This window comes from Spea bombifrons, chromosome 2 (genome assembly GCF_027358695.1).
Source record: "Spea bombifrons isolate aSpeBom1 chromosome 2, aSpeBom1.2.pri, whole genome shotgun sequence".
In the NCBI taxonomy this organism is placed as follows: Eukaryota; Metazoa; Chordata; class Amphibia; order Anura; family Pelobatidae; genus Spea; species Spea bombifrons.
Window position 1 is genome coordinate 125,276,909 of NC_071088.1, and position 144,179 is coordinate 125,421,087.

The window sequence follows — 144,179 nt, forward strand, 5'->3', positions numbered from 1 at the left end:
CGTTCCTGTCTTCTCTTCGGGCGAATATTCGCGGACATTCTTCGTGCTCGTTTAATCTTCGTTTTCCTCCTGGTTGCCTAGCAGGGGTTAATACGGGGTTAATAACACATCACAGCAGCAGCAGCAGCCGTGAAGGTACGTGTGTGCAGCTCTATTGGTCGTTTCGGCAGGGGGCTGGTCTGGCATCAACGAGTGAATTGCAGAACTGCAGAATGCACTTCATTCGTTGATGGCAGGCGAGCCCCCTGCCGAAACGACCAATAGAGTTGCACACACATACCGAGGTGTACTGTCCATAGATGTTTAATAAAAGAATAGGGAATATTTTACATTTTTAAATTGATTTTGGACCACTTTACATGCCTAACATTTGCTACCTATTTACAATGGCATACTTTGCAACAACCCAACTTACTTATTGGACAGGACTGGAAAATAGCAGGACTGTCCACCAAAATCTTGGGTGTGTTGGCAGGTATGCTGATGGAAAAATGTTGGACAAGAACTAAAAAATAGCTTAGGGTTAATGTACGGTTATGGTTAAGATTAGTAGCAGTGCACTGGTTTGGTTAAAGATGGATTATGTCTAAATAATAATAATTTAATTTTAATGTTTTTTTTTTAAAAAAAAATAGGGGTTTATTTAAATGTATTTTAAAGTTAGATTTATTATTTAGTACTTGATTATATTTATTAAATGTTTATAGTAGCGTTACCTACCGAGCTATAACTACCTATGTGTATTTGCATTTTGCATACCTAGTTTAGCTAAATTAGATGGGACAGGACTGGAAAAAAGCAGGACTGTCCCTGAAAAAGTTGGGTCTGTTGGCAGGTATGTGGATGGAAAAATGTTATAGGGTGAAGTGTGAGTTATAGTGTTAATGTAATGCTATTAGTGAGTGAAGGCCAGGGCAAATAAGGAAAAGGTCCTTGTGTTTTGTGCATTGTAAGTGTGTGTGTATGTGTGTTATGTGTGATGTCACTGTGTGTTATATGTGTTATATGTGTTATTGTGTGTGTTATGTTTGGTTGGTTGTGTATCAGAAGAAAATTAATGAAATGGAAAAGGAAATGGGAAAGGCAAATGAGTGGGCAATTGGCGACCCGCTCACCTGTTTCACCCCAGGGCAAAGCACCCAAACACTGTCAGTCTTAGACGTTTGGCAGCAGACTTCCAGAGCTCAGACACAAGGCCCTAGCGTAAGCTGGCCACTCCGGCGGAGGTAGCAGGCGTTGCCACACCGCAAACAGAGGCAGCCAGGGGGGAGAAACTGCCCTTACCATTAGGGACATTTTGGGCATGACTCTAGCCAGGAAGCGAACTGGCAGAGAAGAGATGCTGGCACCACCACCAGCAATCAGCATTGAAAAGGCGAATGAGTGGGCAATTGGCGACCCACTCACCTGTTTCACCCCAGGGCAAAGCACCCAAACACTGTCAGTCTTAGACGTTTGGCAGCAGACTTCCAGAGCTCAGACACAAGGCCCTAGCGTAAGCTGGCCACTCCGGCGGAGGTAGCAGGCGTTGCCACACCGCAGACAGAGGCAGCCAGGGGGGAGAAACTGCCCTTACAATTAGGGACATTTTGGGCATGACTCTAGCCAGGAAGCGAACTGGCAGAGAAGAGATGCTGGCACCACCACCACCACCACCACCACCAGCAGCATTGATAAATTGGAAAGGCGAATGAGAGGGCAATTGGCGACCCGCTCACCTGTTTCACCCCAGGGCAAAGCACCCAAACACTGTCAGTCTTAGACGTTTGGCAGCAGACTTCCAGAGCTCAGACACAAGGCCCTAGCGTAAGCTGGCCACTCCGGCGGAGGTAGCAGGCGTTGCCACACCGCAGACAGAGGCAGCCAGGGGGGAGAAACTGCCCTTACAATTAGGGACATTTGAGGCATGACACTAGCCAGGAAGCGAACTGGCAGAGAAGAGATGCTGGCACCACCACCAGCAGCAGCATTGAAAAGGCGAATGAGTGGGCAATTGGCGACCCACTCACCTGTTTCACCCCAGGGCAAAGCACCCAAACACTGTCAGTCTTAGACGTTTGGCAGCAGACTTCCAGAGCTCAGACACAAGGCCCTAGCGTAAGCTGGCCACTCCGGCGGAGGTAGCAGGCGTTGCCACACCGCAAACAGAGGCAGCCAGGGGGGAGAAACTGCCCTTACCATTAGGGACATTTTGGGCATGACTCTAGCCAGGAAGCGAACTGGCAGAGAAGAGATGCTGGCACCACCACCAGCAGCAGCATTGAAAAGGCGAATGAGTGGGCAATTGGCGACCCACTCACCTGTTTCACCCCAGGGCAAAGCACCCAAACACTGTCAGTCTTAGACGTTTGGCAGCAGACTTCCAGAGCTCAGACACAAGGCCCTAGCGTAAGCTGGCCACTCCGGCGGAGGTAGCAGGCGTTGCCACACCGCAGACAGAGGCAGCCAGGGGGGAGAAACTGCCCTTACAATTAGGGACATTTGAGGCATGACACTAGCCAGGAAGCGAACTGGCAGAGAAGAGATGCTGGCACCACCACCAGCAGCAGCATTGAAAAGGCGAATGAGTGGGCAATTGGCGACCCACTCACCTGTTTCACCCCAGGGCAAAGCACCCAAACACTGTCAGTCTTAGACGTTTGGCAGCAGACTTCCAGAGCTCAGACACAAGGCCCTAGCGTAAGCTGGCCACTCCGGCGGAGGTAGCAGGCGTTGCCACACCGCAAACAGAGGCAGCCAGGGGGGAGAAACTGCCCTTACCATTAGGGACATTTTGGGCATGACTCTAGCCAGGAAGCGAACTGGCAGAGAAGAGATGCTGGCACCACCACCAGCAGCAGCATTGAAAAGGCGAATGAGTGGGCAATTGGCGACCCACTCACCTGTTTCACCCCAGGGCAAAGCACCCAAACACTGTCAGTCTTAGACGTTTGGCAGCAGACTTCCAGAGCTCAGACACAAGGCCCTAGCGTAAGCTGGCCACTCCGGCGGAGGTAGCAGGCGTTGCCACACCGCAAACAGACGCAGCCAGAGGGGAGAAACTGCCCTTACCACTAGGGACATTTTGGGCATGACTCTAGCCAGGAAGCGAACTGGCAGAGAAGAGATGCTGGCACCACCACCACCACCAGCAGCAGCATTGAAAAATGGGAAAGGCGAATGAGTGGGCAATTGGCGACCCACTCACCTGTTTCACCCCAGGGCAAAGCACCCAAACACTGTCAGTCTTAAACGTTTGGCAGCAGACTTCCAGAGCTCAGACACAAGGCCCTAGCGTAAGCTGGCCACTCCGGCGGAGGTAGCAGGCGTTGCCACACCGCAGACAGAGGCAGCCAGGGGGGAGAAACTGCCCTTACCATTAGGGACATTTGATTCATGACACTAGCCAGGAAGCGAACTGGCATCGAAGAGACACTGGCACCACCACCAGCAGCAGCAGCAGAATTGGGAAAGGCGAATGAGTGGGCAATTGGCGACCCACTCACCTGTTTCACCCCAGGGCAAAGCACCCAAACACTGTCAGTCTTAGACGTTTGGCAGCAGACTTCCAGAGGTCAGACACAAGGCCCTAGCGTAAGCTGGCCACTCCGGCGGAGGTAGCAGGCGTTGCCACACCGCAAACAGACGCAGCCAGAGGGGAGAAACTGCCCTTACCACTAGGGACATTTGATTCATGACACTAGCCAGGAAGCGAACTGGCATCGAAGAGACACTGGCACCACCACCAGCAGCAGCAGCAGAATTGGGAAAGGCGAATGAGTGGGCAATTGGCGACCCACTCACCTGTTTCACCCCAGGGCAAAGCACCCAAACACTGTCAGTCTTAGACGTTTGGCAGCAGACTTCCAGAGGTCAGACACAAGGCCCTAGCGTAAGCTGGCCACTCCGGCGGAGGTAGCAGGCGTTGCCACACCGCAAACAGACGCAGCCAGAGGGGAGAAACTGCCCTTACCACTAGGGACATTTGATTCATGACACTAGCCAGGAAGCGAACTGGCATCGAAGAGACACTGGCACCACCACCAGCAGCAGCAGCAGAATTGGGAAAGGCGAATGAGTGGGCAATTGGCGACCCACTCACCTGTTTCACCCCAGGGCAAAGCACCCAAACACTGTCAGTCTTAGACGTTTGGCAGCAGACTTCCAGAGGTCAGACACAAGGCCCTAGCGTAAGCTGGCCACTCCGGCGGAGGTAGCAGGCGTTGCCACACCGCAAACAGACGCAGCCAGAGGGGAGAAACTGCCCTTACCACTAGGGACATTTGATTCATGACACTAGCCAGGAAGCGAACTGGCATCGAAGAGACACTGGCACCACCACCAGCAGCAGCAGCAGAATTGGGAAAGGCGAATGAGTGGGCAATTGGCGACCCACTCACCTGTTTCACCCCAGGGCAAAGCACCCAAACACTGTCAGTCTTAGACGTTTGGCAGCAGACTTCCAGAGCTCAGACACAAGGCCCTAGCGTAAGCTGGCCACTCCGGCGGAGGTAGCAGGCGTTGCCACACCGCAAACAGACGCAGCCAGAGGGGAGAAACTGCCCTTACCACTAGGGACATTTTGGGCATGACACTAGCCAGGAAGCAAACTGGCAGAGAAGAGACACTGGCACCACCACCAGCAGCAGCAGCAGCAGAATTGGGAAAGGCGAATGAGTGGGCAATTGGCGACCCACTCACCTGTTTCACCCCAGAGCAAAGCATCCAAACACTGTCAGTCCTTGGCGTTTGGGAGCGGACTTCCAGAACTCAGACACAAGGCCCTAGCGTAAGCTGGCTACATTGGCGGAGGTAGCAGGCGTTGCCACACCGCAGCAAGTGCAACCAGGGGGGAGAAACTGCCCTTACCATAAGGGACATTTAAGGCATGACACTAGCCAGGAAGCGAACTGGCAGAGAAGAGATGCTGGCACCACCAGCAGCAGCAGCAGCAGCAGCATTGGAAAAGGCAAATGAGTGGGCAATTGACGACCCGCTCACCTGTTTCACCCCAGGGCAAAGCATCCAAAGACTGTCAGTCCTTGGCGTTTGGGAGCGGACTTCCAGAACTCAGACACAAGGCCCTAGCGTAAGCTGGCTACATTGGCGGAGGTAGCAGGCGTTGCCACACCGCAGCAAGTGCAACCAGGGGGGAGAAACTGCCCTTACCATAAGGGACATTTGAGGCATGACACTAGCCAGGAAGCGAACTGGCAGAGAAGAGACACTGGCACCACCACCAGCAGCAGCAGCAGCAGCATTGGAAAAGGCGAATGAGTGGGCAATTGACGACCCGCTCACCTGTTTCACCCCAGGGCAAAGCATCCAAAAACTGTCAGTCCTTGGCGTTTGGGAGCGGACTTCCAGAACTCAGACACAAGGCCCTAGCGTAAGCTGGCTACATTGGCGGAGGTAGCAGGCGTTGCCACACCGCAGCAAGTGCAACCAGGGGGGAGAAACTACCCTCTCCATTAGGGACATTTAAGGCATGACACTAGCCAGGAAGCGAACTGGCATTGAAGAGAGACACTGGCACCACCACCAGCAGCAGCAGCATTGGAAAAGGCGAATGAGTGGGCAATTGACGACCCGCTCACCTGTTTCACCCCAGGGCAAAGCATCCAAAAACTGTCAGTCCTTGGCGTTTGGGAGCGGACTTCCAGAACTCAGACACAAGGCCCTAGCGTAAGCTGGCTACATTGGCGGAGGTAGCAGGCGTTGCCACACCGCAGCAAGTGCAACCAGGGGGGAGAAACTACCCTCTCCATTAGGGACATTTAAGGCATGACACTAGCCAGGAAGCGAACTGGCATTGAAGAGAGACACTGGCACCACCACCAGCAGCAGCAGCATTGGAAAAGGCGAATGAGTGGGCAATTGACGACCCGCTCACCTGTTTCACCCCAGGGCAAAGCATCCAAGCACTGTCAGTCCTTGGCGTTTGGGAGCAGACCTACAGAACTCAGACACAAGGCCCTAGCGTAAGCTGGCTACACCGGCGGAGGTAGCAGGCGTTGCCACACCGCAGCAAGTGCAACCAGGGGGGAGAAACTACCCTTACCATCAGGGACATTCGAGGCATGACACTAGCCAGGAAGCGAACTGGCATTGAAGAGAGACACTGGCACCACCACCAGCAGCAGCAGAATTGGGAAAGGCGAATGAGTGGGCAATTGACGACCCGCTCACCTGTTTCACCCCAGGGCAAAGCATCCAAGCACTGTCAGTCTTTGGCGTTTGGGAGCAGACCTACAGAACTCAGACACAAGGCCCTAGCGTAAGCTGGCTACACCGGCGGAGGTAGCAGGCGTTGCCACACCGCAGCAAGTGCAACCAGGGGGGAGAAACTACCCTTACCATCAGGGACATTCGAGGCATGACACTAGCCAGGAAGCGAACTGGCATTGAAGAGAGACACTGGCACCACCACCAGCAGCAGCAGAATTGGGAAAGGCGAATGAGTGGGCAATTGACGACCCGCTCACCTGTTTCACCCCAGGGCAAAGCATCCAAGCACTGTCAGTCCTTGGCGTTTGGGAGCAGACCTACAGAACTCAGACACAAGGCCCTAGCGTAAGCTGGCTACACCGGCGGAGGTAGCAGGCGTTGCCACACCGCAGCAAGTGCAACCAGGGGGGAGAAACTACCCTTTCCATTAGGGACATCTGAGGCATGATTTCAGCCAGGAAGCGAACTGGCAAAAGATACTGGCACCACCACCAGCAGCAGCGTTGGAAACGGAAAAAGGTGAATGAGTGGGCAATTGACGACCCACTCACCTGTTTCACCCCAGGGCAAAGCATCCAAAGACTGTCAGTCCTAGGCGTTTGGGAGCGGACTTACAGAGCTCAGACACTAGGCCCTAGCGTAAATTGGCTACACCAGCGGAGGTAGCAGGCATTGCCACACCGCAGCAAGTGCAACCAGGGGGAGAAACTACCTTAAACATTAGAGAGAAAAAATTTAACTTTCCAAGCTAAGAGCTGGGTAACCCAATTTGGGCAGATTGAATTTAAGAAAGGCAATCTGCTCCATCAGATGAGGTGCCATGCGTGAGCGCTGTGGACTCAGTATGTTTCCAGTCATAGAAAACACGCGCTCACTTTGAACAGTGGTTGGCGGACATGATAGAAGCTGCTGCGCAACCCATGAGAGTGCAGGCCACACACTCTTCTTTTCATCCCAGTAGCTAAGAGGATCAACATTAGGAGCAGAAGGAACTTCACAGAGGTAAAGTTTGACCATTTCAGCAGCACTACTCTCCTTTCTGCTGCTAGCTCTGTCAGATGGTCCAACTATACTGCCAAGTGCCTCTTCCCAAAACGCAGCTGCTCCACTCAGCTGTGTTGTGCTGCTTGTGGCACTGCTGCTGATGCTGCTGCTAGGGGTAGCAGACCACATCATCTCTTCCTCCTCCTGCACCTCACCCTCCTCGGACAGCATTCCCATTTTACGCTGCCAGTCACGCACCTTGTTGACCAATTGCTCCCGGTAGCTACTGAGAACATTGAATTTCAAAGCTAGCTTTCCCTTAATTCTTGGATCACAAAGGCACGCTAGCATCATTTCGGGACTCTCTTCCATTCGCTTGCGAAGGTGTACTTTTAGCAGATCCTTCAGCTTCCTGACTATGGCTGCTACGTCAGGATGTAGAGTGCCACCTTGAACAGCCTCACGGTTTCCAAGGAACACATCCATCTTGCTGCCTAGATGGGAGAACACTGGGATTACCTGGGCCAGACTGGCAGTGTTTGAGCTTAAATTTTCTGTGGCATCCCTGAATGGTTTAAGGACTGCCACTAGCTGGGCGATCACTGTCCAATCCTCCCTATTCAATGGAGAGGTAATCCCAATATTGTGCTCTGAGGCAAGATTATGGATTGCCCTCTGCTGCTCCAAAATCCTCTCTAGCATGTCTAACGTGGAGTTCCACCGTGTACTGACATCCTGACGTAGGCAGTGTACGGGAAGACCTGACCTCTCTTGCTCTTCCCTCAAAAGTTGGCTAGCCTTAACACTATGGTGAAAGTGCCCAGCGATCTTTCTGCAGCGGGACAGAACTACTGCTGCCACATTAGTTCCTTCTGACATTGCTGCCTTCACTACAAGATGGATGATGTGGGCTGCACAGCGCACACCAACAATATGACCATCTCGCAGCGCTTTCACCATATTGGCACCTCCGTCAGTTACCACAAAACCAACTTCAACATTGGTGCCCGCCTCTGCTCCCACCCAAAGGCTAAACATTTTCCTCATCGCATGCAGAATGTTTTGGGAAGTGTGCTTTTCATCCATCACTTCTGCATGGAGAAGGAAAGATCGGTAGCCTGCTGCAGCAGCTTCCTTAGACACACCGGGCTGCCACCAGTGTGCTGTCAAAGAAAGAAAGGCATGCTGGCCGCTAGGTGCACTCCACAAATCTGTAGTGAAATGAACAGACTGACCAGCAGCCTTGGAAAGCTCCTCTTTCACTGCTGCAACACAGGACCGATACAATGAGGGGACAATGTTCCTGCTGAAAGTGGAACGTGACGGAACTGTATATTGTGGAGCCACAGCCGCCATCAATTGTTTGAAAGGCTCCCCTTCGATCATAGAGAAGGATGCCCCTCCAACAGCAATGAACTGACCAATCAGTCGCGTTACTTTATTGGCCTGCTGTTTGGGCATTGACCTTTTGGATTGGAATGCCACAAATTGTTCCAGGGTGGGCTGGACATGCAGTGCTCCAACCTGCCTTGGTCTCTGGCTGCCAGCACTAGTTGCTGCTGCTGCTGCTGCTGCTATTGGCTCAGAAGAAGAAGCTGTTGGGGTTTTTCCACGGCCACCAGCTATGCTGCCTGCACTAAGTTTTACCTCTGCATCTTTCCCCAATAGCACAGCGTTGTGTTGAGTGCTGAGGTGATGCTTCATGCTAGCACTGGTAAAATGGCCAGACACTTTCCCTCTGCTTATTAGCTTCCCACAATGTTTGCACTTTCCATAGCGCCCTTCTTCAACATTTTCAAAGTGCTCCCAAATTGGGGCGCGCATAGCCTTGGAGTGTGCCTTGGGTGCTGCTCTTACTGCTCGGGGTGGATGAACAGAGGCAGAACTAGTGGTGGTGGGACTGGTGGTAACAGTACTGGCCATAGTGGGACTGCTAATTGCTTTAGATTTGCTAGGTTTTGCTGCTGCTGCTGGTGATGGTGATGATCGTAGCGGAGAAGGTGGAGGCTCAGGGGAAAATTGTGCACTAGTCATTTGGACACTGCTCCCTGAGGAATCTGATTCCTGACCACTCATCTCCTCTACTTCCTCTGGCTCATAGTCTAGCTCTTCATTAGCCAGATCGAATGGAATTCCTGCTAGGCTGGAGCTAAGACTGATATCGTCGTGAGACTCGTGACTAGTAGTAGTGCGAGCAGGAAGAATAGACTCTGCACTTGGCCTCTCAGTCTCAGGCTCCTCTGCTACCTCGCTAGGTGGAGTTCCACTATGTGTAGCCCTCTCTCTAACTGTCTTTACAAAAATTTTGTAAGGACTTGGTGGCTTGCTAGAGGTACTAGGAGGACATGGCGTGGCGGTACCAGTGGGAACAGTAGGCGCAGCACTAGTGGTGGTAGAGGCGGTAGAGGTGGGGGTGGTGGTGGTGGTTTTCCCTACAAAGGAATGAGATCGCTTTGGTTTGGGACCCCTCTGAGTCTTGCTGCTAATTTGGCTCTGCTTGGTACCTTGCATGCTGCTGGTGGATGGGGAAGATGCTGCTTGGGGCAAAAGGCACTTCTTTTTAGTCACTGGGCTGGTACTACTTGTGCTACCCTTTAACTTTGAACGTGCTTCTGGTGCTTTAGGCTTTCCGTAAAAAACCATAGAGCTTGTGGGCCTAGCCGCACTACTACTGCCTGCTTTTGGTGCCTTTCCTTTACTTGATGATCCTTCAAGCAATGCTTCCCCAAATGATAAGCGAGAGCTTGGCCTACTTGGCCGACTAGACTGACGCAAAGGCTGCATCTTAGAGCTGGTGGTGGTGCTGGTGGTGGTGCTGGTGGTGGTGGTGGTGGTGGTGGTGGTGGTGGTAGATGGAGCTTGTCCCTCCTTAGTCCCAAAAGGAGGATCCATTTCAAATTTTGTGTTGTGTGTGTAGTGTAGTGTAGTGTAGTGTAGTGTAGTGTAGTGTTTAAAAAACTATAAAAAAAAAATAAAAAAATAAAAATAAAAAAAAGGAAAAACGAATTAAAGACAAAAAAATTAGAGGAAGTTCTCTTCAGTGCTACTGCTTAAAAAGTAAAACTATGCACTACTGCACTGTGCTGTGTGCAATCTGCCAAAATCCTAAAGTTATTTAAATTATTAACTCAAGATTAACTATTTAATAACTAGCAGTATTTTATTTTTAATTTGAATTTACACGGGCCTAAGAGCTTAGCCTACCACTATGCTAGCCTAAAGCTATATTTCCTTACTATAAGTCTACCTCTAGGCAGACGCTCTCAAACCCACTAAGCTAAAGTGAGGTTAAATCAGATTCAGTATATGATTTATTAATTAATATTAAGTTATATAATATTAATAGATTAGAACTAATTTACTTATATATTATGTATTATAGATAGAAGAATATAGATTATGAATTAGAATTTAGAATTAGAATTACTTATATTATAGATTATGAATTAGAATATTATTATTTATAATATATTATAGATTAAGATTAAAGAAGATTAGAATTATTTTAGTACTACAGCTAGTAGCTTGAAGCTTTGCTTAGTACAGCTCGTCACAGTCAATTTTTCTTGAAAAGAATTAGAAATAAAATAAAATGTCACAGCAAAACAGTTATCTTCACTGCTTGCTGCACTCACTAGCCCAACAAGTTCACTTCACTGATGGACTGAGGTGAGCAAAACACTAAGGGTACTTTTAATAAAATTGAAATAAAATGTAAAATAAATGAGAAAATCTTTGCAAAACAGTTAACGTCACTGCTTGCTGATCAAAAAAAAACACAGCACTTATGCGGCTGCACTCACTAGCCCAACAAGTTCACTTCACTGATGGACTGAGGTGAGCAAAACAAATGAAATAAAATGAAAGATTAATTAAGAAAAATTGACTTGGTCTCTTACTGTTGCTAAAACAAAGCACAAACTATAGAGCTGCAGCACCAGTACTAATAAGATTAGCTGAACTATACGCTAGTAGTAATTAATTAATATTATTACTTTTATTTATAGCTAATTTAATTAACTATTAAGATAAGAAAGAATTAGAGAATTATTGATATTACTGATTTTAGATTAGACACTAGTAGATGTTCTGAATGTCTACAGTACACTCTACACTAGTATACTATTACTAACTATAACTGACAAATATATATATAATTTTATAATGAATTCAATTATTAATTATATTAATTAATATTACTGATTTTAAATTAGACACTAGTAGATGAATGTCTACAGTACACTCTACACTAGTATACTATAGTATATATATATATATGACTGACAAATATATATATATATATATATAATATTATAATGAACTATTAAATTATAGATTCTATTAAATTGTAATTTATAAATTCTATTTAATTTATTTAAGCAGGACAGGCAATAGGCACTAGTGCCAGCCCAGGGCAAGGGCACCCCAGTGCCACTGAGGCACTGGGTGCACTGTCAACTCAACAGCACTTACACTAAAGTTGATGACAAATTAATTTTAAAAAAATTAAATTAATCAAATTATTATTATTAAATTAATTATATTAAGTAGCACTGAAGTGAGGATGAAGTACACTGTGAGAAAGGCTTACCAGTCTCACACAGAACAGAACAATCTCTCTCTGTAACGCTCGGATGCAGCACAGCAGTGTTGCCAAAGCAGTCACAGCGAAAAATGAATGGATCTCTCAGGCAAGCTCTGGTCTTATAAAGGCGCCTTCAGAATTCAAAAAACAGCAGCACAGGCATTGGACGAGACCCTTAGCGTTACGTCACAAGAGTGAGCTGATTGGACAGACGAGGATCAGCTCACTCCTGTTTGAAATTTTGGCGGTTGCGCGGCAAAAACGAAGACGATCACGAAGAATCTTCGATTCTTCGTGATTGTGAGTCTTCGTCTTCGCCTACGGTTTGCCGGCACTGTATTCTGTTCTACGTTCCTTTGGAACGAACAAAAAAACGGCCTCTTCGTGCTCGTTTTCATGTTCGCCCGAAGACGAATGCACAAGTCTAGTATATAGTAGGGATGCACCGAAATGAAAATTCTGGACTGAAACTAAAAATTCAGCATTCCCTTGGCCAAAACTGAAAAAAAAAAAAAAAAACCTTTAAAATACTTTATTAAAAGTAACACCAAAATTAGACAAAAAAATCAACAACAATATTAACATATATATATATATATACACACACACACATATATATAACAACAATCGCGATCCTATCATGCCCAGGTTCTAGCATGTGCTGGCTGACTTAGCATGATAGGAGTGTGACTGCTGTTTGCAATTATATATATTAATACTGTCATTGAATTATTCTGTCCAATAAAAGTGTTAACACACCGAAGTTGGACCAAAAAATAATTTATAACAGCAATCACACTCCTATCATGCCTAGGCAGCCACTACATGCTGGAATCTGGGCATGAAAGGAATGTGATTACGGACTCCCTATGCCAAGCTATCCCCCAACACTTACACATCCATGCTATCTGAAACCCTCATTCACAAACATTCAGCATAACACCCATCACTCTCACACATTTACATTCAGCATAACACCCATCACTCTCACACACTTACATTAGGCATAACACCCATCACTCTCACACATTTACATTCAGCATAACACCCATCACTCTCACACACTTACATTCAGCATAACACCCATCACTCTCACACACTTACATTCAGCATAACACCCATCACTCTCACACACTTACATTCATCATAACACCCATCACTCTCACACACTTACATTCAGCATAACACCCATCACTCTCACACACTTACATTAGGCATAACACCCATCACTCTCACACACTTACATTCAGCATAACACCCATCACTCTCACACACTTACATTCAGCATAACACCCATCACTCTCACACACTTACATTAGGCATAACACCCATCACTCTCACACACTTAAATTCAGCATAACACCCATCACTCTCACACACTTACATTCAGCATAACACCCATCACTCTCACACACTTACATTCAGCATAACACCCATCACTCTCACACACTTACATTCAGCATAACACCCATCACTCTCACACACTTACTAAGCCACTCTCTCCTACCTTTTCTTCTTTCACTCTCACTTTTCCTCCTCTTCTTCTTCTTCTTCTTCTTCTTCCTGTCCAGTGCACTGAGCGCGGAAGACGGTGGGCGTGGCTTCAGTGTTGTGCGCCGGGATTTGACATCAAGTCCCACAGTTGCTGCGCTCATCGTTTCTGAAGGCGTGCTGGCATGGTGGCACCCCTCAGATGAGCGGCAGCCGGGGCGGACCGCCCCCTCCCCCCCGCCAGGTACGCATGACGGCCGCACTCAATCCTGCTCGCGGCCGCTTAGTTATTAACTTTGCGGCCGCAGCCGCATTGAATGTCGTCGGTCCGGCCAACCGGCCCGGATTTAGGGCGGCCTGGGGGGCAATTGCTCCCCTGCCCCCCGGCCCAGCCCGTCCCTGTGTCTATCTCATTCCCTCACTGTATTCATCTCCACCACTTCTGCTGGAAGTTCCATTTATCTACTACTCTTTCAGTAAAATATAACTTCCTTACATTACATCTAGGCCTCTGACCTTCTAGTTTTAGACTGTGGCCTCTTGTTCCTCCTCATTTCAAATGTTTGCTTCCTGTACTTTCTTTTTCGTTCCTCCAATATGTCAATGTCCTCCTAGAGAGGGGATCTCCAGAACTGTACGCAATACTCTAGGTGAGGCCTGACCTGTAACCTGTAACGCCTCTCGCTATACAACCCGGCACCCTGCTTGCTTTTTCGACACTTTATTGCATTGTATGATTAGCTTTATGCGATAAGAAATAATTATTCCTAAATCCCTCTCTTCCATTGTCGCTGGCAGAACAGTGTCCCCAATGCTAGATTCTGCCTTGGAATTTTTATGCCCCAAGTGCATTATTTTACATTTATCAATATTTAACTACTGCTGTCACACTCTTTAATTAATCCTGGTTTATGTTTTCTTCCTTCACTTATACTGTATCTTAAAAAAGATTTTATCACCCGTTTTGTTAAGTTGGCAATTTTCTCCTCAACTAGCAGAGGGCCAGGCTCTTCTATGTTTTTAACGGGTCTATATATCCCCCCAATAAGAACAATCACTTTGTTACCAAGTTCTATGTAATACGCCGATAAATACAGTATATATCATGATTCAAAATCGTAATCCAAGAGAGTAGCCAGAGCAGGTAATCAGACGATCTGAGGTAAGTAGTACGGAGATCAGCGAAATCAGACTCAAAGCCTGTAGTCAGGAGCCAGAAGCCGGGTCATACACTGAATAGCAGAAAATGCACTTGGTAGCCAGAAACAACGCAGGGGCAAGGAGGTAATGAGCCTTGATGCTAAAATAGCCTGGACTGAGTAGGAAAGGGGCTGGCCCCACATATGTATAAGAAAATACCATCTCTATCTGTGAATAGTATGGGAACAGACATGATACAATAGTCTTTGTTCCTCTTCCCGTAGTACATTTGTAGCTTTTGTTCTATCTCACCCATGTTTCCTTCCAGTTGTGTATTGGGTGTACTGGTTTCTGCTTGTACTGTTGTTTCATGGTCCTAGTAAACCACAATGAGGTGGTTCCATATACTTTCTGAGGTCCTGTTCACAGAATTCCTGTGCATACGCGCTATTGTATGTACCCGGTATTGGGTTCTACACAGTGAGGCCTTTTTGGGATGAGGTTTTCCTTTTTACATTTTGTTAGAAAGAAGATCACTTTCTACATCGAGTTAAGTTGCTGATTATTGTTGATTGGTTCAGGCAGCCTTTGTAAAGGTGAATGAGGAGAAGTTAATTTCCATAGATAAATTTACTTAATAAACTCCAAAGGTGACTTAGATAAAATATACTACTATGTACAAGCATCCTAATTTATGTTTATTTTTTGGAAATCCACATTAGTTTTACATCCTACTGCTAAGTAGAAGTTTGATAGTTAAAGTTAGGTAGTCAATCATTAGGAATTTTTGACCACAAATAATGGGATTCCTGAAATCACGCAGTACTTGGAAAAGAAAACAATTGTTTAAAAAATATTTATTTGACTAATACATGGAGTGGGAGTATTTTAATTATGTTCATTGGAATTGTGCTGATATCTTTCCCATCTATGGGTCTTCAGAGAATGCTACAAAGGGAGAAATTGATACAATTGGTAGCGCCAGTTTATTTTATTTTCTATGGGCTTTCCTCAGTACTGTCAACTCGAATTTGCTCTGCAATGCGTCAAAAAAAGTTTATTATTATTTGTTTCCACTCCCGCAAACATTCTTTTGTACATCATAACGCCGTGTCTAATAGCATTCTCTGAAGACATCTTCCCATAGATGGGAAAGATATCAGCACAATTCCAATGAACATAATTAAAATACTCCCACTCCATGTATTAGTCAAATAAATATTTTTTAAACAATTGTTTTCTTTTCCAAGTACTGCGTGATTTCAGGAATCCCATTATTTGTGGTCAAAAATTCCATGATTGACTACCTTTAAATATCAAACTTCTACTTAGCAGTAGGATGTAAAACTAATGTGGATTTCCAAAAAATAACTATAAATTAGGATGCTTGTACATAGTACTATATTTTATCTAAGTATAGGCTGCAGATATTTTAGAAAAGATCTAATCTAAGTCTCTTTTTTTCCAGAACTTGATGTTGATATTTTTCCTAATCCCTTTTTTTTAACCACTTGACTGCCAAGGACCAAGATATTTTTTCACCAAATTTTTACTATAGTTTTTACATATTGTGGTAAAACCCCCCAAAACACCCCAAACACCCCAAAACATATTTTTTCCAATACCTTTTGATTCCCATCACCACCAAGTACCATGCCCACAATCCTTTTATTGCTATTCTCCATTTCCACTATAATCAATAGAATTATTCCCTCTCGACCACCACATTATATTTTTATTGTTCCTCTCATTCTAGGCACTTTTTAACTTATCCAACTTTCTTTCCCCTACTTCTTTCTGCTCTCAACAACCTCTCCACTGAAACCTGAATAATAATATCCATATACCCTGCCACTTACCCTGCCCTCCTTTTACCATTGATGTCTGCAATGCACAGATTGTGTGTAACAAACTAACAGCCATACATTACCACTTCACCTCTAGTACCCTGCACCTTCTCACTCTAAATGAAACTTGGCTAACTTCATGTAACGCTGCCTCTCCTGCTGCTGTCTCCTATGGTGGCCACCACCTCACTTACACTCCCAGACCTGATCACAGGAATAGTGGTGATGTAGGCTTCCTATTCTCCCTAATGTGCACCTTTTAACCCATTCCTTCTGCTACATCACTCTTGTTCTTCTCATTTGAGGATCATGCTATCCTGCTATTTAATCCCAGAAGACACCCCTTTGAGCCCCTTGGCTTCGAAATTCCTTTTCATTACCTCCTCTTTTGATCTCATGCAGCATACTAACTCCCCTGCTCATGATGATGGTTGCACCCTGAACCTTATTTTTTCCTTTCCTGCTTTCTCACCTTGCCTCTTATATATTCCCAATTACCTTGTCTAACCAGAGACTTTAGCTCTCTATTATCTTCATAAATTCTCAATCGATTTACTTCCCTCAACTCCTCCAACTTAACCATGTTATGCCATAACCTTGCTACCTCTCTCTACAACTCCACCCTCACATCTGCTCTTGAGGATGTAGCCTGAACTACAACTCGCTCTTCATGACATTCACGTTTACAACCCTCGCCCACAACCCTAACTCGACACCTTTGAAGCTGTTCCTGCACTGCTGAACGTAGTTGTTGGAAGTCTTATGCTTTGTCTGATTTCCTGCAGTTTAAATTCATGCTATGTTTCTACTACTCTACTCTCACCCTTGCTAAGGAAACCTACTTCACCTACCTAATCTCTTCCCTGTCTTCTAACACTTAATGCCTCTTCAGTACTTTCTAATTCCTTTCTTTGCCCTATCACAACTACCTCTTCCACTAACCTTACTGCCTCTGACTTTGCCACATACTTCAATAATCAAATTGCAACTATCAGATGTTAAATATCTATACAGTCCTCCTGCTGCCCTTGCCCTCCCTCTGGCTTTGCACCCATACGCTGAACTCTCCTTCCACTTCTTCATGAAACCAATTCTCTTGTCATTGAAGATGAGGTTCTTGCTCTTCTTAGCTCCTAGTACTTTTCCTTTAATACTTTTACTTATAAACTCCTTCTAGATGGTAAGCTCATTTTAGCAAGGTCTTCCTCACCTCTAATTTCTGTAAGTCAAAGCGTTATGTCCTTTTTACCCATTGTACATTGCTCGGAATATGATAACTCTATAGAAAACAATAAATAATAGCAATATAACTGTGCTTTGAGGTAAAACCCACATTTGGGCCTTGTGTTATTTTGCGGGTGGGAACATTCTAGCTGTCCAACTAGTTAGCTAAAACTATTGCTTAGTTAGTTGTCTGAGTGGGAGCTGGAACTTTGTTTTGGCTTATGCTTTGTTTGTATGAAATGGGCCCTATAACATAAAGGCACCTGGCTTTTATTCATTATTATTATTTATTGTTTTATATTATCATATTCGTGGGGGGAAAGACCCATATGCAGCCTGCCTGTGCCACCTCTGCCCCTTAAATGCCTGCCTGTGCTATCTCTGCCCCTAAACAGCCTCCCTGTGCCATTTCTGCCCCATAAACAGTCTGCCTGTGCCACCTCTGCCTCTTAAACAACCTACCTGAGCCACCCCTGCTCCTTAAACAGCCTGAGTGTGCCATCTCTGCCCCTAAACTACCTGCCTGTGTCAACTCTGCCCCATAAACAGCCTTCCTGTGCCATTTCTACCCCTTAAAAAGCATTTACACTATTACATAATTGATTAAACAAGGTCATTATGTATAGTGGATAAAAATGGATAATACACCCCTAATTGAAAGAAAAAAGCATAAGCACACTTTTAAAATGACATCATAAAACCTCTGATGGATGATTCTCTGCCTGCCATTGTTTCAAAGTGCAATGTGTTTTGTGAACATCTAACAAATATATTGTTATCTTCTCCTTTATTATCCAAGTTGTTTATAGATATCTTGATCAGCATTTTTGAAGTTGTCTTGTATGTGTGTGTGTCCGACCTACAGCATCTCACTCTATCATGCCAAGTAATCAAATAACTTGCATAAAAGATCTGAAAAAAATAAATGATTTACGGACCCATCAGGAAGGAAGCTGTCTACTGTCTATTTCCCCACACACAAAAGTTTTTCAGTGTTGCACCATAGATAAAAGATTGTTATTTTAACGGCATATAATGATTGGTTGTTTGTGTATAATGGTATCTTAAGATAATAGTTTGTGCCAAGGATTTAATAATGTATACTTCCGAGCCAAAATTGATCGGCTTTGTGATGGCACGCGTACATTTAAATCTAAATTATCCTGCCATTCTTCAAGAGGGTGTGTGTGCATTAACACTGAATTCCTTTGTGTAGAAAGTGTGTGTAATTCTTCATTAATCAACCGACTTGGAAGACGATCATAGATGTTGTTTGAAAATGTCCTCATTATCCTGGGAGTACCAATGTGGATGAACAGTATCCACCTGTTTGAGGTTTAATGGCCAAACATCTTGTATCCGGAGAATGATGCGTACTGAAATAGGTCTCATGCATTAATCTAATGGTATGGAAAGCTGACCCCTAACTGGGTCATGTGATTGTCTCTCGGGCTTCACTTGTCCTTTCATCCTGTCTCTGATTCCCATAATGTCACCCCTCTTCCCAGTGGGAATCGCTTTATGATCTACAAAAAGGGGCTATAGAAAAGAAAAACGAGGAGGATGCTGGAATGACTCATGGAATAGACATATCCTCTCTTGTACCAAACATGAGCAGATGGTAAGATGTGGGAACAGAGACAATAAAATGCAGTATAATGTACAACAATGTATTAATGAAAAACATCTGATTTCATCAGGTTAAAACTATGTTTCAAAAAATATTTTGCTTTAAACTGTTTTTACATAATATAATGTTTTCAGGCAGATCCATATTAGTATGGGTTCTATTTCTGTTATCTTAGCCCAATCTATCAGACAAGACCCTGACTCCTTATCATGCAACGTGTGGTAAACAATACAATGGCTCATTGTTAGGCACCCAGGCCGACATTCTGACTTCATTTGCATTGCCATAAAGGATCATCTCAGTGCAGTGAATGCACAGGGAAAGTCAACCAAAACATCACATGACTGTGACAGCCTGGTCTGGACATATAGGAAGCTTATTGGAACAAAGTAGATCAAACTAAATGTTTGTCGGTGCTGTGGTTGAAAAATATTTCATTCCATGGGACTTCAGATTTAGCAAATACATTGTGGACCTTCAGGGATATTTCCAAACCAAACGTTTCTCTCCTGAGCTGTTGATGGCAGTAGTGTGTCTTGCTATTATCAATCTCCAATTCATTTTGCAACAAACATGAAACATGTATGGATAACAATCATTCCCTTATCAATGCTCCTGTGTGTAAGTGTCCTTTTTGGCGTTCTTCCAACGTTAGAAGCTTGTGTCTCTCCCCACAACCACCATAACGAGACATGTTTTCTGTAATTGCAGCGCCTTAACATACAGTGTAAAGTTGGTTGATTACATTACTCATGGTGTGAACCCCAGTTATATGGAATACGCTTTTATACACCAATTTTGCCTTTTTTTCTACATTGCCATAATGATTTATGGAAAGAAAAATTCCAGAATGAATAAACTGAAAGTGCATCTTCAAGTATTTGGGGGTCTTTAATTGTCCAGTAATTGACAAACGTTTATTCTCCTACATTTAAAGCAAGGTTCTGCTAGATTGGAGAAGAGCAATCCCTGTAAAAGCCCTGAAGCGTGCTAATTGTGGGTTTGATGGCTCTATATTGGAGAAATCCTCTACAGATAAATTCTGGGAGTCAATATTAGACATTTCAGCCGTGCACAATTTGCTGCACAAACTAAAAGGTTATTGTGTATTAAAAAAGGTATGAAGCGTGATATCCCCTCGTTAAAATGCAGTACGATTGGCGGGGGGGTGTTTCAGAGACTGCCAACAAAATTAATCGGCTATGAAGACAAACTTTACAAATTGGAAAGGTGATGATATGATTATCACAAGGATATTCAAGGATAATACACGGGCTGTCTAGGGATCTTTTCATTTATAGAACTTTACAGACCTGTGGATCCAATTTTCAATATGTTGCCTAATTATTGAAAGCATATTATTTGTTTCCTGACAATACTTATTGCACTTATATTCTATCTAATTAATCTGAGGCTAATATAGACTATAGACTATAAGGTTAGGTACAGTACTCAGTTCTCACTAGCAGAGAAAAGAGTTTGTATTAAGTGCACTGGGGTAAGTGCAAAAGTTTTAATGACTGATCAGACAGTGACTTTCAATGCATGCACGTATTTTCAGCTGGTGAGGGGAAGCAGCCTGTAATTGTAAAAGTACATGCTGCTTTCTCAAAATATCTTAATGTTTTTTATCACCAAAAATGTATTTTATTCTGGGCATTTTTATTAGCACACTGGTACTTGTAGATAAAGAAGGTAGGCAGATGAGGGGAGTAGATAAAAACTATAATTTTAATATATAAAAGAAAGGAAAACTTGTTGTCCGATGTGCAGAGTCCAGGCTTTAAACTTTGTAGCAGCGCTACCACGAAGAGACACCGTCTTCGTCCTCTGATCCACTGTAATTCTAACTTGAAATTACGGAAGTGAATCAAAGGACTAAGACGGCATCTCTACAACAATGAATATTCCTCTTTATGCATGTATTCTTGGCTACTGCTATCCTACCGTGCAGGATGTTTCTACCTTCAACTTGGCTGGAGATCCAGCAATAATCAGACCATTAATGATCGTGGGGTATCAGTGACCAAGCCCCATATTAAGGGTTGAATGGGTGAGGCGAATGAAATGTGTACTCGTTCTTATCACAGTTAAACAGTATTGAATCCCAGCCATTTTCTCTTGGTTTAGTGACACTGTATTCCAGTTAGGTCTCATCTCTCATGGGGCGCCTTGACGTGGCTGGTGAGCTTATCTGCTTTGGCCAAAATACAGCTCTAAAGCTTCATGTTTATGAATTCGCTGGGGGGTTGGTAATTTGTTCTTCTTTGTTTCTAAGACTGAAAAATTAGATACCCTAATACAAACCACTTCTGGCCACAATAAACGTATGAAAAAGATACTAAAAAATAGTATAGTAACCTCTTCATCCTGAAGCTTCCTCTCTCTGAATGATCATGTGAAAACTTGCAAAAAATATTGTATCATGCACCGAGGGTTCTTTCTATTGCACATTTAATTTTTTTTAACTAATCTCTCGTTTAAAACTATAGGATACTGTATGATGATCAGAAATATCCTCGCTTTAATTCCAGTATCTCTCCTCTGATGGTATTTAACGGTCAAGCAAAACAATAAAATGCACCAGTGAAGCTCTTTCTGTTATTTTCCATCGTTTGCTACACATTCAATTACAATAATTATTCATTATAAAACAAATACAACTGTATGTTGGGTTTTAATAATTTGCCAGTGGAGTTTCACCTTAAAGGTTAAGGAATGGTCAACTCCAACTTAAATGGAAAGCGGTAAATTCAAAGGATAAACACGATATTAATTTCCTTGTGACAGCAAAATGGTTCTGAACACATGTTTAGCGTTTGTGAAACTCCCAGCATTGTGTTAGGTCTTGGGTCTTATATTGTCTGCAAAGAAAACCTACAAAAGTGAATTTTTAATGAATGAGTCACTCGGCATGAAGCATAACATTGCAATGTCTAGACATCAACTTGGTGGCTTTGATGATCCTCGAGAGATTGTCTCCTGGTTCCCCTTATGTAGAGCTGTGTAGTGCACTGTGTACATTGCCAGTAGGTGGTTACAGATGACAATAATTATTAACACATGTAGGAAAATTATAGGGGCATTCTCATTTGCGTTTTTAAAGACAAAAAACACACATTTTTGTGTTAGCTCGGTGATCCAAAATAACTGATTACTGCAGTATGTAATAATATTGGCTGGACTGACACCCATGGGCACCATTTAAATGATAAAATGTCAATATTAGAAATATCGTAAGATGTCTAAATGATAATGCATGTCTTTTTGCAGATGATACAAAGGTCTACAACAGAGTAGATATTCCTGGTAGAACCAGCCAAATGGCAAATGAGTTAAGTAAATGAGAAGAATGGTCGGGTGTAGCCACCGCAGTTTAATGATACATTTGGGATGTAGAAATTGAGGCATTGAGGACAATGTTCTGTCAACGACAACAGACTTCGAGAGTTCATTTGGAATCATGCAAACTTTCATTTTAACAAATGTTACCTTATTCGTCCACTGAAAAAGGTTAAGGACCCCCAAGGAAACAAACAAAAACAAACGAGAAGGCACAGAATATTTGTTATACATTCATTAATTTATTTGTCTCTTTGGGTAACTTTACCCTTCCTTTCCTTATCTCAATTATCTGGAACCCTGACCAGAATTTCTGGGAACTCATCCAACAGTTAATTTCCACTTATAGGAGTCATACAATGTAAGGTAATTGGCTGTTGAGCGAATGGTCAGGAAACCAAATTCATTGTCTGAAAATGAATGCGGGGAAGAAAAAAAAAAGGGGGTCCAAAATGATTTTGGTCACCGTGCACAAGTCTACTTGGGAATAATTATTTCTCATAAACTTGCCAGTGAATAGTGAACGAGGGAGTTGAAACTGCAACTCTGCTGCTAACCTCCTGATAGATCCCTCTCTTTAGTGAATATACCTCAATGTGTAAACTAATGGCAGAAAACAATATTAGATATAAGTAGATATCAATGGGTCACAAAGTCCCACAAAAAGAATTGGTAAAGCCTCCTCCATCAAACGCACTTAAAACAAGTGTTTTTAGGTCATTTGAAATCTTGTCGGGTACAGATTTATTATGTGTTGTGTCATTTTCTCACACCAAAGGAGGCACAGGCAACACCAGATAAAGTGTCATTTTTTTTTTGACTGAAACACACAAAACTTGGTGAGTAAGGAGGAATACATCAACAATCACATATAAGTGGGTAAGTCATATCATAATGTTGAAAAAAATGATTCAATATTATTTCAATTCTCTAACATATGAAGTTAAATTGTATTTGTATAGTATAGTTGTAATGTCTAGACAAAAAATTACTTGCATAAAGATTAATTACAATTTAAATTTAGTTTAAAAGCATGATTGCTGTTTTTGTATGCATCACGTTAAACATAATAATCACGTTGAAATGTAATCAGAAAACAATTTCTTTCATCAATTTAAAAAAAATTAAAAGTAATTATTCTTTTGGCTTCAGCAAAAGACTTTTAAATGTATTTCCAACCTCTGTTTGAACTATACTGCAAATTGAAAGGGACAATAATAATAATTTCAACTTTAACTGCATTTTTCTTCTGAAAATGAATGTTATGTATAGGATCCTGCCCTGACCTGCTTGGGTCTGCAAGCCACAACAAACTCAGAAACTTTAAAGACGCTGTTTCATTTTCTATGGCAACAACCTATCACATGTTGAATGTTCCTGGTGCAAATTAATAATGAGGTGAAATAATGAAATATTTACTCATGGTAAAGGTTTTGCATGCGACAGCAGGGCTATAACTTCCACGGGGCAAGTGAGGCAGCTGCCCCTGGAGACACAAGGTGGAGGATGTCCTTCAGCCACCCATCAACTTCTGCGTCTTTCCGCTTCCAAGAGCGCAAGCGATGTCAGTGAGACGTGGGTCCTCCGACCTTCCCACTGACACCGAGATACTAGTTAGCGAGCTAGTTACGGCTCTGTTCCAAGACTAAAGTTATTTATAAGGGGTACATTCTCCACCAAAAGAGGTACCTTAAATAAAATGTGAATACAAATGGCACTTATTTAGTAACGCCTGCATTTAAGTGTCTATCAAAGGGTGGTATTAACTCTGCTAACATGTTTCTGTGGAAGAGATTAAGAGCCAAGCTGCAGGGGAGGGCTGGCAGAGGAGGGAGTCACTTGTCCCTTAGGCCACTTTGAAGATTTGGGGCCACTGCCCAAAGCCTGTTTGTTTTTACTTCCAGTTCCACATATAGCCACTAGGGTGTCAAGAATTACCGCGAATTTAGGCAGAACTTACACTTTCTAGCTATGATAGTTCTCCCGGACATCTGTGATGGTGCTTGCTGGGGATTTCATGTGTTTCGGACCAATCCAGTTTGGTTTTTGGCATAGTTCAGTCAACCAAACTTGGCCACAGCTTAGTTTTTGTCGTCCCACAAACAAACATTTGATATTTGCTCTTAGTTGAGTCAGCCCAAATGTTTACTGCCCGCTTAAGACCAATTAGCATTTGGAGAGTAAATTCTATGCTATACTTAGACTAAACGACAAAACAACTCTATAATTCCAACCCATTGTTCCGTAGAACCCATGTCCGATTTATGAACGGCTCCTCTTGCTTTCACTTGATACTCATACTGTTGTGTCCAATGTTCAGAAGTGCGTGAAGTCGCAATGTAATTGTGTTATTCTATTCTTACCTTGGACTGTTATGTCTGAACATTCATCCCGTTAGAAACCTCTGTTCACAGATGCTTACAGGGAAACGCTCACAGTCAGTTTAAAACATGCTTTGTTTGGGGCCCACTTCCCTGTTGTTACCGAATCTAAATATAACAGTAGATTGTATAGGGAATACTCCATGTCTGCTGACTGACACACAATAAATAGTTTGTGGTTACGTGACAGCTATAAATGGTATGGCTTAAATTAGTAGATTTATAAATCATTTAAAAAAAAGAGTGAGGGAAATTGAATGCGCATGTACAGCGCAACCAGTTTTTTTACTTTGAGTGGATCCTTCACAAAATACATAAATATTAAACAAATGTAGGGATATCGGCATAGGAGTTGGCAATATCGGTTACATATTCCACAGATGCGTGCGATCGGCGTTTAACAATGTAACAGTTTCAGTCTTTCATGCCGGAAGCTGTTATGTCTGATTGGACAGCAGAAAGCCGCGATGCCGGCTTCTGCTGTCAGGGGGGAGTCCAGGCTGTCAAACGACAGCCTGATCTCCCGTGCAGCAGCAGGGATGTGTCCCTGCAAGAAGGGCAGGACGTACCGGTACGTCCATAGGGGATTCTTGGGATGCGTTTTTTGGACATACCGGTACATCCATAGGGGACTGAAGGGGTTAAACCGTTTTAAACACAATTTTAAGGAGTTTTAGATTGAGACTGGAGAAATATACATTAGGAAGCATTAAGACTTTACTGGAGCTTAATGCCGGAATGCAAGAAGTCATGTTTAACATCAATATTAAGGGTCTATGAGTGAGGGGGGGGGGGAGTATGGTGACTTCCCGAGATGATCCGGCCAGAGTCGCTCCTAGACTAAATGGCACCATAAGCAAAGATGCTCTCCGGTGCCTGCCCAATATGGGAGCGTACAACAGGTATGAATACTTTATGAAAGGATGCCCCCCCCCCCCCCCCCCACTGCCAAAAAGCTCACCGTCTACAGAATAGTAATGAATGGATGGACATACAGAAACAATTGGGAGGAGGTGGTGAAGTGCATTTTACATCAGTGCATATACAGTCAAGGTTCTTATTGTAATTAAAAGGTCTTGGTTTAGTTTGCATTGGACGTTGGGGGGAGTTGAAGCTTTGAAAATGTTGGGGGGGGGGTAGGGATTTCCAGGGATACGAATCAGGATGCGACGTTGAAGGCACTTAGGTATATTGTAAGATATTGCAGATGAAATGTAGAATGGGTGATGAATGCCGATATTAGAGACAAAATATAGGAAGGAAAATGAACAATCAGGGGAAACCGGCAGCTGTGTATGGGTCCCTTATGAGGTTTGTGTTCTGGGCATCTGCCCCCTTTTGCCCTGTGATAAAAATGCAGCACAGTACACTACTAGAAATATTAGACAGGAATATAGTAAGTTATATGATATCTGGAGATTGTACACATTAAAGAATTGAAACTGCCAGAGCAAAACATTTTCTCCCTGTGGTAAGATGTAGAGATTTCTCTATCAAGGTTTGTTTATTAAATTACTTCTTACTGGGACTGTTATAAGATATTTATATAAAATAAGATAAAGACACATACTGTTACATGATCGAGTATGACCTCAGGCCATCTTAAGGTCACTGGATTCTCCCAACCATTGTGTGGGATAGGAAGCTCTAAGAAGTCAGGGAAATATCTGTCATGTAATGCTCATGCTGTGTCCAGAATGTTAACTCACAGTTGGGTTTATGGAATTCTTGAAAACGTACTTTATTCTTTCCAGGTGTTCAACCTACAACACAAGCAGTAGTTACAAGCGTGTGCACCTTTATCTCTGTCAGGACATACCTGAACGAATACACATTAAGTTTTCTCTGCCGTATAGTTAATTTCCTGATTGATGTTGATTGGTTATGGCAGCCTTTGTAGGAATCGGATGAGGAAAAATAAAAATTCCATGACGGAAAATTGAACACATATACTTTTCTAAGCATTTCCAAAACAAATGGTGGTTTTTAAATTAAAATTGAATGAAATTATATATATATATTATATATATATATATAAATTTATACACAATTGTCAACACAAATCGCTAATCACATGACAGCAACTCAAGGCATTTAGGCATGTAGATGTGCCCAAGACAACTTGCTGACGTTCAAACCGAGCATCAGAATGGGGAAGAAAGGGGCATGGTTGTTGGTGCCAGACTAGCTGGTCTGAGTATTTCAGAAACTGCTGATCTACTGGGATTTTCACACACAACCATCTCTAGGGTTTACAGAGAATGGTCCAAAAAGAGAGAAAGTATCAGCGAGCGGCAGTTGTGTGTCAGAGGAGAATCGGCAGACTGGTTGCAGATGACAGAAAGACAACAGTAACTCCTATAACCACTCGTTACAACCAACAACTCGCACCTTGAAGCAGACGGGCTACAGCAGCAGAAGACCACACCAGGTTCCACTCCTGTCAGCTAAGAACAGGAAACTGAGGCTACAATTAGCACAGGCTCACCAAAATTGGACAATGGAATACTGGAAGAACGTTGCCTGGTCTGATGAGTCTTGTTTCCAGCTGTGACATTTAGAAGACCCATCATGTCCATATGGACCAAAGTCTCTGAGAAACCTTTCCAGTAGCTTGTAAAAAATATGCCACGAAGAATGAAGGCAGTTCTGAAGGCAAAAGGGGATCTAACCCAGCACTAGCAAGGCTTACCTAATAACTAGCTACCCTCTCCCTATCGCCCCCTTCTCACTAGCTACCCTCTCCCTACCCCCTTCTCACTAGCTACCCTCTCCCTACCCCTCCCCTCTCACTGTCTACCCCAGGGGTTTTTCTGCAGTGGGCTACTTCATCAGAATTGTATACGTGCACGGGCCGCACTCATTTTTCACTGTGAGAAAAATATGGCCTTTAATAAAATATGCAGATTAAAATAAAGTAAATGACACAAAATGTTTACTTTTCCTCTCACTGATTTCTGGGCCTAGAAAGTGTTGTGACTACAAATTCAGGACTCAGGATAATTAAAAATGAAATAGTTCTATTTATTCTAGGGATGCACCAAAATGAAAATTCTGGACTAAAACATTCACGGTTCACTTAGCCAAAACCGAAAATGACCCCCCACCTTTAAAAATAAAAAAAAAAAAATTCACATTTTTAATAAAAAGTAGGTAACACCACAATTGGACAAAAAAAAAAAATAAAAAAAAAATAGCAATATGACTTGGCATGATAGGAGCGTGATTGCTGTTAGCAATCACACTCCTATCATACCCAGGCAGCCAGTACATGCTGGTACAGGGTGGCTGTAAGTGATATGCAGACCCCATACTGCTGGCAGCATCAATACACAAGGGGGGCAGCTAGCTAGGTTTCAGCATGTACTGGCTGACTTGGCATGATAGGAGTGTGATTGCTAACAGCAATCACAGTCCCATCATGCCTAGGTTCCAGTACTTACACATCCATGCTATCACACACACACACTCATTCATATACTCATTTATTCACAGATTCATTCCCTCAATCACGCATACTGATTCAAACACCCTCCCCACCCCCTTACCTGCACTGCAGCTCCTCGATGCTGCTCAGACTTCAGCAGGGCTCAAGGTGCGGACCGCGTAAGATCAGTTGCCCTGGCTGCCGATCTTACGTGGGCCGCACCTCGCGGTCCCCCCCGCATGAGTTACTGGGGGGGGGGGATCTGTCCCCCCCGGTTCCTACACCCATGTCTGGGGCTACACTCCCCAGAGTAATATGCGACCTTCAATCCACAGCAGGACAGATCATCCCCACCTCCTCCACTAAAAAAAAGTGCATCAATAATGTATTTGTTTGCATAAATACAAAGTGTCAAAATGCCTCAGGCACATAGCGAGGGCAAAAAAGTTACACATTCTTTATCAAATATCTACGTTGGTCCATTTGATTACCGACTAAATACTAAAGCAATCTATAGCTTTCCTGGAAAGAAAATCCTTTTCATTTACTGTAGGCGGGAATGACCTGGAGTCTGAATTAAATCCCTGCTTCATTAGGGCAGTTTTTCCTACGGGGAGGGGGAGCAGCTTTTTGCCATGCTCTCTACCCCCCCCCCACACACACACAAAAAGCTGCCCTGCCAAGCGTTACAGCTTTTGGCACAGTTCCTGTCCATCGGGCACAGTTCCTATCCATTGACTAGAAGGCGCTACAGTCTATCTCCACCATATATAGTTTTGCAAAGACATTCCAAGATGAAAGATGCAAGAACAAGTACACAACTTACATCTGGTATCGTTTATTAAAAATACTGCTGTACAAGTGGAAAAAAAAAAAGTAATAAGTAACATTTGGGGGCATGACACAAGAATTAAACATACATGTGCATATAAAAGGAGTTGATAATACAGAATGCACTGAAAGGTGGAAAACAAAATTAAGTACCCTTACAGTAATATTTACAGAGCAGAAAATAAAAGTTAAAACATGTACCAAAATTTTAAAAAAGGAGTATCATGATTTTAAACTTTCTTCTGTGCTTTTATTAAAGAGTTATGGTGTCCAGGTATTGCCATGTTAATAACATGACAAGGAGACTCCGTTTTTAACATATTTACATGGATCACACTTAATTAGCACATTTAATGTTTCAACGAACTTGAATTAAAATAGGGTTCTGATAGACCCGCAAAGAGATGGGGATCAAACTGTAAAGGTGTCAAGGTATGACCCAACTCAATAAAAGTGCATGCATGTACTGTATTACCAAATATGAAATTGTTCTCTATTTTAAATTAAATCCTGAGATTAGCATTTGGCCAGAAGCAAACTGATCGCAGTAGGCAAATGCATTAAATTGGGTAATTGAGGGCTGAATGCTGATCAATTAATATTGAGAGCCATGTTGCACGTTTTTCTTTTACAAAAGCATTGGTCCCCCAGAAAACAAAAAACCCAAGCAACCCAAAACAAGAACTCCTAAAAGGATCCCCCCTTTGTCCTATACAATGCTTGAGAGGTCTGCAATGATTTGTAGCACTATCAGGCCCTTCTAACGGCCATAGTCATGCAAACCCAGGAGGAGTTTAGATGGAGAAATAAAAATTAAGAAAAAAAAAAAAGAACCAGATAGCCTGCTTATAAATTAAGCATTTCTTCTATGAAAAAAAATGCAATATGATTTATAAAACGAAACAAAAAAAACATCTGCTTTCTTTTATAATAAGCTAGTGATAAAATGACAGTTCTTGCTTGGTTGCTCTTCGGGTTAAACATGGTGTTCCATACATAATAAAACAATATTGTGGCAAGGTCAATTCTGAAGGACAGATTTTCTTTATTTTTTGTAATCCTGTTAAAAAAAGGTTATTGGCGCAAAAGCAATTTAAATTCTGCCTTCAGATTCAACTGTTGGTGCCAAACTGAACTCTTCCACATTTTAGGAATGATGTAAGAAAGCCAAAGCTTTCAAATCCAAAGGTCTGCACCTCAACTTACTTCACTGGAAGGAGACTTGCATAAAGCTTTATACATAAACATAAAAAAGGTACTTCTCTGCAACCAACATGCTGAGAATCATTAAAATTTAGGTCAGTAGAAATTTTTAAACACCAAGTCTTTTCTTATCACCAAGCAGCCCCATGGTAAAATTAGGGGAAAATTGGTATTTTATCATATATAAAATACAGTGCCAGTGATGTTATAGACACTAAACTATCGTAAGTCAAATATTTGGCAGTTTTAGATGATTTATTTTAATCCACTGAATACTGCGCAGAGCTCCTGAACATTGTGTAAGCCAAAACCTACTCAAAATGAGGTTTGTGGCTTTTGCTGTAATTGCAGAAGGCATACCAGATACGCTTTCCCTTTGTAAGCTGAAGCTCTCAATGCAAGGGCTCTAATAAAAAGAAAAAAATATATATTTATATATAAAAAAGGTATTCAGCAGTGTTTCAGTATCCAGTGTAAAGTACAACAACAAAGCTGTTTATTGATGAAAAAGGTTTGTAGATCTTGGCGTAAAAAAATATATATATCATTAATAGGTTGTTGAAACTTATCAGGCAAGCAAGGGAAACTATAGAAAATGTCACAAATGCCAAAAAAAAAGTTTTACGTCCATGTACAGCTCATTACGGTGTTCAAATGGTGCAGTGTGGCGAGGTCGACCTTGACACTCGAAACATCAGATAACGCATCCTCTTGATTGGTTCCTATATATTTTACAATTCGTTCAACAATTGATAGAACGTGGACAAAAAAAAAAAAATTCTAAGAAAGTTAAAAAACTGCAGTTTATGGAAATTGATCCACTTTGTGGTCCTTGTACACAAGTTATATACATCATATTCTGCAATATTTGTGAAGACAGTGCCCCCGAAATGTCCTTGAAAAGGTTTCCCTTAAATGTCCGTTCACGGTGGCGACACTCCGAAGATCATAAAGGCGGAAAAATTAAAAAATTTAGTGCATACATAAGTAGAGAAAATAAAAGCAAGAACACCATTCACTTGATGGTGTCCTAATATTTAAAATAAAATTTCTTCACAGATAAATCCTCCGTTGGCAGCCATAGCTCAGAGATCAATGAAAACATTCTTCTCTTCCAAGTATCAGTGTACCTGACTGAGTGCAAGCAGCGTCGCTCATCTCCGGTTTGATTCCATGTGAAATGAGATGACAATGACTATTTCAGCTGTAGTGCAATTTGCCGTCGGTTTAGTTCTTCAATGTCCTGCATGCTTTCAGCAAATACTACAACTGGCCATTTGAGGCTGCCACAAGTTCCTGAAACGTATTTTCAAAGCAGCGTTTAAGATCACTGTATGTTACCACAAGTACACTCTTCTCATCCCTGGAAATGAGGCTTATTTTCTCCGGCACGCCAGCATCTAACTAAAAAAAAAAATTTTTTAAATAAGCTTTGAAATATACCAGGTTTTACGGTTAGATGGGAAAGCCACACACAAAGAGAACCTTTATCGTATATATTACCTTGTTAAGACAAGAGACAATGTGGCCGAGGTCGATCCATGGAGTTCCTGCTTCTGTCACCTGGTGGAAGAGATGATCCCTAAAAAGTTTAAGCAAGTATCTGTCCCCAGTCTCTGACCAGGCAGGGTCTTTCTGAAACCTAGTTTAGGGAAAAGGAAATGTCGTAAAAAAAAAGGCAGCATTCTATTTCATGAAACCAATATCGCCGACTGCATGCCGACAGTTTCCCTTGTATTTAACCGTCATGGGGACACATTTTCCCTGAGGTAGGCCTGACCCATTTTCATGCTTTTGAAACAGTTGCATATAGGCTACAACCTTAAAAACTTTTCCTGAAAAATCAAAAAAGCAAGCTATGCTATTCACAGTTGGAACCGACCTAGAAATAAAATTGGATAGCAGATCTGCCCCATTTGGCGCATCTAGTCAGTCCATTGTTTTTAGCCTGCTGTAAATACTTAGAACATTACCCTTAGTCTGGATAGCAATGTCTACGCCATGCCTGGCAGGACTTAATTGTGGATATTTGGGCAGCTTGCTATGGACTTTTAAACCTTTGGAATAAAAGTTCTATTTTATACCATGCCCCTGTGCAACGCGACTTTCTACCAGGTAATCCCTGCTACGTATGGGCTTTCTTATTTGTCGTTTCGTATGAGCCGTTAATGGTTGGGCTCGGGGACCCACGCCTGCAGCCTAGTTACACATCTGATATATGCGTGCTTTGTTCCCTCCTCACTGTGTAACACCAATATAGGCTTAGTCCCTATACCTATATGCCATGCCTGTTTAAAGTTACTTACAGACCATGCAAAACATGATATAGCAGTAAAACATACACATACATACATACATAAGCTGCACGCAACCCCATGAAGGTCACAGTTTACAAATCACAAGGTAGGAATACATAGGAAGAGGTTAAATCATTGCTAAAGAAAAATAGTATACAGGGCACACTTTTGTGGGCTACAACTACCACCACTCAGCAATAAGCCCATTTTTCTACAAGTTCTATAGAAATATTTTTATGTTTGTTCTCATCTGTCACAATCCCCGTCAGTACAATAAATCAGCTGGCATCAATGGTACCATGGTGGCCAAAAACCCATGTTATATGCCATTTGCCAGTCAGCAGGCATTACTTCTCCCCAGACAGAAGCCTCATGTTTTGAGTTCAAGTAAATCCAAGGCATTTAGTAGCTGGTTGTGCGAGCCCAACTTTGCCTGCAACGCATCTCCTAGGTTGCTGGCACTCAAGGGGTTAATAGTCCACAAATCTACTTCAGACATATTCAAACCCACCACAGACACGCCAGGGTTTCTGGAAGTCACTGCTCGAGTACAGATGGGTCACTAATGGGTTTGAACTAACCGTCTTACCTGCATCTAAAGCGGTTATTATCCATAGAGATTGTGGTGTGTTTGCAGCACTTCAAGCTGGGGTTACACTCCAGAGACCCTTAAGGTAAGTCTGAGATTAACTTATTATTCAAAAGTGTCAAAATCAACCCGATGCCTTAAATTTCTCACTTTGGTTTGAAGGAGCTAGATTTACCAGGACACTGACCAGAGGTGTACCAAAATGCTTAGTGACCCCCTCATGGGTAATTTTTATGAGCTAAGTGTGAAGTTTCTTACTCTGGCCTTTCGTTAATAGTTCCCAATTTTGCCAACAGCCTGAACAACCTTCCATTCTGCACCTCCTGCAGGGAAAAATAGAGATAAAATAAGAGGAAAACACCAATTTGCTTGGAAGAATTTTCCCTGCAATAAGTACATGAAACCTGAGCTACAGCAATTAGATTCAGGGAGCGCGGGCTTTATCTGTAATAGAAAGCTAATACGTACCTAAGGTGATACGCCATTTGCTTTAACACTACAAGATATATAATCATTATTCATGGTTGTATCTTGAACCCTGCGCACCATAATCACTACCAATACAAGAGAGGGTTCCAGAATAAAAACAGGACTTCTAGTCGCCGTTGTCTTAAAGGACAGACATATTTCAACAAGTAGGTAGGCCACTGACAAGCTTCCAAATATACAACTACGTTCATCGACTGCTACAGCATGTAGAAGTATCAGATCTTTCAATCTCTGCCTTTGTATATTAGTCAAACATTTGCATCCATTAGTCTGCCTAAGCGATTATGTAGAAGTCATATGGAAAGCTAAACGAAAGGTGCCGTAATTTTTTTTTTATTATTAAGTACAGTACTGTGTACAGTAATAGTTTAGCGCTGGCTGATTTTATTTAAGTTTTGCAGGCCTGTAGAGTGACTTGGTATTTAACATGACTATCCCTGATCAACCACCACACTGAGCATTGGAGCAGTGTTTGTATGTGAAATACCAGGTTTTTAAACCAAGAGATTTACATTCAAAACGGACGAGATTACCTTTGCAAGGTCCTCCTCTATGACATCATTACGCATTTGCGCAGAGTCTAACTGAGTGTAAAACCTGGCACCAATCATTGGCATGATGTCATTCACACTACGCAGCCGGTTTTGGTCAGTCAGCAAGTACCTGTAGGTGTTACATTTTGGAATTATTTGTAGTATTTTGAGCAAAGCCATACAATTCAACTACAACACAGAATTCTACAGAATGAAAGCAGCCACAAGTTTAGATCCTATACACACACACACACGTGCATGAATATATTTTATCTATACACACACACATATATATAATAAGTCCTTACAAAATGAGATTTTTTAAGTCTGAAGAGTAGTTTATGGTCACAAGCTCCATTGCCTTTTGAAGATTCTCACGCTGAATTCCTGCCAGAGAATTGCAAGCCAGTGCCAAGACAACTTTTCCTAAAGAGATCAGATCTGCTTGCTGAAAAGAATAGAAAAACATACTATTTAGTACAAACTGTGGCATTAAAACAGCACCTTGAAGCAAGTGATGCACCGCAGTTCTCTCTCTCTCTTTTTTTTTTTTTTAACATGTTTAAAGAATGTATAAAAATACTGCTTTTGTGTATTTATGTGTAATATATATATATATATATATTATGTACTTTAATCCATCGCCTTTGTTGGAGTGGCTACATGAGACATTAAGCCACAACTTGAAAAAGAAAAAAAGAAATGTGCAAACGGCCCATCAGAATCTTTCTAAAAGCAGAAGTCATAATAAAAATAAAACACGACTTACCTGGTACTGGGGGATAAGAGCCACAGGATTCTGACTTCCATCATATGTTAAAACATCAAAAATCCCAACGCAATTCACACGCAGTCTATAATAAAAACGGTACTTTTAAAAGACAGATCACTAGAGTACGTTTACGGTTGATGCGTTACATTTGAAAAATGGTCATATACGGGTATACCTGTACAATATCACAAAATATAATAACGTATAGTATTTACACCTTAAAGACACTCCTCAAAAACCACCATTAGCGGATAGACTAGGCTAAGTACCGGCCCATCCACAGACGGAAATAAAATAGCAGGCTGTAATGAACTTGCCAGGGAAGCAAAAAATTTAAAAGCTACATATATAAATCAGTATATCGTAGAAGAATTGAGAGAAGTGCTGTAGTTAATTTGTATGCATGTGTGTTCAAAGGACATGCTGTTAACCAAGCACTAAGCACATATGATTGGGCAAAACAGACAAAGTCCTGCTTTACAAACACCCAATATCAAAGCTTTTCACATTTGCGTTAGATCTGTGTCACGCTGGAGACGCTACCTGGTTTTTCCAGTAATGAGAATTTTCGAAGGATCCATGACACGACACGCTAAGCCGGCTGTGTGAATGGTTCGCAGAGCGGAGCTCAACTGGACGATATAAGCCCAGATTAGGGATTCAGGAAGCAGCCCTGCATGCTGGCGAGGCAGAGGACCATCATGTTGGCCTACAAAAAATATATAATAGAACACATAATAGAATATAAAAAAAAAAAAATAGATATAATTATGAGAGGGCTGGCGTAAACATTAGCAATATCACAAACAAAAGAGTACAGTGGATTTTTTTTGTGTGGTATGAGAGGCATCTAAGGTTGGGATTCTACAATTTCATAGGCTGCTAGTTCAAAATCTTCTTTTTATGGCAATATAGGTTAATTAGGCATACTAACAATAAATTATACAGATAGAGAGCGCTAGCACAACTTACCCCACTTTCTTTTAGTGAAATATGCATCAGCGCTTGGGTCATTAAAATGTCTGCTCATCATAGTCTCCCCGCCAGCATGAAAGTCATATGCGAACACAAGGGCTTTAGTAGGGGAATAGAAAAAGGAAACAGAAGTGTCAATAGTGATTAAAACTATCCTCCCAAAATTTAACATGGGGACCACTAAATTCTGCCGGTGCATTTTGTACTTTGAAAATCCCAACGCCGTAGGTTAAATAATGAAGTCTAACATGTCTATAATGGAGTGAAAGGATAAAGCCAGTGGCCTTTTACATCCACCATACACCAGGAAGGTTTACCAGGGATAACATTTACTGAGACGGCAGGCTGGCCTTTAAAACTGTTGGTCTGTCCGGAGTTAAGTGATGGCAGTTTGGGGAAATACATTTATCAGCTTTGGAAAGTAGCCAGGTATAACTTTATAGGAGTTTTGCTTTAATGAGCCCACGCCAGCTGAGAACTTACAATGTTCTCCAAAAGCTTTGGTTGTAAACACTTCTCGCAAGGATACAACATTTGAATGCTGAACTTTTTTCCACGTGTCAACCAGAGACATACACTTTGTGTTTACAAGACGAAAACCTGCAAGGAAACAAAAAGACAAAACCCAGGAACGTTAACAAAGAGTCTTATTGATGTAACGTGATAAAGTTATCTGTTAAGACACATTGCAACTTCTACAGTGAAGTATATTTTAAGTCTCATTTTTTTTAAAAAAAAACAATGAAGACATTTTAACCTGCATGACATAACCTTTGCTATTGCATCATTATTCACAGGTGTTTAGATACCTGTAAAGAGACAGCATCAAATGTGAATTCTTCTGAGAGTGGTCATCTGCTAAAACCTTACGGACTCTACCCCCCTCCAAATGTTTTATTGTACTCCACATAAGCACTTTAGTAAAAAGACTGAAGCAATGTACTTCCACACACAACAGTCTAGCTATAAGTACAGAGGAAATATAGTCTCGTCCCTCGGAGATATTGAGTAACATGTAGAGCCTTACCGTGAACTGATATTCTACTCACCATGCACCCTGCGCAGGCAGTACGGCAGATCATCCTTGCCATTTACGGCTTTGTAGCATGATGTGATGTACCCAAAGTTGCTTGACTTGTGGATTCTGTTTGGAGGTGGCAGCGGCTCCAGAGGAAAGAGGCTGTGGTAGCTATCAACCTCTGCAGGTACTGCTATGCAACACACAGCACGCATGAGTTACCCATTAGGGAGGAGGAAAACACGCATATTGAAAAAAACATCTGCTAAGCCAGTAAGAACCTATTTGTATTCATACTAAACTACATATATGTATGTTTAGTGTAAGTGTAATAGATACAATGTGAACTTCCTACACACAAATCAACTAAAATTGTTATTCGTGCTTACCTGGCATATCAGCTTGATCAATCTGCGCCATTGTTATTAAATGCCTGTTTATCAACTCCTAGGGAAATAAAAAGGCAGAATAGTAAACATAAGTTTACTGCATAGAGAAAAAAAAAAAGAAGAGGCCCGTGCGGTGTTTAAGCAGCCCATTACATGGTTACTTTAAAGGCGACTGCTCAATATCACATCTAAAGGAGACAAATGGTCAAGGCCTTCGTACATTTAAATTACGAAAGGGTACAATCTGTGTGCCAAGCTAACCTTATACACAGTGCACAGACTCTTAAAGCCATATTATGCGAGATTAGGTCCAAGGCCCCAGTTGTATTGCAATGTTTGCCTACACAGTAGATCAAAGAATGCAGTGAAAGTCATACATCAAGCAATCTGAACAGTGTGTGTTTTGTTTTTTCCTCCTTTCTAAGCAAACCCAGCCACTGAAATGGGAGCCAATGGCTGGAGATTAGAGTTGGGCAAGCTGGCATAAGATCCGCTCCACTGAGTTAGGTGGGGACAAGGATGAGCCGAGGCTAAGCAAGCTAACTCCACTTCCCTGGGCCTGTGAGAGGCTTGCATCACGATAGGTTTCTCCATAAGGCCCACATCTACTGGATAAAAAACCCATCACTGTTATTCAGAGAGAAGTTCATCCCGGATCTCTTAGCAGAGCACTGTACTTGAGATACTTAGCCCTAAATAGCGAATACAGAAGTGTGCAATGCTTTCCTTAAGAAGCCCATTTGAGATGGAAAAGGCCAGAGGAAGGTAACTTCTCATTGGGAAGTAATTTCCTAATACAGGGAAGGGGAGCCCCCACGCAAAAAAAAACAAAAAAAAAAAAACACAAACCAAAAGCCAGCGTGTGTGTGCAGGTTAACGCAGACAAGAAATTAAATAGCAACCATCTTTGGCCATGTGAATATAAAATGTTCTTAGAAAAATCCATGATTAAATAATTACATCTGATGGGTTTTGGCACTAGGAATGAGGTTTCTACCAATGTGCTTAAAAATGTTAAGTATGCAATTACTGCTAGGCCATCTCAGAAGTACCATGTGGGGTACATACTGTATGTCAGAGGGCATTTGGCACTGTCTAAAAAAGGAACTGTCACATTCCAAATTCTGATCTATAGGAAAGATGTGACTCAAATACAACAATTCACTCATTCCCAAAGCAATGAGGATAATGAAAAAAAAAATGTATATTACCATATTTGCTCGACAAGGTTTTTTCCCCAGAGCAAATGCTCGGGGGTCGTCTTATAATCAGACCTCAAAAGGTCTGACTGAGACTAAAATCCAGATCCCCTGCAGCGCTGCAGGGGACCTGAATCCTCCTGTCAACCCCCCCCCCCAACTCACCGGTGCTTCTGAGTCCCAGGTGTGTAGCCGGGGAAGCATGTAGACATCTATGCGATTCTCACCAGGGAACTCTGATCTCTGACAGCCGGGGAAGGTCTGCGTGATGGACGCAGACAACCCCCGCTGCAGCGGAAGTTGCCCACGCGAATCACGTAGACGTCTACAGGCTGCCTGGACAACACACCGGGAGTCAGAAGCACCGGAAAAAATATTCCAATTTGGGGGGGGGGGGATGGGTCGTCTTATAATCAGGGTCATCTTCTAATCGAGCAAATACAGTAAATACCTTGAACCTGACTAAGTGCCAAAGCTGGAAAATAAATTCTTCAGCTGTGTTAATTACATACCTGCCTCAGCTCATCAGTCATGAAGAACGAAGGAGCATTTGCTTTTGGCTGCATGTAGGCAACATGAGGAGCTGTTGGAGGGTAGATGTGATAGTTCGGAAAAACCTTCAGTGGAGTAAAAAAAGAAAAGTATTGAAGCAGGGTGCAGTTTGTTAGACTGTCGGAGATTGGGCAGACGTGTAAATAACACATGGCTCTTACCATTCCCGTGAGAGGTGCTGGAGTGGAGTCTGTGTAGAAATAGGTTGTTCCACCTACGGTCTCTTTCTGTATAACCTGTCCTGCAGGTGGGGGCTGCGAAACAGAGTTTGTGACTGGTGTTGAGGCACTAGTGGGCACCATGTAGTTTGCTGGGTTTGGTGTGTGGCTCCGCCTCCGAGGAGCAGGAGATGTGTGGGGTGTAATTTTAGGAGAGTGAAGTGGTGAAGATCCAGCTGATAAAGACATCCCTATGGATAAGGAAAGGCAAGAGAGTTAAGAATGCATGAAGAGCAAGTATTCAATGCAATCCACGATTCAGAAGGCTTTGTAAAAACGCAATATTCAGGCCGATTGAAAGACGCTCTAGAGCAGTACTGTATATCTTAGTTGAAACTTGAACTTTACATAAAAAAGGCAGCACTTGATTTATTGGCAAAGACATCTTATCAGAAACTGTCATTTATTATTGTACAAATCTAGGGTTCCAAATGCATGTGCATCCATACATGTAGAATATATTTCCTTGTTTAGGCACCCCAAAACACAACATACATGACAATTTACAGTACATGCATGCTTACCTGGAGCAAGACCGGCTGCTGTGGGAGCACCCATGGAAGGATGGGAGAACAAAGCTTGAGAGAAGGCAGGCATGCTGGACTGTGACATATTACTCAGCCGAGAAGTTGATCCTCCCTTTGGAATAAACTCGCTAGCAGTCGGATTAGGAGTCTAAAAAGGGAAGATGCAGCCAGAAGAGACAGGGCAGAATAGTCAGTGTTTGTGTATTAGGATTACAGCCCCAGCTCTAAATCTGCTGCCAAGTGAAATTAGCTGCCACTGCAAAATAATGAGTCTGCTGTAAAGACGAGAACAGCGAAGGACCTCAGATGGATGTGTCACGGAGACGCACGCTGTTCATTTCTATACTGACAGTCTGCACAGAGGGAATTTACTGTGAAATTAAACTGTAAAATGGCTAGGACTGGAAGTCACCGACTGTTACTAGAGCTGAGTTTTGGCCACAATTCAAATATGTTAAAGAGGGTATGAAACACATGCTGGGCTACTGAGGGATAATAGGTACAGATGCACATATAGCACCTGAACTGTATAGTAAATGTAAACGCCTTCCTGACAGATTATTCAGAATAATCTGTAGTAAATTCAGTGAGCTCCAATGCTGCGTATTCCATGTCACATTCACCTAGAAATTATTGTCACATATCTTCTGCATGTCTCCTTTCAAACTACGGTCCATTTCTCAGTTTTCAAACCAATACATTGGTCACGTTGGTAACTTTTTTCTCTTTCAGGGAGCTTTACGCGCGGCATATCCTACTATTCATGAAGATACCTTTACAGTCTAGTGCAGACACCCGTCTAATAGAAATCATTAACACACCCTGGGTTAGGGCAGCGATACCCCTGCTGCCAAACTGCGAGCGTTTGATCTCATCGGCCCAATTACACCAAGGAGGCTGTGCTGGCTCCTTTAAAATACGGATGGCCAGGATATAATGAGTTAAAAAGGCACGAGGTGGCTATTTAATACAGCGTAGATGCCAGCCATTGAGGTGGCTGCTGAGGGCTCTGCAGAGGTCTCGAACAACTAATACATGCATAACACTAAGATCATATTACTTCTGTTGATCAAATATAAATTGGGACCGAGTTTCAGGTTTGAAATCTTTTTCTTATTTATTTTTATATCCCCCCCCCCAGACACTTCCGCTTTAAAATGACGCTCCAGATGTTATATGTGCTTTAATGGATACAATAGGTGCCTAGCGCTTTTAAATTCAGTGTTAATATAATGTCTAGCACTGAAAAGAACTGTTCTGTCTTATTGTTCCAATTAACTGTTTAATTAGCAGATCTGGAGGTCGGCATCCATGCCATTTTAGTTACATTCCAAATAGAACCACCACACTGATTGGAATCTATCATAATACCAATGAAGTCCCCACCACCTGACTTGTATGTGTCAGAGGACCCGTGTGATAATTATTGAATGTTAATACTAGAGAACGTCAATAAGAGAAGCAGGCAATTTCAAACAGACAAAATACATTGTCATTGCTGGTGGAGTGAAGGCATCGCCTTAGTGTTACTCTAGATTTTCTCTATCCATAAGTCTTTAGTGTTGAATTTGGTCACCACAGAATCTTCCCGTTTATATTTTATACATATTACTTGCCTATATAGACATGGCAGACTAAGGCGCTACCTACCTTTCGCCTTTGAGACATACTGAGGCCAGAAAAGTCATTAAAAAGTGTGGAAGCCGGAGAACCTAAAGGATCTGTACAGAAGAAGCACAAAAAAAACAGTCAGATCAGAATACAGAGACCTGAAAATAGATATCAGCGGCAAGGGTTCAATAAAATCGTATAATTCCGCGCAGAAGGCTATGAAATCCGCAGCTGTAAAGTTTTGAGGCAAGTAGGGCCGCAGATAACGAGCAAGCTATTTCTATTGGTCTTGCCCAAGACAAGAATATATATGGGTTTCAATGTAAAGTTACGCTGCAATACATTGTCAGGTTTGTGTATATGGCGACACTACGGGATAGGTTGGAATGGATGGCCTGCATCATGAAACACGTATCTGCTGAACAGCGCCCTGTCACTAACATACAAAATGAGTATATTAAGGAATTTTCCACACCTAGAATTTGGTCTTTGATCTGAGGAATGGAAACACTGAATGATTTTTATTGCTGCTAGCATCCATACACTGTTTTAATATGATGCATTCATTTGGTACACAAGAAACCCTTTGGGTATTAAAAGTAAGCTTTTTAGGCTGCAACACTTTGACCGTTAAAGCAGCACAGCATTCTTTTAAGATACAAGATTCATATGGCTTAAGCCACAAATGGATTACAGACGGTCCCCATTTACGTGGGATGCAGATTTCCATGTACTGGCGAGCCTCCGACCAGAAAGTCGCATGAATGAAGACGGGTATTTGTAGGATAGCACATACCGTGTGTGTAGGCCTTGGCACTGTCATTGAGAAGGCTTGGGGAACTGCTGCTGTTCGTCATTCGCTGCAACCAGAAGAATGCGTTAATACCATTACAAAACGGTTTCTTTAGAGGACTGGTCCATCCAAGGGCTAAGAGATGTTTGTACAAATAACCCCCGCACACAATCTTCATACATCTCATAGGATGAAACATTGAGCATTTCATTTCATTTCATTTCCACGGTCCAATGTTACAAGGAAGTTTTAATACATAGATTTAGTTATTCTTAATGGTGGTAGGAAATTTAGTAAACCATGATGAAAGACAAAAAACCTTTTATTTGGGGGTGTAACAGTGAGAAGCTAAAACCAGATGCGCATGACACTATTTAATGAAGCGTTATGGTTCCTCAAGCCAGTTTATTGATCCGCAAAAACAGCAAGCAACTGATAAAAATGTAGCCTTTGTTACCTGAAATCGTGCTGAATAACTCAATAACAATATAAACATTTGGACTCGGGGGGAGGGGCGGGGGTTCAAGGAGGGTTGTCATCATTTTTAGCGGATCATTGTACGCAGCACTAAGATTAGTCCCTTACAGAAGTCCCTTCTTGACAGCTTTGTGACTATATCAATCTGAAAACGACTCCACTAAGAAGGACTCACAAACCTTACTGGGCTATAGTCAAAGTTCTGCAGACTACTCATGCAGCATAAAAAAAAAAAAAAAAAAAAAAAAGAAACAGGTTGACTATTTACCTGCATCCTTGGATAACTTGCTTCAGCCGGGCTCCCAAACCCATTCATTCCAATAAAGCTGGAGCTGAAGTAGGAGTCTGTGATACTCGTATCGGATAAAGCACCGTCTATCCCAGGAACTGAAAAGGAATGGACTGAAATGAGAGGTCGTACCGAGTGCTGAAAGCACGCACACATTTCAATAAGTAGCATGCTCTGCTCTGGACAGGTACACTTGAAAACAATGTATCTACAAACACACATGTGCATGGCTGTGAGATGCAGATCATGTAAGTGAAGCGGTATGTAGTCCAGAACACGTTGTCCCTGCCAATGACCGGGACAAACCAGTCATGGATTTCATTTAAATCTAATAAATTAAGTTGAGCGTTGGCTATAGTGTGCATTACCTTTCTAGGGCACGGCTATACCATAAAGCAAGTATACATTCTAATTCTAAAGAACAGGTAACATTTCCATTAGATGATAGAGCATATGGTACGCAGCGATGTCCCTTCAAGACAAATGGTTCACACACACCTGCAGGACGCGCATCAAAATCTGTAGCAGAATGCAAGCTCCAAGATGGACCTTTTAAACAAACAAACAAAAAAGTAATAATAAAGTGGGTGCCGGGAAAGAAACATTCCCTTCAATCAGACGGCAGTTCATAGAACACTGATTAAGAACACGGCTGGTGGAATATCTTCTCAAAAGAAGAACCTGCTTGAAGTAACCAGCGGTGTTCAGTACCTTAAGATAAATAGTTAAATTCCACAACTGCTATTTACATCTGCTAAGAATGCAGGTCTTCTCTTTCCTTCATTGTGCGATTTTGAAACATTCTAAAGCAGATCTTAAAATTATACCCTGAAACTGCATAACCCTACACTTGTGCTGCATGTTCAGTGATCGTAGGAGGGATGGCCCCTCAGCTGGCATGGGCTCAAATTTTAACAAACATATTTCGGGGGGGGGGGGACGCAATATCTCAGAACTAGAACATATGAGCAGATCTGTACAATGCCACTGGAGTCCACACAATTTAGACTCAAATCTCTTGTAACCGGGACACTCGTTACCTAATATATCAGTTTGTCAGTCTGTCACTTTAATGCATGCGCAAAACCAAACATAACATGCAGACTAGATAGGCCAAACGGTTCTGGTTTGCCGTCACTTTCTATGTTTCTGTGTGTATATACACCGAACAGCCATAACATTATGACCATCTGCCTAATATAGTGTAGGTACCCCTTCTGCTGTCCAAACAAGTATGGACTCCACTAGACCACTGAAGGTGGGCTGTGATATCTGCACCAAGATGTTAGCAGCAGGTCCTGTGAGCTGTGAGGCAAGGTGCAGCCTCCATGGTTGGATGCCATGTGTTCTCTGGCTAAGTGATGCACCCGACCATCCATGTGATGTAAAGGAAAAACAGGATTAATCAGACCAGGCCACCTTCTTCCATTGCTCCGTGGTCCCGTTCTTAAGCTCACGTGCCCACGGTAGGAGCTTCCAGCAGTGGATTGGTTAACATGTGCACCCTGAGTGGTCTGCAGCTACGCAGCCCCATACGCAACAAACTGTGATACTGTGCGTGTTCTGACTTTTCAGCAATTTGAGCCACAGTAGCGCGTCCAGTTGGATGATGGTCAGATATTCACGCTTGCCCATTTTTCCTGCTTTGAGGATGAAACGTTCGCTTGCCGTCTAATATATCCCATACCGACAGGTGCCACGATAACAAGATTATCACATTGACCTGTCAGTGGTCATAATGTTAAGGCTGATCCGTGTGTGTGGGATACCATACAACGCAATAAACACAAAAGCCTCAGCCTGCAGTGAATTTCAACAATTGAGAGGTCAACTACCATTCACGCATCTATGTCCTGCAGAACATGACAATATTATTGCGGATAAACACAAAAACACAAACTTGTTCATAGCCAACGGATGATACTTTGAAAGGAAAACAGATCTGACTTCACTACCCTTTAGAAAACGTTCTTAGTTTTATTTAACAAAATTGTAGGCTGTGGTTCAACGTACATATTAAATTAATGCTCATTGGCACCTGAGTGGTATAATCATACATTTGACTGTATGCCTACAACATCTTCGGTTCACTCACTTTGCATTTTGTTAATAGTTTAGTATTTTTTTTTTATTGCTTAAGTCTTTAAAGCATTCTTACACACCTGCTTAAAATGTTCACACAGTACTATATGTTTGTGAAAATATATAGTGTATACATGAAGTGTTTTACATTGAGATTTCGCTCGTTTTCAAATATATGTCCCGGGGAGCCAAGTCCAGAAATGGGTCTTACATACAAAGTATACATATTAACCCCTTGACAATTGACATGCCAGGCACGCCCCGGAAATGCATCCACTTAATGACAATTGACGTGTCTGGCATGTCATGGGGTTAAACGAGCATAGAAAGCTATCAGCGATGGCCTAAGTCAGTTGGATAATACTTTGAACTCACTACTTTGTTTCTAAGGACACGGAGGTCCACATTGCTTTATAATCTTTGGTCACTATTGGGCATTTTCACTGCGTTGTGTCATGATGTGCAGGGTTATCAGTTTTGGATAGTCTGAGGGAAAGCACTGTTCTTTTTAACTCACGTCACACAACTCTGAAGGACAGTAACCAGAACAATTTATTACTCTGCCTATTTTACTTGATACGTTGGCTTCTACATGTTAAGGTTAGATTATTGAAAACACAACTAAACATAGTTTAAGATCACATTGGACTAGAATTATCTGCCGCCTGTATAGCATACACTAGAAAGAATTTTAAAGAGGTTGAAAATCCGGTTTAAATCCTTGTTCTGTTTAAGTGTTTGATGGCAGATAAGAGCTTATTTTATTATTGGCCTTCTCTTACATTCAGGATAGCCTTATACCAAGCCCACACCTGCTGGAAGAGTGTCGCAGTGATTCACCACCCTTTTAAGGATGTAAAACATGCTTACATTCAGGGCCGCCTTTAATATTAATTGGACTCTAGGCACCCCACGCTCCCTAGCATGCAATCACGCCACCCCAACACCAAAAACCAACAGATTATGATGGGCCTGTCTGAATCAGTGCAGTCCTCCCTCCTTCTGACTCTAGCATGACTCCGCGTGAGCAGTCCCCACGCATGCACAATACTATGCCGATCGCATAGCAAACAAATGGTGCAGGTCCAGCAAGTGACCCAAAACAGACATGCGAGTCGTGATCAGGGCTGGCATTAGATGTTCAGGCACTCTGTGTGAGTCCCTTCATTAGCTGTAAGCCACCTCTTTACCTCCCTCATGCGGTTCAGGTAGAGATCAACTAAATACATGAACACCATTGAAAGTATAGATCAACTAAATAAGACATAAAAACCCTGCATTTCCAGGTATTTAAAAAAAACACTTAGGAACCCAGCCTAGCAAGTATAGATTAACTGAAAATCATGTGCAAACTCAGCATCGAAAGTATAGATCAAATACCCCCCAAAATCTGAATATTAAGTTAGGAAAAAACCAAAATGCCTGAGTATGACTATTCCATTGGGAAGAAAAGTTTTACTAGTAAATATTAAACATGTAAACTATTTTTTCATATTTAATAGTCTATGATTGAGAAAAGTTTGGTTTTTCTCTTTTATTTGCCAACCTGCCCCCAGTTATGCACACCTGCCCCCAGGCTTGCCACTCTATCCCCTATATGCCACTCTGCCCCAAGATATGCCTTATACCCCCTATATGCCACTCTGCCCCAGGATATGCCTTATACCCTCCTATATCCAACTCTGCCCCAGGATATGCCTTTTAACCCCCTATATGCCACTCTGCCTCCAGAGATGTCTTATACCCCCCTATATGCCACAGTGCCCCAGGATATGCTTTTTAACCCCCTATATGCCACTCTGCCTGCAGAAATGCCTTATACTCCTAAATGCCACAATGGCATTTAGGGGTTAACACACATGGGTCAGAGTGGCATATAGGGGCTATAAGGCATTTCTGGAGGTATAGTGGCATAAAGGGGGTTAAAAGGCATATCATGGTGCACTCTGCCTCCAGAAAAGCATAAGTCATGTGACGCCAGCGCTCCCATCATAGAAGCCCTGGCAGAAGTGCCAGCAGCAGCGGGGGTTGTCTGAGTTCATAGGGCAGACGTGCGCCGGCTGCCAGCCAGGAAAGGTCTGCCCGATGCGCGTAGACAACCTCCTCTGCTCCACGCGCTTTCGCGGGCACTCTGTGACAGAAGCCATGGTGGAAGTGCCGGCAGCAGTGGATCCAGGTCCCCTGCAGTGCTGAGGGGGATCAGGATCTTAGTCTCATAGTCAGACCTCTATTTGACGGCCTCAATTATAATTGAGCAAATACGGTAGATCATACATGGAAGCTCTAAAAGTCAGGTATGTCCTCGCACATATAGGACTGGCTCCAGCACATAGACTGCATCCAAAGGACCCGCTCAGCACTCATATCGGACTCCTAGGACTTGTCAGCCTCCCTGTGCCATCTCCCCACCACCACTTACACATTCATGCTAACACACACACACACACACACACACACACACACCTCCTTACATATGTACTCCCTGGCTGCCACTACTAAACAGGAAGCAGCAGTGTGTACACTTCTGGCACATGCTAGCACTACCTTCGAGATAGCAGCCAATCACATGTATGCTATCAAGAACACTCATAGTATTCATTTGATTGGCTACTAACCCCTCCACCCAGCAGCTCATTAGAATTATATAGTGAAGTCACGTCAGGAAGTATTCAGCCTGTCTACAAAACTCTGCTTTCAGGAACACACTTCTTAAAAGGGTGAGATGTGAGGAGCGTGGCACTGTTTGGGGTCACCGAACCCCAGATCCCCGTGTACCAAACACATAAGAAGGAAAGCATTCAAAAGGAGGGCAAAGCCCATCAGCCTTCATCATTAAGATGGACAAAAGTGGTTGCATGCCAGGTTCATCAGATTAAAGGGGTCGTTCCACTTACACTTGTACATCTACCTCTCAGTTCTACAACTATGTTCAACAGACAGTTAGCCCAAAATTAACCAAACTTCTAAGAACCCTTTTTAGTTTCTATGAGAACAACATACAGGGGGAGGCTTTTACATCACATGCCCAGTGTCCCGGATAAGAATTAAGCAAAATAAAATGGCACATGCTTAAATAATTATTCCAGGAAAAGGTTCCAAAGAGCTAGGAAAGTTTTGAACGCTGCATTTCCTCACAGAAAAAGTGTTACATGGTCAGAGTGGGTGAGATAACACAGGAGGGTGCAAAGAATTCAACTACAGACGGGGTCCATCTGATACAATAAGTTACTTCCGTTTCTGATTACTTCAGTTACAATAAAGTTACATCCACGGAAAGGGGGAGAGGGGGGTTTGGTTGAAACAATAAGAATACTGCAGGGATGAGCTTTAGGAGTCAGATCTGTATCGGTGATACGAATCGCGGGAACAAGCAGCACCTTTCTACCGACTGAAAAGCCCGGAAAAGCCGCCTTCCCGTGTGCTCAGAGGGACCGCCCCCAATGGAGGGTAACAGCAGTCCCCGTGTAGTGTGTCAACATCTGTATGTTACATAACGCACTACAGATAGGGACTGTCCCCTCCAGCAGAGTCCCCCCCCCCCCGTAGGGTCAGAAGCCCATCCCCCCCAGTATTGCAGCCATGTATTACTCACTAGCTAAACGCTGGGCATCCAGGGGGTGCCCCGCAAGTTCCACCTTTTTGCCCCCTGGGCCTCCCCCCGGCGGTCCTGGTAGTCCGGGTTGCGGGTAGCCGCCCCCAACTCCTCCTGGAAGGCCAAGCGGGCCGCTGCTGCTGTTGCCATGGATGCCAAGCGGGTCTTCGTGCAAGAACTGGCACTCGTCGCCGTAAAAGCACGTCTTATCCTTAGCGTAGTAACGACAGAACTTGAGCTTCACGCCCGGGACTCCCACGGCACCCAGCGGGGCTCCTGCCGCCGCTACCACCCCGGTGGAGGGGGACGGGGTCAGTCCGCTGTTCATGGCCTCTCTGCTGCTACTGCTCCACCCTTGGCATACGGCTCCACCATGGGGGGCTATAACGGGGCCAAACCGGTGAATGGAAAGCAGAGGGGCCCCTGCTCTGGGCCTGTACGAACTCCCTATGGCTTTATCCAAAAGGGCCTTCCGCCTGAAAAGTCCGCTTGACTGTGCGCGGGCCCCTGGTAATCCCGGGATGGGTGTAACGGGAGCCGTTCCGCCCCCTCCGACGTCTCCCCTTTTTGTTTTTTTCGCTCGTCTCTCTTCTGTTTTCCTCTTCCTGAGCTGACACCCTTACTGCGCAGGCGCGACGCGGGGATTCCTGGGAGCTGCTGGGCCTTACAATCGGTTACCCCGTGAACTGAGCGCCCTCCCGCTCCCTCCATTTATCTGCTCTGCACACTCATTGCAGCAAATGTGCGCCACATGTGAGCCGGCGAGCTCTCCGGAGCTAATAGCCGGAGCGCCCCTTACCTAGTGGGGTTTATTCAACCGAAAAGTAGGGGGGGGGGTTACACCAAAGAGTGAAAGATAAACCTGTTTTGACCAAATTTCGCAATTCAAACAGAAATACATGCTTTTACTTTGAAAGATTAAAACACAAACGCCTTATCAGCTCACAGGCCCCAGGAGGGAGTTGAGGCCTCTGGCTTTGCATTCATAAACAAAGACATTCTTTAAAGTATTTTACAGGGTTGTGAGCAAATATTTGATTATTATTTTAATATCATTTTTATTATTTTGAATCTTTTATTTATTAAGCGCCAACCAATTCTGCGCTGCTGAACAAATTAAGTGGGGCAGCTAACGCATACATAACAAATACACTTTAATGCATACAGAAACATCAGGAGAAGAGAACCCTGCCTGTGAGCTGCCATATGGTACTTAAATAAAAGGTTCCAGTCAGGAAAGGTGGGCTTTTGAGGGCCCCGCTCAAGAGCTTACGATCTAAAGGAATAGCATGGGCAATCGAAGCTGAAGGAGGGGACTTTATTTCTTGTTCTATTGGTGCTATAACCAAATGAGATTTTATTACCATGAATATTGGAATTAATTAGAAGTGGTATCTGTACAGACTGGTTTTCTACGTTACGTTTGGAGTCTTTAGTAGAAGTTTATACTTCTTATTGGGCCAAAGAAGAAGAAAATGTAATATAAGCTTTTGGGACATCAGAGTAGGGACTGCACGGTACTGTTTTTTTAAACCCTGCTCCCGCAATGTGTGTGTTCCACTCCCGCCCGCATCCGCCACATATGTGGTCAATCACCCCACATATGTGTCCAATCCCGCCCGCTACTGCCACATATGTGTCCAATCCTGCCCGCCACATATGTGGTCAATCTGCCGCTGCGGAATCTGCCGGCACTTCATAAATAAATGTAATGTAATCACGCCCACCTCCTTACCTGAACTGTAGATTTCCCGCGCAGTCCCACAAGGCTGCCTTTGCATTGCTCCCTCACAGCATCTCTTCTCTTGTTTTGCCCCGCGGAGTCACGGGAAGTGACGTAACATCACGTGACTCCGCTGGGTTCCTGGGCGGAACAAGAGAAGAGACGCTGTGAGGGAGCAACGCCAAGACAGGCTTGTGGGATTCCCGGGACCCGCAGGTACAGTGTCTGACCGGCCGTAACACCCAAAAGACCGCCCGTGCCTACAGGCCTCTACATCAAAGTAATTTTTCTCCCAAAAGCCTATGTAACTTTAATTCCTTTGTCCTAATAAGAGGTATCAACTTCGACTATTATTTATTGTTTTATATAGCGCCATCCTACTCCACAGTGCTGTACAATGGGTAGACAGGACATAACAGGTAGTGCATCACATTAGACTCAAAAGGGGGGCCCTATTCAAATGATCTTACCATCTAGATCTTCCTTTTCTTCTGGGCTAATGCTAATGACCTCTTTGGACCAACAGAAGGCCCGCAGCAGCAACAGGCTCAATTTTATTCAATATTTGGATTGGTTTATTCCTAATTGGAAGCCAATTAGGGTATGAAAAATCTGCAAAACTTGTGTTTGTTAAAAATATTCAACAGCTCTGAAATATTATTTTCTAGGTCTTTTGGATATTATATCTTATATCAGACTTGTGCATTCTAATTTATGCAAATTGGAAATGCAGCGAACTTAGGCAAATTTATCAATTTGTAGGAGCCCATTGTACCGCGTTATGGAATTTGATGGCACTTTATAAAACAATAAAAATAATCCACTAAAACGAGGCCAGACCCCACACGAAGCAAATGAAAACTAAGCAAAAAGCTCAGAATTTAAATCTGAAATTTGTGTGCCCTTTCATTCATACTCTCTCACTTGCTCTTTCACATTCTCATTCTGTTTCACTCTCTCACTCTCTTAATGTTTCCCTACCACTTCCACATCTTATTATTATCTTTTATTTATATAGAGGCAACAATTTATGCAGCCCTTCCCTCATCTTTTGAGATCCTGGCAGAAAAGTACTCTTCATCTTCTCTCTTTCATCTTCTATCTTTGTCCGCATCTCCACAGACAAAACCTAACGCAAATCCGCCAAAGTGGTGGTGCATCCAGTGGCGTCATCCCCCTGTCCCCAATCAGAGGAGAGGATGTCACCAAAACACTGCCATTTTGGTGGAAGTTCACCTTAGGGCAAAATCACAGTGCTTTCAGTGATGTTCTCACCCCCCCCGATTGGAGGGAGAGGGCGACACTGAGCACCACCAATTTGGCGGAAGTTCATGTCACGTTATGTACGCAGAGATAAGGATGAAGAGAGAAGGCAATACATAAATGAGAGAAGAGGAAGAACAAGTGGATGCAGAAGTGGTCAGCAGGTAGAGAAACATTAAGAGCGTCTGAGGAAGAGAGTGAATGCGGATGCCGGACAGCAAATTTAATTCTCAAAAATGTCCCCCTGATGTTCATCAGGGCAGGGAACAAATTTGTTGCCTGAAAACGAATAGCCCAAAATGAACCGAAAAATTCATCCGAATCCTTTTTCGCCCATTGGCTCATGTCTAATATCTATGCATATGCATTTATATATGTATATCTTTTGTATTGGGAACTAAATCTTTAGCAGTGTCATTTTCGAATGATTGCAAGCAGTAAGATTATAATAAGATAATGCAAACTGCTGAATGTGTTATCGTTTTATATTTAGTTGTAAATGGCTGTAAAAAATGTGATTTAAATAAAATAAACTGATTTATTTTTTTAATCATGATTTTTATACACTAGTGTTGTAAATATATCTCAAATGATAAACCATATCATAGAGCTCACTTACTAGACAACTGTTCACTTGATATACTGTACTTATTACGTCTCTCATTCAGCACACAAATTGGTTGGCCACATGTCAACAGAGTAAATCAACGAACTGTGGCAACATAGACTTTGACGAGCAGTAGATTTATGAACTGACATAACCTCGGTGAGATGTTTTGCATGCCAACTCCATGCACGTAGTAAGGTATTTCTCGAAGTCTGTGATAAATAAATGTGGTTACAGCATTGGGGAAACTTGCTGCCAATCAAACATAAATTCCATAAAAAACCATTTGTCATGAGACTGAATTGTTAATGTTAAATTATAGGTGGTAGAGTTAAAGAAACCGAGTATTTTTTTTTAGTTACAAATGGTAATCATCACCCCAAATCCATCAATAAATTATAAATAAAGCTACCATACAAATTATTGAAATCTCCAAATCAATTAAAATCTCCAAAGACAAAGGACCTTTTGCGTAGACCCATATACAAGCTAGCATATGATGGGCCAAACTTAGCCCCCATGACAGTCCCTTGTTTTTAGAGAAAAACATCTCCATTAAAAAGAAATGAAAAAGACTACAGCGCTAAATCAGCCAATGCTGGAGAATATTGACTGAGCTGTCAAACACATTCTATACGCTGTATGCCCTTATTGTGTGAAATGGTTTCCAAACAACAGAGGAGATCTTGCGCAGCACATCTTTTGTATCTTTGACATGAACCTGAAGCTAAAGAACGATTGGTTGCAAATGGAAACGTAGAAAGACCTTCATCTAAACTACCTATTACTGGCACACTGAGACACAGGGGATTAACCAGAGACTTATGAACTTTAGGACGAAAATGAAAAACAGGTATTTTAGGGTCTGATCTAAAAATATATCCCCCGTCATTTACATCTAACATTTCAATATGGAAACCAGTAGCTAATAAACTTCTAAATTGTGACTGAAAAGCAGTAGTAGGATCACAATCCAATTTTTGATATGTACTGATATGACTCTTGTAGATAATAAGAACAGTCATGTATTGTATTTTAATGACATGCACTTTTTTCATTATGTAAATAACAAATGTTGCATGGAAACTGAAAGAAGATTTAATATTAATACATATGGCTTGTTAAACAAGTTAAGAAAAACGTTCTGGTACAAGTTTACCAACAACTGCATTGACAGCTGCCATTATAGTTATTAATATATTAACATTCTGTCTTAAACATATAAATATGACTGCTGCCTGCTTGAAGCAGACCTTTCACTTTCACACTTGGCGACCTAGTGTTACGCTCGGCGTATCAGAGGAGACACTGATGTAGGCCAGAACACTGTGCCCCATCAAGGGAATGCCTGTCTCAGAAGACTTCACTCTCGGGTTGAGCCTTTTGGGTTTAAGCAGTCGTGGGACTTTGTGATGATCTTCCAAGACTGAGGAGAAACTCTAAGGGTGCACACGCAGGATACTAAAGACAAGCCGTAGTCAGGGAGTTGGGGTTCAGGGTAATCATACATCAGACGTGCTCAAAGAAACCAGAGTTGGAGGGATCCTGGCAGTCTATGCATGTATTTATGTGGGAGCAACCAACACTGGGTCTGCCAGTTTCCTGCACCGATCTGAAAGTGTCAGTCAAATGCTTGTAAGCCATTGTACAGCGCTACGGAATATGATATATAAAACAATAAATATTAATAAGCGTTTCATCACATCCACATGGAGCAAAACACACCACAGCAGAACAAGAACGATTGCTTGATGCGTTTCGCACTTGCGTGCTGAGTCATAATATGTCAATAAAATAAAATATTAGAGCCGATGTCTGAAAGCTGGAGTTCAGCTAGTTAGAAATGTGATAGCAAGAAGCACTATGACAAGAAGAGGTACGACCATCAGAGGGCAAGGTGTAACACTCTGGGCCCTTATATAGGGCTAGATGAGAAGAAAGACGGCAAAGTCAGAGTTAGTGTCAAAATTCTTAAAGGAGTGACATCATTCCATAATGGTCGTACACCTGTGGCCATCTTGAGTGTGTCGCTGTTGCGTGCAAGGCTGCAACTGGCCGCTGTAGCTGAAGAGACCTGGAGCAGCAGCAACAGGGAGGGGGCTGTGAGGGACACCGGTCGATGGATGACCATGTTGACAAAAAGCCCGTTGGCAAGCTGGAGGCCTACCCAAGTGGCCAACTGGTGTATAGGTGACACCTAGCACAAAAATGTAATTGTGTGGTAAAATGTTTTGCCTCATACTCGAGCCACATAAACCACACCGTTTATTTATCCCAATCCAAGACCATCAATTATATTGGTAGCCATTGGATATCCATGACATAAAAGTTTTACATGTCATAAATCTCACATTCATTCATCTGACAATTTGAAACATTTAATTCTAATCTAAACCAATTTCTAAAGAAATAGTATAAAAAGTACTTATTTCTAGTTTCTACAATGTGGGTGTGAGTTCCGTCTTCAACCAAGTTAAATTTCAATAGCCGTTAGTCTATATAACCTGCTAGATGAAGTCACACGCTGTGCTAACACTTTCATAAATACCGTATTTGCTCGATTATAAGACGACCCCCCCAAATCTAAATATTAATTTAGGAAAAAAACTAAAAGCCTGAATATAAGACTACCCTATAGGAAAAAAAGTTTTACTAGTAAATATTAATTAATGTAAACAATTTTTTTCATATTTAATAAAAGCTATGATTGAGAAAAATATATATTTTTTTATTTCCTTTTATTTGCCAACCTGCCCCCCCCCAGTTTTGCACATCTGCCCCCAAGGTTGCCACTGTGCCCCCAGAAATGCCTTAATCCCCCTTTATTTGCCACTCTGCCCCATGATGTGCCTTTTAACCCTCTATATGCCACCCTGCCTCCAGAAATGTCTTATGCCCTCCTATATGCCACTCTGCCCCATGATATGCCTTTTAACCCCCTATATGCCAGAGTGGCATATAGGGGGTTAAAAGGCATTTCTGGAGGTATATATAACTGCTAACAGCAATCAAACTCCTATAAAGCCAAGGCAGCCAGTACATGCAGGAACCTGGGGATGATAGGAGTTTGAGTACAGCCTCCCTATGCCATGCTACCACCCCCCCCTTACACATCCATGCTATCATACACACACTCATTCACAAACATTTAAAAACTCATTCATTCCATTAATCACACATACACACACACACACACTCAAACCCCCCACCCTGTTACCTGAACTGCAGATCTCCCACTTGCAGACTCCTGCAGGGGCCCGGCTGTTAGTGATGTCCGGATCATGAACGAATCGTTCATTTGATCCGGTTCTTTTTAGTGATCCGGATGAGTCGGTTCACTAGACTGAACGATTCGTTTGTAGCGGTTCAGTCTGTGAATCGTGCAGCTGTAACCTGATCCTAGAGCTGTGAGTCATCTGCAGAGCACTCTGGGGTCAGGTTACAGCTCATTAATTCACACAGGAACGATGACTCATAGAGTCAGAGAGTCGTTCAAAGAGTCGAATGATCCGAAGAGTCGAATGAACCGAAGTTTCGAATGAACCGAAGAGTCGAATGAACCGAAGAGTCGAATGATCTGAAGAGTCGAATGATTCGAATCTTACAGGGATCCGGATCTTACAAGGATCCGAATCTTACAGAGATTCGAATCATTCAGAGAATATCACTGATACCATACTTTTATAAATAAATACATTAATAATGTTCACACTGCCCCCAGGATTTAGATTCCCCTGAGTTTGCCCCCCTTTACCTATAACTGCACCTACAGTTAACTTTATTAAATTAATTAAATTAACCCTCAGTCATCAGCATAAAATTAACCCTTATACCCCATCAACCATAACTGCCCCTGAAATTAACCGTAAAGACCCCATTAACCATAACGGCCCCTGAAATTAACCCTAAATACTCCATTAACCATAACTGCCCCTAAGTTAATTGCATGTACTCCAGATAAATTACCTAATAAATCGGTATGGTTGATGGGGTCTTTAGTGTTAATTTGGGGGCAGTTATGCTTAATGGGGTGTTTAGGGATAATTTAGGGGCAGTTATGCTTAATGGGGTCTTTAGTGTTAATTTAGGGGAAGTTATGCTTAATGAGGTGTTTAGGGTTAATTTGGGGCAGTTATGCTTAATGGGTCTTTAGTGTTAATTTAGGGGCAGTTATGCTTAATGAGGTGTTTAGGGTTAATTTGGGGGTAGTTATGCTTAATGGGGTCTTTAGTGTTAATTTAGGGACAGTTATGCCTAATGAGGTGTTTAGGGTTAATTTGGGGGCAGTTATGCTTAATGGGGTCTTTAGTGTTAAATTAGGGGCATTTATGCTTAATGAGGTGTTTAGGGTTAATTTGGGGGCAGTTATGCTTAATGGGGTGTTTAGGGTTAATTTGGGGGCAGTTATGCTTAATGGGGTCTTTAGTGTTAATTTGGGGGCAGTTATGCTTAATGGGGTCTTTAGTGTTAATTTGGGGGCAGTTATGCTTAATGGGGTGTTTAGGGTTAATTTGGGGGCAGTTATGCTTAACGGGGTGTTTAGGGTTAATTTAGGGGCAGTTATGCTTAATGGGGTGTTTAGGGTTAATTTGGGGGCAGTTATGGTTAATGGGGTGTTAAGGGTTAATTTTAGGGGCAGTCATGGTTGATGGGGTGTTAAGGGTTAATTTTAGGGCAGTCATGGTTGATGGGGTGTTTAGGGTTAATTTAATGGTGAGGGTTAATTTAATTAATTTAATAAAGTTAGCTTAAGGTGCAGTTGCAGGTAAAGGGGAATGTAAATCCTGGGGGCAGTGATTATTAATGTATTATTTATAACAGTATGGTGAAATTCTCTGAATGATTAGAATGCCAATGAAGGCAGAGAGTCGTTCAAAGATCCGGATCTTACAATGATCCGGATCTTACAATGATCCGGATCTTACAGTGATCCGGATCACTGTAAGATTCGGATCCCTGTAAGATCCGAATCTTTGAACGACTCTCTGCCTTCATTGACATCACTGGAGGCAGGGGGGAGGATTCATAATGAAAGGGGCGGGGCCAATCGTTAGTGTGCCTGCACGGAGTTACTGGAAAACAGTAACTCCGTGCAGACACACTGAGTGATCCGAAGATCCGGATCATGAATCGGATCATTTCAGTGAACGAATCGAAATGATCCGATTCACTTTAATGATCCGAACTTCCCATCACTACCGGCTGTGCGAGCAACTTCTCTGGCCCCGCCCCAAGAGGAAGGAGGGGGAGGCAGAATTATGTGACACTCTGCTAGCTTCCTGCTGCTAATAGAAGAGACGCTGCTCGGGACCAAAGCACCGGTAAGCAGCCTGGCCCCAGCAGACATTTTTTTTGAGGTCTAATTAGAAGACGACCTCGATTATAAGACGAGGGGTATTTTTCAGAGCATTTGCTCTGAAAAAACCTCGTCTTATAATCGAGCAAATACGGTACATAGAGCATTACAAACGTTATTCCTATTACTTTAAAAAACAGTCATGTGGCACAAAGAGCTTGTGAGTTGGTTTCTTGAGGTTTTCGCTAATTCCACCCAAAATAAATTGTTTTAGAATTAGTTTCAAATACATCAATACAGAAATCTGTTTAAAATATCCCATTCCTGAGGGATAAATCCAGTGCTGTTCACAGTGATGTAGGTTAGCATTGACAAAACCCTGTTTTATCTAATTTAATTCCAATAAACTTCCTTTATCTACAAACCTGGAGGCTGCCGTTGTTGTCAGTCATGTCATATTTTGGGTGGCTTTTTTTTCCAACACTTACCTGATTTTTTTTTACATAGACTTTCATTAGTCAGAATGTCTGGCTGGATGATTAATAGTGAGCCATACTGCTATTTACCACAAGAAGTCAGTTTGTTTGTCCATGGGAGCAACTAAAAAATGCAGGGTTTTGGTGCAAATATTGCCCCAGGCCCTCCACCGACTGCACCAAGCAAAATATCCCAAAGTGCCAGCTTTGCATCCAAACAGTATTTCAGTGCCACATTGTCCACAAACAGCTTGCCAGCGCCAACTTCATTCCCAAGCAACTTGTGCCATTTTGGTGATCCTGTGTGAATTGTAGCCTCAGTTTGCTGTTCTTAGCTGACAGGAGTGGCACCCGGTGGGGTCTTCTGCTGCTGTAGCCCGTCTGCTTCAAGGTTCGATGCGTTCAGAGATGGTATTCTGCATACCTTGGTTGTAATTAGTGATCATTTGAGTTACTGTCATCTCGAACCAGTCTGCCCATTCTCCTCAGACCTCTGACATGAAGATTTTTCGTCCACACAACTGCCGCGCACTTGGATATTTTCTATATGCATTTGCTGCCATGTGATTGGCTGATTAGCTATCTGTGTTAACAATTGAACAGGTGTACCTAATAATGTGGGCAGTGAGTGTATTTCAAATATTAAGTATTAAGAACTAAAGAACTTAAGAACTAAAACAACTTATCCAAATGATGCCATATGTCCCGAAGCAGTGGAGCACCAGGATATGATTTCATAATGCTGTGCTGAGCAGTGAGGATGGTGGGCACAGAGGTAGGTGTTGAGACTGTCCTGGAAACTCTTCCAATACTGTAACTGTAATTGTTGAATGCTTGGATTTGGCAGTAAGAGGTATGGACTACATCCCAGGGATTCGGGTTCAGTTTTAATAATGCAGCTGTTACAGGTATCGCTTTTGCTTATTCAGCAATCTGTAGATGCCCACTGAGATAATTAGACATTTTCCAAAATTGTCAGCAGATTAAATGCTTCCTGCTGCATATTGTTAGCAGACAGACGGTAATTGAGATCTTCTTCTCTAGAACACACAACCTTAACATAAGCAAAATCATTGTTTCAGAAAATGTTATAGGTTGTAATTGAGATCATATGCTTGCATGTCCACAAACTAGCCTTCTCATCCGAATAATTCATTTATTTAGGGATAATATTTTACATAATTTCATTTGTTTTTTATTTTCTAATCTCACAAGTGTGAAATTATAGGCAGCGATAGGTGTTTTTCGGGGGGGAGGGGGACATAAATGCGCTGCTTCCCCAGATAATAATCAGAAATATCTAGGTGGATATTCCTAACACTATTTAATTCAAGAATATTGCACTTTTCCTTAATTGTTTGCAATAAAATATATAGACAACACTACAGTAAACATGTATCAAATTTCCATGGGTTTCTGCTCTATTATTCCATAGATAGAGGCCCTAAACTTTATCTGTGGATATGGTAGCACTTCTTACCCATGCGCAGATAAACTACTCTGCTCTTTTTCTTTTGTGATCCTCTTTCCAGTGAAGATGATTTGGTAACCATTAGAATCAAATATAAATATAATACTCAGGGAAATGAATGGAGGGGAACAACGATCAAATAGCATTATTCTGGGTTTTTATATTTCTCTGTTGGGTCAATTAGCAAATTATCAATGGTATAATTAATTATCTATATCAAATAAAAACAGAACATGGCAACATATCTTCCTCTTAACTTTTCATTTTCCATGCCCTTCATAATGTATAACTTACGCAGTGAGATGAGGCTTTTCGTCTCATTCCAGTTAACTCACAACTCACTCTTACGTATAAATACATTGATGTATTTTGGTGTAGAAATATATATGTATATATATATATATATATATATCATACAGGCAGACCCCAGAGGCTTAGAAATAGAGAAGTTTGTTTGTGGTTTTGAAAGGAGGACTTAAGGTAAGCAGCTGTGACTGCACACATAGCTTTAGACGTTGTTAGGGGTAATAATACCGCACTTCTTCAAAGCTCCTGAAAACATTGTCTGGATAACGAGGTTCTGACGACATGCAAGGACAGAAGAAATCTCCCAACGGTTGGGTTTGGCTGCAAGGTAGGAAATATATTTGCCCCTTGCCTCTCTCAGGCCTCAAGTATCTCATATAGCCCGTCTTTAGGAGACACGGTGTTCATATTAAATGAGTCAACCCATGAGGTGTCCATGGATGACAATTACATTAATGAGACACGGGGATTTTGTTAATATGAGCTGCATTAAGTTCCGCTTCATATTCATTAGTCATTGTTGCCCTCTAGGACAATAGATCTTTGGATAAAATATGAGCAGTCCTACATTCAGGGCTGTTGGTTGTCCCTGAAGACCAGTGTAAGAATCCCAGCTCTAATCTGTAAGAGTTTTGTGATCATAGCGTGTAATGAGTCTACAATTTACAAAGTTTTTTTCCGAATACAAATGACGCCTCATAACAGTCGTGAAACAACTATCAATAAGAACTAGCTTCTTGAAGAAGGGGGAAAAAGTAATAAAAAGACTAGTTTTGACCTGCATAAGCAATATTATTTGACAAAGCATCAAAGCGAGTTATGGTGACAGGCAATAATGTCTTCCATAACATAACTTCCTTATTTCTACCTTCTGGTTTCTCAGAACAATAATCCCATACTTTGGAAGCTTTATGTTTACGGGGTTTTAAAGAGGAAGCTGCACTTCACAAAATAGGTTTTACTTCTGTGAACACACGGCCAGGTCTTATGATGACCACATTAGCCATTAAGACTAGGACTTCATAGAGCTCATGTAAAGTGCTGTCCTGCAATACATGATGTATAATCTTGTAGAACATGGTGACCGCACATGTCATGTTTTCAAGGACACGTATCATTTTTACATGTCGATGCTATCATAGAAGGAAATCGGTTACGCACCCGACATACTGAAGAATAGCCTTTTACACGCATTGGTCAGCAGCATGTAATATGTTTATGTGTCCATGGACAGAAATGGCCAATATAGTCCATACTTCTCAATATTTCAAATGGTCAATTGAGACTTTTTAGGGGATGTGGTTGGAGATGTATGGGGCAGGCTTTTACTAAAACTTTTTGTTACATACCCATAGCTATTAAAGTAATTCCATAAGATATTTAGAATAAAATAATGCATTTTTCTATACAGTTTACTTTATAAACAGATTTTCTGTTTTCAAGTTGTAGAGCACAGTGATATACTCATAATCAGCAAACATTCCATCTGGGGAGGAGAGAGAACATCTGCCCCATCCAGATAAGGGTCCCAAAAAGGGACATTTGGGAAGTATACTACCTGGTCCAGCTGGACAAATTCAGAGGAATGCTGTTTGGAGTGACAATGGTCCAAACTTCTTCTTATTTAGAATTTAGTCCTCCGTGAGCTGTCATCAGCCCATGATTGCCAAAAAGAACTGTACGATGCATATCCTTCTATATGGGTATTAAAGAGGGTTCATTGTAATTTTATGGTTAGCCTTCTATGTGTAATTAACAAATATGTTTTAAAAATCGACCAGTCTACGGATGTCTTTCAGTCCACTGATCTCTCTGTCCTGTATGGTTCTTCTTGTGACCTCCGAGTGGTAGCCTCGCTATCTGTGCGGTTCAGAACTGAAGCAGGCAGTCCAAGTTGGGGATTGCAGGTACTGTGTGGCAGGAGATTATTTGCAAGGGACAAACCAGCAGGGCCAGGCATGTTGGGGGTCTGTTGCTTTGTCTAGAGCTATTCTTTTGTGCAACCTTTAAGGACTGACGTCTGAAACACCTACCATAGTGCATATTCAGTGTGTATGAGCTGAATTTAGGAACAGGGGCGTCCCAGGGAGCGAGTGTGTATGTGTAAGTGCATGTCAGTGGTTTTGTGAGTGTATGTGTTAGATTAAATATGTGTGCTAGTGCATATGTTTGTTACTGGGGAGGGCAAGGAGATTGGGCTTTACTTGCCCTCCTGTGCCAGAAGGTGCCAGCTTTCACTTGCTTATCAAAACCCTGAAGCGTACCATAAAGCAGATATGGACAAGCTTTTAACATTCCAGACAAGAACTCCTATGAATATACAGAACTATCAGAGAGAACATGTTCACTCCCAGGGTGAAAGAGTCTCAAACTCATTTATAACTGTTGAAATACCTACTTGATTACAGTAACAGCGCAGGAAATCAACCAGAGAGGGTTGTTAGGTCCATTTGGATACCACCATTAGAGAGTTGCTAAAATAAAATCTTTCTGATGGATTATTAAGGGGTTGGTATTTGAAGAGTCACACAAGCGCCCATAAAGCGGTGACTAGGTATCATGGGAGTTGTGGTTTGCAGAAACTGGAGAGTAAAAGGTTTGTCCATTCCCGATGGCATTTTATTTTACATTTCACTTAATAAAGGACCCTTTCAGAAAAATGCTCAGGTATTGCAGAACTGCGATTAAGTTACATAATATTAAAATACATGATTTAAATGGTTGGCAAAGTTTCAAAGTTTGCACCAGAACCACTTTTTATAGATAACAAACTGTTATTAAGTTACTTATATTAAATACGCTTACGTTAATCACAATCGAAAAGAGAAACAAGTAGAAGGGGATCCAGTTAGAATTGGTCAGAATTAAATGTATTGAATAAATTCATTGCTTGTCATTTCTGCTGTTGAAGAGACACTGCCATCTTGTGGAGTGTTCATGCATTACATTAAGTTGTAATGTTCAATAGTAAAGAGCGAATATGCAAAAGTATGAAAACATTAAAAAAGTACCCAAACATCACGTTATTTTTAAAAAGTGGTTGGTTGCGGAAATATTAACATGGTGACCGACCTCAGCAGGCATTAGAATCAGTGACATCACACATACCCCTCTCCATAATAAGGAAGAAGACCTTAACAATGCTGGGCGACAAACCAGTACAAATCGACCTAGTAAGCTTTTATTTGGAAAATTACCACTGAAGACCTATTTCTTAATCAAATTTATACAATTTTTTAAAGCGTTTTATAAATTACTAGTTTACATTTTTTTTTCACTTTTTTTTTTTTAAAAGAACAGGAAATTTTCCCATACAGCATGCCGGCTACATTTGTAACAAAGCAACACATTTAATTATACTTTTTTTTTCTGAAGTGTAGTTGACCTCAACTACTAACCAGACAAAAAAGTGGTATGAAGAAATGTTGTGGATAGCTCCCACGTGTACCAATTTTCCACCCCTGTCCCAGGCTTTCCATCTATTAACCCCCTTCTGCCTATAGCCCCATCACCCAACTAGGTTGTCCCATATTTAGAGACCTAAAATGTTTGGTTGGTATGATTGTGTGTCGAAGATGTCCTAGACGAGATATGCATAAAGCGATCCTTAATCAATTCTATGTTTCTATGTGCATGACTGCCTCTGCAATAATACCTTAAAATGACTTTGTTATTTATAAAAATGTAATTTGCTTAGGTAAAATGTCAAATGCTAAAGACATTGGCATGGTTCTAGGAGAATGAAAAGTGGTAGGTAACTGGAAATGATTCATTCCACTAAACAGACCTCCTTGTTTCCTTCCTGTCTTATTCCAGTCTAGAACTAAATATAATCTTTGCCATCAAGTAAGGAAGTTAGTTTATTTTCAGTTCTTCTTTGCTTATGCGTTCCTTCTCCTTTCCAAAAAACAAAACACCTGTCACATTTTAGGTATTTTTTAAAATGTGTTCTTCAAGTTTAAGCTTATATTTTACTTTATGGTTTTGTCAGATCTGTGTGTACCATAAAAGGTGGTCCCACCACAGCTACGCATACATCAGTCTATATTACTGAAAAAAATAGTTTATGAGATTATCCTATTCATTTCAAGTACAATAAAAAAGTTATTGTGGCCCAGAGAAGAAAAAAAGGCAAACTTTCATTCCAATAGCACAACAACCAATGAATCTATCTATCTATCTATCTATCTATCTATCTATCTATCTATCTATCTATCTATCTATCTATCTATCTATCTGATAGAAACATATAATTTAATGATAGAATCTGTTTTTCTTGATGTAGAGACTCAGACCTTAATCAGTCCTTGGTCTTGTCTTAGATTCAAGATAGCTTTATGCCTTTCTCATACATATTTAAATGCATCAGCCTCTGTTGTGTTAGGTACCGTCCTTTGTATTCCATACCGTAGGCCTCCTCCTCACTCCTTTAGCAGGAACATGGAGTTGCTCTTGTCATGGGGCTAGAACTGCTTGCATGCATGATTCCGCAAGTCCCCCGATCTACATGGCTAGGATGTCACACATGCGCATGGGAGGATAGTGGATATTGTGTGCACTTGGTTTGTCCTGCTTTAGGTCCTGGTTTCTAGATTATCCCGTTCAAATTGTTTCCCTTTGACTTGGACAGATCCTGGCTGACCTGATTCTCGACTTTCATTATGTTTATGGGTAACTGTTTCACTTGACACTTGATTCTGACTGCTTCTCAGTTTGACTCAGCTTGCTCCTGATACCGGACTCCGCCACCTTGACAAGTAAGGCTGAAATTATCAGAGCTGAGAACCAGGTTTATCTCAGCAGACGTACAGTTGTAGGCAGTGCCTTCTTGTTTTTTCCTCGGATGACAGAGGATCCTGGGCTAGTCCTATCTGCCCTGGTTCTTCCAGGACCTCTTCAGTTGTCTTTCTTGTAATCTACATTCAGTTTGAATGACCTAGAGGATCTGGTCTTCCATGGAATCTGGAATTCCTACTTGGGCCAGCTTATCCTTAATTGATTCAAGTAAGCCTAGGCCAGAGAACAGGTTCATTCCATGTGATCTCTACCACTATGTGACGAAATTTGAACACAGTCTTCATTGGGTTTCTGGCCTTGTCTGAGAGTTTGAAGAGTCATTTCAGTGGGCGACTCATACAAGGTATCCGTGGCCTGAAGAGAGACTGACCAAGAATCAAAACAGATCTGTTTGAATATATCAGATGTTGAGCCTAGGTCATGGGTTCACCTGCCAGTAGAGATATGACATTATGAACATTCACAACATCTGAAACACTTGTAGTATAAGTATAAAACATCATCGTAATACAGTTACAGTAGATTCTTAAATAATGCCATGATTCAAAGTTGGAACATTAAAACTCAACAGAATTAGCAGTTTAGCAACAAGTGAGCCAACAACCTATACAACAAACAAAAGCGGATTGTGCCCTTAACAAAACTTATGTGTAAATAAACGTAAAAAAAAGCATCTTAAATCTCTTGCATAATATTGAACATAAATGTTGACATAAGTGTCAACATAAAAAAAACATAAAAGAAAAAAAATATATAGTGTAGTATGCTTAAATAAGCCATAAAAAGAAGCCAGATCTTTCATGGGATCCATTAATTTAGTGATAGTCGTTTTCCCAAAGAAGCAATACATTTTTGCCTTATTGGGGTTGAACGTTAGAGGCTTCACTTGAAGAGGTATTACATTTTATTTTTCACCCCTAGGAACAAAATAAGCAATCCTAACTTTATTGTAAGTGTTTGAGTAAAACATTTTCATTGCTTCCCATATTGCAGATCACCTCCTACTGCCTGCCCCATGCAAGAAAGCAGGTAGTCAATCAGCTCTGACCATTAGAGAGGAAAGCATAAAACTAGGTCCTTACTCTAGGGAACCAATTCATCACAATGGTCAATTTTGGGGGAAAATCAGTCTATTCATTAGTGTAGTGTTGCTGGTGGTTCTGCAATGCAAAATCTAGGGTTTCTTCCTAAGCCCTAAAATGCTGCTGCTGCTGTAAGTGAATGAAACATCGATGAGAAAACTCGCAAAATTTCATCTAAACTGAAAGGTCAGGAAACAAAATTTGCCGTCAAGCGAAGTCAAAAAAAAAAGTGAAAAATTAGTTTAAACCAACTTTGCTCACCTTGCACAAGTCTATTATCTAGACATACCCACCGAACATGTAATCCCTAGAGTGTAGACTTGGAGTTTATTATTTTCATTGCAATTAGTAGAATTTCTTTTGGGAGCAAACTTTAGTTTGTCCTAGATTAAGCTTTATGTGCTTGGCTACCAGTAATCCCATCTGAGCATTCTCATATTGTTGGGCTTATATATAAAAAGTGATTCTAAAGTTTTTCACCTGTTACAATATCCATAGCAATCAAAGAAACATAAGTCTCGTTGGTTGCTATAACAACGTTTTAAACTTTGCACCAGAATCAGTTTTATACAAAACACCCAATGCACCTAAAAACGCAAACACTGAAATGCAGACCTGTAGGCTATAAATTAATATTAAATAGATGGAATAACGGGATAGACTGACGGAGAGGCGCGGAACATGGAGCAGAACATGAGATGTTTAAGTTGTGTGGTCAGGGCCGGCCCTACAATGGAGCCGACTGGGGCAATTGCCCCAGGCGGCACTTTAGAAGGGGCGGCACTTTGCCGCCCCAAGCGTTTTTGTTGGTTGTTTGTTTTGAAGCGGAGGAGAGAGAGAGGGGCGCCGAGTAGTTTTCGCTTACCCGCTCGGCGCCCCTCTCTCTCTCCTCTGCGGCGAGTCTCCCTGTTCAGTCTCGGTGCCGGCTTGTAATGATGAGCGCCGGAAGTGGCGTCAATTTCCGGCGCTCAGCATTACAAACCGGCACCGTGGCAGAGCAGGGAGACTCGCCGCAGGACTGTTTAAAGGTAAGTACCGGGGGGGGGGGAATAATGCCGTCAGCGAAGTTTAAAGTCGGGGGGGGCGACATTTTAAACTTCGCCCCAGGCGGCGTTAAGTCTTCGGCCGGCCCTGTGTGTGGTCCTCTGCTTCTATAAATCTATGTGTTGAAAAACTTTGACTTCGGTACACCCATTAAAAAGAAGAGAATGACAACAAAAATTGATGTGGTTGGCGGGTAACCAAAAGCAAGACATATATTATGAACAAAGGAAGCAGAACTAGAGAGTTAAGATTATGGAAGGAAGGTGATATCCCCACCTAACTGCAGTACCTGGATCCATTTATTGGTGATACAAAAAACAGCATAGACGCACGCATTACATCAATCGAAACTTTAATACATCTAAGACAACATTTCCTCATATAGCGAATATTGTAGACTTTTTCCGTTGTCACACATGAGAGCAGTGATGTGGTAAATGTAAAGGAAAAAAATCCAAAGTGTTATGTATCAAACTGTGAGATAAAATGTACTAAGCATCTAATATCTTATCATGAGCTGATGTTATGAACAAACAAATGTGTTTTATTTACTTTACAATGCCACCATTTCCTTTCAAAGCATAAAAAGCACAGACACGTATATATGATGCTTGTATTAAATGTTTTTACAAAAAATACTTATATTGCTATACATTCCATTAGATCTGTAAATGTGACTGTGAGGAGCGTCATATATATACATATTACATATGTTCATGTAGTAAGAAGACTACCAGGATCATCAGAAGATCAGAGTCAATGAGTAGACCAGTAGGACCACGTCTTCACCCTAGATGGCCCATAGCTCAAGTGAATTTAAAGAGAATATTATTATTATTTATTGTTTTATATAGCGCCATCAAATTCCGTAGCGCTGTACAATGGATAGAGAGAGTACAACCAGTAAGAGAACATGCATGGGATAAGCATATGACTATTCTGAATCTAAGACAAGACCAAGGACTGATTACGCTCTAAGTCCTTAAGCAGGATAAATGGGTAGATCAGATAGGCCAAATGGTTCTGACATCAAATTCTATGTGTTTTAAGACTCCAAAATCCAATGAGAACGGAATGCTCGCACTATAGAAAACCAAAAGCAGCAGGATAGCTACCACAACGCCCAATTTAAAGGTGGCACGGACAGTATCCAGGGAAACAAGGAACGGCATGAAAACAAATAGTAAATAAAAAGAATACAGCTTTAAAATTGAAATAATTTATCTAAACAGCTAAAACTAATATGAGCAGGACATAAATAAAAGCAGATTTTTAGGATCACGGAGTAGGAGAGTGGTAATTAGAAACGCTGTTGTTAGCGCTGTTGAAAACCCATATCTTTTCCAGAAACAATTATGAAATCATGTAAAATGTTGCCTCGTTCATAATGTTTGCCGGTGAGACTTAATGGTCATATATCATAAAAGCCAGCACTGAGACAAAGCTTCTTTAAAGTTTCTGCGCTGTCTTTACGTGATTAAACGTTTATCGGAAAGAAGATCACAGATCTAGTTTATTTGTGTATGTTTTGTCTTGCTGGGACGCCTGCTATCCTTTTTCTCACCCTACCCAGCCTTTTTGATAAAATTTAACATGTACTGTATGTATATTTTTTTTAGGCAGTTAATAAGGATGGGAAGCCTCCTAAGAAATGTCCTAAGAAATGTACACAATATGTGTGTTAGCTACGATGTGTGGTATTAAGAGTTAAAGTGAATAGCCTCTGGTTTGCTGCGCTACCCGTCCCTCTCTTCCTGTAAGTAGCATGAAGCGTGCTCACTGGTTCCCACAGGAAACAGCCTCCATCTTCTGAACAGGAAGGATGACCTGCTGAAGAACCAGTTGGAGTAGTGGCTGTTCAAAGAGCCTCTACTAAAATAGCTCAGGAAGGGAAGTGCACCAACATTTCTGGTCACGAATGATTTATGATCGTAATGTGCTGCCGTAAACCAGTTACACAAAACAGGCCCTTAAAGAACATGACAGCTTTTTCTGTAATGGCAAGCGACACTCGGTGTGTAAGAGAAACCCAGTGTATTGGTATGGATATAGAGGAGCCAACGTGCCTGGGGTTACACCTGTTTTCTAGCATCCAGATTCTGCCGCTTGATGCAAAACAGCAAAGCTTGGGCCACATTTTCCAACTTAGACTGAGAAAGAAAATAGATCTGTGACTGTTTATAAATTACTCTCTGGTCTTGGTGAATATTCTCATATTCTTAAATGTATCACTTGTGGGAATTACTCTGGTCTACTTCACATTTACTGAATAGACCACCATAGATTGGGCTACTCGCCGCTCATTCAGTGTTATACTGCCTTGGCTACTCACATTTACTAATAGACCACTGTAGGATGGCCACTCGCAGTCCATTTAATGTTGCTCTTCCTAGGCTATCACGCATCCAAGATCTGCTTATGGGCCCTACTCTATCAATCACAATTTGGAAACAATCGGAACACAGCTGTTCTTTTTAATGTCCATTAACGAAATATTAAGATTATTTACAATAAATAATACTTTTGCAGGTCTTTTTTCATTAATACTAAGTATAATATAATGAGGCGATAGCAATGGGAATGGAGTAACAAAGCCGGAACATCAGACACTATGGTGGTGTGCGCAACCACCAGCGACTAGACTGTAAGACCAATCCCAACATGACATCATGCCAAAAAGTATGCTACAGGGAACCAGGGTCCCCACAACAAGCTCCAGTAATAAAAATATCTTTTTTATATGTGATATGCTTCCCATTTTAACCAACGCTCTTCTAGAGCTCCTTAGAACTGTCAGAGTTATTACACTGGATCCCATCTGTATGTCTCTATTAAAATGTAAATATAAGCACAATGTTATCATGCCCGTCGCACATAAATCAATTTTCCAGTTCTATTTATCTATGTATATTTGCACATAATACCAAATGTGGATGAATAATGAGTTTAATCAAATTTTATTGAAAGAAAAGATCAGACATTTATCCATGCTGATAGGATTGGATTACAGGGATTATCAGAAATGTGTCTGCTTTTGTTTTGCAGTTGCAGTTATCAGTAGTGTGTTATCCGCAGCCGCAAACCAAGACTCGCCGCCGGCAATCAGCTGCCATTTAGTAAAGATCAGTAGTCAGGCACAGGTAACTATGCAAAGACGTTATCCCTTATTATTGTATAATAGTATAATATATCCCATTCACGATGCTTTTAAGTTCTTGGCCTAAGGTCTAATACTCGCTTTTATAGTAAAAATTACTAATTGCGATTTGTACGTTTCTAATGATTTTTATGTCTTGTATATAATTATGTATACCTTTAATTTCCTAGGTTTCCCGTTCTACAGACAGGACCAGTGACCTGGGCTGTTATATGATTTCCCAGTATGCTTACAAAGCAGCAATGGAGGTGGAAGTCAATTTATTTGAATCTGTGTCGCTGGAAGTCTTGCAGAATATAAGTGATGCAGTGTCATCTGTTTGGTTGTTGAGGAAGAACGATATGGAACATCACATGCAATCATCAGAGAGCGCGTGAGAAATAATGTTCTTCACTATTCTTATTTATTATTGTCTTATATAGCGCCATCATATTCCATAGAGCTGTACAATGGGTAAACAGGACATAACAAGTGGTGTATAACATAACAATGTATCTTACACAAAAGAAGATAATTTTTAATCTTAAATAATTATCATATATTATATATATCATTATATATATATATATATATATATATAATTATATATCAAATAACAGATGGAATAAGTATTATTATTCCATCTGTTATTTGATATTGACACCACTGGACTTATACGGCTACAACCTCTACTCTACTATAATTATATATATATTATTATTTTTAATATATATATATATATATATATTATTTATAAGTATTATACCTTTGCCCTTGTAAGAATTTAGTATATGGATTAGGTTGAAAACATCAGTCAGTTGCAAGGCATGGAACGCACATCTGTTTCATGGAAAAAACAGGCTTTGTACCCTAGCATGACATGTTTTGTTGGGTACGCTGGTCTCACGAGGGGCATTGTGGTCTCACTGCATTTTCTGTCTTGGATTACACCAGTAGGACTCCTATAAGAGTACACTAATATCTCCCTTTTTATGGGTGCACACGTTGTATATACTAGTGCTAACCTTTAAACCGTGCTCTCCCAGTGTTTCATTCATCAAAAAGAGAGGGCCGACACTTGCAAGTTTCTCCAGCATGAATGGCTGAGCTGACCCCGTATAATACATATTTTAATGGGTAAAGAGACTTTGAAGACGTCTGACTGGTTAAACGATACATTATACAGGTCAATCAAGCTCTACCTTCTCGGAGATCTCCCGTGGATTGGACCTTTATCGTGTATAGAGAAATAGAGCTCCCCTCCAGACTCTCCTTTCAACTCTCCCTTTACTGATAGACCCTGTAGTTTTATAGCAGTCTTGCTACAGGTAACATATTAAAGTATTTTGGGTCCTGATTCCAGGTTTTAATGGTACGCATTCGCTACAATTAATTACAATTGGCACTGTTCCTATTCCATTGAGGTGTTCATACGATGGATTGGGGGATTTACGGTTCTTTGCTTATTGAACTTCAACCGAGCTGTTGTATATATTTTAATTGACTTATTGCTTAATCGTCTGAGGCTATGTGTGCTGGCACACAAAACTATCAAATAGTTTTAAATTTAAATTATTAGCCCCCTTTTGGAAGTTGACGAATTATGGCTGCAACACAACCATTTTACATAAAATGTTCCGCTTATTTACTTTAATTGACCACGTTTTGCATGACAGCCCACGCAAAGTCTTTAATTACATTTTGTGGGCGTCTTATACACTAAGAAAGTGAAGTGAAATTCGCACCGATCTGATGGAAGTGGAAACCAAAGGATGCTGACACGCATTAACTACAGCATTGCATTTACACTTGTCTACTTCATTTGATACCCACTAACAAAATTAAAGTGCTACTAATGTGCGCAGGAACAGACGGACAATTTCCAATTCCCAGGGTTTAAAGCCATTACAATATGACTTAATCCCTAAGTGTTTCTAAGACGCTGACATAAGGAATGTAGAACATATTTTATTTGGATATTAGGTTAATTGAAATATAAGTATCTACATCTTTATACATCTACTTGTTGTTCAAACGTGATGCCACACATTGTATAAATAAATCATTGAATTAGGAAAAAAGTCTCATTAAGAAACCTTACATGAAAACTGCAGAGTTTTGCCCATATCTGCCGAAATGCCTACCTCTTCTGAGTAGGTGGGGGAAATCATCTCCTGGAAACACTTTCTATGTAAAGACAGAGTTTTTTTGCCACCTAGCAGAAAATAATTAATAGTCACACTGCGTCTCATGACACAACCAATTCTTGGAAACTGGAAAAATTGGACGAAACATAGAAACATGATTTGACAGCAGATAAGGCCTGTCTAGTCTGTCCATTTCTGCTAATGACTCAGACTTTGTTCTTATCTTACACTCAGGATTGACATATGTCTATCCCATGCATGTTGAAATTCTCTCACTGTATTAGCTTGTAGCACTTTTGCTGGAAGGCTGTTCCACGTATCTACCACCCTCACAGTAAAGTAAATCTTCCTTACATTACACCTAAATCTCCGACCCTCTAGTTTTAGATTATGATCTCTGGTTCTAACATGCTTCCTCTTTTGAAATAAACTTCCCTCCTGTACTTTGTTAAATCCTGATATATATTTAGGTGTCGCTCTTTCTCTTCTCTCCTCCAACATATACGTATTGAGATACCTTAGTCTTTCCTGATAACTTCACCCTTCAATTATTGTTCACTATTACTATTCAATATTTTAGTGGCCCTTCTGGAGCTGGGGGTCTCTAGAACGGAACTGTACGCAATGCTCTAGGTGAGGTCTGAGCAGAGATCTGTAACGTGGCAGAACCACCTCTCTTCCTGCTATTAATGCTCTCTAGCTATAAAGCCCATCACCTTTAATCTTTAAGTCCTGAGAAATAATTAGAATTCTATACTTGGCTGTATTTAAGAGGCTCTACTGGATGTCAGGAACAAGCACCAGGTTCCTCTTGTGGCCACCATCGTAGTAGACATAAAGATAAAGCGGAAGAAAATTACTCTAAACTCAAGTAAATTGTACTAAATATCCTTTCTACACTTGAAGCATAAACTCACAACTCTCTGTACCCTTTTGCTTGTTCTGGTTAGGTTACCATTTTGCTTGTTCTGGTTAGGTTACCGATTTGCTTGTTCTGGTTAGGTTACCATTTTGCTTGTTCTGGTTAGGTTACCGTTTTGCTTGTTCTGGTTAGGTTACCATTTTGCTTGTACCATCTTGTTCCATTCAAGCCAAACCAAATGAAGCACTTTTAATGTACAGCATTGTCTCTAATTAAAAGTTTACTGAAAATGTAAACTTTAATTCTAGGATGTTTTTATTTGAAAGAAAGAGCCCAAACAAGACATTCACACCAAATGTATGCTGCTTCCAGCCCATCAGTGTCTCCACCACCAATACTACCACAAGCTGAGCCTGGCTCTTGTGTGAGATGGAACTAGTGTGTGTTCAGATCTTCGCTTATCATCATCAACCTCCAACTCTTTATTGCTGCCACTTTTCCCCCAGCTTGCCTTCTTCAGAAACAACAGTTCCACCACATCAATTACCTAATAGATCATACACCGTCCTGCAGCAGGCTCCCTTACTATCCCTGAACTTGACACTTTAGATTAAGCCTGCACTGATGATGGGCCACACAGTATATACACAATATTTAATTGAGACTGAAGTTGCTCTCGTAATTTAATCTGCCAGTTACGTCTTGCCATGTTTGCCTAGTGAACAGTTATCTTGCACGTAAGCAGTTATCATGTCAATTGTTTTTGAACCACCTTTCTTGGGAGTTTCCCCAGGCCCTTTATGTTTAAAGAAGACCCTGAGCATCTTAGCAAGAGGTTACGGGGTATAATGGTGCTGACGGGGGCATAATGGTTTTAGTGGTGGAGTATTAATTAAAAAAAAACACAAAAAAGTCTGAGACCTCACAAATATGTGCCACACAATAAAGGTTTCATTATGTTTGGGCTGGCATATCCAAGCTGGGTATGGTTGGCCTTAGATAATGAAAACTCAAGGTGTTAAAACCACAACTTGCCCTGCAAACGTTGCTGTTAACTCTTTCTTTGTTAAGTAGATCCTTGAAGGGCTGCAGGACCCTATACAAGTCAGACATGAGCTTCCGCTGTTCACCCTCTTCTTATCCATAGAGAATATTCTCCTTTTTTTATTAGCATCAATCGTGAAATATATAGTGATATTGCGACTCTGAGAACGTAGTAAAATAAATATAATAATGTGTTTTTTGTGTTTTTGCAGTGGGGTTTGTTCTCTGGAACTTATACGAGTATTAGAGAAACATGCTGGTGAATACCAACTTTCAATTCATGATGGGATGTCCACCTACACCGTGCACTTTGGGGTGAGAGTAAAAAGTAAGTATGCAACTTACATAAAATTCTGGCGATACGTTTGAAAATCATTGGGCCAGCTCCGTGTTCGAATAGATGGACTTTCTACTGCTTGGTTCCGGTAACAATAGGAGCTTCACATAGGTCTACCCTTCTGGCTCTTCATAGTACTGAAATGGTTCTGTGTCTTCTTAGGGTGATACTATCATTATGAAAAAGAGGGGACTGAGTAACCCATTCTCCAAAATAAATAATTCATGAAGTCATTCTCACTGGGGCATTGAAATCCAATCTCCCTGACTGCGGTGGCTTTAAAAGTATTTTTATCCGGGTAATACGAGTGTGTCAACCGTATCTACATTTCTGGTGGTTTGGGAGTAGAATGGAAGAATGGAAAGGTGAAATGTTACCGAACAGTGAGAGGAATTATTTGTAGTTAGGTTTCTTGTAACTTTATGCTATCTATTATATTCATTTGAAATATTGTTTTATGTTGCGTTTCAGGTAAACCAAGAAAGCCATATTTTATGGAGACGAATAAGATGGTGAGCTGTGTATCGGAAAGCTATCCTAAACCTTCCCTTGAATGGTTATTCTGTAATGATCCTCATGGCAGGTACTGTGAGATCTTCACCCTTATAAATGGAACTTAATTGGGGCTCACGGTTGTGAACATTTGTGCCTTGCTTGAGCCCCACTTTAGTCAAAGATAAAGCTGTATTCTTTGAAATATCAATTTCTTGGCAGAGTTTGTATTGGATCAAATACAAACTCAATCCAGTACGGTTCATTAGCTATAGCACGTTATTGAAAATTGTACTTTAACAGTAAATGTATAGTGTGATATGTCATTATAGCATTGGATGTATTGAGGTCAGTATGGTAGATAGGAGAGTTTTTATTCCCATGAAATTGATGTTAATACAGATAATGAATGTACCCTATATTTGATGCAAGGTACAAAAAACAGATGAATTTAAACTGTACACCCATTAAACATATACATTGGAATGGCTTGTTGACATGGGTTTTCTGTTATATAAAAAATGCACAGCATCTGATTTTTTTTGCATGGCTGCTGCTTCTTTCTCCTTTATAGCAGAGTAGCATGCCGCCGCCGCCGCCGGCACAAACAGATTCCGTTAAGTTCAATGCTAAACCAGCCATCCGGAGAGAAAACAAGGTGCCCTTAGTCAAAACCTGTGCTTTGTATCGGAACGCAGGGATAAGCGGAGTAAACACGGATTCATCCTATTCATTCCTGAATGTTCCTATTACAGATGTGACAACAAGACAGGAGACATTCATTACAGCAACACAAACATTTACGGAGTGACGAGGGCTGCCCATGATCTGCCGGCACGCAAGCTTTTGCAGGAGCGTGTCTGGTGCTGTGCCGCTAATAGCCTTGGAAGGGAATGTACGCAGCTATATACCCTGGGTAATACATCATACTTATTATTTCAGTAATTGCTGTTTTAATAAATTACTAACCAATAATTGAATTAATTATATTTCATGTACATTTAGATTTTTTAAAAGCTCTTGCTGCCAGGGGAGGGCTGGCAGCCTAAGGCCTGGGGGGCAAGTCAAGGGAAGTGGCTCCGCCCCCTCGCACTCACCTTTATTTATTTATTTTTAATATGGCAAGCCGATCCGGCATATTAAATAAATAAAAAAAAGGTTTAAAGTAGCTCTGGCCGCTGCTCCCATCACTATGCGGCCATCAGACTGCTGGAAAACTTATCTAAACGGCCGCTGGGTGCTGAAGCCACCGGCTGGAGCTACTTTAATCCTTTTTTTATTTATTTAATATGCTGGATCGGCTTGCCATATTAAAAATAAATAAATAAAGTATTAAAGTAGCGCCGGCCGGCAGCATCAGCACCCAGCGGCCGTTTAGATTCGATTTCCAGCAGTCTGATGGCCGCATAGTGATGGGAGCAGCGTGAGGGGTGAAAGGTGAGTGCGAGGGGGCGGAGCTTTCACCCTTCACGCTGCTCCCATCACTTGGCGGCCATCGCATACGGCCGCTGGGTGCTGATGCCGCCGGCCAGTGCTCCTTTAATACTATTTTTTTTTTCATTTAATAGCCGAACCGGCTTGCCATATTACATTTTAAAAAAAAGTATTAAAGTAGCACCGGCCGGCGGCACCAGCACCCAACGGCCGTTTAGATTAGATTTCGGGCGCCCCTGCTTGCTGCTACCATATAGCAGGTGAAACCTTTTCTGTGCTGCAGAACTTTTGCAGAAGATACTTTGTTTGTTAAAATAAGAGAACAACTCCAGTCCAACATATAAATAAAATGCAGATTGACTCAATTTATTTGACTTGACTTCAGCAGAAGTATAAAGCGGATATGCATTCGTGCGCAGGCACAGACTGAAGGCTCATTATACCGTTTCAATGAAACGCATGTTTGTACTTACGTGGGGTAAAAGGTATTAGAGCGAGCGCAAAGTAGGCATTAACAATGGCATAACCAAAAAAAACCAAAAAACATAGAGACTTTTTTAAAATTAATAATCAGTTAATGAATGTCATTTTTGTTCTAAAGATCTCGGATTTGAAAGATCTACACCTGGAATATTTCTTAGAATTGGAGATCCTTTTATAATGCGATGTCGATATACGTACGAGTCATTTGACTTTGGAATTGAGTGGGATTTTGATCATAAAAATGAGGTAAGAAATCACCATTTGTTCATATCTAATATACGCCAGCAGCTGCAGATCGTCCTCTTGGGGGGCCGCTGCTGAATGGGCCAGTTATTGGGGAGTTGTCTGATCTCCATACCTGGGAATTTTTGGGACACTGTATATGTGGACCTATATACACATACCGGTATTAGTTTTAAATATGTTTGACTGATAAGGTATATATTCCATTCAGATAAACTGTTTTGAAGAGAGTGAATACCTTTATGGGACTTCATCAATGGTGAGAGTATCCTTCCTATCTTTTTCTTGGGCGGACCAAGGAAGCAGCGGAAAATACACTTGTGTCTCTTCAAATCTTAACAAGTCCACAGTGGTTACTGTATTAGGTAACGTTATTGGAAACTGTGATTTAGATGTGTCTAACACAAAACAATGACACTGGTAAAAATGTATTGTTCTGTATTATTGTAAAAGACAATAATGACCAATGCTGAGGGCATGCGTGTTTCATGAACATTTACATGTCATGTCTTTCTCTAAATGTAAATGTATTATTTATTGCATGAGCTGATTAAAAAGCTCCCAAAATACCTGGGGGGGGGAATAGGTAAACCTCTGTTCCCAAACCATGACAATTTGGTTGTGTGCCAGTTAATGTGGCGTGAAGCCTTTGGAGAGGCAGAGACCCCATCCCATGCCTCACCTCTATCCTTCTCCAAAGTTCAGGTAGGATGAGGTCCACTGAAAACAACCAATGAGCTTGTAATTGGGTGGAATTTGTGGACATTTGTGATTGTTATATTATTTTATTATTTTGTTCCCATAGACAAAGGATTTATTGATCTAAACACATCTAGGGTAGAGTACAGCATTGACAAGACAGCCGAGTTCTGCTTCGTTGTGGTGTTTAAAGCATATCCAGATGCACGATGTGCATGGAATCATGGCTCAGAGATCTTCTCATGTGACTTCATTACTGCAGATGGACAAAGGTAAAAAATAACACAACAACATTATGGAAATAGGAAAAAAGCAATAGCTCTTAATAGCTTAAAGGACATTTAATGCACGTTTTTGAACTTCATGTACATCTGGTAAGATGGTGTTCTATATACTGTATTTGCTCGATTATAAGACAAGGTTTTTTCCAGAGCAAATGCTTATAATCGGGGTCGTCTTATAATCAGACCTCACATAGAGGTCTGACTATGAGACTAAGATCCAGATCCCCCGCAGCGATGCAGGGGACCTGGATCCTCCTGCCCCCCCCCACTTACTGGTACTTCTGAGTCCCCGGTGCTTGGTCCGGGCAGCGTGTAGATCTCTACGCGATTCGTGTACACAACTTCCGCTGCAGCCGGGAGGAGGTGCGTTTAGCAGCGGGGTTTGTCTGCGTCCATCTCGCAGACCTTCCCTGGCTGTCAGAGATCAGAGTTCCCCATGATCTCTGACAGCTGGGGAAGGTCTGCTCGATGGACGCAGACAACCCCCACCACTAACGGCACCTCCTCCCGGCTGCAGCGGAAGTTGTGTACACGAATCGCGTAGAGCTCTACACGCTGCCCAGACTACGCACTGGGGACTCAGAAGCTCCGGTAAGCTTGTAGGAGGGAGGGGGAGGGAGTGTTAAATGGGGGGCATAAGGCATTTCTGGAGGCAGAGTGCTCTGTGAAATGCCGTTTAACCCCCTTAATGCCACTCTTCCTCCAGAAATTCCTTTTAACCCTCTATACGCCACTCTGCCTCCTGAAATGCCTTATGCCTCCCTATATGCCACTCTGCCCCATAATATGCTTTTTAACCCCCTAAATGCCAGAGTGGCATATAGGTGTATAAGGCAATTCTGGAGGCAGAGTGGCACATAGGGGGGTCAGAAGGCATATCATGGGGCACAGAGGCATTTAGAGGGTTAAAAGGCATATCAATATATTTTTTTATTAAAAAAAATTGTTCACATAGTTTACATGAATTAAAATTTACTGGTAAAACTTTTTTTTCGTATAGGGTCGTCTTATATTCAGGCTTTTTCTTTTTTTCATAAATTAATATTCAGATTTTGGGGGTCGTCTTATAATCAGGGTCGTCTTATAATCGAACAAATACGGTAGTGTTCTAGCACTTTAAATGTCTGTACCATGAACCACCAAAGCTGAAAGATTCCATAACATATTTGTATACCGTAGTCTTCTATGTGCCATATACAGAGCCGGCCTTAGGCGTTGTGGCGCCCTGTGCGGACTACTCCTCTGGCGCCCCCCCTCACTACCCCCCCTCTCTGCCCCTTCAAACTACCCGCCCTCTCTGCCCCTTTAAACTACCCCCCCTCAAACTACCCCCCTCAAACTACCCCTCCCCTCTACCCCTTCAAACTACCCCTCCCCTCTGCCCCTTCAAACTACCCCCCCCCCTCTGCCCCTTCAAACTACCCCCCCCCCTCTGCCCCCTCAAACTACCCCCCCTCAAACTACCCCTCCCCTCTACCCCTTCAAACTACCCCTCCCCTCTGCCCCTTCAAACTACCCCCCCCCTCTGCCCCTTCAAACTACCCCCCCTCTGCCCCTTCAAACTACCCCCCCCCTCTGCCCCTTCAAACTACCCCCCCCTCTGCCCCTTCAAACTACCCCCCCCACTTACCTTGTTGCCGGAGTCCTGTGGTAAGAGCGGGAGGCATCCGTCTTCTCGCTCTGCCGGCATTTCATGTTGAGCGCCGGTATAGTCCGGCGCTCAACATGAGATGCTGGCACCGCGACGGAGTCACAGAGAGTAAGGGGCGCCGAGCGGTTGCCGAGAACTTCACAAGCAACCGCTCGGCGCCCCTGACCGGGACTTAGATTAAAGCATCGTTTTTTTTTTTTTAAACTTTATTTAACATCAATGATGTTAAATAAAGTTTTTAAAAAAAAACGATGCTTTAATCTAAGTCCCGGTCAGGCGCCCCTGCAACCATGGCGCCCTGTGCGGTCGCACAGGTCGCACACCCCTAAGGCCGGCCCTGGCCATATACATAACACAGTAGCCATTTGTAGTCTGATGTGCCCCTGATGACATTCTAATCAAGGTATTTCAACGCAATCTTTAGACTCCAAATGGAAATTTAACCTTACCCACTTTATAGTGGTTAGAAAAGCTATGTTTTGAATAGTGAATGTTTACAAATTGTTATTAAATATTTTTTATCTGTTTTTTGGGGGGGATATGTCTAGCAGTCATATGATATACTTGTATCAAAGTATCACATTCTTCTTCTCTGATAAAACTGATATTAAATAAAAAATGTCAATGCCTAACTTCCAATGCTAAACTTTGTTTGCAATATAGCGTCAGTATTCTCATGGTTCAGGTAGAAGAAGACAGCAATTTGAAATGTATAATATTATCTATAAAAATCCAAGGCCACAAACAATTCCAACAAGAATTATACAATTTTGGAAAATGCTTTTTTTCCCAGTTTCCATGCCGAAGGGGACATATAAACTATTAAATGAAGTGAACAGTGACTCAAGAAAACATAGTTTTCTACTTTATTTAGAGGATGGGATTAGACTGCCAGAGGAAGTAATACGATAATACAGTAATACTAATGTATTAACTATTACCTGCAATTCCACCAGGGTTCATTTCATTCTAAGCCCCTTCAAGTAATTAGCAGCAGCAATGTGCTTCTAACTCTTGTGTATTATAAGTTTTTAAGTTACGAGGTTCCGTTTGGGGTTGTGGTACACACTTAGTTCTAGAAAAAGAATTGAAAATCAACAAATGAATTATTAATTAAATAAATATGTAAATCTCAGCTTTTTCGTTGTGTTACTTTTTCCTGTTCTTTTGGATATGTGTTAATGTTTAAATGTAAGAGATATATTATACAAATCATGGTAACACTCTGAATTTTTAGAAAGTTGTACCCTCCTGTTTTAAAACACATTCTAACAATATTTTGACATTTTTTAACAGCACCGCTAAATTCTGTGATCATAAATACACGCCTGGAGAGTATATATTCTTTATAGAAAATGATGCTTTGAATCTCAACAAAACCTTCACCTTAAATATATTACGTGAGTCAACAAATGTCAGTTTGTGCATTTTTCCGTTTTATTTGGAGCTGTTGAATCTACAATTATATCAATGTGGTTTGTACTATCTAAGGGTTAATGGACACCATCATAGCATTTAGCATAACCAAATGCATCAATAAAAAAACTACCCATAGCTTGTAGTTCACTGTAATTGTTTTAAAGGTATTTAAAATATTCTAAATGTTAATTCATGGAAACTTGAGGTTCTCTAACTTCTTCCAACCAACATTTACAAAGCTTGTATAAACGAATCAACAACAATCAACTACTAAACAACTAATGCAATTATAAGATACATTCCCACTATAGTATACCCATTAGGTGGGGCTTTACTACATCTGCATTGCTTATTATGGTTAGCGAACAGGGGTATGGGAGTTTATTTATCGGGATGCATAGGGATGCCAGGCCATGGTGGTCCCAGGGTCAGTCCAAGGCTGGCCAAGTGATTATATTCTTCCGCCATGAAAATAAAATATTTATAGCATTTTCAGGTTCATTTATACTTTACTTTACGCAAATGCAACATGTCAGTGTCCGTCCCTGAGCACATCAAATGCTTATATATTGTGGTTCATTTATTTTAGAAAAGCCTGATGTGCATCGAACTGTGACAAAAGACCTTATTTCTTGTGTGGCATATGGTAACCCTGCACCAGTTTGGACATGGAAGAGGGATTTTGATAATTTGCTCAAGTAAGTCTATGTCCACAGGTAAATGATTTCTGTCTCCATCGCCAGTTTTAATCCCTAGTTATTGACTCTTTGTACACATGTATATCTCACTGCATATTGTGGCAAACTGTGTTTTGGTTATATGTCACCATTAATCCTTTTAATTAGCCATTGAAGGCGTGATTTTTCTCAGATGTCCTCAAACATTACAGTATGGCAAACTTTAGTAGTCATCGAGTCTTGTCTCGCTCTGCGTATGGATTGGTGAAACATTGAAACGGACTTTCCCATCTTAGGATTTCTCGCTAGAACATGTAGAATTCACACGTAAATTAATTTTTCTTTAGGCTTTAAAAAAAATCCATGTAAAACCAAGAGTAAAATCTCATGTCATAGATATATTTACATATTTTCCTCTCCTTCATGATCACCTTTCACACCATTATATGAAAAAGATGGCGGTGATGGGGAAAAGAATATGTAAATTATAGGACTTCCCCTTTAGGGCCAAGTGAAAGGCCTCTTTTGGTTATTTATGAGTCCTTATGAACTTGGAACTAACACATTTGGAGCGTACTAGGCATTTCACATATTAACTGTGATGTTTGTTGGAAGCTGCACTGAAGAAATCTTGTATGGCGTCACATATGAAGACCCGGTACACACGTCGGACGGATGGACATCCAGCAGTACCTTAGATATCAAAAACATGACCAGGACATTAATTGTCTGCTGCTGTGCTGTGAACTCTGCTGGATCATCGTGTGAAGCGACATTTTTTAATCATCTTGGTATGATCCTCTATACTATTTGTAGTATTTTTGACATGTCGGTTACTTCGTATTAATTATTGAAGTGAAACACTCTGCAGACGGGCTTGATCCCTCCACTTTTCACCTGATGGTACAGAAATCACTGGCACAGGAGTATCCTGAGAGGGCACCATTCTGAGCCCTCCTATGAGGGGAGAATGCATATGAGTATTAGACTCAATGGGGCTGCCTACCAGGAATACGCCTCATTGTTACGTGGTGGTGCTGTCTGCCAAAGGTTGCCATTACTGGTACAAAACAGAAGTGACTGCCTCTTTTATACTAACATATCTTGTATGGGTAGTTTGCAGTTGGAGTTCATTCAGTGAAAAATCAAATATTTTAACCCAATAATCAGACCAAGATTGGCCATTGGGCACACCGAGTAAGTGCCTAGTGGGCCAGTTCCTAAAAGCACCCCCCCACGTACTTTTGTTGATGTTTGTGCACCCGGTCCTTTTAGTGTAGCCTGCAACTGTGTGTATCCAGCGGGTTGTGTAGGTACCTCATTTATAGACTGCTGGCCTTAAAGTGCAGGGGACAGCTTTCAACCCCAGTCCATTTCCTGTCATTAACCATAAAAATAACGGCCAACCCTCTAGACTTCCTCTTTGAAGATGGGCAACTTTGACCATAGTTAATGTGGTTGGATTACATTCATAATGTTTTAACAGATGTGATGTATACTAAATAAAGACTAAAAATGTTTTATACTTTTTTCAGAGGTGAAGCATGTGCTTGATGTCCAGAATAAGTTTCTTTTTCCTGTTGTAATTGGGTTTTGCAGTATTTGCATTGTAGCTTTAATTTGCCTGGTTTTCAGCAAGTACAAAAAGGTAACATATATTTATAAATTAACATAAATAACTCAATGTCAACCCTTAATCTTATCCTTAACGCTTACATACTTTTTTTCTTTCTAAAAGCAATACAAGTATGAGAGCCAACTCCTGATGATACAGTACACAGGACCCTCAGATAACGAATACATATACATCGATTTTAGAACCTTGGAGTATGATTTAAAATGGGAGTTTCCCAGAGAAAATCTGGAGTTTGGTGAGGCCCTGCTGACCATAAAACCAATTGAATTTTGAAAGTGTCCTCCCTAGAACTTCATTTCATGCTTTGTGACTTTTAGGTGAGGTTCTTGGATCTGGTGCCTTTGGGAAGGTGATCACTGCTACAGCATATGGGATCACCAAGCCGGGAGTCTCCTTGCAGGTCGCTGTTAAAATGCTGAAAGGTAGGAGGTTAAATACATATTAATACGTTTTTTTTTCTGTTTTACCTAAAAAGAGGTTATAGATAAATAATACAATTATTTTTACAGAAAACCCTGATGTGTCTGAAAAAGAAGCCCTGATGTCTGAACTGAAGATGATGACCCAGATCGGACACCATCAAAACATAGTGAATCTGTTAGGGGCATGTACAGCTTCAGGTAATCATAACATTCTAGGTATTTATTTCCTTGTTCCTGTCCTGAACACGCCATCTGGCACAACAGTCAGATTCCAATGGCACCCCATACTTACCATTTCCACCGCTCCACCTGTATGTGTATGTGTATATGGGAAAACGTATCCTGTTGCTGCTCGTATCCAGCACATGCAAGTTGGTGGCCGCTGGCCTTAAAGTTCCAGGGCTGCTTGGTCATCCCCAGTCTTGACCTGATTTTGACTACCACGCATTCTAAAACACCTGCTTTGACATGGCTTGTTTAACTTACTATTCTACAAGGCATATACTCAATGGTTCCTTACCTTTTTCTATTCTGATTCTACAGGACCTATTTACCTGATTTTTGAATTCTGCTGCCATGGAGATCTTCTCAACTATCTAAAGAGCAACAGAGAAACATTTCACAAAACATGGTCAGATGTCATCAAGGACAATAACTTCACTCTGTACCATAATTTCCAACAGGATGATACATGCAGGTAATATACTTTAAATATTGTTACTATCCTGGAATAATTATTCCCCCCCTATTATGTTATCTCTGCGCTGTCGTCAAGTTGCTAATTGTTGATTTAATCAGGCAGCCTTTTTAAGGTTGTGCGGAAAACACAGACAACATCCGGTTGGGAAATTGATCTAATAAAAAACCCACATTCCAATTCCTCTCTTCCTCGGTGGACAGAGGCAATTATGAGTTATGTTACCATTTGGGGTTCAGTTTTCATCTTGAAATTGTTGATAAATATCTGTTTCTCTGTGCCTATAGCAAAATAAAAGAAAAATTAATAAGAAACAATTCCTACACATTAAAAGACAAAGTATCCAGGTCTATCAACTATCAAGAATCATCGGAAATTGCATTATGTTATGAACCTGATGACCTTGAACACCACAGTGAAAATGGTAAGACATAAATACCTGAAATATTGAAGGTTTAACCTTCTTGTATTTTTTAATAAACTTACTTTAGAAATATTTATACATTTCCTAGATTAACTAATCTACAGCAATGTAAACAAGGACAAATACAAAGATAAGTGATAGTATTGCCATAAAACAATAATTAATAATTAAAACAGGAGGCTGGTGAATGGCATCAATGAAATAGATTTATTGAAACATCATTACTTACGGAACAGTAATTCCACCATCAAAGAGCCACCAACTACCTAAAACATTTTATACAATGAACGGCCTTTCCTGGTTAATGGTGGGCTGGGGCTTCTAACACTAATGAGGTGGCTTTTGTGGAGTGTACCTTTACAATAAACCATCCTGACATATCAGACATATGACATATTAATGTTACACAAATTGTAAGGTAGAGAATTAAGACCACCAAAAAGTAAATAATAAGTAAGCATGGTCACATGAGGGCCACACATGAATCCACCCTGACTATTGTCTAGACACAGAAAAGGTGACACCAGTGTTCTAGTGCCTAGCAGGGTCAACGACCTGGTTGGCCTAGGCCAGTTTACGTTCCTGAATATACTATCCCTGTGATGTGATCAATTTTGTTTCCTTTTGCATTATTGTGTTTCAAGATATAACAGTTTATATAAAATGGGAATTCTGCAAATTCTCTATATTTGATAAATATGCCATTTACTGTCTCTAAATTTGAAAACATTTTTTTTCTCATAAAGAACTGAATTACAAAAACATACGGTGCGATGAAGATGCCTTGAACGTTCTCACATTCGAAGATCTGCTCTGTTTTTCATATCAAGTTGCGAAAGGAATGGAATTTCTTGAATCCAAACTGGTAAGTTTCATAACAACGTAAAAAAATATGAACTTTTGTGAACTAGTAAATAATTCTGAGAACAGCCCATCCTGTAAAAATTAGTCATCATGCTTTTTATAGTCCGCTAAAAATAGTTGACATCGCTTGTTGTATTGCAATTAAGGGTTTGTTACTAAAACAAATGAACTTTACAGGAACTTTTCTTTGGAATGGTAAGTCTATTGTCGTCTCACAACATTACTTTGTGCCTTAGTGATATGCCTTAATTATCATTTCATACAGAAAATTAAATATTTGCTAGGGAGGGAGACATTTATTTCTATTGAAGGCTAGATAAACACATTGGTCTTCTTCCCTTCGAGATCGGTTGGCACCTCTTAAAATGTCAAACTCGGTTGCCCTGTGGCGTGTTAGAAATATTGGTAACGGCTTAAAATGGGGATTTATTGTGAGGTTGGAGGGATGGTACGTGTGGCACGATTCATTACAGGTGCCATGACATAGAACTCCATAAAATCTCTTGTTGGGAATCTAGCCTTCAGAGATGCTGCCTCAACCTGGAATTCCTGCAAGACATAACAAGTTGTCTACAATATTAGTTCTCTGGTTTTTGCCAGACGACCATTTTACCAAGACAACTGGGCCCAAGACATCTTTACTTCTTTGTGCCAAACTAAGAATAAGTAAAAGCCCAAAGAGCTTTCTAGGACCCACCTTTACTGGCACAAAGTGTTGTGCTTCGTCTACTGTAGTGGAGTAGTGGGACAATTGTTTAATGGTGCCACTAGAGACAATATTGGGAAAGGTTGGGCAAAGATATTGTAACCATGTCTTTAATACTATTATAAATGACCTTCTCTTTATCCAGTGCATACACAGAGACCTTGCTGCCAGAAATATTCTTGTGACTCATGGAAAAGTAGCCAAAATATGTGATTTTGGACTCGCTCGTGATGTTGTGAATGACCCCAATTATGTGGTCAAAGGCAATGTAAGTATAGTTTTTGCTTTTTCCTTTATTAGGATTTTCTATTCGAACAATGACTGGACATGTGATTACAATAAAGAGTTCAAACAGCATATATAATTCTATGGGTTTTCCTGGCTTTTTTAGGCCCGGTTACCTGTAAAATGGATGGCGCCAGAGAGTATCTTTGAAGGAATTTATACTATTAAAAGTGATGTGTGGTCCTATGGAATATTACTCTGGGAGATCTTTTCCCTCGGTAAGCATACCTTATAAATACAATCATAAAGTGTAAGTTACGATTATGATTATTAACAGCTATTTATGTCATCTGCTTTTTTTTTGGTCAGGAGTCAATCCGTACCCTGGGATGCCAGTGAATGCCAACTTTTATAAACTCCTGCAGAGTGGATTTAAAATGGACCAGCCGTACTACGCCTCCGATGAAATGTGAGTGTAATATGACATAGATTGTGTTTTCATATTTGCTCAATAAAGTCAAAATACATCAATTAATCTGTAGCGGGTATAATGTATTATTTTGATAGATATACTTTGAACAAGCCAACAAATTTGCTACAGACCCATAATTGAGAAATATCAGGCTCTATTATGCAACACTAAAGAGTAAACGTTGAGGAAAAACAAGACATAGGACGTGATGTGCGCTCAGCTTTTGTTCAACCAAGAACACTTTTTAATTGATTTAGCCAATAACCTTCCCCAGTATGTGATTTTATTTTATGAACTACCTCTAAATAAAAAAGGCAACCTTATCATATGCCTAAGAGCCCTCTGCAGTACTATACCTGCCGAGTGTTATTTAAGGTGTACAACATGCGCCAACATATTATTTGAGACAGATTATATGCGAAGGATCCTTTGCAAGTTTTTACAGACATAACAAAATACGTTTATTGAAAGCTTGTCGGAGAAGCCCACCTACTGACGGGCTGGCATAAACGAGTTGGGCAAATAGCACTAAATGCACCCTGATAATGCTTACTGTCAGATGCAGTCATTTTGCTGCTAAACGTGGTTTCTTCTTATAGTCGTTATTTTAAGATCTGTTTTCCCCACAGATATTTCCTGATGAAATCATGCTGGGCTTTTGATTTAACTCAAAGACCATCTTTCCCACAGCTCGTTTCCTTTCTGGGATATCAGATTTCAAATACGGAAGCTTTGGTATGTAGAAATGTAAAGACTTTTTAAGAATATGTGGCAGCTACAACAGGGCCATCATTACATTGGCATTGTAAAACCACAAATAGTTATTTAAGCAGAGATGTCCGTGAGCCATAAAGTGTGGGATTTCATAAAAATGAACAACAAAAGTGTGATTAGAGAAACTTTATCCCATTTTCCAATGTTTAATTCGAATTGTTTTACAGCTCCTAATGTAAAATGCAGGATTAAAAAGGTTATATATTCCTTTCAAGAGAAAGAAACCTCATAGTTAACTGATAGACCACTCAGATGTCCAGTAGATATTGTTGATCATCCCTATAAAGTATGTTTCTTTTCGTCTTTTAAAAGAAAAAGGTGGTTATGTGGCTATATATATATATATATATATATATATATTTATACTTATAAACACTAGCGTTTAAAAGTTTGGGGTCACTTAGCTGTTTTCATGGAATATAAGGAAATGTCTAGTTGTGCAAAACGGTTTTCTAACGATCAATTAGCCTTTGAAACATAAACTTTGATTAGTGAACACAACGTGCCATTGGAACACAGCAGTGATGGGAGTGATAAAGGACCTCTATATGCCTATAAAGATCTTCCATTAAAAATGTTTTTTTTTTTTCAAAAACTAGGACATTTCAGTAACTAAAGTGTTTTCTTGCTTCTGAATGCTGACCCACTCATGATATCCTTTATAATGACATGAAGACTAGAATAGCTGTACATAGGGGCACTAGAAGGCCTAGCTGTGTATATGTCAGGTATACTACACAAAATGTAATATGGTATTTGGTTACTTTCATGAGACAGAATGATCTATTATGTATGATTTTAAGGCAGCCTCAATTACCTTCTGTATATCATGTATGTTAATTTCATTTATTTTCTAATTTTCCATAAACAGATTTATCAGAATCTAGAGAGCTGCAAAGAAATGCCCGAGCAGAGCAAAAACTCAGTCGAAACTCAATCCACTCTTTCTGAGAAAAATGCCACTCTTCACTAGAGAGCGAGAAGTACGGGGGTCAAACCTGTTTTTGCATCACATGACATGAATGAAATGTACTTTTCTCCAGTGATGTACAATGTTGGCTATAATTTTGGGTGAAGCATAATTGTTTGCAAACAGTTAAGGTTCCCTTCCTTTTCTTATGGAAAAAGTCTTTTTAAACTTCAGCATAAAAATGCTGTATACAGTAATGTTGGTCAGCGCTCGCAACAACCCGGCTCCATCTTATTTTGGCCTAATAAATTTCCTTTATCTGAATAATATTCAGCTTACTGCAGGCGAAGCGGTCACTTTGCACATCCAAGAACACCTCAATAAGCAATAAGCAGGGTGCATCTCCTGCTGATTGTTTCCAGTGTGTGTGTGTACGTGTGTGTGTGTGTACGTGTTTGTGTGTGTGTGTACGTGTATGTGTGTGTGTACGCGTGTGTGTACGTGTACGTGTGTATACGTGTGTGTGTATGTGTATGTGTGTGTAAATCCTGGCCCATTATAAGAAGTACAAATGTATCTTCTAATAGTCTTAATAAATGAATTGTGAAGTACTATAAACCATACACTCTAAACTTTTATTTGAAGAACAAAGCAATCTGCAACCTGACAGCTGCCATTGTTGTCAGTCATGTGATGTTTTACGTGGCTTTCCCTGCACAATCACCACACTGAGCTGATTCTTTACCACAAAGCCACGAAGCCCATTCCTCCATACACTGTCACTAGTCAGAATGGCTGCGTGATTTGCAGTGAGCCATTGTCAGTATAATAATATTATCATTTTTCAGTATAGTAGACTGGGCTATGATAAACCAGCTAGAACACTTACAAATGGCTAATATACAGCCGACTGAAAACATTATGCAAAAATGAGAAGTTTTTTCTTAAAAAAGAAAACAGCACATCATTTTTGAAAACATTTTTAATCTGATAAAAAGCAGGTGTTACCCTTTCTCACCATTTAGTGGGCCATCTATAGCTGTCATGAAATATGGATAGACACCTCATTGCCATGCCTTTTTGCCTGCCCAGCACTCATGGAGTTAATACAACTTAATTCATTTGTAGATAAGAATAAAATATAGCAGAAAAATATAGAAGTATTATTCTTGTGCATTTGGATTCGTACGAATCACAAATGTACCGAATTTTGGCAAACTCACTGAGCAAACTCACGCTACAAAAACAAGGCCTGACCCCCCCCCCCCCACGGAGCAAAACTAACCAAAAAACTCAGAATTTCCGCTTATGAAAAAAGTGTTGGAAACAGCACTGTAGCAGAATTACTTAGCGTTTTATTAATTCAGCATTAAAGTCGGATGTATTACTTTTCAAATGTTTTGAATATTCTTTGTCTTTTAGAACATTAACCTTTCCTGTGTTTGATATTTTGTGTTGAGTTTTCTACAACTTGCATGTTATCGACCAAGGTAGAAAAAGCACATTTAAAAAGAGAGACATAAGTGGTCACTAATATGTTAGAATACATGGATTTCCAGATTGCAAAGAGGATTGACCAATGATGTGGGTGGGGGATTGACTTTACCCTTGTAAAGACAAATAGTCTCATGAAGGGGTGAGGGTAAAATACGGGGGTGGCTTGAAGAGACTTCTTGGTCGCAGTAGAACAGGTCTCCAAGATGTAGAACAAAGACTCTGTAGAGGCATTGTGATAGATGCTATATACATCCTCCGGCTGTCAGAGAGAATTCCCCACACCGGTGCGGGGAACTCTCCTCTCTGGCAGCCTGGGAAGATCTGTGCGATGGACGCAGACAACCACCGCTGCTAACCGCACCTCCTTCCCGGCTGCCGCGGAAGTTGCCTACACGAATCGCGTAGACGTCTACCCGCTGCCTCGACTACACACTAGGGAGTCAGAAGCACCGGTAAGTTTTTTTTTGGGGGGGGTTAAATGGGGGGCATGAGACAGGAGGATCTAGGTCCAATGCAGCGCTGCGGGGGATCTGGATCTTAGTCTCATAGTCAGACCTCTATTTGAGGTCTGATTATAAGACAACCCCGATTATAAGACGAGGGGTATTTTTGAGAGCATTTGCTCTGGAAAAAAAACCTTGTCTTATAATCGAGCAAATACAGAATTTTACCATATACCGTTGTTTCTATTTAATGGCTCTTATAGATTTACAATGATTAGCAAACTGTGTTATGCAATTATTCATTTTATTCTTCTATACTATTTTTGCAGTGCTTGATCATTTTTGTGCATATATGGCTGCAATTTATGTGATAAAAAGGGTAGTATTTTTGTACTTATTCGTTTATTTATCAGTAAATAAACGTTAGAATGTTAAGAACTGATGTATGTTGTATATGATTTATATCAAATCTTAATTTCTTCATTTTACTGAATACGGCTTTAAATGTAATTTAAATGGACTTTACCCAACTCTCCCTTCGAGGATATGAATAGATACAAACCACATATAATTATATATATATATATACATATATATATATATATATATATATATACATATATATATATATATATATATATATACATAGCCATGCACGCAACCCACACACATTAATATTAAAACAAAAGAAGCATGGTTACTACCAATCCTCCAAATAACCCATATGATAAGTAAAATGGCCATGGAATATCAGATACTTTGGTCCCGTAAGATTAAAGTGGAGCTGAGGACGCAAATCCACCTGGTCCTTTTCACAGCCATAACATGATCAACGGAAGTAAATACTAGGTGTCACTATTTGTAGCTTCTCTTCAGCTGTAGAAAGTCCGTTGGTTTTCAGCAGGTTGGGGACAGGTTGATTATCTAGGTTTTGTTGGTTGCAGTTATGGAATCAGTGTTTTTCCTGCAAATTCATGTGTGCGAAAATACGAAATACGACATCCGCGAGCAAGTGAGGAAAGTAACCTTCTTAATGCTGAGTGGAGGCCTAAAATTGTGCGACTTATCTGTGGTAACTTATATATTACAAAAAGTATTCCGGGCATAAAAGCATAATTCACCCCGCAGAAGAACGGACCAGAGAGTGGAGAGAGAGAAATGCCAGCAGCTTAGTTACCGTTACCTCTGAAACCCATATGACACTACATGCTTCATGCTGGGGCTAAATTAACACATGATTGTATTTTGCAGTGTTTAATAACGCCATTATTTAAATTCTGATGGGGCTTATTATGGTAGTTTAATTTTTTTACTCTTTTTGTCCAGATTACAACAGTGAAACCCTGATTACTATAATGCGGTTATGTAATATAATGTCTGAATCCTTTTTTATGTGTTTTACATGCAGCTCCACATCCAGCCACTAAGGCATCTAGAATTACCTGGCTTGGGACACCCTGTGTCTTTTCTGGGCTCTTTTTAGGGATTTTCTGTTTTCTTCGTGAATGTGTATCGTCCAAACCGGGTTGTGCCTATTAGGAATTGTTGCTGTCATTAGCCAAATGTTTCTGGACTGTTAGCCAAATGTTTCTGTATTACTGAACCTCCAGGTTGGGTATTTGCCCGATGTGCCAGATGACCAGACTGTGAATTTGGAGAGGTGAAGCTCACTGATGGGGCTGATATCTGATAAATTCCATTGGTAATTATGTGACAGTAATGGCTGACAGCGTATACAGTGACCGTGGGTGATAAGATATAAACGGACCGCACTGAGCGAGTTTCAAATAAATGATGCAAGTTTCAAATAATTCCGCAAAGTAACTTACAATGCAATGAAATATGCGATGTGTTGGAAAGTGAAATACACAGGTTAATGTGTTCAATCACATCTAAAGAAGAGACCTCCGAGGTCCTGGAAGCTCATGTCTCTCTGTAGCTTTATCTAGTTAGGCTTAATAAAAACACATCTTCAACCAAAGATTAAATTTTCCCTTTTCAGCTATTAATAGAAATGACTCCTTTTGGGGTTTTTATATATTTTTTAATCTATAAGTAGCTCTATAAGTAAAGTGATGCTGTATCCAGCATTATAAATAACAGAGGAGATGTCATTTCCCTCATCAGTCCGGTCTGTCTTTAGCTCCTCTCCCAGTCGCCTTCAGCCTTCAGATCCGCGAAGGTCTCAGCGAAGTATGCTGGGTCGTTGTAGATGCGCAGCATTTCTCCACTCATTGTTATGGCGACAGCCAGGCATCTACTCCAAAAAGCCTCCTTCACGCTGCCTGCAATGAAGAGCCCGAAGGGGTATGATGTCCTCGCACCCGTGTAAGAATAGGACACGTACAGGCAGGCCATGAGAGCTGCCTTTAACTCCTGCTTGCTGACCAGACAGCTGGAGATGGCCTCTCTACACACCAAGTAAAGAAAGGTGACGGTAGCTGGTGTTAGGAATGGCTCTGCCTGCCATCCTTGGAGGTAGAGGGCTCTGTCCACATTAACAATCCAGCGCACAGGGTCCATGGGACTGAGAGATGGTATCATAGGACACCTGCCGCAGATAAATCTACCAAACCAATGCAGCACCTTGATGGTATCAGCCGGCTCCAGGTCCCATTGTGATGGTAAATTGTTGGGACCGGGCACGGTGTTCTGGCCGCTGCTGGTCGGTTCGTTGTCTTCTGGCTGCTGGTTCAAAAACCGAGCCAGAAACCTCTTCAAGGGCGGGTCTGATGTGCTGACCGAAGAGCGCCTCTTGAGCGGTTTCCCTGTCTTTTTCTCCTGAGAAGCCATGTAATATTTGGCAACAACAACAAGACGTTTCAACTGCTAACAGCTGAGAGTTATGCCTGAGATGCACCTGTCAGCTTGTTTTTGAGAGTCACAGAACACTGTGGAGAGTCTAAGCCATTGTTCTACCTCATTGCCATGACATCATCATTCTATCAGTCTTTATGATCTATGGTGATAGGACATCATGAACACCAGGGACGTTAACTCCTATAGCTATATTTAATAAATACAGTAAATTTACCTGAATCCAATGTAATATAAACACAAGTCTAGTATCGACCCTGAGTGCTTCTTCTGCAGACACCATAAAGCTGCTTAACTTAACACATTTCTAACTTAATGCAGCATTAGAAACACCATTCCTATTCCTGCTAGATGAGCACAGAGCCGGCCTTAGGTGTTCCGGCGCCCTGTGCGAACTACTCCTCTGGCGCCCCCCCCTCTGCCCCATCAAACTACCCCCCCTGTGCCTTCAAACTACCCCCCCTGCCCCTTCAAACTACCCCCCCCTCTGCCCCTTCAAACTACCCCCCCCTCTGCCCCTTCAAACTACCCCCCCTCTGCCCCTTCAAACTACCCCCCCCCCTCTGCCCCTTCAAACTACCCCCCCTCTGCCCCTTCAAACTACCCCCCCTGCCCCTTCAAACTACCCCCCCTCTGCCCCTTCAAACCGCACAGGGCGCCACACTCCAGGGGGCGCCGCCGCCGGGTCCTCATCCGCCGCCGCTGCTGCCGCCGCCGCCACGGGGTCCTCCGCCGCCGCGGGGTCCTCCGCTGCCACCGCCGCCGCCGCGGGGTCCTCCTCCGCTGCCGCCGCCGCGGGGTCCTCCTCCTCCGCCGCCCCCGCTGCACCTAAATGAAAACGTTGGTTTTTTTGTTGTTGGTTTTTTTAACTTTATTTAACATCCTCCATGTTAAATAAAGTTAAAAAAAACTTTATTTAACATGGAGGTTATTAAATAAAGTTAAAAAAACCAACAACAAAAAAAACAACGTTTTCATTTAGGTGCAGAGGGGGCGGCAGCGGAGGAGGACCCCGCGGCGGCGGCAGCGGAGGAGGACCCCGCGGCGGCGACGGAGGACCCCGTGGCGGCGGCGGAGGACCCCGCGGCGGCGGCGGGGGAGGACCCGGCGGCGGCGCCCCCTGGAGTGTGGCGCCCTGTGCGGTCGCACAGGTCGCACACCCCAAAGGCCGGCCCTGGATGAGCAAACCAATCTTTAATCAAATACAATTTTGCCTTTTTTATATTGTTTTCAATAAAAGCCACCCGTATGCTTAGATGGCCTTAAAACCGGCCCCAGGTGGTATTTTCGTTTCGTTTTTTCTTATCATTTTAATTCAAAATATTCATCATTTCCAAACAATCTGGTTTTGAATTTGGAAAAAGAGTAGATGTGTGCATTTTCTGTCCTCCGTTATAACCATCCCTACAACATTTGTGAGGAAAAAAAGCATTAACACTTTTCCGTGAACAGTATTAAAATGTTAATCCTATCACATAGTAAAAGGTAATTTGATGTGTATTCTACTAGCGTTATATGAAACGAGGTAATCTTCCTTTTAAAAATGAACATGATGGTGTAGATCCCAATCCTGGTCACTAGATGTCGCTCTTGTCCTATTTATATGAGCCATAAGTTCTCCGCAACATCCAGTACGGCTCTGCAGTGAAAAGTGGCTTCATACCTTGTTTAAGGGGTCCTCAAAACTGTACATTTGGGGGGGGGGGATGTACAATTTAACTAGTGATGCTTATTAGATATTCCACTATAGGGTTTATTCTATGGCTGCAACAACTAATCAATAAAATAAAAAATATATTTCCTTGTGATATCTGTTACCACAAAAATTATATTACATACACGCTAACAGTCCTCAATATAAGTGTCAGTCCCTAAATATTTAAATTATAAAGGCACATTATAAGCAGCATGCACTTACGTCAAAACGGCGGAGCTTCTGGTGACGTCTTTTCCCCATTTTTAGGACGAATGGTCGTATTTTTAATAAAGCCTTGTGCACCATGTGACATTATGTTCAGAATAAGCTGTGCATCTAGATTTATCACCATAGCAGAACCTTAGCAAATATATCTTTGGGGCAGTGATTAGTTAAACAATGAAATATTTTATATAGAATATATTGCTTTAAGGGACAGTTATTTGTCCCTGAGAGCCCCAGTAAAGAAGAATTAAACTACTTTATGTACTTTATGAGCATTGCATCTGCCTGATGGCAAGCGGACATTCCCTTACTAAAAAATTACTGCAGTTTTTCTGAAGTAATACTGCAGTTTTTTGGACATGAAAAAACTGCAATACTGCACTTTTACTGCAGTATTACTGCACATTTACTGCAGTTTTACTGCATTTGTACTTCACTGTACTGCAGTTTTACTGCAGTTATTTTTGTACGGAAGTACAAATGCAATAAAGCTGCAGTATATTGAATTACAACTGTAGGTTTGCAATATATATAAAAAAAGTGCAGTAAATGTGCAGTAATACTGCAGTAAAAGTGCAGTATTACAGTTTTTTCATGTCCAAAAAACTGCAGTATTACTTCAGAAAAACTGCAGTAATTTTTTGTAAGGGTTAGACTTGTGGATTCGGATTCGTATGATTTGCAAATGTAATGACATTTTCGTAGGAATCTCCAAAAACCAGGCCTGACCCCCCAAATAACGGACGAAAATTAAGCAAAAAGCTACAAAGCAGAATGCAGACTCTTTCGCTCCCACTACGCAGGCACAGTGATCAGAAATGCAGAGCAAAGGAGCCTTGCTTACTGAAACATAAAAATAGCTAAATATTAAAAATGTAAAAAATAGTTAAAGAATAAATTAAAATGTAAAAAAATGTGAAAGTAATACAGAATGTGAAAAACATTTAAAAAATAAAAAATAATACTTTTTTAATGAAGCAGAATATAAAGTATCGAAATTAATTAAGAAATCTGATCTTTACAGCGGTAAGCAAGGAATATGAAAACAGTTGAGCTTGATGGACGCTACAGTACATACATTTATTAATAGAAAATGTAAAAATAAGCACCCAAACACCTCATGCCCTTCCTCATACAAATCTACATAAAAAAACAATTCTGGACCCAAAGTACAAAAGTAATAATAAAAAAGTGCATGGGGCATTTTACACCCTTATAAAATAGCAATACTTACTGCAACAGCAATACTAACTGGCAAAACAAGCCAAAAAAAACCCCATAAAAACATTGGTTATTTCTAAATGCAGGACAAATATTTGAACATATTTAGCAGGTTTTTCTATTAGCTTTTATAGATGAGTAAAATTGTTTTTTTAAATATATTATTTTTTCAATTCTTCACCATATTTTTTTGAAATACATTATATGACGTGATCCAAATAATGGTATCTAAAGATATCTCAAAAACAGTAATGCTATCAGCTGCATTAAAGAGTATATAATAACAGGAGTCCCCCTTTAAATGGTGATCACCGTGTATACATCTTTGGTGTGTATGTTATTGGTTGTCTCTGGACTCTGTATTTCTGAGCCTCCAGGTTGGGTATTTGCCGGTGTGCCAGATGACCAGACTTGGTGCCGTATCCTGATAAAGATGATAGAATATAATTAGAATGCACTTACAGAAAACTGTAGCATAACGCGAATGTTCTGGAAATATGCTCGATGGTGAAAAGAGTCCCGAGATGGTAGATAACAGAGTAGGGATAGTGTATATGGTTCTTCCTCCAGAGAAGTGGAAATAAAATTGAAACATATGGACCTGGTTTGAGTTTATTTAAATAAATATCCAAATGTGTTCTATGTCATTATTCGGCTTGTATGTTGTACATATTTTACATTTCCCGCATCTATGAAAACCTGGAGTTTTTTTAGATAAAAAGTGGTCATTTGTTATTTTTTCCATGTTAGGTAAGGCGCTTGGGATTTTGTAGATCATTTTTGGTGTCTCTGGAAGGTGATAAATCAGTACGCTATCTTGTTGTAGAATAGGCCAGCATTTATTATGTCAAACGCTTTATCGTTAGATTTGGTTAAAAATGAAAACTCAAGTTCTTTGTTTATTTTCTGTTCCGTGTTACATAAGAAATCTCCCCTCTTCTTTTTCTCAATTGACCTAAAGCTGTTTACCAAAAGTTCTTTGGGGTAGTTCCTTTTTTAATAGTTGTTTACTCTGGACAGTGTAGTCTCCGTCGTCCGTATAATTTCTGCGGATACGTGCCACTTGTCTCTTTGGTATATTTTATTTTAAATAAAGTGAGATATAGAAAATGAATTTGATTGTTGTTGATACATGATGTGAATGTTAAATTGCGTTGATTGTGATTACCGTAAGTGATGAATTGATGGAAACCCTCTACAGGTCCTTGCCAAATGACCAAGATGTCATCGATGTAGCGTCGCCAGAGAACCAGATTCTCACCAAAAGGGTTGTTGGACCAGATGTAATCGGCTTCCCAATCTACATTTGCATAATTTGGTGGAAATCTGGTTCCCATGGCGGTATCACATAACTGCAAATAAAAATGGTGATCAAACCAAAAATAATTGTGTGTGAGAATGAAGTTGATACATTCTATTATAAATTGATTCTGTAATGAATCCATGTGGATATCTTTTTGAAGAACCTTCCTAATGGCTTCTACACCCTGGTCGAGAGGAATGACCGTATACAGGGATACAACGTCTATCGTGGCCCAAATGTAATCGGTAGACCATTTCATGTCTTTTAGACTATCGAGAATGTGTTTTGTATCCTGGATATATGATGGGACAAGAGGCACGTATTTTTGCAGAAATCAACGTGTTGAGACTTATTACTGGTAAAGGAAATAAATCCACTTATGATGGGTCGACCTGGGGGAGCGGTAATGTTTTTATGGATTTTGGGTAAAAAAATAGCCATTTTTGGAAATACAATATTTAAAAAATTATATTCATTATTATTTAAAATCCTAAAAAAAAAGTTTTATATTTTTGTGATTTTATTATTTAGTGGCTGTTTGTGTTTTTTCCGGGTGGCACCCTTTCCATTCACACATATGTCCGATATATGGGGAATCCGTATTGCAGATGAGGCGATGGAGACGAAGACTCGCTCCACGTGGTTTTGACCTCGTTTGTAGGGCTAATGCAGCTGATTGCGGAGAGGAGGGGCTCCCGGAGCCCTTCTGTGGTTGGGGGGCTTTTACTCCGTCGCTCTCTCTCCACCCGCTATACGGACGCTGTTGTGCGGCATGACGCTGCCCTCCGTATTATCTACATCGCGAAGCAACGTCGGGAAGCCCAAATAATTAGAAAGCACTTATTGAAGACTGTAGCATAACGTGAATGTTCTGGAAGTACGCTCAATGGTGAGAAGAGTCCGGAGATGGTACGGAGAAAAGTCCAAAGGATGCAGTTTCTCGACGCGTTTCTCCAGCGCTGTTCTGGCTTCTTCAGTCGAATCGGTCAATAGTCCGTGTAGTAGACATAAAATAAAAGCTGCTCTCTGTGTTCTCTTATGGCATCCGATCCATTTATAAATCTTTACTAATGGGGAACTTCCTGATATTGCGTCCTGACGTACGGCCTGCAGGAGGAGGGTTAATTATATTCTATCATCTATATCAGGATACGGCACTATTCGGATTCCACTTGTTTCATAGATTTCAAAGAAGCAATTAAAGGGATTTTTATCAAAATTCTTTGATGGGCCTGACTTACTACGGGTGTTTGTGAGTGATTTTCATAATACACAACACTCCGTATTTATTTACAATATCACACTATTATTGTTTATTCTTTTCCCATATGTACATGCGCCCCAATTTCTGTTGGTTAATGTGTTCAATCACCTATGGAAACTTCCTTCTAAAGAAGAGACCTCCGAGGTCCTGGAAGCTCATGTCTCTCTGTAGCTTTATCTAGTTAGGCTTAATAAAAACACATCTTCAACCAAAGATTCTATTTTCCCTTTTCAGCTATTAATAGAAATGACTCCTTTTGGGGTTTTTATATATTTTTTAATCTATAAGTAACTCTATATGTAAAGTGATGCTGTATCCAGCATTATAAATAACAGAGGAGATGTCATTTCCTCATCAGTCCGGTCTGTCTTTAGCTCCTCTCCCAGTCGCCTTCAGCCCTCAGATCCGCAAAGGTCTCAGCGAAGTATGCTGGGTCGTTGTAGATGCGCAGCATTTCTCCACTCATTGTTATGGCGACAGCCAGGCATCTATTCCAAAAAGCCTCCTTCACGCTGCCTGCAATGAAGAGCCCGAAGGGGTATGATGTCCTCGCACCCGTGTAAGAATAGGACACGTACAGGCAGGCCATGAGAGCTGCCTTTAACTCCTGCTTGCTGACCAGACAGCTGGAGATGGCCTCTCTACACACCAAGTAAAGAAAGGTGATGGTAGCTGGTGTTAGGAATGGCTCTGCCTGCCATCCTTGGAGGTAGAGGGCTCTGTCCACATTAACAATCCAGCGCACAGGGTCCATGGGACTGAGAGATGGTATCATAGGACACCTGCCGCAGATAAACCTCCCAAACCAATGCAGCACCTTGATGGTATCAGCCGGCTCCAGGTCCCGTTGTGATGGTAAATTGTTGGGATCGGGCACGGTGTTCTGGCCGCTGCAGGTCGGTTCGTTGTCTTCTGGCTGCTGGTTCAAAAACCGAGCCAGAAACCTCTTCAAGGGCGGGTCTGATGTGCTGACCGAAGAGCGCCTCTTGAGCGGTTTCCCTGTCTTTTTCTCTTGAGAAGCCATGTAGTATTTGGCAACAACAACAAAACGTTTCAACTGCTAACAGCTGAGAGTTATGCCTGAGATGCACCGGTCAGCTTGTTTTTGAGAGTCACAGAACACTGTGGAGAGTCTAAGCCATTGTTCTACCTCATTACCATGACATCATCATCATTCTATCAGTCTTTATGATCTATGGTGATAGGACATCATGAACACCAGGGACTTCAACTCCCATAGCTATATTTAATAAATAAAGTTAATTTACCTGAATCCAATGTAATATAAACACAAGTCTAGGATCGACCCTGAGTGCTTCTTCTGCAGACACCATAAAGCTGCTTAACTTAACACATTTCTAACTAAATGCAGCATAAGAAACACCATTCCTAGTCCTGCTAGATGACCAAACCAATCTTTAAGCAAATACAATTTTGCCTTCTTTATATTGTTTTCAATAAAAGCCACCCGTATGCTTAGATGGCCTCAAAACTGGCCCCAGGTAGTATTTTCATTTTAATTCAAAATATTCATCATTCCCAAACAATCTGGTTTTGAATTTGGAAAAAGAGTAGATGTGTGCATTTTCTGTTCTCCGTTATAACCATCCCTACAACATTTGTGAGGAAAAAAACCATTAAGATTTTTTTGTGAACAGTATTAAAATGTTAATCCTATCACATAGTAAAAGGTAATTTGATGTGTATTCTACTAGCTTTATATGAAACGAGGTAATCTTCCTTTTAAAAATGAACACGATGGTGTAGATCCCAATCCTGGTCACTAGATGTCGCTCTTGTCCTATTTATATGAGCCATATGTTCTCCACAACATCCAGTACGGCCCTGCAGTGAAAAGTGGCTTCATACCTTGTTTAAGGGGTCCTCAAAACTGTACATTTTGGGGGGAAATGTACAATTTAACTAGTGTTGCTTATTTTATCATAATTCAGATATTCCACTATAGGGTTTATTCTATGGCTGCAACAACTAATCAATAAAATAAAAAATATATTTCCTTGTGATATCTGTTACCACAATAATTATATTACATACACGCTAACAGTCCTCTATATCAGTGTCAGTCCCTAAATATTTAAATTATAAAGGCACATTATAAGCAGCATGAACTTACGTCAAAACGGCGGAGCTTCTGGTGACGTCTTTTCCCCATTTTTAGGACAAATGGTCGTATTTTTAATAAAGCCTTGTGCACCATGTGACATCATGTTCAGAATAAGCTGTGCATCTAGATTTATCACCATAGCAGAATCTTAGCAAATATATCTTTGGGGCAGTGATTAGTTAAACAATGAAATATTTTATATAGAATATATTGCTTTAAGGGACAGTTATTTGTCCCTGAGAGCTCCAGTAAAGAAGAATTCAACTACTTTATGTACTTTATGAGCATTGCATCTCCCTGATGGCGAGCGGACATTCCCTTACGAAAAAATTACTGCAGTTTTTCTGAAGTAATACTGCAGTTTTTTGGACATGAAAAAAAAACTCTGTTGGTCGCTCGTGCAGACTTTTAAAACCCCAATGCTGCAACTTACCCGGCACATCCCACTGGTCTCCCTCCCTGTTCAATTAATTAAATGTCCGTACGAGCGAACAATAAAGTCGCTCGTACGGACATGTAACTAATTGAACAGGGAGGGAGATCAGTGGCATCGGCAGGGTAAATTGCAGCATTGGGGTTTTAAAACCCCAATGCTGCAACTTACCCTGCAGATGCCACTGGTCTCGCTCCCTGTTCAATTAGTTAGTATGTGCCGGGTTAAATGTCCGTACGTGCGACCAATAAAGTCGCTCGTACGGACATTTAACTAATTGAACAGGGAGGGAGATCAGTGGCATCGGCAGGGTAAGTTGCAGCATTTGGGTTTTAAAACCTCAATGCTGCAACTTACCCGGCAGATCCCACTGGTCTCCCTCCCTGTTCAATTAGTTAGGGGTTAACTTTGTTTTTTTTAAAGGGTTAAGGGGCCGTGCAAGTGAGCCTATTGGTCGCTTGCACGGCCCTTTAACCTATGGATTTCCGCTCCCGTTAACCCCTTCGATGCTGTGTTAGATAACGCAGCATCGAAGGGGTTAACGGGAGTGGAAATCCATAGGTTCGCTGTCAGGGGTTACAAAGACCGTGCGAGTGAGCCTATTGGTCACCTGCAGGGTCTTCCTCTGGCATCAACCAATTGGTTGATGCCAGAGGAGGTCCCTGTAGGCGACCAATAGGCTCATTCGCACTGCCCTGTAACCCGTGACGGCGAACTTCCAGGAACTGCCGCGATGCCGCGAAGCCAAGGTAAGTTAGAAGAAGGGGGGAACAATGGTAGACGAAGACGAAGACAATCACGAAGATCTTCGTGGTGTGTGTCTTCGTCTTCGCCTACGTTTTACCGCCGCCGTCTTCTCTTCGGCGTGTCTTCGGAACGAACACGAAAACGCACTCTTCGTGTTCGTTAACATGTTCGCCCGAAGACGAATGCACAAGTCTACTTTTAATCACATTATTTGTATTAAAATACCAGAAAGCAAAAGTGTTAAAAGGCCCTAATAAATTAAATACATTAAACATAATGGAATCAAAATATTACTGCAAAAATTATTCTTCACGATATTCTTGTAAGAAACTTTTATTTCTTTATTAATTCATGTAAACTATTTTTTCATATTTAATAAAAGCTATTGACAGAAATGCCTTTTACCCCCTACATGCCACTGTGCCTCCCTGATATGCCTTGTACCCTCCTAAATGCCACTCTGCCCCACAATATGCATTGTAACTCCCTATATGCCTCGCTGCGTACAGAAATGCCTTATACTCCTATATGCCACTCTGGCATATCATGGGACAGAGTGGCATATAGGCGGGTATAAAGGATTTCTGGAGGCAGAGTGGCATATACAGGGGTTAAAAGGCATTTCTAGAGGCAGAGTGGCATAAAGGGGGTTAAAAGGCATACCATGGGGCATTGTGCCTCCAGAAAAGCCTTATGCCCCCCATATAACACCCCCCCCTACCACTGCTTCTGACTCCCTGGTGTCTGGTGGGGGCAGCGGGTGGATGCCGGTGTTCCTGAAATTAAAGTGTTCGGTATCCCGGTGGGCCAGTCCGGCCCTGTTCAGCAACATCACCCGAGTACAGTGATTCCCCCCCATGCATGGGTTTGTGTGGAGTTTGGGGTTAAAAGGCCACATTTGGGAAGTGCAATTTTCCCCCCAGTTTGGTCAGTCTGTGCCTACGCCCTATCTTTGAGCCCGGCCACTCCAATTTACCCCATCAAACCATTCATTTTTTTTTACCCCTTCGGTATTTGAAATGCTTTTACTTTAACTCTTTCCATGTGAAGATTTTTGGGAAGATACAGCTCTAATTTTAGCACTTGCTCATAATAATAAACTTTATTTATTTTATTTATTTTTGGACATTTTTTTACACTTTGCTTGAACTGGGTGGTTCCCCGATGTATAATTATTTTTAAATGTTACCAATTTTTTTTTAAGCCTTTGTTTCTCCATATTTTTAATTTCTTTAATATTTTACATTTTAAATTGTGATTAGAAAGCTGGGCTCCATTGACTTGCATGGTTGAATGCAGTACCTGTATTCAACCTGTAAGTGGAGCCAGAGTTCTCTAGAGGGTCTGGAGACCCTCTGGCGAACTTTTCCAACTTTGTTATTTGTTTTTTAAAGGACACGCCGCCATCTTGCGAGTGGCAAAATCACTCACTGTGGCGGTTGTGACCACTCTCCGGACAGCCACAGCGTGTCCTGGGGTGTGCGTTCAGTGTCGTGACACCATTGAAATTTAGGAGGCGCCTTCTAAACTCTTTTAAAATGGGCGTCTTTTAAAAGTGTATGGCGGAAGTTGACGCCCCGTGGAAGGGGCCAGATATGGCCCCTGAAGCCGATCTCTGTGTTGCTGAATGCCTTGACATGAGGCATTACATCAACATTGTTCGATAAAAAGTGGTCACCACTACAAAACGGTCTAAAATTGTCTCCCAATAGAGGCCCTAATGGCTTTAACCTTTTTATGGACACTCAAAAATGTATCAGGAAGCTAACAGTGAAATGTTTTTTTCTAAAGAAAGAACAAGCAAACAAAGTTAATAATGACATAGAAATAGAAGCCTTTATACACACAGGAAAAAGAAAGTTAAAAAGAATTTCAAAGAAAATAAACAAATAGTAGTGAAGGCTGCAGATAAAGGAGGGGCCACCGTTATCGTGGACAGGTCTCTTTATATAGAAGAATCTAACCGTATCCTGGGAGATAATAAAACCAATAATCAAAAACTGGACATGGATCCAACTAAATCATTTCAAACAGAACGCTGAAATTTACTACAGGAAGGAAAAACAATAGGATTTTAAATAATAATTAATATAATTTTTTAAATATTGTATTTCCAAAAATGGCTATTTTTTTTACCCAAAATCCATAAAAACATTACCGCTCCCCCAGGTCGACCCATCATAAGTGGATTTATTTCCTTTACCAGTAATAAGTCTCAACACGTTGATTTCTGCAAAAATACGTGCCTCTTGTCCCATCATATATCCAGGATACAAAACACGATAGTCTAAAAGACATGAAATGGTCTACCGATTACATTTGGGCCACGATAGACGTTGTATCCCTGTATACGGTCATTCCTTACGACCAGGGTGCAGAAGCCATTAGGAAGGTTCTTCAAAAAGATATCCACATGGATTCATTACAGAATCAATTTATTATAGAATGTATCAACTTCATTCTCACACACAATTATTTTTGGTTTGATCACCATTTTTATTTGCAGTTATGTGATACCGCCATGGGAACCAGATTTCCACCAAATTATGCAAATTTATATGTGGTAGATTGGGAAGCCGATTACATCTGGTCCAACAACCCTTTTGGTGAGAATCTGGTTCTCTGGCGACGCTACATTGATGACATCTTGGTCATTTGGCAAGGACCTGTAGAGGGTTTCCATCAATTCATCACTTACGGTAATCACAATCAACGCAATTTAACATTCACATCATGTATCAACAACAATCAAAATCATTTTCTATATCTCACTTTATTTAAAATAAAATATACCAAAGAGACAAGTGGCACGTATCCGCAGAAATTATACGGACGACAGAGACTGCACTGTCCAGAGTAAACAACTATTAAAAAAGGAACTACCCCAAAGAACTTTTGGTAAACAGCTTTAGGTCAATTGAGAAAAAGAAGAGGGGAGATTTCTTATGTAACACGGAACAGAAAATAAACAAAGAACTTGAGTTTTCATTTTTAACCAAATCTAACGATAAAGCGTTTGACATAATAAATGCTGGCCTATTCTACAACAAGATAGCGTACTGATTTATCACCTTCCAGAGACACCAAAAATAATCTACAAAATCCCAAGCGCCTTACCTAACATGGAAAAAATAACAAATGACCGCTTTTTATCTAAAAAAAACTCCAGGTTCTCATAGATGCGGGAAATGTAAAATATGTACAACATGTAACAAAAAGAAAATGACATCCTTTAAATGTAATTACAGGAAAAGAATATACCATTAGACATTTCATTCACTGTAAGTCAAAAAATGTCATTTATCTATTTGAATGTAAATGTGGAACTCAGTATATATACGTCGCACCTGTAACATCTTTTCATCTCCAGATTTTCAGATAATGGGAATGGATCTAGTGCTAGCACATTGGCGAGGCGGAAATATCACACAAGAACTCTCTAAGAGGGAGACGGAATGGATCTACAGATTCCAAACATATAAAAAAGGAGCTCTAAATACAGAACTCGGTATCTTGGCATTTATAAGCTGAATAATGACATAGAACACATTTGGATATTTATTTAAATAAACTCAAACCAGGTCCATATGTTTCAATTTTATTTCCACTTCTCTGGAGGAAGAACCATATACACTATCCCTACTCTGTTATCTACCTTCCTTAACAATTAGAAATATACAATATACATGTATAAGATATATATCACTCTCCCATAGTACAGAAGATGTTTCCTCTTCAAATATAAAAAATAGACACTAAGCAACTTTATCATTTTATGTATTTGTATGGTCCAATTTTTTTTAGTATACATATAATCCTACCATTTCCCCGTATCAAATGATACCATTTATATACCTCATCTACATATTTCTTAAGTTTTATATTTTTGTGATTTTATTATTTAGTGACTGTTTGTGTTTTTTCCGGGTGACCCCCTTTCCATTCACACATATGTCCGATATATGGGGAATCCGTATTGCCGATGAGGCGATGGAGACGAAGACTCGCTCCACGTGGTTTTGACCTCGTTTGTAGGGCTAATCCAGCTGATTGCGGAGAGGAGGGGCTCCCGGAGCGCTTCTGTGGTTGGGGGGCTTTTACTCCGTCGCTCGCTCTCCACCCGCTATACGGACGCTGTTGTGCGGCATGACGCTGCCCTCCGTATTATCTACATCGCGAAGCAACGTCGAGGAGCCCAAATAATTAACCCACCTCCTGCAGGCCGTACGTCAGGACGCAATATCAGGAAGTTCCCCATTAGTAAAGATTTATAAATGGATCGGATGCCATAAGAGAACACAGAGAGCAGCTTTTATTTTATGTCTACTACACGGACTATAGGCTGATTCGACTGAAGAAGCCAGAACAGCGCTGGAGAAACGCGTCGAGAAACTGCATCCTTTGTACTTTTCTCCATACCATCTCCGGACTCTTTTCACCATCGAGTGTACTTCCAGAACATTCACGTTATGCTACAGTCTTCGATAAGTGCTTTCTAATTATATTCTATCATCTATATCAGGATACGGCACTATTCGGATTCCACTTGTTTTATAGATTTCAAAGAAGCAATTAAAGGGATTTTTATCAAAATTCTTTGATGGGCCTGACTTACTACGGGTGTTTGTGAGTGATTTTCATAATACACAACACTCCGTATTTATTTACAATATCACACTATTATTGTTTATTCTTTTCCCATATGTACATGCGCCCCAATTTCTGTTGGTTAATGTGTTCAATCACCTATGGAAACTTCCTTCTAAAGAAGAGACCTCCGAGGTCCTGGAAGCTCATGTCTCTCTGAAGCTTTATCTAGTTAGGCTTAAAAAAAAACACATCTTCAACCAAAGATTCCATTTTCCCTTTTCAGCTATTAATAGAAATGACTCCTTTTGGGGTTTTTATATATTTTTTTAATCTATAAGTAACTCTATAAGTAAAGTAATGCTGTATCCAGCATTATAAATAACAGAGGAGATGTCATTTCCTCATCAGTCCAGTCTGTCTTTAGCTCCTCTCCCAGTTGCCTTCAGCCTTCAGATCCGCAAAGGTCTCAGCGAAGTATGCTGGGTCGTTGTAGATGCGCAGCATTTCTCCACTCATTGTTATGGCGACAGCCAGGCATCTATTCCAAAAAGCCTCCTTCACGCTGCCTGCAATGAAGAGCCCGAAGGGGTATGATGTCCTCACTCCCGTGTAAGAATAGGACACGTACAGGCAGGCCATGAGAGCTGCCTTTAACTCCTGCTTGCTGACCAGACAGCTGGAGATGGCCTCTCTACACACCAAGTAAAGAAAGGTGACGGTAGCTGGTGTTAAGAATGGCTCTGCCTGCCATCCTTGGAGGTAGAGGGCTCTGTCCACATTAACAATCCAGCGCACAGGGTCCATGGGACTGAGAGATGGTATCATAGGACACCTGCCGCAGATAAATCTACCAAACCAATGCAGCACCTTGATGGTATCAGCCGGCTCCAGGTCCCATTGTGATGGTAAATTGTTGGGACCGGGCACGGTGTTCTGGCCGCTGCTGGTCGGTTCGTTGTCTTCTGGCTGCTGGTTCATAAACCGAGCCAGAAACCTCTTCGAGGGCGGGTCTGATGTGCTGACCGAAGAGCGCCTCTTGAGCGGTTTCCCTGTCTTTTTCTCCTGAGAAGCCATGTAATATTTGGCAACAACAACAAGACGTTTCAACTGCTAACAGCTGAGAGTTATGCCTGAGATGCACCGGTGAGCTTGTTTTTGAGAGTCACAGAACACTGTGGAGAGTCTAAGCCATTGTTCTACCTCATTACCATGACATCATCATTCTATCAGTCTTTATGATCTATGGTGATAGGACATCATGAACACCAGGGACTCCAACTCCTATCACTCTTTTTAATAAATAAAGTTAATTTATCTGTAACACAATGTGATTGCTTCTTCTGCAGACACCATAAAGCTGCTGTCCCTCTTGCTCTGCTTAACTTAACACATTTCTAACTAAATGCAGCATTAGAAACACCATTCCTAGTCCTGCTAGATGACCAAACCAATCTTTATCCAAGTAAAATTGTGCCTTGTTTATATTGTTTTCTGGGAACACATACGTGTCATGTGAGCACACACAGATATGATGTTGCCATAGCAGCTGGAAATGTTTCTTAACTGTTTTTTCTGTTGTTTTTATGTGATTCAAAAATCAATAAAAGCCACCCGTATACTTAGATGGCCTCAAAACTGGCCCCAGGTACTATTTTGTTTTCGTTTTTTTCTTATTTTATTTCAAAATATTCATCATTCCCAAATACCCATAAACTGATTTTGAGTTTGGAAAAAGGGTAGATATGTGCATGTTCTCAGTTATAACCAGCCCTACAAGATTTCTGAGGGGGAAAAAAACAAACACTTTTCTGTGAACAGTATTAAAATGTTAATCCTATCACATAATAAAAGGTAATTTGATGCGTATTCTACTAGCGTTATATGAAACGAGATAATCTTCCTTTTAAAAATGAACATGATGGTGTAGATCCCAATCCTGGTCACTAGATGTCGCTCTTGTCCTATTTATATGAGCCATATGTTCTCCGCAACATCCAGTACGGCCCTGCAGTGAAAAGTGGCTTCATACCTTGTTTAAGGGGTCCTCAAAACTGTACATTTTGTGGAAAAATGTACAATTTAAGTAGTGTTGCTTATTTTATCATAATTCAGATATTCCTCTATAGGGTTTATTCACTGAAGAGCTAATGTGCATGCAAGTTTCTCTAGAGTTGTGTTTACCTTTAAACAAGTTCATTATACATTGTGAAGGGCTCACACTGGCGAGCTTCTCCTCCAAGAGCGGATGAGCTGATGATGATTGCGTTATACATTGTTCGATTAGCAAGGGAATTATCGGCGTCGGTTCTTCATAATGCGTAGTGAAGCTGGTGAGCTAATATTACAATTTCCTTACAAACTCCCGCTTTAGTGAAAAATCCCCTTCATATTACAAACAATTTGCTTCATTGAGGGATGAGATTGCAAAGAAATCAGCCAGAACCACAAGCCGTCCAGATGTCCCATTTGGGGGTCATTTGTTGGTACTGATAGGGTTGCCATGTGGGCATTATTTGTGTTATTTTTATATATGTCACATAATGCTGACCAGCAGATGTAAAGTGAAACCCTGCAGTGTGTGGGATGTATAACTGGGTAACTGATTGGTCTCAGTGAGTGTATACATCCCACATACTGCAGGGTAGCACTTCATATTTGCTGATACTGATCCATTCTGTTGATATGGGATCATTTGCACAGTGATGGCCGCGCCATGCGCAGGAGAGCGCCACAAATACTCCAGTTGGATGGTTGTAGAAAACTATGATACAAACATTTAAAAGAGAGAAGGGGACAGAGTGAGAGAGAGAGGAGCTGCCCTGCCTCACGGTGGATCCAGAATCTCATCTCAGGAGGGACACTTTCCGATTTATTTTTCTATCCACCATCACAATTGTGTTTATTTAGTTTACAATAATCTTTCCTGCATAATAAAGATGAGATAAAAGCAGAAAAAAACACAATAACACAAATATTTTCCTTGTGATATCTGTATTGCCACAATAATTATATTACATACCCGCGAACAGTCCTCAATATAAGTGTCAGTCCCTAAATATTGAAATTATAAAGGCACATTATAAGCAGCATGAACTTCGGTCAAAATGGCGGAGCTTCTGGTGCCGTCTTTTCCCCGTTTTTAGGAGGAATGCTCGTATTTTTAATAAAGCCTTTTGCACCATGTGACATCATGTTCACAAAAAGCTGTGCATCTAGATTTGTCACCATAACAATACCGTATTTGCTCGATTATAAGACGACCCCCCAAATTTTAATATAAATTTAGAAAAAAAAGAAAAAGCCTGAATGTAAGACTACCCTATAGGAAAAGTGTTTTAAATATTATTTTTTTTAATGAAAACTATAATTGAGAAAAATGATTTTTTTGTTTTTATTTCCTTTTATTTGCCAACCTGCCCCCCAGATATGCCTTATACCCCTATATGCCACTCTGCCTCCCTGATATGCCTTTAAATCCCCTATCTGCCACTCTTCCTACAAAAAAGCCTTTTAACCCCTTAAATGCCACTCTTCCTACAGAAATGCCTTTTAACCCCATATATGCTACTCTGCCTACAGATATGCTTTTTAACCCCCTATATGCCACTCTGCCTACAAAATTGCAGAAGGTTATGTTAGACCGGCGCTCCATCATAGAACAACCAGCAGAGGCTGCCAGAGAGAAGGATCTGGGTCCCCTGCAGCTCTGCGGGGGATCTGGATCTGATTAGAGGACGGCTGCGAATGTAAGACGAGGGGTATTTTTCAGAGCATTTTATTCTGAAAAAAACCTTGTCTTATAATCGACCAAATATGGTATATATTTGGGACAGTAATTACTTACAAAATGAAATATTTTATATAGTATATATTGCTTTAGGGGACAGTTATTTGTCCCTGAGAGCCCCAGTAAAGAAGAATGCAAATTAAAGTACTTTATGTACTTTATGAGCACTTAATTCATTGCAACTCCCTGCTGGCGAGCGGACATTAGACTTGTGGATTCAGATTTGTATGAATTGCAAATGTAATGAAATTTGACGATTTCAGCAATGCGTAGGACTCTCCAAAAACGAGGCCTGACCCCCAAGTAACGGACGAAAATGAAGCAAAAAGCTACAAGGCAGAATGCAGACTCTTTCACTCCCACTACGCAGGCACAGTGATCAGAAATGCAGGGCAAATGAGCCTTGCTTACTGAGACATAAAAATAGTAAAATATTAAAAATGTAAAAAATAGTTAAAGAATAAATTAAAATGTAATAAAATGTAAAAGTAATAAAGAATGTGAAAAATTGAAAAAAATAATACTTTTTTAATAAAGCAGAACATAAAGGGCTATGTATGATAGTATAGGAATTAATATGTATTTAGTGCTTGTGATCCAAGGAGAAATCTGTCAGCACATCTGCAGCTTCTTCTTGGAACTTAGAATCAAGCACTGCAGAAAAGAACAACATATTTTGACAGACTCATTACCATGTATGCGTGTAAAAAGTATACTGACACCTAGTGGTAGGTCTGAGCATTGCAGCCAATCATCCCATCATCCCAATATGCTGTTTAGTATGTCCCTATTAAGAGCCATTGCTTTTTTCCTATTTCCATAATGTTGTTGTGTTATTTTTTACCTTTGTCCATTTGCACTAATGAAGTCACATGAGAAGATATCTGAGCCATGATTCCATGCACATCGTGCATCTGGATATGCTTTAAACACCACAACAAAGCAGAACTCGGCTGTCTTGTCAATGCTGTACTCTACCCTAGATGTGTTTAGATCAATAAATCCTTTGTCTATGGGAACAAAATAATAAAATAATATAACAATCACAAATGTCCACAAATTCCACCCAATTACAAGCTCATTGGTTGTTTTCAGTGGACCTCATCCTACCTGAACTTTGGAGAAGGATAGAGGTGAGGCATGGGATGGGGTCTATGCCTCTCCAAAGGCTTCACGCCACATTAACTGGCACACAACCAAATTGTCATGGTTTGGGAACGGAGGTTTACCTATTCCCCCCAGGTATTTTGGGAGCTTTTTAATCAGCTCATGCAATAAATAATACATTTATATATGTAGGGTTGACCTTTTTATTTTGCAAGTTCCAGGGAAGGACATGACATGTAAATGTTCATGAAACACGCATGCCCTCAGCATTGGTCATTATTGTCTTTTACAATAATACAGAACAATACATTTTTACCAGTGTCATTGTTTTGTGTTAGACACATGTAAATCACAGTTTCAAGGCACACATTCCCTCATACCTTACATTACACCCCAGCTCATAAAGTGCACAATGTCTTTAAAATATATATTATGAGAGTGGCGTGATCAGAATACGTGGTGCATTTTTAATTAATTAAACAAATGGTGATTTCTTACCTCATTTTTATGTTCAAAATCCCACTCAATTCCAAAGTCAAATGACTCGTACGTATATCGACATCGCATTACAAAAGGATCTCCAGTTCTAAGAAAAAATCTTTCAAATGGAAGATCTTTAAAACAAAAATGGCATTCATTTTCAGAGACAAACTGATTTTTAATAAAAAAAAGTCTCTATGTTTTTTTTTTTTTTTTTGGTTATGCCATTGTTAATGGCTACTTTGCGCTCGCTCTAATACCTTTTACCCCACGTAAGTACATACATGCGTTTCATTGAAACGGTATAATGAGGCTTAAGTCTGTGCCTGCGCACGAATGCATATCTGCTTTATACTTCTGCTGAACTCAAGTCAAATAAGTTGAGTCAATCTGCGTTTTATTTATATGTTGGACTGGAGTTGTTCTCTTATTTTAATGAATAAAGTATATTCTGCGAACGTTTTGCAGCACAGAAAAGGTTTCACCTGCTATATGGTAGCAGCAAGAACTTTTGGAAAATCTAAATGCACATGAAATATAATTAATTCAATTATTGGTTAGTAATTTATTAAAATAGCAATTCAAATTTGAAATAATAAGTATGATGTATTACCCAAGGTATATAGCTGCGTACATTCCCTGCCAAGGCTATTAGCGGCACAGCACCAGACACGCTCCTGCAGAAGCTTGCGTGCCGGCAGATCATGGGCAGCCCTCGTCACTCCGTAAATGTTTGTGTTGCTGTAATGAACGTCTCCTGGCTATGACTGAGAAAAATATTTTGGTTTTATTTCCTTCTATTTTCCAACCTGCCCCCCAGTTATGCACATCTGCCCCAGAAATGCCTTATACCCCCTATTTGCCACTGTGCCCCATGATATGCCTTTTAACCCTCTAAATGCCACTGTACCTCATGAGATGCCTTTTAACCCTATATGCCACTCTGCCCCTTGATATGCCTTTTGACCCCCTATGTGCCACTCTGCCTCCAGAAATGCCTTCTACCCCTATATGCCACTCTGGCATTTAGAGGGTTAAAAGGCATATTATAGGGTAGAGTGGCATATAGGGAGGTTTAACCTCTTAAGGACCAGGCTGTGTTTTACCTTTTGTACCATTGAGACCGAGGCTGTTTTAACACTTTTGCGGTGTTCGTGTTTAGATGTAATTTTCTCTTCACTCATTTAGTGAACCCACACAAATTATATGTTGTTTTTTTCAGGACAAGAAGGGCTTTCTTCAGATACCATTGTTTTAATCATATTATCTAATTTCCCATAACAAAAATAATAAAATATGATGAAAAATGTAAAAAAAACCACACATTTTGTGACTTTTACCCAAAAAATCTTTTACTCATCCAAAAAAGCTAATGAAAAAACCTACTAAATATATTCTACTATTTGTCCTGAGTTTAGAAATACCCAATGTTTTTATGTTTTTTTGCTTTTTTCTACACATTATGGGGCAATAAGTACAGGTAGCGGTTTGCTATTTCAAAACCATTTTTTCCAAATCTGGTAATTCTTCCCCCCATGTGCCATTTCGGGTATCTTTGAAGCCGGCCAATGCAATTTACCCCATCAAATCATATATTTTTGAAAAATAGACACCCCAAGGTATAGGTCTGTGCCTATGCCCTATCTTTGAACCCGACCACTCCAATTTACCCATCAAACCATTCATTTTTTTAAATTAGACACCCCTTGGGTATTTGAAATGCTTTTATTTAAATTTTCCCATGTCAGGATTTTTGGGAAGATACAGCACTAATATTAGCACTTGCTCATAATAATAAACGTTATTTTTATATTTTATTTATTTTACTCTTTTTGGACTTTTTTTTTTACATTTTGCTCGAACTGCATGCATAATATTTTTTAAATGTTACTGTTTTTTTTAAGCTTTTTCTTTTTTCCTTTTTTTTTCTTATTTATTTATTTTTTTAATATATAATTTACTATATATATATATATATATATATATATATAATATATTTTACTAATCACATAGTTATTAGAAAGCTGGGCTCCATTGACTTGTATGGTTGAATGCAGTACCTGTATTCAACCTGCAAGTGGAGACCATCTAGCGAACTTTTTCTACTTTATTATTTTTTTTCCCGGGCCGCCGCCATCTTGCGGATGGTGAAGACCCCGCCCTGGGGTAAGTATTTGGTGTCGCTGGATGCCTCCTGATCGAGGCATTCCAGCGACACCATTTAAGTTTAGGAGGTGATCGTTGACGTTGACGCCCCGGGGAGGGGCCAGACATGGCCCATGATGCCGATCTCGGGGGTTGCTGAATGCCTCGACATCGAGGCATTACAGGAACACCATTTAAGCTTAGAAAGTGATCGTTGATCACTTTCTAAGCTTGTTTAAGTCTCATGACGTGTCAGGCACGTCATAGGTCGTTAAGTGACCGTTTTGCATGACGTGCCTGACCCGGCAATGGACGTTAAGGGGTTAAGGCATTTCAGGAGGCAGAGTGGCGTATAGAGGGTTAAAAAGGCATTTCTGGAGGCAGAGCGGCATTAAGGGGCTAAAAGGCATTTTACAGAGCACTCTGCCTAAAGAAATGCCTTATGCCCCCCATTTAACACTCCCCCCCCAACTTACCGGAGCTTCTGAGTCCCCTGTCATGTAGCCGGGGCAGCGTGTAGAGCTCTACGCGATTCCCGTAGACAACTTACGCTGCAGCCGGAAGGAGGTGCGGCTAGCAGCGGGGGTTGTCTGCGTCCATCGCGCAGACCTTCCCGGCTGTCAGAGATCAGAGTTCCCCGGACCGGTGCGGCACCGGCACCGGTGCAGTGAATTCTCTCTGAGAGTCGGGGAAGGTCTGCGCGATGGAAGCAGACAATCCCCGCTGCTAGCCGCACCTGCTCCCGGCTGCAGCGTAAGTTGTGTACGCGAATCACGTAGACATCTACACGCTACACAGCGGTAAGTGGGGCGGGGGGAGACAGGAGGATCCAGGTCCCCTGCAGCTCTGCGCGGGATCTGGATCTTAGTCGTCTCATAGTCAGACCTATTTAAGGTCTGATTATAAGACGACACCGATTATAAGACGAGGGGTATTTTTCAGAGCATTTGCTCTGAAAAAACCTCGTCTTATAATCGAGCAAATACGGTATATATGGTGTTATTATTTAGTTGGTGAGTTTATGGTGGCGATCGAAATTTTTAGGTGGAAAAGAATGATGGTGAGAGAGAACATATGATTATTTGAACATGAATGGCTAGCGGGTTTGAGCCGTTGACTACCGTTGCTCTTTTCCCCAACCAGTATCATGGAAGCCCTTCGGCTGGCTGAGCATCATAGGAGCATTGTGTAGTTTCCAGCTGACATTGTTGAGACTCTGTAGGTCCCGCTGAGGTCGAGGGCGTTCCCGCTGACGGCGGCGGGAAACACCCTCATTTAAAGGGAAAATGGGCGGGGAGTGGAGTGTGTCCGGACCCCGCTACCGCGACCAGGAGAATTCGGGTCTTGACATGGAGAACAGGGGAAGCAGCGCTCACCCGGCAATCTCCGGATCAAACCAAGTGATCCCAGCCAGGGGGACAGATTCTGGGAGAGCCATGTGGCCAGGGCCGATTCAAGGCTCTGGTGGGCCCTGGGCAAATAATATAATAGTGGGCCCCCCTCCCATCCTGTACTGGGGGGCAGGTGCTGTAGAGGGGAGTACAGGGGCTGTAGGTGGGGGGACAGGGCAGGCAGTCACACAAACAGACAAACACAGTGACAAACAAACACATTCACACAAACAGACAAACACAGTGACAAGCAAACACAGTCACACAAACACTGTAACAAACTGACAAACACAGTTGCACACATAGTCAAACATACCTGGGGCTGGCTGCATCTTACTCTGAGTTGGTGTGAAGGAGGAACCCAGCCTATCAGAAGAGGCTTCTGAACTCTCAGGCAGTCAGGAGAGTTGAGAAGTCTCTCCTGATTGGCTGAGACCTCCTTCACTCAGACTCCTCATCCCAGATTGAGGCTGCCTGGGACCCGGGACTTAAAGTACCGCGTCGCCCTATCCCCAAACCGGCAGTATGACTGCCAGTGGGCCCTTGAAGGTTAGTGCATGTGGCCATGGAGGATTATATGCAATGAGCGAGGGGCCTTTTCACAGCCATAACATGCTCAACGGAAGTAAATACTAGGTGTCACTATTTGTAGCTTCTCCTCAGCTGTAGAAAGTCCGTTGGTTTTCAGCAGGTTGGGGACAGGTTGATTATCTGGGTTTTGTTGGTTGCAGTTATGGAACATCAGTGTTTTTCCTGCAAATTCATATGTGCAAAAATACGAAATACGACATCCGTGAGCAAGTGAGGAAAGTAACCTTCTTAATGCTGAGTGGAGGCCTAAAGTTGTGCGACTTATCTGTGGTACCTTATATATTACAAAAAGTATTCCGGGGATAAAAGCATAATTCATCCCGCAGAAGAACGGACCAGAGAGTGGAGAGAGAGAAATGCCGGCAGCTTAGTTACCGTTACCTCTGAAACCCGTATGACACTACATGCTTCATGCTGGGGCAAAATTAACACATGATTGTATTTTGCAGTGTTTAATAACGCCATTATTTAAATTCTGATGGGGCTTATTATGGTAGTTTAATTTTTTTGACTCTTTTTGTCCAGATTACAACAGTTCCAGAATTACGTCCTGCTGCAATAACTGAACTGATTCCCCAAAATTGGACTTTAACTTGCAAACTCAGTGAAAGTCAATGAACCGGAGTTCAGTAAATTGTTAAAATTAAACCTAATAACTGAACCGGATAGACTCCCTTTCATGGAAAATTTGGTCATTCTTCCCTTACGGCTTCAGCAGCATGGATTTAAATACTGTGAACGCCATGAGTTACGGGGATTTTATGGACATTTTTGGCAATATTATAGAGAAATGCCCCCTGATCACAGGAGCCGTGTGGTCCAAACATCCATTTTCAAGCTTTCCTGAGCTAGAGAATTGTGTTTATGAATTTATTGATTCTCTTCCACCATCTGGTAAGCATTTGGAGCAAAATTCTAGACGTATTTTAATGTTGTGCCAGTTTGTGTCAAATCCCTTATTGTTGGAAGACTCAGCATTTTGCTATGTATTATGGAGCAAACATCTCGATAACCAATGAAACATGAATTATTGTAGATTTTAATCAGTTTACATAATTGTTCAGATTTGCTAAAGTGATCTCTGCTAAACACTTTGGGTGATGTAGAAAAGCACATGTGCAAGCCTAAAACTGAGCTTGCTGCATAATCATACGAATAAGTGGCATTACCAACCTTTCCACCTTGTAGCCATGTTTTCAGTTATTATATATATATATATACCGTATTGGCTCGGATATAGGCCGCCCCCGTATATAGGCCGCACCCTAAAAGTTTGGTGCTTTTTTAAAGAAAAAGTTTTTTTCTTTAAAAAAGCACCAAAAAACATGCTGCCACTCTGTCCTCTCCCCCCCCCCGAGATATGCTGCCACTCTGTCCTCCCCCTCCGAGATATGCTGCCACTCTGTCCTCTCCCCCTCCCCGAGATATGCTGCCACTCTGTCCTCCCCCCCCTCGAGATACGCTGCCACTCTGTCACCCCTACCCCCCTCCCGACTTACCAGAGCAGACTCCCGGGTGTCTTACAGGGCCGGAGGGGGACATCTATGCACATCGTGTATACAACTCCCGGTGCCAGGACTCAGCGGAAGTGCCGGCACCGGAAGTTGTATACGCGTATTGCGTAGATGTCTTCCGCCGGCCCCGTAAGACACCCGGGAGTCTGCTCTGGTAAGTCGGGGGGGTTAGAATGCATCGTGCGCACGTTCACCGGCAACGGCGCATCGCCGCTGCCGGTGAACGTCCGTGCGATGCGCTTAGACAACCTTCCGTGCCGGTACTCCCCCCCGTGGGGAGGCTGTCTGAGCGTATCGGGGAGTAGGATGCAGGTCCCCTGCACCGCTGCGGGGGATCTGTGTATCCTAACCCCGCTGCCTGCCGGGCGTCGGGCGCTAGACCCCGAATATAGGCCGCACCCCCACTTTAAAGACTTGTGGGTGCGGGGAAAAAAGTGGGGGAAAAAAGTGCGGCCTATATTCGGGCCAATACGGTATATATATATATATATATATATATATTTTATATTCTTTATTGATTTTATCATATAAAGACAGAAAACACACAATACCATAAAATAATAAATACAAAGAAGAGAGGGAAAAAAACATATATATATATATATATATATATATATATATATATATATAGATTCCATACCCTCATATTATCATCAAATTGAATATTCAACCGAATATATAAATATATCCAAACCATAGACAATAGAAACAAAGACGACAAAGATCAGTGTTTTCAGTTATTATATGACACCTCATTATCTCTTGAGATCGCAGATTCACTAACATAGTAGTAGATATATCCATGTTCCTGCACCAAGCAGTTAAGTGAAATGATGTTTAATCCCTGGTGTGGCACTACTGCTCGGAGGCAAGGGTAGGATGGCCCTTAGTGGGGGCATTGGCCAGAGCGAAAGGTTCCATTTTCAGTAATGCTCCACAAATAGATGTTTTTCTGATGTATAGAGTAAATCCTAAAATGGATAAAACATATATCACATCTATAAAGGCCACCTTTTGATTGACAGATCTACTTTTCAGCATGACTGCTGGATTCCAGTATTATTGGCAATACCTCAATTTTGTTTGTCTTTTCCTCTGACTTTGTACCGGAAACACCTTTATAATATGTTTTGTGCAAACATGCATTGGGCTGCTTTATTTGGGGGCTCCTGGCTGGACTTACACGTAGTGTGCATGTTGCCTGCCCTTTCCTGGCACGATAACGTATACTGCCCGCAGGTGACTTCTGTCTACTCTGCTCTCAGTCAACCAACTCTACTATTAACAACGTATTCCTCTCGCTCTGTTCTCTTCAAATTACTTAAACCAAACCTTACATTTACACATCTTGACATCACATTGGTATATGTAACTATTTCAAAATTAAAGCAGGTAACATCTAATTTATATAAAACACTTCTTGTGAGCACACCATTGGAACAGCCGTCTAACTTTCTTCTGAAGAGGTGCATGATTATTCCTCCCCATTACATTATCACTCCTAGTTGTTTCATCCGGGGGTTAACTAATACCGGTAGTTATGCAGTATTTTAACCCCTTAAATAAAACACACGCATACTAACATGCAAACTCTAACACACATTTACTCTAACACCATACGCTTAGGCAAGGCTGCTGCAAGGATAGTCAATTTAGATTTTGGCAACTAGTGGGTTAATTAATGTTTCCACAAAACTTTGATTTGAATATCTGCCCTGTTATTCTGCCCTCGCCATACACGGCTGTAATTTGATATAAAATATTATTATTATGCAGAATAAATGCAGGTTTTTTTCCAGGCAGATTTATTTTCAAGTTATTTAATATAATGTCTGAAGCCTTTTTTATGCGTTTTACATGCAGCTCCACATCCAGCCACTAAGGCATCTAGAATTACCTGGCTTGGGACACCCTGTGTCTTTTCTGGGCTCTTTTTAGGGATTTTCTGTTTTCTTTGTGAATGTGTATCGTCCAAAACCGGGTTGTGCCTATTAGGAAATGTTGCTGTCATTAGCCAAATGTTTCTGGACTCTGTATTACTGAACCTCCAGGTATTTGCCCGATGTGCCAGATGACCAGACTTGGGGTGGCGAGGCGACCCTCAAGATGTCTCTTTATCTATGCATTATGAGGGGCCAGCTCAGCTCTTGTTGCAAGAGAACCCCGCGGGGGCTAGCTGTTCATAGCACGCAGTGAATTTGGAGAGGTGAAGCTCACCGATGGGGCTGATATCTGATAAATTCCATTGGTAATTATGTGACAGTAAAGGCTGATACAGTGACAGTGGGTGATAAGATATAAACGGACCGCACAAGTTTCAAATAAATCCGCAAAGTAAGTTACAATACGATGAAATATGGGATGTGCTGGAAAGTGAAACACACAGATTAATGTGAAGAAGAGACCTCCGAGGTCCTGGAAGCTCATGTCTCTCGGTAGCTTTATCTAGTTAGGCTTAATAAAACCACATCTTTAACCAAAGATTCCATTTTCCCTTTTCAACTATTAATAGAAATGACTCCTTTTGGGGTTTTTATATATTTTTTAATCTATAAGTAACTCTATAAGTAAAGTAATGCTGTATCCAGCATTATAAATAACAGAGGAGATGTCATTTCCTCATCAGTCCAGTCTGTCTTTAGCTCCTCTCCCAGTCGCCTTCAGCCTTCAGATCCGCGAAGGTCTCAGCGAAGTATGCTGGGTCGTTGTAGATGCGCAGCATTTCTCCACTCATTGTTATGGCAACAGCCAGGCATCTATTCCAAAAAGCCTCCTTCACGCTGCCTGCAATGAAGAGCCCGAAGGGGTATGATGTCCTCGCTCCCGTGTAAGAATAGGACACGTACAGGCAGGCCATGAGAGCTGCCTTTAACTCCTGCTTGCTGACCAGACAGCTGGAGATGGCCTCTCTACACACCAAGTAAAGAAAGGTGACGGTAGCTGGTGTTAGGAATGGCTCTGCCTGCCATCCTTGGAGGTAGAGGGCTCTGTCCACATTAACAATCCAGCGCACAGGGTCCATGGGACTGAGAGATGGTATCATAGGACACCTGCCGCAGATAAATCTACCAAACCAATGCAGCACCTTGATGGTATCAGCCGGCTCCAGGTCCCGTTGTGATGGTAAATTGTTGGGACCGGGCACGGTGTTCTGGCCGCTGCTGGTCGGTTCGTTGTCTTCTGGCTGCTGGTTCATAAACCGAGCCAGAAACCTCTTCGAGGGCGGGTCTGATGTGCTGACCGAAGAGCGCCTCTTGAGCGGTTTCCCTGTCTTTTTCTCCTGAGAAGCCATGTAATATTTGGCAACAACAACAAGACGTTTCAACTGCTAACAGCTGAGAGTTATGCCTGAGATGCACCTGTCAGCTTGTTTTTGAGAGTCACAGAACACTGTGGAGAGTCTAAGCCATTGTTCTACCTCATTACCATGACATCATCATCATTCTATCAGTCTTTATGATCTATGGTGATAGGACATCATGAACACCAGGGACTCCAACTCCTATCACTCTTTTTAATAAATAAAGTTAATGTATCTGTAACACAATGTGATTGCTACTTCTGCAGACACCATAAAGCTGCTGTCCCTCTTGCTCTGCTTAACTTAACACATTTCTAACTAAATGCAGCATTAGAAACACCATTCCTATTCCTGCTAGATGACCAAACCAATCTTTAACCAAGTAAAATTGTGCCTTGTTTATATTGTTTTCTGGGAACACATAAGTGTCATGTGAGCACACACAGAGATGCTGTTACCATGGCAGCTGGAAATGTTTCTTAACAGTTTTTTCTGTTGTTTTTATGTGATTCAAAAATCAATAAAAGCCACCCGTATACTTAGATGGCCTCAAAACTGGCCCCAGGTACTATTTTGTTTTCGTTTTTTTCTTATTTTATTTCAAAATAATCATCATTCCCAAATACCCATAAACTGATTTTGAGTTTGGGAAAAGGGTAGATATGTGCATGTTCTCAGTTATAACCAGCCCTACAAGATTTCTGAGGGAAAAAAACCAAACGCTATTCTGTGAACAGTATTAAAATGTTAATCCTATAACATAATAAAAGGTAATTTGATGCGTATTCTACTAGCGTTATATGAAACGAGGTAATCTTCCTTTTAAAAATGAACATGATGGTGTAGATCCCAATCCTGGTCACTAGATGTCGCTCTTGTCCTATTTATATGAGCCATATGTTCTCCGCAACATCCAGTACGGCCCTGCAGTGAAAAGTGGCTTCATACCTTGTTTAAGAGGTCCTCAAAACTGTACATTTTGTGGGAAAATGTACAATTTAAGTAGTATTGCTTATTTTATCCTAATTCAGATATTCCTCTATAGGGTTTATTCACTGAAGAGCTAATGTGCATGCAAGTTTCTCCAGAGTTGTGTTTACCTTTAAACAAGTTCATTATACATTGTGAAGGGCTGACACTGGCGAGCTTCTCCAAGAGCGGATGAGCTGATGATGATTGCGTTATACATTGTTCAATTAGCAAGGAAATATTGGCGTCGGTTCTTCATAATGCGTATTGAAGCTGGTGAGCTAATATTACAATTTCCTTACAAACTCCCGCTTTAGTGAAAAATCCCCTTGATATTACAAACAATTTGCTTCATTGAGGGATGAGATTGCAAAGAAATCAGCCAGAACCACAAGCCGTCCAGATGTCCCATTTGGGGGTCATTTGTTTGTACTGATAGGGTTGCCATGTGGGCATTATTTGTGAGACACATATATCTTTCTATATATGTCACATATTGCTGACCAGCAGATGTAAAGTGAAACCCTGCAGTGTGTGGGATGTATAACTGGGTAACTGATTGGCCTCAGTGAGTGTATACATCCCACATACTGCAGGGTAGCACTTTATATTTGCTGATACTGATCTATTCTGTTGGTATGGGATCATTTGCACAGTGATGGCCGCGCCATGCGCAGGAGAGCGCCACAAATACTCCAGTTGGATGGTTGTAGAAAACTATGATACAAACATTTAAAAGAGAGAAGGAGTGAGAGAGAGAGGAGCTGCCCTGCCTCACGGGGGATCCAGAATCTCATCTCAGGAGGGACACTTTCCGATTTATTTTTCTATCCACCATCACAATTGTGTTTATTTAGTTTACAATAATCTTTCCTGCATAATAAAGATGAGATAAAAGCAGAAAAAAATAGAAAAACACAATAACACAAATATTTTCCTTGTGATATCTGTATTGCCACAATAATTATATTACATACCCGCGAACAGTCCTCAATATAAGTGTCAGTCCCTAAATATTGAAATTATAAAGGCACATTATAAGCTTCTGGTGCCGTCTTTTCCCCGTTTTTAGGAGGAATGCTCGTATTTGTAATATAGCCTTGTGCACCATGTGACATCATGTTCACAAAAAGCTGTGCATCTAGATTTGTCACCATAACAATACAGTATTTGCTCGATTATAAGACGACCCCCCAAATTTTAATATAAATTTAGGAAAAAAAGAAAAAGCCTGAATGTAAGACTACCCTATAGGAAAAGTGTTTTAAATATTATTTTTTTAATGAAAACTATGATTGAGAAAAATTATTTTTTTGTTTTTATTTCCTTTTATTTGCCAACTTGCCCCCCCCAGATATGCCTTATACCCCTATATGCCACTTTGCCTCCCTGATATGCCTTTAAATCCCCTATCTGCCACTCTTCCTACAGAAAAAGCCTTTTAACCCCTTAAATGCCACTCTTCCTACAGAAATGCCTTTTAACCCCATATATGCTACTCTGCCTACAGTAATGCCTTTTAACCCCGATATACCACTCTGCCTACAGATATGCCTTTTAACCCCCTATATGCCACTCTGCCTACAAAATTGCCTTTTAAACCCCTTCATGCTACTCTTCCTACAGAAATGCCTTTAACCCCCTATATGCCACTCTGCCTATAATAATGTATTTTAACCCCTATATGCCACTCTTCCTACAGAAATGCCTTTTAACCCCCTGTATGCCACTCTGCCTATAGTAATGCCTTGAACCCCTATGTGCCACTCTGCCTACAGATATGCCTTTTAACCACCTATATGCCACTCTGCTTATAATAATGCCTTTTAACCCCTATATACCACTCTGCCTAGAGAAATCCCTTTTAAACCCCTATATGCCACTCTTCCTACAGTAATGCCGTTTAACCCCCCTATATGCCACTCTGCCCCCCCCCCCGACTTACACATGCTTTCTTCAGGCTCCTGTGTAGTGGGTGCAGCCGTTGGATGTCTACACGCTATGCCTAGACAACCTCTGCAGCCTGTTAGTTCCGCCGGGCTTCTATGACCGGAAGGTCATGTCACACCGGTGCTCCATCATAGAAGACCCGACGGAAGTGCCAGCAGCAGCGGAGGTTGACACGCAGATGTTCACCAGCTGCCAGGTAGAAGAAAGCAGATGCACGCAGACAACGGCACTTCTGCTGGTGCTTCTACGATGGAGCATCAGAAGGTTATGTTACACCGGCGTTCAGTCATAGAAACAACCAGCAGAGGCTGCCAGAGAGAAGGATCTGGGTCCCCTGCAGCTCTGCGGGGGATCTGGATCTGATTAGAGGACGGCCACGAATGTAAGACGAGGGGTATTTTTCAGAGCATTTTATTCTAAAAAAAACCTTGTCTTATAATCGACCAAATATGGCATATATTTGGGACAGTAATTACTTACAAAATGAAATATTTTATATAGAATATATTGCTTTAGGGGACAGTTATTTGTCCCTGAGAGCCCCAGTAAAGATGAATGCAAATTAAAGTACTTTATGTACTTTATGAGCACTTAATTCGTTGCAACTCCCTGCTGGCGAGCGGACATTAGACTTGTGGATTCAGATTTGTATGAAATGCAAATGTAATGAAATTTGACGATTTCAGCAATGCCTGGGACTCTCCAAAAACGAGGCCTGACCCCCAAGTAACGGATGAAAATCAAGCAAAAAGCTATAAGGCAGAAAGCAGACTCTTTCACTCCCACTACGCAGGCACAGTGATCAGAAATGCAGAGCAAATGAGCCTTGCTTACTGAGACATAAAAATAGTAAAATATTAAAAATGTAAAAAATAGTTAAAGAATAAATTAAAATGTAATAAAATGTAAAAGTAATAAAGAATGTGAAAAATGTAAAAAAATAATACTTTTTTAATAAAACAGAACATAAAGGGCTATGTATGATAGTATAGGAATTAATATGTATTTAGTGCTTGTGATCCAAGGAGAAATCTGTCAGCACATCTGCAGCTTCTTCTTGGAACTTAGTATCAAGCACTACAGAAAAGAACAACATATTTTGACAGACTCATTACCGTCTATGCGTGTTAAAAGTATACTGACACCTAGTGGTAGGTCTGAGCATTGCAGCCAATCATCCCATCATCCAAATATGCTGTTTAGTATGTCCCTATTAAGAGCCATTGCTTTTTTCCTATTTCCATAATATTGTTGTGTTATTTTTTACCTTTGTCCATTTGCAGTAATGAAGTCACATGAGAAGATATCTGAGCCATGATTCCATGCACATTGTGCATCTGGATATGCTTTAAACACCACAACAAAGCAGAACTCGGCTGTCTTGTCAATGCTGTACTCTACCCTAGATGTGTTTAGATCAATAAATCCTTTGTCTATGGGAACAAAATAATAAAATAATATAATAATCACAAATGATCACAAATTCCACCCAATTACAAGCTCATTGGTTGTTTTCAGCGGACCTCATCCTACCTGAACTTTGGAGAAGGATAGAGGTGAGGCATGGGATGGGGTCTATGCCTCTCCAAAGGCTTCACGCCACATTAACTGGCACACAACCAAATTGTCATGGTTTGGGAATGGAGGTTTACCTATTCCCCCAGGTATTTTGGGAGCTTTTTAATCAGCTCATGCAATAAATAATACATTTATATATGTAGAGTTGACCTTTTTATTTTGCAAGTTCCAGGGAAGGACATGACATGTAAATGTTCATGAAACACGCATGCCCTCAGCATTGGTCATTATTGTCTTTTACAATAATACAGAACAATACATTTTTACCAGTGTCATTGTTTTGTGTTAGACACATGTAAATCACAGTTTCAAGGCACACAATCCCTCATACCTTACATTACACCCCAGCTCATAAAGTGCACAATGTCTTTAAAATATATATTATGAGAGTGGCGTGATCATTGTCACAGAGCTGCAGAATACGTGGTGTATTTTTAATTAATTAAACAAATGGTGATTTCTTACCTCATTTTTATGTTCAAAATTCCACTCATTTCCAAAGTCAAATGACTCGTACGTATATCGACATCGCTTTATAAAAGGATCTCCAGTTCTAAGAAAAAATCTTTCAAATGGAAGATCTTCAAAACAAAAATGGCATTCATTTTCAAAAATTATTATTAATAAGACAAAGTCTCTATTTTTTTTTTTTTGGTTATGCCATTGTTAATGCCTACTTTGCGCTCGCTCTAATACCTTTTACCCCACGTAAGTACAAACATGCGTTTCATTGAAACGGTATAATAAGGCTTAAGTCTGTGTCTGCGCACGAATGCATATCTGCTTTATACTTCTGCTGAAGTCAAGTCAAATAAATTGAGTCAATGTGCATTTTATTTATATGTTGGACTGGAGTTGTTCTCTTATTTTAATGAATAAAGTATATTCTGCAAAAGTTCTGCAGCACAGAAAAGGTTTCACCTGCTATATGGTAGCAGCAAGAACTTTTGGAAAATCTAAATGCACATGAAATATAATTAATTCAATTATTGGTTAGTAATTTATTAAAATAGCAATTTAAATTTGAAATAATAAGTATGATGTATTACCCAGGGTATATAGCTGCGTACATTCCCTGCCAAGGCTATTAGCGGCACAGCACCAGACACGCTCCCGCAGAAGCTTGCGTGCCGGCAGATCATGGGCAGCCCTCGTCACTCCGTAAATGTTTGTGTTGCTGTAATGAATGTCTCCTGTCTTGTTGTCACATCTGTAATAGGAATATTCAGGCAATGAATAGGATGAATCCGTGTTTACTCCGCTTATCCCTGCGTTCCGATACAAAGCACAGGTTTTGACTAAGGGCACCTTGTTTTCCTTCAAGATGGCAGGTTTAGCATTGAACTTAACGGAATCTGTTTGTGCCGGCGGCGGCGGCACGCTACTCTGCTGTAAAGGAGAAAGAAGCAGCAGCCATGCAAAGAAATGACCACTGCTTGTTTTATAATGTATTTACCATTAGCATCCTAGAGCAGATTTACTTATAGATTAATGAAAAGATAAAAAACCCCAAAAATGAGTCATTTCTATTAATGGCTGAAAAGGGAAAATGGAATCTTTGGTTGAAGATGTGTTTTTATTAAGCCAAACTAGATAAAGCTACAGAGAGACATGAGCTAATACCCAACATATCAGGATGGCACAGTGGCATATATGGGGTATACGGTATATTTGGGGGGCAGAGTGGCATATCTTAGATTTAAGGCATAACAGAGGGCACTATGGCATATAGGGGGTATGAGGCAAATCTGGGGGGCAGAGTGGCATATCTGGGGGTATAAGGCATATCAAGTGGTATAAGACATATCAGAGGGCACAGTGGCATATCAGGGGGGTATAAGGCTTATAGGGGATAAGGCATTTCTGGGGGGCAGAGTTGCATATATTGGGGGCAGAGTGGCATATCTGGGGTATAAGGCATATCAGAAGGCAGTGTGGCAAACCTGGGCTCAAATGTGCATAACTTGAGGGGCAGGTTGAGAAATAAAAACAAGAAATGCATTTTTCTCAAAGTTTTTTATTCTGCTGTTTGTTTTTAACATCCAGTTATTTTAAATAAACGAAAAATGTACTTTTATTTTTTATCCAATGAATCGATTAATCAAAAAAATAATCGGCCAAGTAATCGATTATGAAAATAATCGTTAGTTGCAGCCCTAGGTGGAGGTGTGGGGGGTGAAGCAATTATATACGGTAATATTATATTTATGTGGAGGGTATGATGTGGATGAGGGCACTGAGACAGTTGTATATTCTAATATCATATTTATGTGGAGTAAAAGGTGGAGGTGGGAGGCTTGGGCTGTGGCAATAATATTGTAATATATTTATGGGGATACAAACTGTAGGTGGAGGGAGGGGGCTAGGGTGAGGTACTTATTATACTGATTATAAGACGACCCCCCAAATCTGAATATTAATTTAGGAAAAAAGAAAAAGCCTGAATATAAGACGACCCTATAGGAAAAAAGTTTTACCAGTAAATGTTAATTCATATAAACTATTTTTTTTAATAAAAGCTATGATTGAGAAAAATATTCTGGTTTTATTTCCTTCTATTTTCCAACCTGCCCCCCCAGTTATGCACATCTGCCCCAGAAATGCCTTATACCCCCTATATGCCACTGTGCCCCATGATATGCCTTTTAACCCTATATGCCACTGTGCCCCATGATATGCCTTTTAACCCTATATGCCACTGTGCCCCATGATATGCCTTTTGACCCCCTATGTGCCACTCTGCCTCCAGAAATGCCTTATACCCCTATATGCCACTCTGGCATTTAGAGGGTTAAAAGGCATATTATGGGGTAGAGTGGCATATAGGGAGGTTTAACCCCTTAAGGACCAGGCTGTGTTTTACCTTTTGTACCATTGGGGCCGAGGCTGTTTTAACACTTTTGCGGTGTTTAGATGTAATTTTCTCCTCACTCATTTAGTGAACCCACACAAATTATATGTTGTTTTTTTCAGGACAAGAAGGGCTTCTTCAGATACCATTGTTTTAATCATATTATCTAATTTCCCATAAAAAAAATTATAAAATATGATGAAAAATGTAAAAAAAAACCCCCACATTTTGTGACTTTTACCCCAAAAACCTTTTACTCATCCAAAAAAGCTAATGAAAAAACCTACTAAATATATTCTACTATTTGTCCTGAGTTTAGAAATACCCAATGTTTTAACGTTTTTTTGCTTTTTTCTGCACGTTATGGAGCATTAAGTACAAGTAGCGGTTTGCTATTCCAAAACCATTTTTTCCAAATCTGGTAATTCTTCCCCCCATGTGCCATTTCGGGTATCTTTGAAGCCGGCCAATGCAATTTACCCCATCAAATCATATATTTTTGAAAACTAGACACCCCAAGGTATTTCAAATGCTAGAATTTTAACTCTTTCAATGCACTAATTCTACCACCAGTCTTTGTCAAACTTTGTGGTAGTAATTTATTTTGTGTTTTTTATCGATAAAATTGCGCTTCAGGTATGGATTTACAGCTCCTGCTATACATCACTTTCAAACAACACCCCAATATGTGTTCAGCAACATCTCCCGAGTACAGTCATACCCCCCATGCATGGGTTTGTCGGGTTGTTTGGGAGGTAAAACACCACATTTAGGAAGTGCACATTTTTTAACTTGGAACTTTTACATCTGGTCATTCTGCCCCCATGTCCTAATAGGACCATCTTTGAAGCCGGCTAATTCAATTTACCCCATCAACCCATATATTTTTAAAAACTAGACACCCCAAGGTATTTCAAATGCTAGTATTTTAACCCTTTCCATGCATGAGATTCTACCACCAGCCTTTGCCACACTTTGTGGTAGTATTTTTGGGGTATTTTTTTTACACAAGTTGTACTTTGGGTATAAATTTATAGCTCCAGGTATACGTCACTATCAAACAACACCCTAATATGTGTTCAACAACATCTCTCGAGTACAGTGATACCACCCATGCATGGGTTTGACTGCTGTTTGGGGTTAAAAGGCCACATTTGGGAAGTGCGCTTTTTTTTCCCTATTTTGGTCAGTCTGTGCCTATGCCCTATCTTTGAACCCGGCCACTCCAATTTACCCCATCAAACCATTCATTTTTTTTTAAATTAGACACCCCTTGGGTATTTGAAATGCTTTTATTAAAATTTTTCTATGTCAGGATTTTTGGGAAGATACAGCGCTAATTTTAGCACTTGCTCATCATAATAAACTTAATTTTTTATTTTATTTATTTTACTCTTTTTGGACTTTTTTTTTTTTTTTACATTTTGCTGGAACTGCATAGTTCCTCTGATGCATAATAATTTTAAAATGTTACCATGTTTTTTTTAAGCTTTTTCTTTTTTTCCTTTTTTTTTTATTTTTTATAATATATAATTTACTATATATATATATTTAATATATTTTACTAATCACATAGTTATTAGAAAGCTGGGCTCCATTGACTTGTATGGTTGAATGCAGTACCTGTATTCAACCTGCAAGTGGAGCCAGAGTTCTCTAGAGGGTCTGGAGACCATCTAGCGCACTTTTTTACTTTATTATTTTTTTTCCCGGGCCGCCGCCATCTTGCGGATGGTGAAGACCCCGCCCTGGGGTAAGTATTTGGTGTCGCTGGATGCCTCCTGATCGAGACACCGCTTTTAAAACGGGCGTCCGCCGCCATACAATGTATGGCGGATGTTGACGCCCCGGGGAGGGGCCAGACATGGCCCATGATGCCGATCTCGGTGTTGCTGAATGCCTCGACATCGAGGCATTACAGCAACACCGTTTAAGCTTAGAAAGTGATCGTTGATCACTTTCTAAGCTTGTTTAAGTCTCGTGACGTGTCAGGCACGTCATAGGTCGTTAAGTGACCGTTTTGCATGACGTGCCTGACCCGGCAATGGACGTTAAGGGGTTAAGGCATTTCAGGAGGCAGAGTGGCGTATAGAGGGTTAAAAAGGCATTTCTGGAGGCAGAGCGGCATTAAGGGGGTAAAAGGCATTTCACAGAGCACTCTGCCTACAGAAATGCCTTATGCCCCCAATTTAACACCCCCCCCAACTTACCGGAGCTTCTGAGTCCCCTGTCATGTAGACGGGGCAGCGTGTAGAGCTCTACGCGATTCCCGTAGACAACTTACGCTGCAGCCGGGAGGAGGTGCGGCTAGCAGCGGGGGTTGTCTGCATCCATCGCGCAGACCTTCCCGGCTGTCAGAGATCAGAGTTCCCCGGACCGGTGCGGCACCGGTGCAGTGAATTCTCTCTGACAGTCAGGGAAGGTCTGCGCGATGAACGCAGACAATCCCCGCTGCTAGCCGCACCTCCTTCCGGCTGCAGCGTAAGTTGTGTACGCGAATCGCGTAGACATCTACACGCTACCCCGGCTACACAGCGAGGGACTCAGAAGCACCGGTAAGTGGGGCGGGGGGAGACAGGAGGATCCAGGTCCCCTGCAGCCCTGCGGGGGATCTGGATCTTAGTCGTCTCATAGTCAGACCTATTTAAGGTCTGATTATAAGACGACACCGATTATAAGACGAGGGGTATTTTTCAGAGCATTTGCTCTGAAAAAAACCTCGTCTTATAATCAAGCAAATACGGTATATATGGTGTTATTATATAGTTGGTGAGTTTATGGTGGCGATAGAAATTTTTAGGTGGAAAAGAATGATGGTGAGAGAGAACATATGATTATTTGAACATAAATGGCTAGCGGGTTTGAGCCGTGACTACCGTTGCTCTTTTGCCCAACCAGTATCATGGAAGCCCTTCGGCTGGCTGAGCATCATAGGAGCATTGTGTAGTTTCCAGCTGACATTGTTGAGACTCTGTAGGTCCCGCTGAGGTCGAGGGCGTTCCCGCTGACGGCGGTGGGAAACACCCTCATTTAAAGGGAAAATGGGCGGGGAGTGGAGTGTGTCCGGACCCCGCTACCGCGACCCGGAGAATTCGGGTCTTGACATGGAGAACAGGAGAAGCAGCACTCACCCGGCAATCTCCGGATCAAACCAAGTGATCCCAGCCAGGGGGACAGATTCTGGGAGAGCCATGTGGCCAGGGCCGATTCAAGGCTCTGGTGGGCCCTGGGCAAATAATATAATAGTGGGCCCCCCTCCCATCCTGTACTGGGGGGCAGGTGCTGTAGAGGGGAGTACAGGGGCTGTAGGTGGGGGGACAGGGCAGGCAGTCACACAAACAGACAAACACAGTGACAAACAAACACATTCACACAAACAAACAAACACAGTGACAAACAAACACAGTCACACAAACACTGTAACAAACTGACAAACACAGTTGCACACATAGTCAAACATACCTGGGGCTGGCTGCATCTTACTCTGAGTTTGTGTGAAGGAGGAACTCAGCCTTTCAGAAGAGGCTTCTGAACTCTCAGGCAGTCAGGAGAGTTGAGAAGTCTCTCCTGATTGGCTGAGACCTCCTTTACTCAGACTCCTCATCCCAGATTGAGGCTGCTTGGGACCGCGTCGCCCTAGCCCCAAACCGGCAGTATGACTCCCAGTGGGCCCTTGAAGGTTAGTGCATGTGGCCATGGAGGATTATATGCAATGAGTGAGGGGCCTTTTCACAGCCATAACATGCTCAACGGAAGTAAATACTAGGTGTCACTATTTCTATCTTCTCCTCAGCTGTAGAAAGTCCGTTGGTTTTCAGCAGGTTTGGGACAGGTTGATTATCTGGGTTTTGTTGGTTGCAGTTATGGAACATCAGTGTTTTTCCTGCAAATTCATGTGTGCGAAAATACGACATCCGCGAGCAAGTGAGGAAAGTAACCTTCTTAATGCTGAGTGGAGGCCTAAAATTGTGCGACTTATCTGTGGTAATTTATATATTACAAAAAGTATTCCGGGGATAAAAGCATAATTCACCCCGCAGAAGAACGGACCGGAGAGTGGAGAGAGAGAAATGCTGGCAGCTTAGTTACCGTTACCTCTGAAACCCATATGACACTACATGCTTCATGCTGGGGCTAAATTACCACATGATTGTATTTTGCATTGTTTAATAACGCCATTATTTAAATTCTGATGGGGCTTATTATGGTAGTTTAATTTTTTTACTCTTTTTGTCCAGATTACAACAGTTCCAGAATTACGTCCTGCTGCAATAACTGAACTGATTCCCAAAAACTGGACTTTAACTTGCAAACTCAGTGAAAGTCAATGAACCGGAGTTCAGTAAATTGTTAAAATTAAACCTATTAACTGAACCGGATAGACTCCCTTTCATGGAAAATGTGGTCATTCTTCCCTTACGGCTTCAGCAGCATGGATTTAAATACTGTGAACGCCATGAGTTACGGGGATTTTATGGACATTTTTGGCAATATTATAGAGAAATGCCCCCTGATCACAGGAGCCGTGTGGTCCAAACATCCATTTTCAAGCTTTCCTGAGCTAGAGAATTGTGTTTATGAATTTATTGATTCTCTTCCACCATCTGGTAAGCATTTGGAGCAAAATTCTAGACGTATTTTAACGTTGTGCCAGTTTGTGTCAAATCCCTTATTGTTGGAAGACTCAGCATTTTGCTATGTATTATGGAGCAAACATCTCGATAACCAATGAAACATGAATTATTGTAGATTTTAATCAGTTTACATAATTGTTCAGATTTGCTAGAGTGATCTCTGCTAAACACTTTGGGTGATGTATAAAAGTACATGTGCAAGCCTAAAACTGAGCTTGCTGCATAATCATACGAATAAGTGGCATTACCAACCTTTCCACCTTGTAGCAATGTTTTCAGTTATTATATATATATATATATATATATATATATTATATTCTTTATTAATTTTATCATATAAAGACAGAAAACACACAATACCATAAAATAATAAATACAAAGAAGAGAGGGAAAAAAACATATATATATATATATGTATATATATATATATATATATATATATATATATATATATATATATATATATAGATTCCATACCCTCATATTATCATCAAATTGAATATTCAACCGAATATAAATATATATATCCAAACCATAGACAATAGAAACAAAGACGACAAAGATTTCAGTTATTATATGACACCCCATTATCTCTTGAGGTCGCAGATTCACTAACATAGTAGTAGATATATCCATGTTCCTGCACCAAGCATTTAAGTGAAATGATGTTTAATCCCTGGTGTGGCACTACTGCTCGGAGGCAAGGGTAGGATGGCCCTTAGTGGGGGCATTGGCCAGAGCGAAAGGTTCCATTTTCAGTAATGCTCCACAAATAGATGTTTTTTTGATGTATAGAGTAAATCCTAAAATGGATAAAACATATACATCTATAAAGGCCATCTTTTGATTGACAGATCTTCTTTTCAGCGTGACTGCTAGATTCGAGTATTATTGGCAATACCTCAATTTTGTTTGTCTTTTCCTCTGACTTTGTACCGGAAACACCTTTATAATATTTTTGTGCAAATAAAAGGGCTGCTTTATTTGGGGGCTCCTGGCTGGACTTGCCCCTTAGTGTGCATGTTGCCTGCCCTTTCCTGGCACGATAACGTATACTGCCAGCAGGTGACTTCTGTCTTCTCTGCTCTCAGTCAACCAACTCTACTATTAACAACGTATTCCTCTCGCTCTGTTCTCTTCAAATTACTTAAACCAAACCTTACATTTACACATCTTGACATCAAATTGGTATATGTAACTATTTCAAAATTAAAGCAGGTAGCATCTACTTTATATAAAACACTTCTTGTGAGCACACCATTGGAACAGCCGTCTGACTTTCTTCTCAAGAGGTGCATGATTATTCCTCCCCATTACATTATCACTCCTAGTTGTTTCATTCGGGGGTTAACTAATAGTTATGCAGTATGTTAACCCCTTAAATAAAACACACACATACTAACATGCAAACTCTAACACACATTTACTCTAACACCATACGCTTAGGCAAGGCTGCTGCAAGGATAGTCAATTTAGATTTTGGCAACTAGTGGGTTAATTAATGTTTCCACAAAACTTTGATTTGAATATCTGCCCTGTTATTCTGCCCTCGCCATACACGGCTGTAATTTGATATAAAATATTATTATGATGCAGAATAAATGCAGGTTTTTTTCCAGGCAGATTTATTTTCAAGTTATTTAATATAATGTCTGAAGCCTTTTTTATGCGTTTCACATGCAGCTCCACATCCAGCCACTAAGGCATCTAGAATTACCTGGCTTGGGACACCCTGTGTGTTTTCTGGGCTCTTTTTAGGGATTTTCTGTTTTCTTTGTGAATGTGTATCGTCCAAAACCGGGTTGTGCCTATTAAGCATTGTTGCTGTCATTAGCCAAATGTTTCTGGACTCTGTATTACTGAACCTCCAGGTATTTGCCCGATGTGCCAGATGACCAGACTTGGGCTGGCGAGGCGACCTTCAAAATGTCTCTGCTTTATCTATGCATTATGAGGGGCCAGCTCAGCTCTTGTTGCAAGAGAAGCCCGCGGGGGCCGATTGTTCATAGCACGCAGTGAATTTGGAGAGGTGAAAATCACTGATGGGGCTGATATCTGATAAATTCCATTGGTAATTATGTGACAGTAATGGCTGACAGCGTATACAGTGACAGTGGGTGATAAGATATAAAGGACCGCACAAGTTTCAAATAAATCCGCAAAGTAAGTTACAATACGATGAAATATGCTGGGATGTGCTGGAAAGTGAAACACACAGATTAATGTGAAGAAGAGACCTCCGAGGTCCTGGAAGCTCATGTCTCTCGGTAGCTTTATCTAGTTAGGCTTAATAAAACCACATCTTTAACCAAAGATTCCATTTTCCCTTTTCAACTATTAATAGAAATGACTCCTTTTGGGGGTTTTATAATTTTTTTAATCTATAAGTAACTCTATAAGTAAAGTAATGCTGTATCCAGCATTATAAATAACAGAGGAGATGTCATTTCCTCATCAGTCCGGTCTGTCTTTAGCTCCTCTCCCAATCGCCTTCAGCCTTCAGATCCGCGAAGGTCTCAGCGAAGTATGCTGGGTCGTTGTAGATGCGCAGCATTTCTCCACTCATTGTTATGGCGACAGCCAGGCATCTATTCCAAAAAGCCTCCTTCACGCTGCCTGCAATGAAGAGCCCGAAGGGGTATGATGTCCTCGCACCCGTGTAAGAATAGGACACGTACAGGCAGGCCATGAGAGCTGCCTTTAACTCCTGCTTGCTGACCAGACAGCTGGAGATGGCCTCTCTACACACCAAGTAAAGAAAGGTGACGGTAGCTGGTGTTAAGAATGGCTCTGCCTGCCATCCTTGGAGGTAGAGGGTTCTGTCGACATTAACAATCCAGCGCACAGGGTCCATGGGACTGAGAGATGGTATCATAGGACACCTGCCGCAGATAAATCTCCCAAACCAATGCAGCACCTTGATGGTATCAGCCGGCTCCAGGTCCCGTTGTGATGGTAAATTGTTGGGATCGGGCACGGTGTTCTGGCCGCTGCTGGTCGGTTCGTTGTCTTCTGGCTGCTGGTTCAAAAACCGAGCCAGAAACCTCTTCAAGGGCGGGTCTGATGTGCTGACCGAAGAGCGCCTCTTGAGCGGTTTCCCTGTCTTTTTCTCCTGAGAAGCCATGTAATATTTGGCAACAACAACAAGACGTTTCAACTGCTAACAGCTGAGAGTTATGCCTGAGATGCACCGGTCAGCTTGTTTTTGAGAGTCACAGAACACTGTGGAGAGTCTAAGCCATTGTTCTACCTCATTACCATGACATCATCATTCTATCAGTCTTTATGACTTATGGTGATAGGACATCATGAACACCAGGGACTCCAACTCCTATAGCTATATTTAATAAATAAAGTTAATTTATCTGTAACACAATGTGATTGCTTCTTCTGCAGACACCATAAAGCTGCTGTCCCTCTTGCTCTGCTTAACTTAACACATTTCTAACTAAATGCAGCATTAGAAACACCATTCCTATTCCTGCTAGATGACCAAACCAGTCTTTAACCAAGTAAAATTGTGCCTTCTTTATATTGTTTTCTGGGAACACATAATTGTCATGTGAGCACACACAGAGATGCTGTTGCCATAGCAGCTGGAAATGTTTCTTAACAGTTTTTTCTGTTGTTTTTATGTGATTCAAAAATCAATAAAAGCCACCCGTATACTTAGATGGCCTCAAAACTGGCCCCAGGTACTATTTTGTTTTCGTTTTTTTCTTATTTTATTTCAAAATATTCATCATTCCCAAATACCCATAAACTGATTTTGAGTTTGGAAGGGTAGATATGTGCATGTTCTCAGTTATAACCAGCCCTACAAGACTTCTGAGGGAAAAAAAACAATTGCTTTTCTGTGAACAGTATTAAAATGTTAATCCTATCACATAATAAAAGGTAATTTGATGTGTATTCTACTAGCGTTATATGAAACGAGGTAATCTTCCTTTTAAAAATGAACATGATGGTGTAGATCCCAATCCTGGTCACTAGATGGCGCTCTTGTCCTATTTATATGAGCCATATGTTCTCCGCAACATCCGGTACGGCCCTGCAGTGAAAAGTGGCTTCATACCTTGTTTAAGGGGTCCTCAAAACTGTACATTTTGTGGGAAAATGTACAATTTAAGTAGTATTGCTTATTTTATCATAATTCAGATATTCCACTATAGGGTTTATTCACTGAAGAGCTAATGTGCATGCAAGTTTCTCTAGAGTTGTGTTTACCTTTAAACAAGTTCATTATACATTGTGAAGGGCTCACACTGGCGAGCTTCTCCTCCAAGAGCGGATGAGCTGATGATGATTGCGTTATTCATTGTTCAATTAGCAAGGAAATTATTGGCGTCGGTTCTTCATAATGCGTAGTGAAGCTGGTGAGCTAATATTACAATTTCCTTACAAACTCCCGCTTTAGTGAAAAATCCCCTTCATATTACAAACAATTTGCTTCATTGAGGGATGAGATTGCAAAGAAATCAGCCAGAACCACAAGCCGTCCAGATGTCCCATTTGGGGGTCATTTGTTGGTACTGATAGGGTTGCCATGTGGGCATTATTTGTGAGACACATATGTATTTCTATATATGTCACATATTGCTGACCAGCAGATGTAAAGTGAAACCCTGCAATGTGTGGGATGTATAACTGGGTAACTGATTATCCCCAGTGAGTGTATACATCCCACATACTGCAGGGTAGCACTTTATATTTGCTGATACTGATCCATTCTGTTGGTATGAGATCATTTGCACAGTGATGGCCGCGCCATGCGCAGGAGAGCGCCACAAATACTCCAGTTGGATGGTTGTAGAAAACTATGATACAAACATTTAAAAGAGAGAAGGAGTGAGAGAGAGGAGCTGCCCTGCCTCACGGGGGATACAGAATCTCATCTCAGGAGGGACACTTTCCGATTTATTTTTCTATCCACCATCACAATTGTGTTTATTTAGTTTACAATAATCTTTCCTGCATAATAAAGATGAGATAAAAGCAGGAAAAAAATATTGCCACAATAATTATATTACATACCCGCGAACAGTCCTCAATATAAGTGTCAGTCCCTAAATATTGAAATTATAAAGGCACATTATAAGCAGCATGAACTTCGGTCAAAATGGCGGAGCTTCTGGTGCCATCTTTGCCCCGTTTTTAGGAGGAATTCTTGTATTTGTAATATAGCCTTGTGCACCATGTGACATCATGTTCACAAAAAGCTGTGCATCTAGATTTGTCACCATAACAATACCGTATTTGCTCGATTATAAGACGACCCCTCAAATTTTCATATAAGTTTAGGAAAAAAAGAAAAAGCCTGAATGTAAGACTACCCTATAGGAAAAGTGTTTTAAATATTATTTTTTTTAATGAAAACTATAATTAAGAAAAATGGTTTTTTGTTTTTATTTCCTTTTATTTGCCAACCTGCACCCCAGATATGCCTTATACCCCTATATGCCACTCTGCCTCCCTGATATGCCTTTAAATCCCCTATCTGCCACTCTTCCTACAAAAAGCCTTTTAACCCCTTAAATGCCACTTTTGCTACAGAAATGCCTTTTAACCCCATATATGCTACTCTGCCTACAGTAATGCCTTTTAACCCCGATATACCACTCTGCCTACAGATATGCCTTTTAACACCCTATATGCCACTCTGCCTACAAAATTGTCTTTTAAACCCCCTTCATGCTACTCTTCCAACAAAAATGCCTTTAACCCCCTATATGCCACTCTGCCTATAATAATGTCTTTTAACCCCTATATGCTACTCTTCCTACAGAAATGTCTTTTAACCCCCTGTATGCCACTCTGCCTATAGTAATGGCTTGAACCCCTATGTGCCACTCTGCCTACAGATATGCCTTTTAACCACCTAAATGCCACTCTGCTTATAATAATGCCTTTTAACCCCTATATACCACTCTGCCTAGAGAAATCCCTTGTAAACCCCTATATGCCACTCTTCCTACAGTAATGCCGTTTAACCCCCCTGTATGCCACTCTGCACCCCCCCTCCCAACTTACCAATGCTTCCTTGTCCCCCGTGCTTCAGGCTCCTGTCTAGTGGGTGCAGCCGGTGGATGTCTACACGCTATGCGTAGACAACCTCTGCAGCCCGTTAGTTCCGCCGGGCTTCTATGACCGGAAGGTCATGTCACGCCGGTGCTCCATCATAGAAGCCCCGACGGAAGTGCCAGCAGCAGCGGAGGTTGACACGCAGATGTTCACCAGCTGCCAGGTAGAAGAAAGCAGATGCACGAAGACATCGGCACTTCCGCTGGTGCTTCTACGATGGAGCATCAGAAGGTTATGTTACACCGGCGCTCTGTCATAGAAACAACCAGCAGAGGCTGCCAGAGAGAAGGATCTGGGTCCCCTGCAGCTCTGCGGGGGATCTGGATCTGATTAGAGGACGGCCGCGAATGTAAGACGAGGGGTATTTTTCAGAGCATTTTATTCTGGAAAAAACCTTGTCTTATAATCGACCAAATATGGTATATATTTGGGACAGTTATTACTTACAAAATGAAATATTTTATATAGAATATATTGCTTTAGGGGACAGTTATTTGTCCCTGAGAGCCCCAGAAGAATGCAAATTAAAGTACTTTATGTACTTTATGAGCACTTAATTCATTGCAACTCCCTGCTGGCGAGCGGACATTAGACTTGTGGATTCAGATTTGTATGAATTGCAAATGTAATGAAATTTAACGATTTCAGCAATGCCTGGGACTCTCCAAAAACGAGGCCTGACCCCCAAGTAACGGAGTAAAATGAAGCAAAAAACTATAAGGCAGAATGGAGACTCTTTCACTCCCACTACGCAGGCACAGTGACCAGAAATGCAGGGCAAAGGAGCCTTGCTTACTGAAACATAAAAATAGTAAAATATTAAAAATGTAAAAAATAGTTAAAGAATAAATTAAAATGTCATAAAATGTAAAAGTAATAAAGAATGTGAAAAATTGAAAAAAATAATACTTTTTTAATGAAGCAGAACATAAAGGGCTATGTATGATAGTATAGGAATTAATATGTATTTAGTGCTTGTGATCCAAGGAGAAATCTGTCAGCACATCTGCAGCTTCTTCTTGGAACTTAGTATCAAGCACTACAGAAAAGAACAACATATTTTGACAGACTCATTACCGTATATGCGTGTTAAAAGTATACTGACACCTAGTGGTAGGTCTGAGCATTGCACCCAATCATCCCATCATCCCAATATGCTGTTTAGTATGTCCCTATTAAGAGCCATTGCTTTTTTCCTATTTCCATAATATTTTTGTGTTATTTTTTACCTTTGTCCATCTGCAGTAATGAAGTCACATGAGAAGATCTCTGAGCCATGATTCCATGCACATCGTGCATCTGGATATGTTTTAAACACCACAACAAAGCAGAACTCGTCTGTCTTGTCAATACAGTACTCTACCCTAGATTTGCTTAGATAAATAAATCCTTTGTCTATGGGAACAAAATAATAAAATAATATAACAATCACATATGTCCACAAATTCCACCCAATTACAAGCTCATTGGTTGTTTTCAGCGGACCTCATCCTACCTGAACTTTGGAGAAGGATAGAGGTGAGGCATGGGATGGGGTCTATGCCTCTCCAAAGGCTTCACGCCACATTAACTGGCACACAACCAAATTGTCATGGTTTGGGAACAGAGGTTTTCCTATTCCCCCCAGGTATTTTGGGAGCTTTTTAATCAGCTCATGCAATAAATAATACATTTATATATATAGGGTTGACCTTTTTATTTTGCAAGTTCCAGGGAAGGACATGGCATGTAAATGTTCATGAAACACGCATGCCCTCAGCATTGGTCATTATTGTCTTTTACAATAATACAGAACAATACATTTTTACCAGTGTCATTGATTTGTGTTAGACACATGTAAATCACAGTTTCAAGGCACACATTCCCTCATACCTTACATTACACCCCAGCTCATAAAGTGCACAATGTCTTTAAAATATATATTATGAGAGTGGCGTGATCATTGTCACAGAGCTGCAGAATACGTGGTGCATTTTTAATTAATTAAACAAATGGTGATTTCTTACCTCATTTTTATGTTCAAAATCCCACTCAATTCCAAAGTCAAATGACTCGTACGTATATCGACATCGCATTATAAAAGGATCTCCAGTTCTAAGAAAAAATCTTTCAAATGGAAGATCTTCAAAACAAAAATGGCATTCATTTTCAGAGACAAACTGATTTTTAATAAAAAAAAAGTCTCTATGTTTTTTTTTTTTTTGGTTATGCCATTGTTAATGGCTACTTTGCGCTCGCTCTAACACCTTTTACCCCACGTAAGTACAAACATGCGTTTCATTGAAACGGTATAATGAGCCTTAAGTCTGTGTCTGCGCATGAATGCATATCCGCTTTATACTTCTGCTGAAGTCAAGTCAAATAAGTTGAGTCAATGTGCATTTTATTTATATGTTGGACTGGAGTTGTTCTCTTATTTTAATGAATAAAGTATATTCTGCGAACGTTCTGCAGCACAGAAAAGGTTTCACCTGCTATATGGTAGCAGCAAGAACTTTTGGAAAATCTAAATGCACATGAAATATTATTAATTCAATTATTGGTTAGTAATTTATTAAAATAGCAATTCAAATTTGAAATAATAAGTATGATGTATTACCCAGGGTATATAGCTGCGTACATTCCCTGCCAAGGCTATTAGCGGCACAGCACCAGACACGCTCCCGCAGAAGCTTGCGTGCCGGCAGATCATGGGCGGCCCTCGTCACTCCGTAAATGTTTGTGTTGCTGTAATGAATGTCTCCTGTCTTGTTGTCACATCTGTAATACCGTGTTTCCCCGAAAGTAAGACAGTGTCTTACTTTCTTTTTATCCCTAAAAGCCCCACTATGTCTTACTTTCGGGGTATGTCTTATATTGGGAAAAAATTGTCGAATTTTTTGTTTTAACCACACACATATACACCAATCCACACACACATATACACCAATCCACACACACATATACACCAATCCACACACACATATACACCAATCCACACACACATACACCAATCCACACACATATACACCAATCCACTCTCACTTAATGCTTTCCTACCTTTCCTTTCTTCTTTCAGCTTCTTTTCCTCCTCTTCGCTCCTCTTCTTCAGTTCTTGTCTCCTTCCGGGTCAGAGGGCACGGACAGCGGTGGGCGCGGCTTCAGTGTTGTGCGCCGGGATCTGACAAGAAACCCCGGCGCACAACAGCTGTTGCCGCGCAGATCACAAGGGAGCGGTATCGGAGGTCATTAACAGACCTCCGGCTCCCTTGAGTGATTTTAAGCCGGGTTGAACCCGGCTTAAAATCACTCAAGGGAGCCGGAGGTCTGTTAAAGACCTCCGATACCGCTCCCTTGCGAGCCTGCTCCTCCAGCGGCGGACATTACTGTCCGTCTCTGGAGGGGTGCCGGGTGCCGCAGGTTGGCACCCCCTGGAGTGTGGCGCCCTGTGCGGTCGCACACCCCAAAGGTCGGCCCTGCTCTAAGGGGCCGGCCTTAGGGGTCTGCGGCCGCACAGGGTTTAAATAAAAACATCGGGGTTTTTTTTCAACTTTATTTAACATCCTCCATGTTAAATAAAGTTAAAAAAACTTTATTTAACATTCCCCCGTGTTTCCCCGAAAGTAAGACATATGTCTTACTTTCGGGGTACGGCTTATATTAGCTGACCCCTCTGAAACTCCCGATACGTCTTACAATCGGGGGTGTCTTACTATCGGGGAAACACGGTAGGAATATTCAGGCAATGAATAGGATGAATCCGTGTTTACTCCGCTTATCCCTGCGTTCCGATACAAAGCACAGGTTTTGACTAGAGCTCTACGCGATTCCCGCAGACAACTTACGCTGCAGCCGGAGGCAGACCTTCCCCGGCTGTCAGAGAGAATTCACCGCACCGGTGCCGGAACTCTGATCTCTGATGCGATGGATGCAGACAACCCCCGCTGCTAGCCGCACCTCCTCCCGGCTGCAGCGGAAGTTGTGTACGCGAATCGCTTAGAGCTCTACGCGCTACCCCGGCTATCAGGGCCGGCCCTACAATGGAGCTGACTGGGGCAATTGCCCCAGGCGGCACTTTAGAAGGGGCGGCACTTTGCCGCCCCAAGCGTTTTTTTGGTTGTTTTTTTTTTAAGCGGAGGAGAGAGAGGGGCGGCGAGTGGTTTTCGCTTACCCGCTCGGCGCCCCTCTCTCTCTCCTCTGCGGCGAGTCTCCCTGTTCAGTCTCGGTGCCGGCTTGTAATGATGAGCGCCGGAAGTGGCGTCAATTTCCGGCGCTCAGCATTACAAACTCTGAAAAAAACCTTCTCTTATAATCGAGCAAATACAGTATATATGGTGTTATTATATATTCAGACTCCTCATCCCAGATTGAGGCTGCCTGGGACCCGGGACTTAACCCCTTCCGTACCGGGACGTACCTGGTACTTCCTGGTTAACAGTCACCGGTAGACCGGGACGTACCAGGTACGTCTCCTCCAAAAAACGCCCCCACATCACCACAATCGCGGTGATCGTGGAGGCGCTGCTGCTGCCGTCTGCCCAGGACTCCTGGGCAGACAGCACAGCCTGTCTAAACCCGCCCCCAAGCCTACGATCACTCCCACGGAGTGATTTTGTAGGCAGAAACAGCGATTGCAGAAAAATCTGCAATCGCGGTTTCAGCT

The 144,179-nt window shown here is 41.3% G+C and overlaps 2 protein-coding genes across 4 annotated transcripts; one reads left to right on the forward strand and one right to left on the reverse strand.

The window, feature by feature from the left end:
- Positions 1-31,093: 31,093 nt before the first annotated feature.
- PAN3 (poly(A) specific ribonuclease subunit PAN3) lies at positions 31,094-49,471 on the reverse strand. 3 transcript variants are annotated; one of them, XM_053456392.1, is made up of 19 exons: positions 48,695-49,471; positions 43,519-43,569; positions 43,000-43,118; positions 42,258-42,321; positions 41,501-41,571; positions 39,848-39,998; positions 39,267-39,514; positions 39,066-39,170; positions 37,355-37,412; positions 36,997-37,155; positions 36,431-36,547; positions 35,945-36,046; positions 35,516-35,681; positions 34,970-35,054; positions 34,509-34,648; positions 34,201-34,330; positions 33,437-33,501; positions 31,796-31,934; positions 31,094-31,696 (listed from the first exon to the last, which is right to left on the reverse strand). In XM_053456392.1, the coding sequence occupies exons 1-19, from the start codon at positions 49,020-49,022 to the stop codon at positions 31,556-31,558; spliced, it is 2,439 nt and encodes an 812-aa protein (XP_053312367.1). In that variant the 5' UTR covers positions 49,023-49,471; the 3' UTR covers positions 31,094-31,555. The 3 variants fall into 3 exon arrangements, with proteins under 3 accessions (XP_053312367.1, XP_053312366.1, XP_053312368.1); XM_053456391.1 differs by having other exon boundaries at positions 36,997-37,158; XM_053456393.1 differs by lacking the exon at positions 43,519-43,569 and having other exon boundaries at positions 36,997-37,158; positions 48,695-49,470.
- A 10,587-nt stretch (positions 49,472-60,058) lies between these two features.
- FLT3 (fms related receptor tyrosine kinase 3) lies at positions 60,059-89,061 on the forward strand. Its single transcript, XM_053456071.1, has 24 exons — positions 60,059-60,164; positions 69,805-69,899; positions 70,087-70,289; positions 74,161-74,276; positions 74,757-74,868; positions 75,533-75,693; positions 76,813-76,940; positions 77,149-77,302; positions 77,743-77,908; positions 80,868-80,971; positions 81,580-81,688; positions 82,283-82,458; positions 83,203-83,315; positions 83,406-83,538; positions 83,621-83,725; positions 83,813-83,923; positions 84,269-84,422; positions 84,710-84,846; positions 85,593-85,711; positions 86,562-86,684; positions 86,808-86,919; positions 87,011-87,110; positions 87,743-87,848; positions 88,759-89,061. Exons 1-24 carry the CDS (start codon positions 60,119-60,121, stop codon positions 88,858-88,860), a joined length of 2,985 nt encoding a protein of 994 aa, XP_053312046.1. The 5' UTR covers positions 60,059-60,118; the 3' UTR covers positions 88,861-89,061.
- Positions 89,062-144,179: the final 55,118 nt, after the last annotated feature.

Bases quoted from the DNA above. Each gene is read 5' to 3' on its own strand.
- PAN3 (XM_053456391.1), bottom strand. From the start codon at position 49,022: ATGAACAGCGGACTGACCCCGTCCCCCTCCACCGGGGTGGTAGCGGCG. The intron at 43,570-48,694 runs GTGAGTAATACA...TTTGTTTAAAAG, and splicing joins GGATGCCCAGCGTTTAGCTA to GTCCATCTTGGAGCTTGCAT. The intron at 41,572-42,257 runs GTATGTGCTATC...TCTTCTGTACAG, and splicing joins TGCCAAGGCCTACACACACG to ATCCTTTAGGTTCTCCGGCT.
- FLT3 (XM_053456071.1), top strand. From the start codon at position 60,119: ATGCAAGGACAGAAGAAATCTCCCAACGGTTGGGTTTGGCTGCAAG. The intron at 77,909-80,867 runs GTAAAAAATAAC...ATTTTTTAACAG, and splicing joins ATTACTGCAGATGGACAAAG to CACCGCTAAATTCTGTGATC. The intron at 87,111-87,742 runs GTGAGTGTAATA...TTTTCCCCACAG, and splicing joins TACTACGCCTCCGATGAAAT to ATATTTCCTGATGAAATCAT.